The 142126-nt window shown below is 43.9% G+C and overlaps 8 protein-coding genes and 1 long non-coding RNA gene across 14 annotated transcripts in view; 6 read left to right on the top strand and 3 right to left on the bottom strand.

The window, feature by feature from the left end:
* si:dkey-91m11.5 (PH_BCR_vertebrate and RhoGAP_Bcr domain-containing protein) overlaps positions 1-33023 on the bottom strand; it is an 86501-nt gene extending 53478 nt beyond the window's left edge. Inside the window, exon 1 of the mRNA XM_061260447.1 lies at positions 30736-33023. Coding sequence (XP_061116431.1) covers positions 30736-32230 — 1495 coding nt within the window. The 5' untranslated portion in view covers positions 32231-33023. The remainder of the gene's footprint in view (positions 1-30735) is intronic.
* Positions 33024-34471: 1448 nt separating this feature from the next.
* ift81 (intraflagellar transport 81 homolog) lies at positions 34472-60687 on the top strand. 3 transcript variants are annotated; one of them, XM_061260328.1, is made up of 19 exons: positions 34472-34596; positions 35081-35243; positions 35413-35516; positions 35775-35955; positions 36626-36715; positions 37278-37343; positions 37669-37779; positions 39008-39092; positions 41142-41305; positions 41741-41836; positions 43911-44057; positions 49769-49918; positions 51755-51883; positions 52907-52996; positions 54298-54384; positions 56308-56379; positions 56480-56565; positions 57398-57443; positions 59038-60687. In XM_061260328.1, exons 2-19 carry the CDS (start codon positions 35100-35102, stop codon positions 59218-59220), a joined length of 2031 nt encoding a protein of 676 aa, XP_061116312.1. In that variant the 5' UTR covers positions 34472-34596; positions 35081-35099; the 3' UTR covers positions 59221-60687. The 3 variants fall into 3 exon arrangements, with proteins under 3 accessions (XP_061116312.1, XP_061116313.1, XP_061116315.1); XM_061260329.1 differs by having other exon boundaries at positions 34591-34698; XM_061260331.1 differs by lacking the exon at positions 34472-34596 and adding an exon at positions 34762-34781.
* A 4358-nt stretch (positions 60688-65045) lies between these two features.
* Positions 65046-98710, top strand: LOC133141050 (sarcoplasmic/endoplasmic reticulum calcium ATPase 2). Of its 3 annotated transcripts, none has more exons than XM_061261425.1 (21): positions 65046-65200; positions 65579-65709; positions 66589-66606; positions 66724-66806; positions 71457-71561; positions 77384-77522; positions 87366-87446; positions 88359-88444; positions 89109-89573; positions 91295-91383; positions 93139-93241; positions 93358-93489; positions 93718-93837; positions 94274-94492; positions 94615-94950; positions 95265-95485; positions 95806-96008; positions 96494-96579; positions 96685-96818; positions 97090-97207; positions 98381-98710. In XM_061261425.1, the coding sequence occupies exons 2-21, from the start codon at positions 65592-65594 to the stop codon at positions 98660-98662; spliced, it is 3138 nt and encodes a 1045-aa protein (XP_061117409.1). In that variant the 5' UTR covers positions 65046-65200; positions 65579-65591; the 3' UTR covers positions 98663-98710. The 3 variants fall into 3 exon arrangements, with proteins under 3 accessions (XP_061117409.1, XP_061117406.1, XP_061117408.1); XM_061261422.1 differs by having other exon boundaries at positions 65050-65200; positions 65576-65709; XM_061261424.1 differs by having other exon boundaries at positions 65113-65318; positions 65576-65709.
* A 585-nt stretch (positions 98711-99295) lies between these two features.
* On the top strand, positions 99296-103403 carry LOC133141052 (uncharacterized). The gene is made up of 2 exons (XR_009710046.1): positions 99296-100385; positions 102555-103403. It is a non-coding gene; the product is annotated as an uncharacterized LOC133141052 (long non-coding RNA).
* A 366-nt stretch (positions 103404-103769) lies between these two features.
* On the bottom strand, positions 103770-114448 carry anapc7 (anaphase promoting complex subunit 7). The gene is made up of 11 exons (XM_061261426.1): positions 114213-114448; positions 113696-113882; positions 112511-112630; positions 112231-112342; positions 111963-112116; positions 107934-108076; positions 107540-107657; positions 107230-107426; positions 106545-106769; positions 105614-105764; positions 103770-104626 (listed from the first exon to the last, which is right to left on the bottom strand). The coding sequence occupies exons 1-11, from the start codon at positions 114311-114313 to the stop codon at positions 104437-104439; spliced, it is 1698 nt and encodes a 565-aa protein (XP_061117410.1). The 5' UTR covers positions 114314-114448; the 3' UTR covers positions 103770-104436.
* Positions 114449-114717: 269 nt separating this feature from the next.
* ube2g1b (ubiquitin-conjugating enzyme E2G 1b (UBC7 homolog, yeast)) lies at positions 114718-121132 on the top strand. Its single transcript, XM_061260988.1, has 6 exons — positions 114718-114900; positions 117975-118077; positions 118290-118387; positions 118642-118820; positions 119293-119407; positions 119613-121132. The coding sequence occupies exons 1-5, from the start codon at positions 114858-114860 to the stop codon at positions 119377-119379; spliced, it is 510 nt and encodes a 169-aa protein (XP_061116972.1). The 5' UTR covers positions 114718-114857; the 3' UTR covers positions 119380-119407; positions 119613-121132.
* A 139-nt stretch (positions 121133-121271) lies between these two features.
* LOC133140786 (actin-related protein 2/3 complex subunit 3-B-like) lies at positions 121272-124606 on the bottom strand. Its single transcript, XM_061260987.1, has 7 exons — positions 124451-124606; positions 123916-124015; positions 123243-123319; positions 122295-122363; positions 121975-122101; positions 121727-121821; positions 121272-121514 (listed from the first exon to the last, which is right to left on the bottom strand). Exons 1-7 carry the CDS (start codon positions 124454-124456, stop codon positions 121452-121454), a joined length of 537 nt encoding a protein of 178 aa, XP_061116971.1. The 5' UTR covers positions 124457-124606; the 3' UTR covers positions 121272-121451.
* A 790-nt stretch (positions 124607-125396) lies between these two features.
* On the top strand, positions 125397-129267 carry LOC133140047 (uncharacterized). 2 transcript variants are annotated; one of them, XR_009709979.1, is made up of 6 exons: positions 125397-125554; positions 125926-125963; positions 126422-126570; positions 127137-127263; positions 127696-127873; positions 128019-128101. XR_009709979.1 is itself a non-coding variant. In XM_061259582.1 (6 exons), the coding sequence occupies exons 1-6, from the start codon at positions 125469-125471 to the stop codon at positions 129172-129174; spliced, it is 642 nt and encodes a 213-aa protein (XP_061115566.1). In that variant the 5' UTR covers positions 125397-125468; the 3' UTR covers positions 129175-129267. The 2 variants fall into 2 exon arrangements, 1 of the variants encoding a protein (XP_061115566.1); XM_061259582.1 differs by lacking the exon at positions 128019-128101 and adding an exon at positions 129111-129267.
* A 1290-nt stretch (positions 129268-130557) lies between these two features.
* rad9b (RAD9 checkpoint clamp component B) lies at positions 130558-141531 on the top strand. Its single transcript, XM_061259437.1, has 11 exons — positions 130558-130696; positions 131075-131145; positions 131398-131535; positions 131843-131957; positions 132691-132790; positions 133258-133364; positions 133559-133665; positions 135268-135332; positions 136270-136404; positions 139139-139385; positions 141228-141531. The coding sequence occupies exons 1-11, from the start codon at positions 130663-130665 to the stop codon at positions 141390-141392; spliced, it is 1284 nt and encodes a 427-aa protein (XP_061115421.1). The 5' UTR covers positions 130558-130662; the 3' UTR covers positions 141393-141531.
* The last annotated feature ends 595 nt before the right edge of the window (positions 141532-142126 follow it).

The following is a 142126-nucleotide window of genomic DNA, read 5'->3' as shown; positions in this document are numbered from 1 at the left end:
GCACTGTGTGTTACTGTACACCTCACCACAAACACTTCCATGGAAAGCAGCTTTCCCGAGCAATCGCTGGTAAGAAGGGCCGACCACTTCCTGTCCATCTGTCTCAGGCGGCGCAGGTCAAATCTCTAGGCCCTGGATGTGGTCTTGTCCTCCCCATGCTGGGGAAATGAAAATGTCCATCTGGAACCTAGGTCCACTTCTCTCCCCTATCTCTCTACTTGGTGAAAGGCCTATGGTATGTGTGAATCCAGTATCCTCCATTTTCATTGATGCAGAAACAACAAAGCCAACGCAAGTTGCAAATGAAGGCCATTTTCACGTTTTACATTCGGCTTATATTTCACTGATACTCTGAGTGACAGCCCATTGAAGGTGGGAATGAATGCTTAACGCCTTTGTCACTGAAAGACACCACAGTAATAAAACACAAGCTTGTGAATGCAGAATTCTTCTGTATTTATTTATTAATTTCTGCCAGAGTGAAGTATTAAAAGTGGGGCACTAGCACAAGTGAAAATTGATTCCATATTTCCCAGTGGAAAAGGTTTCTGTGAACATGGAAATAGCTTGCGGAGGGGTTGCCAGTGGTGGCGCTGCTTGTGGAAGGGTTGCCAAAGGCGGCAGTACATGCGGATGGATTGGGAAGATCTGGAAAGAAGAGCCGTCCCTCTGCCAAACACACTCGCAGGCTCACTTTCAGACGCAATTTAATACAAATGTAAACACACACAACAGTTAGAGAGTCTCTCTCACACATACACACATGCACACTTCCAACGGCATCGTGCACAGACATGCACACTGACTTGTGTGCATCCATGTGTGCACACAAACACAGACACACACACAAGCGCGCACACACAAACAAAAGACCTTGTGACCAGCGCTAATCTGATAGCGGATATGTTCCTCACGTAAGGGGCAGTAACAGATGTGTAACTAGGAGCGGTCGAGCACTGAATCAACAGCACAGAGAATTTCAGCGTTTCAGTCCCAGAGACATTAAACAGGCCATGACCTGAGAGGTCAGCCATAGTTCATGTGAGCCCAAGAGCTGGTTCTTTTGGGGACTGAAACAAACACACGTTTTAAGGTACCTGTGTGCAAACTTTCTGAGGCGTCCATAAATCAACCTCTTCCATAAAGACCACCCCCTCACTCTTTAACCTGTCCCCTGAAGACAGTAATGAATTGCGCTCTAGGTTTTTCACCCCGATACCCACACCTGAAACATGGTGTGGGTGTGGGTGTTGTATCAGTCTGGTACAAGACAGAAACCATCTGCTGTTCCGCAGCCCAGCCAGTTCTGTGTGTCCAGAAAGGTCACATGGGTCACATCACACCAACAGCAGGTGTGCAAGATAGCATCTCCTTGGAAAGGAACTCTACAAACGAGCTTTGATCACTTTATTGCCTTTGCAGGAAGAATGTATTTCCATATTCCACACAGTTAGACATAAAATGAAGACCATAGTAGAGCATAGCAAAGCGCAGAAAATGATGACCATGCATGGCCAAATACTACAGTCAAATGTACAACAACCTGGATGTTCAGAAACAAGGCCAGTGCATTTTTCAATCAGAATCTAAGTGAAATGAATACGTTGCTGAAGACTGTGCTCTTTCAGGTAAGCAAGGAGAAACGTCTTCAGATTTCAAATATTTTTGATAGGCCCTAGCTCTGTACTGTGTAGCATTTTGTGTAGAAAATGGTCACTGGCTCACACACAAATGTATCATAGCAGATGTTGTGCACAGTGTTCCCTGCATAAGCGTGGGTGGGCTTAGCAGAGACATGAGCAAATGGCACAAGAGATTAAAAACAGAGCTGAAAACAGAGGAGAGGGAAAAGCGTGCCGAAAATCAGAAAGGAAAATAATAATCAAATTATCAAAGAATTATTTACTCCACGTGATGAAGTCAGAAATGTTCAGTACTTTTTAACCTCGATGACAAAAAAAACTATATGGTTTGGTTAGAAACAGAAAACATAACACCAGAGCTAGAGGACAAAAGGTTAACTATAGACAGGCTCCATCTGAATACAATTTAGAGCATTGAGGTAAAAGGTGCTACACAAAATGAAATCTAATTGATTGATGTCAGCATTCACCAGCAAAAATAAATCCCCTGCCACATCCAAATTCTGTTACACAGGAGGTCAAAAGGTCACGGTACAAAATGTGCCGACAAAACCTACAGGGGAATTTCTGCCACACCATATCCCTGGGCAGTGCGTCAACCACTCTGGCATCGCTGATGCTCATAAACTGTAGCCTCCTATTATTGTGTCAATATTTCACAGAACAGAAAGTATATTTAGCCACAGCGGGTCAAGACATTTCCTGAAGCAAAATCAGCACAAAATGCATACATAAAAAAAAAATCACTCCATTTTCCTTAACAAAGAATTATTATTGAGACGCTGAAACTGGGTGATTCATTTCCCAATGGCGCAAAGGAGGGCACTGGATAGCCCTGTTCCTTTGAGCAGTGAGCAGCGGTTTCATTTAGGTCAGGACCTCCAACAGAGGTGAACTGGAAAATGCCGGTCCAAAGGGACCCCATGCGCAAATCACATGCAACAAGCAGAGGAGGGGAACAGCCCTGTATCCTCATAAACCTCTTAGGACTAACACATTCTTTTGAGAAGGCGTGTTTCTGAGCCAGCCAATCTGATTCCAACACTGGGATTGACAATCAACACCGTGGTCGATTATGATTGCTACTTTATTGTGCAACAGCGTTAAGCAGTCACTGCCAAATGCCTAGCACAGCCAAACAGTTAATTACCAAAAAGGAACATATACTCACTTGGCTAATCTAGCAGTTTCCCAGAATGCAACAGAAAAGACATTGATATAGAGGAGAGAAGGAGAAAACAAAAAGCCTCAGATACTACTCCCTGCCCACGAGGGATCATTCCTCCTCTTCCCCCTCTTTCCTCCCTCTCAATTTCTTTTCTCCCAATTCTCCGTGGGCGGTGTATTTGTAAAAGCAGCCTCTCCCTCCCGTGCAGTCACAGCACACAGCCAGCGGCTGCAGGATTAATGCTGTTTAATACAACTCCACTTCCACACATCCCTCAGCAACACATACGTGTGCATATATTGAGCAGACATCCAGTGGAATAACTGCCGGGAATGTCCAGCAATGAGGGAGGGAGAGGTTCGGCCCAACGGGCCACTGTAAGCCTGCTATCTCCTAAAAGCAAACTCCTGAGCAAAGGTAATCCCCCCTGCCCCATTCACCTGCACGTCCAGGAACACCTGGTTCCCCAGAGACGGGGCTAATCCCAGCTGAACCTAATCTCTGAATTCTGAGTGTAAGGGAATGAAATGCAGTGCAGTGCACAGATGAGGCAATGCGGCTCCACGCCGAGCACAGGTTCGGCTCTGAGGTTCCCGGTTCCCGGTTCCCGCTGCTCTCGCATGTTCTGCGGGGCTGATGAACGCGCGGAGATCGTTGTGACAGCGGGCGATGTCGGCCGCAGCTGTCCCCGAAACCGCGTCGAATCAGGCGCACGCCGCGAGAGAGCACAAAGGCAGCCGCACAGGTGGAGCTGACGGACAGGTATTCGATGCGGACCCATGATGCACTGCACAGCCACTCCCAGGGGGTCCGCCAGGACCCGGTGATGAAGCGGCCGCAGCGTGGAGCAACGCGGGTTATTTTTAGAATGGCAGGGGGCCCCCCTACAGCCCCCCTCCCCTGCCCTAGCACCATGAAGAGAATGCGCTTAACTATCCACACTGTGGGGGAGGGATGTGGGATCTCATCTGTGGAGAAGGAGCTGCAGACCAGAGGGCATTAAATCTAAAATCCACACCGCAGTGCTCCAGGGTGCTCCCGTACACACCCTTCCTCCAAACAGCCCCCATAACTTCCTCTTTCCAGCACCTCTGCGCTACACACTTCTGCCCACCACCTAGTCCACCTAGTCTCCTTCAGTTCACTTTTTCAACCATTTTCATAAAATATAAACAAAATCAATACTACTTTTTCAGCCGCCTCAATCTAAGCATTGCATGATTCAGAGAGGGACAATGTGGGAAGAGATTCTCTGGAAAGCAAAAAGGCTACAAGGAACCAGCGAAAGGAACTAGCAAAAGGTAGAACAGACTCTCTCTCTCTCTCTCCCTCTTTCCCAACACATATCACTGCATTGGTTGAAAAGCTGGTACTCAAATGGCCTTGCACATGAACAAGCACAAAAACAGTAACACTAAGTGAGGGAAGGGAAACTGAGGAGGGCGGGGGTAACGGCTGACAAAACACAGCAAATCCTGCCAAAACTGTGGACTGTGGACTGTGTCCAACTGAAATATCCCCGAAAAGAAACAGACTTCACACCTACAAGCCCCGAAACCATTAGTGGAAAAGGTACAGTTACAGCGAAAACAAATGGTTTTCAGGAGCTCGTGCGAATGCTATTTTAAAAAAACTGGCTTGAGGGGAGAGCAGCAGGGTTTATTTGCGGTCTGGGTGATTTTGTTTTCTGTTCATTTTGCCTCAGAGCCCTGGAAGCATGGCCAAGAAAACTGAGCCCAAATTCATCCGAAAGAGAGAAATACTTCAAAAGATCACAAGATCTTTAATTTAACTAACGTTACCTGAGCAAAAATGACCAGGAGAGACTAACACATTTATGTGTTCCTGAAAGGTAATACATTGTGCAATATTTATTCAAACACAATTCCATTTTTTAGCCAAACTTTGTTTATAGCGGGGTCATAGCGACAACCGGTACCCCCACAGACAGGATTCTGTACTACACACTGGGGTGACAAAGGGGAACCCAGTGTCAAGCCACCAAGTGGGAGGTACATGGGGGATAGATGCCCATTTTACATGTGGGGACAGATAGGTGTTTAAGTGTTTCCTTGTGGATTCCTACCATTCTGAAAGCACACAACGTTCAGAATAAGTTTTGTTGTGATTCTGCCATTAAGTTCAGACCTAAAATAATAGTTTTTACACAAATATTGAACCTTCTGGTTTAAGCACTATGTAGCAGTCAAATAACAAAGGGTTCAGAGAAGGGAAAATAACTCGACGTCTCCGCCCCTGTGCTCAGTGAGAGAGCCCGGAGCCATGAGATTCTCATACCACAGCTCACCTCGGCGAGAACACTGGGGCCAGACAGACACTGCACCTCACGCCCATCGCTGACTCACCACTGCGCTTTTATGCTCCTGTAGAACACATCCTGGATAAAGATTGCCATAAGCCAACTACCCTGCTTCCACAAACATCCCGGCGAAGCACCATCACCCCTATTCCCATAAAACAAGAGCAGCTGTGACGTTCAAATTACATTAGAGTGGGGGAGATGATCTGATTTGGGCACGGGCGACTTCAAAAGGCTAGACGGTGGTAGAATCTGCCGGCAAACCTAGTTAAGTCAGCCGTCTTTCCACCTTTATTTAACATGGGAAATGCTAAATGCGGTATGTGATAAATGTGGTATCTACAGCACAAATCTCACAGTCCGGACCACACGCCTGTGTGGCTGACAGACAGAGCAGACACATCTGTTTCAGTTCTGGTATCTTCAGCTTCAGTGCAGCAGGCCACCAGCTGCCTGATCTCACCCTGAGAGGAGTGACCACTCTGTGTCATTAGAAATTTCCAAACTCCGCCCAACTCAAGAGCGACTCTTAAGTCAGTACTGAGAAGCGGTTCGGCTTGGCGCTCCGCCAAGCACCCATTAAACACGCCTATTTGTTTAAAAGATTGCACTTATTATTTTATAGCTCCTCACGTTAGCAGCTCAAACTCCAAAGGCAAGGTTATGAGGGATTTGTATTATTTATTTGTATAGTAGATGCCCTTACAAGGTCTATTTTCCATTTATAGAGTTTGATATTTACCCCGGGCCTCAGGGTTATAACAGCAGTGCCCGACCGGGGATTTGAACATGCAGTGTCTGGGTCCTTACACACGAGGGCACGCTGCTACCCACAGTCTTCCAACTCTGACCCAAGGGTCACATGTTTCAGCACCTCCTGGGGACTGGAGAAATGATCCATGTTACCTGAGAGGGTGGAAACTGGTGTAAAAGTGTCCCAGTGTTATTCTAGCCTTTCTTATGAAACATGTCACTGCAGGTCACACTCTTTAAAGTAACTGCACCCCTTATTGGTCAACAGAGTGAGAGGCAATTACAGCTAAAGCATCCCACTGAAGACTCGGATGCACCTCTCGATTGTGAGCACAGCCTGTGACTGGTTTGTTTCCATTGGAGTGAAACTAAGACCAAAGAGAGAGGCGAGCCCTTCTAGTGTGACCCAGTTTCGCTGACCAATTAGGAGAGACCGTGGGGGGAGAGGGAGGACACCACCCTGGCAGCACTTGCCAGCCAATATGCTCCCCTAAACTGGAATAAAACCTGGACTGAAGAGGGAAGTTCTGGATGACTGGGTGCTGTGGGAATGGGCATGTGGTCCTAATTATCACCTCGCTCCCTCTCTGGTGCACTGACTCCTGTGTCCAAGTGTGGCCACTGTGCACAGCCCTGTCCTCTCCGGTTAGCATCAGATGCTTGAGTAAGAACAATGGTCTGGACCTGGGAACAGGGCCCGCTGTCTGCAGGCGTCTACTGACACGTAGACGCCCCATAGAACATACATCTGCCAGGCCGTCACCCGCAGAGAAAGACAGGAGACAGTCTTAATCTCTGCGGCTCAAACTCAAACTCGTCTCTAAGAACCAGCAGATTACGAGGAAACTCATCAAGTGACATTACGTAATTCTGGAAGACATCGAATGAAAAATCTGTTTGAAAGTATTGCACACTGGGAGTACAGACAGGAGGAAAAACTCACTAAACCTTGTTATGACACACTTTAGCACCAAGGCCTTCAGAATTGGGTTACTGTTTCGTTTTCCCTTCCCAGATTTGGGGACGTAATTATGACAAGCAGGAAAAACCTGCTCAGTGAAAAGACAGTGATTGGGTCCTTGTTTCTATTTTAATAGTGGTTGGTTTTCCTGTTTACGAGGCTTAGGCCGACAGAGCCTTCTCTGTCAGTACCACGGGGGCAGGCATGTGTGGCTCAGATAAGCCCCCAACCACCCCCCCTCTTTCAAAGCAGAAAGTCCAGCAGTCTTTACCCAGCACAAGCAACGGACAGCAGAGCTCCTCACAAGTACAGCCCAGGGTGGTGTAATCTTAGCCCCTCTGAGGGAAAAGTTTAGTAATTTCGCCACACCGGGTAGGGAGACCAGAAGAAAGACACCCTTTGAGAAACAGGCACTTGAAGCTTCATCCAAATTAAAACGGTTCAAATTCCTCCATTTCCCTTAGACTGGGAATGCCAACATGGATGCCGAAAGTGTCCAGCAGAAGCAGCTGTCAATCTGGCCTTTCACCGACCACATCCCTGCCACACCTCACGCACAAGCACAGCCTTGTTATTCATTGCAGTGCATACCTTTACCTACTATAGAGAAGCAACATCTTTCAGGGATACATGCTTCTCTCTCACCTCACTGCGCAAGCACACACAGACAGAAGGACTCACTGACACACAAGTAGGCAGGCAGAAGCCTAGCGCTGGGTTGACACAATGGAGTGTACACCACACGGCGGAATGGGGGAGGGTATTCGACCACATCAGCAGTCCGTCCCTAATTGAATTTGATAATGATATTAAAAGACCCGCGCCTGACAGCCCATCTATTAAAGCTTGACCCTCAAATTCCGGGGGCATGCCGCACCCATTCTCAATTATTACTTTTGGCGTCCCTGGGAGATCAGTGGCAGGTACCGAGCCGGAGGACGGCAGAATAAAAGGATGAAAACATTGGCAGACCGACCCCTGAGGGTGCACATGGCCCCCCACACATGCCCTACTTCACAGTCCCACCCCTCCCCAATCCTCCCCCGGCGTGGGGGTGCATTCTCCAGAGCCCCTGTGGATGTTTCCAGAACTGCTCTTTGTCCGGTCAGGCCTGGCTGTGGACTGTGACCTGGGAGGCAGTTACAAGCAGAGCGGGTGAAGAATGTTCCGGTCATGTGACCAGCCTGTCCCTGCCCGGTGCCTCCACCTCCCACCCGGAGCATGTGACAGAGACTTTAACAGAACACATGTCATCTAAAGAGCTGTGACACGAAGGAGAATTGTATGGGAATAGCATGTCACCAGTGGAAAACTAATAGAGATGTTGCTCATTCTGATGGGTGATTTTGCCCATACAGTAGTTAAAAGACGCACTAAACTTACAGGACATTCTGTCCCGTTCTCTGAGCGGTGCAAAACAGCTTGGTGACAGGCTGCTGTAAGACCAGGAGTTAAGGGGGGGGGGAGTGGAGGGAGGGGCTGCAGAGACAGGGTGTGTGTGTGGGGGGGGGGGGGTGGGGGTGACTAAGCCCTAATGCAGCAGGAACAACTGGCCAGGAAAAAAGGCTTTTTTATTATTTACACTTTATTTTACATTTTATTTCACCAGGTAGTCGGTGCTGACATTATGTGATTTTAACTGATACAAATCTCTTTTCCAAGAGACACAAAGTGGTCCCTTGATGAGAAACGGGAGGAAAAAGCACATTATCTGAGTCAAGCTTCCCTTTTACTGGACAATAAAAGAAAAATAATAAATAAACATAAAGGACAACAGAACAAAGCGTGTGGCAGTGTACCCCTTCCTGCGGCATTTTCCTGCCACGCCCCATGCTCCTGGCCTTAACCCCCGATACACTCAGTGCCTGTGACAGTTTATCTGCCTGATAACCCCCCCCCCTTCCCTGTCACCATCACAACTACCCCCCCGTCCCTCCCCCCAAAAAGACCTGTGAGGCTTACACACAGATTCCATGCACTCCTGCACACCCACGCATGAGGAAGGGAGGACCTCAGACCAGAACTCTGTGAAAAGCCTTCCATTATTCACATCCTAATTATTTTGCTCATACTACTTTCCTGTAGGTGCACACGTCCACAACATTGACTTACAGCCACTGTCTGCTTTGCTGCACCAGTTGGCAAACAAACTATTTATCTAGTAGACAGTGATACCACTGACCGGCACCTAACCCTCCCTCCAATTCCCCCTCAGCCGCCATGGCCAAAAACACAATCTCCGAGGACGAAGCGGCTGATTGAATTATCAGCCCAAAAACAAGGCACTGTCTTGTCTGGACATATGAACAGAATGACCTCGTGAACATCCTAAAGAGGGCACAAACATATATAAATAGCGCCGTGCTAAAAGTGTGGGGGATTTTTTCCCCCTGAGAAAAGGTACAGAAAAAAAGATAAGTGCAAAGAGCTAACGTGATAATCGATACATCCACTTTGTGCGCGTTGCCCGTCTCCCTGGACAGATTTAGATTTTCACCAAGCTGGCCATGGTTTAATGCAATGGAGCTCCAAAAACACACTCTGCCACTTTGGGGCAGAACTCAGAGAGCTGACAAGAGAAGCCTCTGTCGCCTCCACAGTTCAATACGTATAGATCCGGTGTGCTTTTTACCCAGAAACCCCATAAATGTCCCGCCCTGTGAGGTAACGGGAGGTGCTTTGCATCACTTAATGCCTCCGCTGCATTGATCTTCATTTCGGCCACGCGGTCAATGGAGATTAAATCAGGCAAGGTAACGATGGGCCTAAAAAAGGCAAATCTTCAGAGTGGTAATGGGAGTTTACTGGCAGTGTTGCTCCCTAGTGCCCCTATGTGCAATATGGCTGTCCTGCAAATAGCAAGATTCTATCAATGCCAATCCACTTACCAGCTCACAAAGTAGCGCTTCTGCCAGCATGACAACAACGCTTCCCAAACACAGCGACCGTAACATTGAATCAAACCACCAGGATACGGAAGCTCATCTACAGTGCCCTCCATAATGTTTGGGACAAAGACCCATCATTTATTCATTTGCCTCTGTCCTCCACAATTTAAGATTTGTAAATTTAAAAAATAAAGTGCATTTCTATACATTTTGGTTTCACCACATAGTCCCAAACCTGTTTTCCTGATGCCTGTGACCTATCAACATCATCAGAGTCTGGAATGGGAATTGGGGGGTGGGACAAGATTCAATGATGCTGCATGTTATGTAAATTATGCTGATACAGTATGGAACACATTTGCTTTAAGTCATCAAGGGTCCAAGGTATCAAATGAGCCTCAACCCACCGTGCTGCTGCCAGATGCACTAGATACAAGAATAATTGTTTCTCCTGACAAATTTTCCTGTTGAACTCAATGGAAAAAGTATTCAGGAGAAACAAGGCCAAACATTATGGAGGGCACTGTAATACTACAAATAGGTGACAGGGAATCTATCCTGTTTCATGCAGGCTGTTCATGCTGTCATGGCCTACTGTTAAGAACCATCTAGCAGTTTTGCTTTGGGGTCAATTTTGGGGATTCTTCCCCAAGAACATTACCATAGATCTTATGTAGAATCCTAGTTTTCCTTTTTCATATAACCATTGGGATTACGATTAGCAAGGATGACCATTGACTGGGGCAGGGGGTTTGCCTGCAGCTATGTAAATGACATAAAAATACAAACTGCTGAGTGTACATTGACAGTGTAAATCACAAAGAACGTAAACCAAGCAGATTGATAATTACAACCGTTTAAAGTTGTATTGAAATTATGACAATCTTTAAAAACCATAGTAATTTGTTAAGCACACAAAAAAGATGTCCATAAAGCTTCAATAAGACAAGAGAATCACTCGCGTGGAACAGGAAAGATAAAACTACTCCACTACAAAGACAAACTCCAGTTAAACCCACTGAAGTACAAAGACATCAACAGCCTCACAGTAGTCATCCCTCTTTTAACTAATTTCAGGCTGTTTTCCCGATCTAACTAGATGCAGGTTAGTGTAGCTGCCTGTTTATATATAACCAGGATGAAAACAGCAATTTATCACAATATAATATTACTTAATATATAATATAACAGGGGTGGAAATAGCACTCCCATGGCAATATGTCGCATTCCAGGTCTTGTTAGAAGCATGTCAGTGCACAGAAAGATTTTTAGGGGTTGATCAGGTTGTATTAAAAAAATCCATGCTTGCATTGCATTTCAAATGGTAATAGATAATCCAGCAATAATCTTTGTGAGTCAGACATGTCCTGCATTAAACCCACACAAAAAATAGTAATTTGGCCACAGAAATGTACAAAGATAGATTTAACGTAGACACTTCAATATGGATGACCCACACAGTAAACTGTGTGGCTATTTCCCTGGGAGTGCACTCACATGCACTTTCCACCCTCTGTGGGTGATTTGTTAATTGTGCATCATTTTTGTTCTGGTTCTCTGGATGGTTTAATGTGCTTAAAAACATCACAGTCCTGTGGATCCTCAGCCAGGGTTAAATCAACTCTAATAGAGTTTGAAAAAACCGACCATCAGAGCACTCTATCAGAGTTCATTTCACACCGACTATTTTGCTGTGAGAAGCTCCTTGTTTAACCTCTTTCCAAAACAATAACCTGTTTCCAGTTTGACCTGGAATAGCTTAGTATGTGCTATGCATTGGGAAGGTGATTTCATTTACTGCCTAACATAATGACATAATATCGCCACAGGTGAATCAGCCAGCAGGGGCTTGTCTTTGAACAGAACAGCTGGGAGACATAAAAACAACATGGCGCGCAAGCAAAAGGAGCATGAAACCAATCAGGTACGAGCAGTTTTAGAGCAGCCACCGCGACCCTGTCTGATCAAGAGAACAGGGACATCTCCACAGCAGAACGGCAGGGGGAGGGGGCTTGCACAGTCGCTGTCTGCACTGATAACCGGGCTATGGCATTCCGAGCATCTCTCGGCAGTGAGTGACTCGGTAAAGGGGAAGCCAAGAAAAAAACTAAAACAACAGGAGTGATATTGAGATGCCTGTCTTCCAACCTGTGCAGAGACAGAATATAGGCAATAGGTCACATGGACTCACTGTGACTGTAGCTTGATTCAGGAATGAAAGCGATTAGTTGATTAGTGGATGTTGAAATTATAGCATGCTAGCAAGCCGTGCACTCAGACCAACCTCACAGAAATAAAACTGATCTGATGCTTTCTACTCAATTATTTTGGTTCATTTTAAACCGAACCGAATATAATCCAATGGCACCAGAAGCGTGTGGTTACAGGGAGGCACGGACAGACCCAAAGGCCCAGAGTTTCAAATAACCCTCTTCTTACGTAATCCATCAGCCGAAAGTATCACAGGTTCTGGGCGGGGGGTGGGGAGCCCAGCTGGAAGGGGAGTGTGTTTGGGGAAGAGGGGAGTATCGGACTCCGCTTGCACGATGAGCTGAGGGCCTGATGACTCTCAGCTCAAATCTGTGACAGCCTAAAATTAGCGCCAATAATTTGAGCCGCGCAGGTCAGTAATCAGCGGCTCAGCGCGCCTTGTAATTAGGATGCTGAAATAGCACAGGGTGGTCACAGCAGGGTGGCACATGGGGGATACTGCAGCCCCAGTAATTGCTCCAGTGTGTGACCTACCCAAACACAAGCAGACGTCCTTCGCTTGTTGGCCAGAGGTTCGAGGAGACACGAGGTAGCCTTCATCAGCTCAATCTCGGCACCGCGACTTCTCTCCCATCAAACACCCCAGAGGAAGAAAAATCTAATCAAGCCTTTTGTTTTTAACAGAGTGGCCTCCCTCCCCACTGCAGACTCATCCCATTCCTCCCCTGTAAAAAATAGCTTAGGGCTTAAAACTACACCTGAACACATCCCACCAACTAATGGATCGGCTTCTCATGGGTTTTATTTTAGGACGTCATGGTTTCAGATGCTTTTTGCTCCCTCATCATGTGCCGTGGTGAAAAGGCTCAAGCTTTCGTATCTGTCCCTGTGTTATACCTGTGGGCATACAGGTCTGCGGGGTAAGGGCACCGGGGGTCCTGGCAGTAGGGGTTGCACTCAATGCCTATCAGCTCTGCCCAGAGTCCTCTGGGAGGCCGACTGGCAGGCCAGGGAGGTTAGAGGTGGGCTGGTCAGACAGACCATCAGAATGATTGACACGTGAGGAATATGACAGAGGTGTCTGCGAGGGACACATGCACGCACACACACGCACACGCACACACACACACACACACACACACACACACACACACACACGCACATGTGCAAACACAGATGAGACAAATTGACAAATCCTAAACTCTTACTTCACACCCCCAGGGAGCAGTGGAAAATAACTTAAACATCTGTTTCTGTTACCATGGTAATAGACTAGTCCAAAAAAACACATGCCTCTGTCAGTGGTATGTTGTGTCAAAGTTGAGGCTCTGTTAATTAACCATTACCATTATACTCAGCACTTTATAGAATATCGGGATTACTCCCATCAATGTGACATTAATTAGGACTCTGGTCACAGATGCAGGAGACTGGACAAACAGCTATGGTCCAGACAAACACCAGGGCTAAACTGAATGTACTGACTGGATGTTTTAATAGTGACTGTCTGGTGCCGGCCAGGTGCGTGCCCTGCAACTCAACAGCTGTGCTACGACGAGAGCAGAGATTCACACAGTGAGAGACGGAGAGTGAGAGAGTGAGCGAGAAAGAGAGAAAGGGGGAAGGAAGAGATTTTAAAACAAAACAAAGAGCTCTGAAAACTATTAAAAGAAAGAGCCAAACTCAATATATCAAATGTAAATTAAATATATAAAATATATAAATATATGAAATGGAACTCAAATGTTACCTCATTGAATAATTCTGAAGCTACAAGAAATAAAACAGGTGGGCAAAAAGCAAGGTTCTTTGATAATAGAAGATCACAGTACTAAATGACAGCCAGTGCTTCATTTACTTCTTAATAAATATGATTGGACACACAGGGGCAGTAGGTTAGTAATGAGAAATTAGTACAGTCCTAGGGGTTGTGCCGGACATATGTGTGTATGCATGCGCCCGTGTGTGTGTGTGTGTGTGTGTGTGTGTGTGTGTGTGTGTGTGTGTGTGTGTGTGTGTGACCTCTGAGAATACAAGGTGCGAGCCCCCTAGGATATATTTACCACTCTTAACTTGCAAGCTAATTACATTGCACCTCCTCAGGGTCAGGCTCCCGTGCACAGAGGTGAGCTCTTGGAGGGCTTCAGATTTCATTAGCTGAGTTTTCACCGCACTCCTCTAACAGCTGAGACATTCCATAAACACTTGATACTCCAGCCCAGTGTAGGGTGGAGAGGGGCGCTGCGAGAAGAGATATGGGCGGGGCAGGGGCAGAATTTCAGCCGTACTGAGCTTGTGACGTGCAGGATCAAGGGGGGGGTGTCTCTTCCTGGCTCATGATGAAAGCAGCCAACAGAAAACAGCATACCCAGAGCCTGGCACCTGTCCTTCCCTGAGCTCACCTGTTTATTCTAACTGTCCTTTCTGTTTAAACAGGCTGCACTATGAGAAATTCATTTCACCTTCTCGCTAGTTTATTTTCTGCCAAAAGCAAATATACTTTGGCTTACTTCTATGTATAGTTTTTTTTTTTTTTCTTGCCACAACTGGAATCTGACATAATCATAATCTGATAATACTGAATGCTGAGAGCTTGCCTTCTTTTCCTCTTCTCCACAAATAAAACAGTTTAATTTCCACTCATGACAAACTGTGTTTCCTCTTGCTCTACATTACTTTTATTGTTTAGAACTTCAGCAATGAGGAAGCAGAATGTTTAAGGGCAGAACTGATCCACAAAGTTGATGTGAGGGAAGGTGGATTTCCAGTGGATAAGCAGGTGTTTTACATTATTAAATCCCTTGCCAGTTTACCTGGAGTGAGCCGTTTGACTCGCACGGCAGATTGCTGGGAACGGGCCTATCCCTGCGGCGTCCTCCAAACCGCTCAGCCCATTCGCTGCGTCCTGGCCACCTGCCCTGTCCACCAAACGCCACCTGGCACTGCCCAAAAAGCAACCCCCTCCTCCCACCCCAATCCGACAGTACTTCTCTTCAGGCCAGAGGGGCCACTTCCAAAGCATCCCCGCTGCATGCCAGCTATGCGCTCATTGCTGTCTTTGGCATCTGGTGTCGGACTTTAATCCTCCCCGACACAAGCTGTGAAGAACAAGGCTTTTTGTGCTTGCCGTTTATGAGGGGTGTTTGCCTTTGGAGCCCTACGCCGGGGCACAACGCGGCATCCCCATATTCTAGGCAGTCCTCCTATGTTTGCCCGTGATGTCATCTCAGCCCAAGAGTTTCCACTCCCACACCCACACTTGCTGCTGAAAACAAGTGGTGAGCCACCACATACCAGAGTCCAAGCTACGAGCTCCACAATTCTGCCCTTTGTTCGGGGGCCTGCTTTAGCCAAGGTGAGGCAATCCTGTGTTTGAGTGTGTGTGTATGTGTGTGTGTGTGTAGGTGAGGGGGGGCATACCATAAACCCACCCCACCAGCCGTCCCTACACATTTTCACTCATTCACAGAGGTGAACCAGGTTATCATTATAGTGGTTTTAACTGAACTGTTCTGAATCACTGCAACTGTGAACTGAAATATTAGCAATTTGGCAATAACTAATGCTCAAACTGACAAACAAAGGAGGCAAGAAGGAATCTCCATATTTAAAGCAATTTAGACACACTTATCTGTGGAAATCTAGGCCCAACACATCCAGCTGTATTGACAGCAAGCTGCGGAGAGACAGACCGAGCTTGTTCTTCACGTTCTTCAGGGTCTGAGGGATCAGCCGTGTGCCCCTGCAGTCTCTACACCTCCACAGAGCCTGCATGAGGCGTGGCATACACTTTAAACCGCAGTGCGATATGCTCACAAAGCTGACACGAGGATGAGTGAAGGAAGCAAAACAGTGGCTTTCAATCCCAGAGCGGGTTTCTCCAGACTGACCCATCCCATAGTGCAGCGGAGAAATAAAATAATGAATAAAAGCAAGTACTGCAATTAGTGCACTAATGAAGAAATGGCTGTCTGTTGAAACTAATTTCCCACTGAAATGAAGGAATAGGCCTACACGTGACATATTTTGCAATAGGTAGAGGCTTGTCCGACCCAAATCCTACACTATGGGAATTCTGTCTCATTAAACAAAAAAATAATCGATTTCTTTTTTTTTTCTTTTTTACTTTGGTCATTGGTATGAAATAATTAAATCCAGAAATAGGTATATGTAAATAGATGCAAATCTGGTAAATACAGAACAATTTTCTGACATCGTTTCCCACCTTCATGATCATAAATCTGTCCAAGCCTGAGTCATAAAGGTAAAGCTGCAAAAGGTAAAGCCGCATGTGCACACACGCACACACACACGCACACACACGCACACGCACGCACACACAGACACACACAGACACACACACACAAGCACACACGCGCGCACACACGCGCACACACGCGCACACACGCGCACACACGCGCACACACGCGCACACACGCGCACACACGCGCACACACGCGCACACACGCGCACACACACGCACAGAATTATGTGACGTTTCAGACTATTATTAGTTTCATTCCACAAACTGTAATGGAAAAGCATAAAATTCCCTATGGGAAAATCTATATATACATATGTAGTATATGGCGTGTAAATAAAGGCCCTATGAAGCCTGTGAACCAGATGCATGAACAGAGTTAATGCTCTGGGAACATTTGCAAACAAACACACCGGCAATAAAGAGACATGAAAGAACAACTGTTGAGGCATTTCGCCGCAACCCCTATAGAATGTCTGGTGACTGTGGGTAAAACTGCTACCTTGTTATTTATACTTAAATAAACCTCTAAAGGAATGCACAATCACATCAACTAATACAAACATCCTGGTGAGCGTGGGTAAATATGGAAACCTTTACACTAATACCTTCCATAGACAAAAAACTATGATGGCAGGCACTTGTGGGACATGTCATTTCTTTTGTTTTAAGAACTACTGAGCAGAACATTTCAGAAGCAAAAGCAAATCACTGGGTCTGCCACAAACAGTGAACATAAACCCTGTTTTTATGGATTTGCTTCATGGAAAGTTAAAGTGGAATCAATTTCAAGTGTGTTCAGTGAAAAGTTGAGAGCAGTTCATGTGACAGAAATTCTCTGCTAGTGATGTGCCTTGCCTTCTAGCAGTCATGTGATCCCCAAAACTAAAACTGAAGGAGGGGCACAGACAAATTAGCTTTTCACAGTCACAAGGGTCTCCAGTTTAACAGTCCCAATGAAACTCTGCTCCTTTGAAGTGAGTGTGTGTAGACTGACAGCCCTTTCTGTGTAAAATAAAAGACACAAGCTAGAGAGGATTTCCTACATTCAAAGAAATCATAAACAGATGCACTGCAGCACTGACAAACTGGACAAGGAGTCAGGCACACATGTTATAAGGCTTCAACGCACAGGGGCTAAGAATGACACCCAGTGCACAGTAGTTTAATCCTTCCCTGGTTTTTATAAACCTCAGGATCTGACATCGTTAACAGATTATGACATGGTGACTGTACAAAGCAGAGAAACCATGAGACACTCCCATGCAGGGGCTCTGGGATGTGAGCCAGGGGTGGGGCGAGGGTGCATGGATCCAGACCATGAAGTCCTCAGTGCCAGTGCGCAGTCTCCTGGAAGAGCTATGACAGGCACGAGCAGAAACTGAACGGTTTAGGGCTCCAGTGGGCGGGCCTGAGTCACACACACCAGATACAGTAGTAACCTTGCTGTTTCCCCTCAAGACATCTGTATAGGTATATCCATATAGACTCTTTCAGTAACAACCTAAACACGCAGACGGTAAATAAAAAAATGTATGGTTCATCACCAAGGATCAGGCTGTCTGTTAGTAGTGCTCTGGGTTCCTGTAACTGCCACGTAACTATAACAAATCCATAAAGAAATAACAACTGTCAAAGCACACAACCTCTGGGGTCTGCACTTTGCTGCCGTCTGCTCTGAGGAGCTCTGATCCTCTGCCAGCTCCCATGGCCCCCGCTCCACCCTGCTGCAGCAGCCGCCCCCGGGCCGACAGGTGACATGCAGGCAGCCGCCTCGCTGGCCTTTGTCCGAGGCCAAGCCTGCGTTAAATCCACGTCCGAACCCATAAATCTTAAAACCACTAAAAGGACAACAAACGTGAAAAATCCCAGGGCGGGGCTGTTCTACAGCACGCCAGGGCATGGCTTCTCATTTGGCCCTGTCTGATCTGGGGAGAGGACAGAGTGTAGGGCAGGCAGCGTTAGAGGCCAGGACACAGTCTAAGGTCAGGACAGTCTGACGCTGGTATGGGGAGAAAGCGGGAGCCGGTGGAAAGCCAGAAAGTGAAAGCAGGCCTTTCGGGAAGCGGCTTGCTAGTCTGCCCAGGCAGCAGGACTGGCTTCATTTCCGCTCAAACCCCCAGGTTTTTGGCTCTGCCCGTGCTGAAATTCAGTGCTTCATGTGCTTGTGACTACAGTCTGAAGGTGTACACTTCTCCAGAACTATGTAATCAAATGCCTGGAAGTCGACGTCTGATGTTCTGCCAGGGTAGGTAAAATGTAAAAGGCCCTGCCAAACTTACAGGATTCAAGCCCATTAAAACAACCTGGTATCGATTCTCAGAGGATATGAGCCAGCCCACGACTATCCACTGTTCTTGTTAATCTGCTAAGTCCCTTGCACACACAATACTTTACTGTGTAAAAGATCCACCGGGAATGTTCAGCACAGGGATAGAGTGGAAGTCTTCTCCAGAGTGATTTTTGGAACATGTCCACTGACACATTTCAGGGGCTGCTGATGAACAACACCAGAACTGAGAGTGTGACTGAGCTGGCAACCGAGAGAATGACAGAAACTGTGGGCAACTGAGCGAGTAGGTGATGACACGATTGAATGGTCATTTTGTGAGTGACAGTAACTGGAAGAGTGACCACTTGAGTGACTACATGATAGGACAAGCGAATGGGAGACTGAGCTTGTGACTAAAGCTGCTTTCAGACACAGAAGACGGAAAATAGGCACATTAACACTTCTGGCAATGCTTGAGCCTCCTCTTGTTCACACAACCTTCAGTGTTTTTACATGTTTTTTTTTTTTGTTTTTTTTACATGTTTTTTTACTGGGTTGATGGGATTCACACTTTACAGTACCAGTTGCTGAGGAAGGGGCTGCCAAAAAGCTATTCAAAAAGAGCTAAGGATGGGATTAAAGTTGGTGAAGAGCATTATCAAGTCCCAAGATGGTAATAACTTTAGCTTATGAGCTAGGGAAGCTGACTAATGTTAAGTAGCTTGTGAAGGAAGAAAAGGTGAACCTGACAGCTAATGTCCTGTCATATTTTAAAGTGCAAGTACACCTATGGGAATTTTGTATTTTGAATTATTTGTGTGATGGTGACAGTATGTACTGTGTAGCTAATTAGAAAGGTATCATTTACGTATTTGGTGCACGTTTGATAGTTTTTGTAGTCGTACGAAATAACATAGCAGCATACATGTCTTGGCAAAGTGGTCGAGTTGTACATCCTTTATCTATTGATGATGGTACGGCTTTGTTCACACTAACACAGAAACAGAGCGTTTCCATAAATGTTACTAGGTCTAGAACCAACAGAGCAACTTTTCTGGAATGCCGAATTCAGCTCTCATTCACACATGACCCCTGGACAGTGTAGTTTTTGAACATTTCGAGGTATGACTGTATATGTGAAAAGGGTTTCAATGATGAAGGTACAGAGTAAGTGCCCAATGTGAGTGAGCTTGTGCGTGCGTGAGTACATAAATGAGTGTGCGAGTGTGTGAACGCAGGTCTGAGTGAGTAGCACACTCCATCTGGCTTTAATGAGCCTTCCCTTTGCAGAGCTGATGGAGCCTCCTGGGCACAGATCTCTCCAAGAGACTAATAAGAGCCACTGCACACATCCTCCGCCCCCACACTGCTCTACCTATTGTCTGATGTGCCCAGCACATGCCTTTTATCTCTTTATGTCATGTGAAAAGGTCTGGCTTCCTTTAGCAGACAAGCCCAGCTCTGGAATGCTGGGTAGTACAGTATCTGTCAGAACCTGGGGAGGGGAGGAGGGGGTAAGAGGTGTTCACCATGAGATGTAGACAGTCCTACAACTCTCTTCTACAGATCGCCCAAATAGGCAGATCACAGGATCAGGGCAGTGGCAAACGTCCTCCTGCACAGCAATGTCATCTATTCTACATTTTGGGAGTCTCTTTACTTACTCCAGCCACTTCACAGGACTTCACACTAAATACACCCCTCCCTGCCTCATGCACACACACACACACACACACACACACACACACAAACATAGCTCTCATGGTGTGTCTGATGAATGATAAATGACGCTTCTAGCTACCCTCATACAGTTTCACGTGGCGATGGCAAGGACAATGCTGAGACACAAAGCACTGCACTTTCATTAGCCACGAATTTGAAGAATTTAAGGAACGTCCACATTTCCTTCCATGAGGATTCTCAGAAAATGTGGGGTGTGCTGTGGAACAAACAGCAAACCACGCAGTACATCTGAGACACAAGATCGGAAAGGGCTGATTACAGTATTAGAGTACAGTATTATATGGTGAAACAGAGAGATTCCTAAACTCACATCAATAAAACATATTTAAAGATAATCTGATACTTTCATTTAAGAACCTCAAGTGACTGAAATGCAAAAGCTATTTATCATACTACTACAGCGAAGCTAGTCTAAAAGCTAGTCTAAAAGATGCCATCTCTATAAGATGTATGTACACAACACAACACTGTGCGTAATGATTTACAGTGAGATAAGTATTTGGGGTGAGGCACGTGGCACATGGGAGCCATATCTGAGCCCCCCTGTGCAGGCAGGGGTTTGATCCCCTCTTTGGAAAATCCTGAGCTGTGATCCCTTCTCTATCAGTTACCATCTCTGCTTTCTACCCGTCTGAAAAAAGAAAAAGAAAAAGGAGGTCAGACTCCCTCTGCTCCTTTAAAAAAATACTTTAAAATATATATCAGTGAGAACTTTATTAGGTATTAGACTTATTTTTAATACTCATTGGTCTTCTACTGCTGTATCCTATCCACTCAAATCTTTTGACGTGCTGTGCGTTCAGAGATGCTCTTCTGCATACCACTGTGGTACTGTGTGTTCACATTACTGTCACCTTCCTGTCAGCTCCGACCAGTCTGACCGGTCTCCTCAGACCTCTCTCATTAACAACACATTTTTGCCTGCCGAACTGCTGCCCGCTGGATGTTTTTCTGTCTTTCACACCATTCTCTGCAAAATCTAGAGACTGTTGTGCGTGAAAATCCCAGGAGATCAGCAGTTTCTGAGATACTCAAACCACCCTGTCTGGCACCAACAATCATTCCACGGTTAAAGTCACTTAGATCACACTTCTTCCCCATTCTGTCATTGGGTATGAAAAACAGTTGAACCTCTTCACTACGTCTGCATGCTTTCATGCACACGATTGGCTGGTTAAATATTTGCATTAACAAGCTGGTGTATAGGTCTAACTAATAAAGTGCTCATTGAGTGTATATACAGTATATAAACTATAAACATGACATTCTTAAAAGAGAAAATGTTTTCTATGTTCCAGAGAGCCTCAAGGAAGCCCAGGGGTACAGAGCCGAGCCCGGGAACCCCTGCTGTACAACATTGACCTTTTTAACAGCCTCTGTTCAACAGGACAGGCTATTTGTTATGGTGACAGCAAAGGCTTGTAAGCACATACAGAGGTGTTCAGGTAAACTGTATGTGAAAAAAACGTCCTAGGAGCCTGAAAAAGGCCATTAAAAAAATCACAGTACCTGCTCAATACATTATAAACAAAAAGTACTGAAATGTTTAAAAGCACTGACAATTTATTAGATCTGGTGACGTGAATGAGATGATCAATATTTTAACAGAATTGAATAAAGATTCACTTTATGTAGTTTACTGAGCAGTAGTTATGTAGTTTACTGCAGTTCTTCCTCTGATGGAACATTAATATTATTTCTGCTGTATCTCATCTCTGGTGGGCCAATGAAAAATAAATGACCCGCAGTGAGTCTGGAAACTGAAGAGACTTTGAGCTCAGTGATGGGGTCAGACAGTGAGGAAGATCTGATCACAGCCAGACAGCTTAATTGAAGACCTTCCATTAGTCTCAAAGCCAGGAGGCACATTTCTAAATAGACTTGTCGATTAAAACACTAAGCAGAAGGGATTAGATTTGAGGGCTCTTCTGGGATATTGGTTTGAGGGGTGGGGGGGGGCATGAAGAGAGCTATATGATGGGTGCTATCAATCAAAAGAGTTTCTTACCCACAAGCCCTTGCTAGCTGCTTGACTGGGCCCTGTTGCTCTTATGCCTGGGCCTTCACCCCCAGACGATGGTCACTCCAACATTATTCATGACAGTTTATTATTCATATACTTGGCAGATGCTCTTATGCAAAGCAAATTGCAAAGCTACTGCAATGTATTGAATACCCATCATAAATGTACATCAAATACAGTTATTTCAAATATATGTATTTTTAAATATGTGCATGCGAGACGCTTGCCTCTTTCTTGTTGGTTTTGTAACCGTCTCCTGCAAAGCACTGTACAGCCCCAGCCCTCCACTCCCCACCAACCAGTTTGAGTGATCATCACTGATCATATCTAAACTGACAAGAATATAATGACAACAAACAGTCCACATAAGATCAAACCTTCAGCGCTACACAATCAACGTCTGCGGTCCTTCTCTTCACTCCCTAAGTCTCATCTCTGGCCCCTCAGGGATAAAAGAAGTTATACCCTCCCCAACCCACAGACAGAACAGCAGAGTCACCCTTTTCTTTCTGCCCCCCGTCTGAGGTCTGGGCTTACAGCACTGCCCTGGAATTCAGACCTATGCCTGTGCTGAACAGTACAGCTGGACTCATCCTCTGACACCAGGCCTCTCACACCAGGCCTCTGACACCAGGCCTCTGACACCAGGCCTCTCACACCAGGCCTCTCACACCAGGCCTCTCACACCAGGCCTCTCACACCAGGCCTCTCACACCAGGCCTCTGAAGCAGTACTTCACTATACAGTCAAATGTGTCATTAGCATGTAGCATTAGCCTGGGTGGTAACACTGGCAGTTACATTTCTTTAAGAATTTGTGTACTACAATATTATAGCTGAACTGGCACAAGCAGATTTGTTTTAGTACATAGTCTGTATTTAATCACCCTGTAGTGTTCACAGGGCACTTCCAATATTAATAAATAATGTTAATATTGCCTTTGATATATAAATCATATATGGGGCTGACAACAGAGGATCTGACTTCAGTTCAAGAAACATGCAACAAATCAGGTTCATACATGGGCGTGGCCCCGTATGTCCATGCTAGTGTGAGTGCGTAGTGCATTCCCATAGGACTGTGCAGTATTTCCACATGCACATACTGCATGTGCATGCTATGACCGCGTCGTTCTTTGCGTGCATTTTGACTTGTGTCAGTGTGGTTAAGAAGCCATTAAGCAGAAAGTCACATCATCTTAACGGCTCTGTTCTCACAGGGTGAAGCAGAGGCTGGCGGGCATGGCTGACATTTGGAGATGATTTCTTAGTCTGGCTGCCACGCACTACTCCGAGCATTACAACTAAATGACCAGGTCTGGGAAACACACGGAATAATTATCAACAGACACCCTCAATCATTTCAGGAAACAAAAAAAAGCAAACATGATTTTCAATTCTCAACAATGACAGGCATTTATTTTTCAATTCAGTGAGCGGAAGGAAAAAATAAGGATTACTATAAACATGCATGGCTCCACAGATTAGAAAGGGTTGTAATATCCATTACACACCATATAAAAATGGCCCTGGATAGTGGTGTCTGCTAAATGACTTAATGAATAATAACTCTAGGAAAAGTGGCAATAGCCTGGCCCTTACATTATCCCCAGCCGTGGGTCGCCTCCGTCTCCCTCTAATGACGCATTAACCTTGATCTAAAGTGGTCACTGACGGAGGCTACAGTGCTGATCAAAGGGAAGGGTGACAGACACAGGCTCACTGCAATTTCAGTGTTCATCGGCGATTAACAAAGAAAAGGGGTGTCATCTAGTCGTTCCCCACTTTGGCTTGAATTGATAAGCGGTTCAAGCAGCTCCTCAATTTGAGCCAAGAGTCAGTTCGCAGGCAGAGCACTGTGGGGGGAAAAGGCTGCTTACATTAAAGGAGGACTTTCGTGATCTTGGGAGAGCCCAGTCTTTCATGACAGCTGGGACAATAGTTGTTGGGCATGATTGGCGGGCATGCTCACCCGCAGTGGGAGGGAGGCTAATGAAGTGTGGGCAGGGTGGGTGGAACTTGCCGGTTGGAAGAGGTCATGCCTCCAGCCTGGGGCTGATCCCACTCTGCGACCGGCCTTCCTTCCTCAGGGATTAACCTCCTGAACACGCTGTCTGTTGCTATGGTGAAGTGAAGGGCACCAAAAAAAGCCATGCAGCAAAATGCTCTCTGTGGGCACTGCCCTCGCTCTCGCTCCACCATCTGCCTTGGTGCCCTGTCTGCAAACAAGAGTCCAGCAGGTCTTGTCCAAAAACCCTCTTCTCTTACTGCTTTAACATTAGCTAACCAGGGGAGCTGGCCCATATAATGGAGAAAGAAGTGACACACACTGGATATCGTGGGGTACATCCAAAATTATTACACTGGTTTCAAACAGGCCACAAAAAATGTTCTATGGACGTGTGAATGGTTTATGGGTACTCTGCGTTTCTATGTGACCTTCCTAACAAATATTTAGAAGGGACATGCCAGTTAAAATGTATTTTTATAACTCAATCTCTTACTGGTGTTTGTACATAAATATTGAATCATGTTTGTAAGATATTGTGGTTGTCTCCAGTACTGTACACCACTGACAATGTGAGAATTTAAGTAGTGTGAGAACACTGTTTGTGAACACAGCTAAAACCTTTAAATGCACTCATTAGATACTTTTATGCTTTGTGTGTAGAGGAAAAACAGTTTAAATCAAGGGGAAGAAGGGATTTATTATAGTGCAGCTTGTGTTTTGTTAAAACCACCTACAGAAACAGCAACTTTCCTAATTTGTAAAATATCTTGGCACAATTTAAAATACTGCAATACAAAATCTGTGAGAAAACACCACTGTAGGTGTGGCAAACATAAGTCTGGGGGCGGGTTTTGGCTCCTTTGAGAAAGGTGAGTGAATGAATCTCCAGCACTGCTTTACACTGCAGAATTGTGTCTGTAAACAGTGGCCCAGGTCAAACCCGACAAAAGAGATTCCCTTTGATATGGACATAAGCAAGGTGAGTTTATAGTCATGGGAATAACTGTTTGCAGTGCTGGCTGTCCTAAAATCAGCTTACAAATCAATCCCTTCAATGGCATTTTAATGGCAGCAATCCAATAGGGACAAATCTCCAGTTCAGAGGTATTTCCTGACTATCTGCTGCTACACCCCATTCTCTGATCCTGTGACAGCACAGTCACAGGATTCTGGTGAACACTGGCCTGCGTCGCACTTCTGGATAGGACAGGAAGGACACAAATTATACAGGCAGAAGTGACAGCCGCGGCCAAAGTCATAGAAACTGGCCGACCCCGACTCGCCCTGGCAGGGGATTCGGCCCCTCTGCACTGCTTGTTATTGTGTTTAAGCACTGGCTGGAACTTTTCATACAGAATCGCCCGGCTGAGCTGTGAGGCGTGATATGCAGGCTTTTACAAGGGCACTCTGCCAAAAATGTATAATCAGATTCTTTCTTTGCCCTTTACCTTAAAATGGTCCCTTCATGGTTGTTTTTTTCACAAGGTGAGTCTCTTTAACAATGCTAAAAGTGCTGAAAGCAGCACACAAAACTGCATCAATTCAGAGACAGCTACCATATCGAAGTCTCTAGCACACCAAGTTACAACGTCAAGCTCCATTTGTGCCTAACTTCTGAAAACACAACAAACCACAAATTGTACAAACACAGTCAGGTTATCATGTTCATGTCTGACAGGGTGACATGTTCTAGTTCCAGACAGTATTTTGATTCAATACATGAGTTTTGAAAGTATGAAACTACATATCAAATTATGATCTTTTTTGGGGTCAAATGCCCTTGTAAATGATAGTATCACATGCACAAACAGCTCAATTTGAAACAAACTGCTGTAGCTGCAGGCAGGAATGCAGTTTTACTAGAAGCTTATCCAAGTGTAAACTGATGCAGTACCCTGGCCTCCATACTTCTACGCCCACATACCATCGCTGCCCACTTATGTAGAGGACTGACCTGTTTTCCCTGTCATGTAATCTGATTGCAGATGTTATGCTGCAGTTCCCATCCTCCAAAATCCCCCAAGCAGCTACGCATTTGTGCTGGATTGCTCAGGCACAAAACTCCTGCCTATCATCGCATAATTTCATAAAAGCCCAGAATGGCAAATGATAAACTGTGGCCACTGAGACATACTCAACACTGAGACCGATATTGCATAAGCAACTGATACTTAGATGAATAAGTGGTTTGGTGAGTAAACAGTTGGGTTTTCTGTTAAATGGGAGTTAAATTTTGAATGCCAGGCTGCTTGGTTTGGAATGCAGCCTGCTAAAACAACCCACAGTGCTCCACTTCCGTCTCCTAAAATAAAACCCTACAACAACAGTAAAAACGAGAGAAACTGACACAACCCTTCCCCTTAAGTACCTGGATGTGTTTTTTTCCACTGGCCACCCCTTTCCCTCGCTCAAAGAGCACAGGATCCTGCCACAGAATTCACTGTACAATGTCTCCTTTGAGACATTTCTGGATCTCCACACAGCTGGCTGAGCATGGTCAGGATCACCCCACAGCCTACAATGGAGAGCCTGTGACATCGCCCGACTGCTTAAACAGGGCAGGTACAGTGCCATTGGCCCTCAGGTCTCAGATGGGCAACAAACACGCTGACAAATACGAGAGAAGTGTGGGATATTTCCACACAAGCACAAAACAGACAGTATTTAAGTCCATGAGGTTTATCAGGACTTCCACATGTTCCTGAGGAAAGGGGGTACTGAGGCTTATTGGTCTTATGCTGATTATTTCACAAGAAATTTTGTGGTTGTGCGTTTGCTTTATGGGTTTGTTGCTTTACAGACTTCTTTTTCTCTTGCTTTGGTGGTAGTTGCATAACTATAGGCCTGATCTGAACCCTTGCGCTTCATGCACGCATTTCTTCTCTTCCCTTTACACAGGGCATCATACTTTGCTGTTCTCTGTTGCAGTGGGGTCATACCCAGACTGGTTCATGAGAAAAAACTCAACATTTAATATGAATATTTCCTCACTGCTAAAGTGATATGCTGCCATGACAGAGATGGAATCCACACTGCCTTAGCCTGAGGTTTTCTTTTTGTTTGGTAAAGGAACAGCTTGTGAATGTGAGATGTGGTCATGCAAGATAGCACTGCATGTGAATTTGGCGTGTGGGTGGATGAAGTACTCGATTTGAATATGGGCAGGCAAAAAGGAAAGCCACAAAACCATTGTACTTTGAGTTCTGTTGTTTGGTATTTAAACCTTTCTTGCTGCTCAACAACAGTTATCCCAAAGGTAATTCCTTACAAGCCACAACATGGAAATTTCGCCATCAAATGCCAATGGGAAAAAACCACCATGACACAATGAAAGTATCACAGTCCTTGTCGCAAGCCTGTGGGGATGAGCCAAGCGGAGCTTCAGCAGATGGGCAGAAAAGGGCGTATGGAAACAAAGCGGCCATAAAGTCAAACACGCTGTGTGTGCACACAAAGCTTTCCTCACTTCCCATCAGTCCTGCCAAGCTGCAATATAACACAGGCAGCAGTGATTGAGGAGGTAGCCTTGATCTGATAGACTGATAAGGCCAATCACTTTGCATGCTAAGTCCTGCTTCACGTGAGGTATTAGGTGCTTAAATTGATACTGAAGTGGAGGGGTTGTGTAGATTTACAACATGTATGTCCACGATAGCCGTATGACCATTAGCACAAAATCCAGCCAGTGACCGCGGTCACACAGACCCCCAAACACACAACGCCAGGTAGGAAATGCTAGCTGTTAACTATGTATCCTACATTTTGTAAAATGACACCTGTCAGTTTCAGAAGTCTCACTTCACAAAATTTCTGGTGCCGTTTACTTTTAGAAGAACTTTGTGTGCCGATTAGTGAGGGGAAAAGCAAATCGTAATATCTCATATATAGCTGTGCGAAATAGGAGGAGAGAAAAGTGAGTGGGTCCAAACAGATTGCATCCACGATCATCCACTGAGCAGAAATGACTCATCATTTGTGTATGCCAACACCAATGCTCCTTAGAAAACCTGAAAGTCATGAACTTTGATTTTACTTCCTGTTTTGAAGGCACACCTTATGAGGTGTTCTATTTTGGCATTGCCAATTAGCCATATATGCATTGTGATAACTGTGATGTCAACATTTACATGCAGCCAACCTTTTTCCTTACATAACGTAGGCTTAATTAAACACTACAGGATCAAAATCAGATTATTATTATATAACCTGTCCAGAAAGTTGATAGGCTTTCTTAAAAATATATTATTTTATGTCAACTGACAGAATAATAATACAACACGTAGTTGGTACAGCCTGAGCTCCTGCACCTGGTACACGTGTACAGACACACACACACACACACACACACACACACACACAGCTGATTGCCGGGGAAAGGGAGCTGAAAGAGCAGTTCATGCTGTTATGCAATGGGAGAGCTCTCTCCATCTGGGCAACGCAACCCCCGCAGTTCTGAACACAGAGGCGAGAGACGCAACAGATATGTGTTTAGCATTGAGCATACCCCGCCACACACACACACACACACACACACACACACACACACACACACCACTCATAATGCAGGCCCTGCTCACTGCTGCGGCCCTCACCAAAACACAGAGAAGGCAGGTGCACGGGCCGGGTCGGTCTCGACTCCCGGACTAAGGTAGACAGCTGGATGATTGGGTCTGATGCCTCTACTTCATGCTGTGGTTGTGCCCTGGGTTTCGGAGTACAACAGCCTAAGCATCATAATCACCTGCATATAAGCGTTGGCCTCCGCTTTTAAGACCTTCAGCATAATTCTGGAAAAGTGCTGCCGGATCTGTGATGTACCTTTCTGCCACTACACAGAAGGGGGGCAGGGCTATGCTTAGAACACGTTCGTTTTCTGAAACTTAAAAGTTTAAATTGTACTTCCCTCTAGGATCTTTCAGCGCACTTATCCCTGGTATGGGTATGCACTTTGCACTTTGTTGTACGTTGCTCTGGATAAGAGCGTCTGCCAAATGCCATTAATGTAATGCAATGTAAAAGGGTGTGACAGTGAAAGTAGGGAGTGACACAAGAACAATGTCAGAGACTACATGCACAGAGGGAAACAGCCTTACCTACACGTGCACGCGCACACACACACACACACACACACACACACACATACACAGCCAATGTTTGCTGACTATGTCAGCTTCACACCACGGGAGCTTGACTGTAAACAGTGCTATACAAATAAAAGGATTGATTGATCAAATTATTGTGAGCAACACTATATTAACAACTGAGAGAGCATTCATAGAAACCTCGCTATTATGAGGGAAGCCAAGAGTAAGGAAATGCATTTCTCTGTTGTCCACTGAATGCAAACCAGATTTGAAGCTATTCAATAGATGAGTCACATTTGACCAACAGGATTTTCCAAAAGCAGCTTTTAAACTCTCTGCCAAATTTATGAAACCTCTACATCTACATGATTGCATAATTTGTTGTATGACTCTTAATTCCAGGAGAAGGTGAATTTCTTCCACTCCCTGCCAACTTCTCACAGACGCTCACTCACCTTCACAATAAACTCATTCACTCCCAGCCAGCCATGTACACACATTCACTCCCCCCCTTGCCCTTCAACCAAATTAATTCAGCTCTCTCACTAGACAAATGCACCTTCAGATTGAGACTCACCATACCAGCTAAACAACAAGAGAAGCTGTGGCCTAAACACTGCACACGCTGTGACACAGTTTGGACCATGTCATCCATTTGTGAGTGTTTTTAAGTTCCCCCCCTCCCTCTGTGTGTCTCTATCACGCTACACAACCCCTTTAAGTTAATTACCCCGCGCAGAGGAAAACAACACTGATCCACACTGACACAAATACACTCTGGGTGGACAGTGCAAGTGACTGGGCAGCCTCAGGGGATTCACCATATCAAAAACTGCCTCGCCACAAGAGCACTGCAACGTTCAGGAAGATAAAGGAGTGCACGGGGGATGGACTGCAGACAAGGAGAGAGAAAACAATGCTGACAGGCTATTGTTGAGAATTTCTAAAGACCCGCACAGCCTCCGTTGCCTTTGTAGCGGTTCAAATGACGAAGCTGAGCGGTTGAGAAATGTTTCCTTTACCTTTGACCAAAAGCGACTCCGCTCCTTGTCTGTCATTGCCAAGAAAGAAAGCCTTGCAGTTGGGCAACAGTTCAGTAGATCAACAGATAAACGCAAGACACATGAAAATGAAAACGTGAATTAATAATGATGTGTTAAGCACAAGACAAAGACTTCAAGGACAACTGGAAGTTGTGAACTGTTAGTACAGGAAGTAGACTTCCAACCATACAGTGAAGTCAATTTTAGATTTCCTGCTATTATTTTGTTTGACTCCATCATGTCCTGAATGTGGGGCAAGGCCTCACTCTGAAGTAGAACAGTCAAAACTTGGCACAACTCACACCTCCAAAGTAACAAAAAAACGCAAAAGAAATTAGGGAAGGTATGCTCTTACCTAGGTCTGCATGGAAACTGTTGTCATGCGAGGCCCTACTGGATGGCGTGGAGTCCCCATCATTGGGCCAGATCTGACCGGTTTTCCGGACACCCACAATGGTGGCCTCTGACACCACCACTTGCTGCTTATGTCGTTTCTGCGACTGGGGCGTTGGGGGGCTGCTGCTGTCAAAGGAATGATGTGAATTCTGGGAAGGGGAGCGGCTCTTCTCCCTGAACATGCGGTAGGTGGTGGGGCTGGGGGACACGTGGCTCGACTGGCCTGAGGAGAAGTCCTCCTCGCTGGACGTCAGGTTCTCATTGGAGCTGCAGTCTGGCGTGTAGCCGCCGCCAATGTCCTCAAAGCTTCCAGGCGAGTAGGACCGCCTGGGCCACGTAAGGTGCCTGTCGTCCCCACTGTGGTCCCTCATATTCACTCCCTTCCCATCCCCTTCACCCATCATCCCCCCAACAAAGACGCTGGTGTAGGGCTGAAAGTCTGACTGCTGCCAAGGCTGTGGATGTGGCTGAGGGTGGCGATCCGGTTTGCTCCCATTGGCTCGGACCATGTTGTCCTTCAGGAAGCGTGGGTTGAGCTCGGTGTCCTCGTAGTCAATGTCATAACCACAGTTGCTCTCCTGAGACCGCCCCCGGCTCATAGGCTTGCGGAATTCCGACATCCCGGTTGCCAGGTTCCCAGGCAGAGAGTGCAAGGACCTCTTCCGCTCCATTTGTATGGCCTGGCTGCCCAGGTTACTGATCTTGTCAGAGACCTCTCTGTCGTTGACCTTCACCAGGCCCTTCTCATGGTGGTACTCCATGTTAACATAGAAGGGCTTCTCCATCTTCCCCTCTGCGGAGGAGTGTGAATTAGCCCTCTTGATCCGTTCAAAGTTTGACCTCAATGCTGCCACCCCTAAGCCCATGCCCATCTTCTCCATTGCGGAAGAGTCTGAGGGAACTTCCTTGTCTGCTGTCCCCTGAGCAGCAGCAGGCCTGCGAGAGGACGACCCACCTTTGTGTTTGGATGGTGAAAGCCCATCCACCTCGCTTTCGCCATAATATCTGCATTGGTCTGTCTCCCCCAACTCCCCCTGATGCACCTCTGGTGCAAGGGGGGGCTCTGGACACTCAATGTTGTGGGACGAGGATTTTCTGGGAGGGGGAGGCCTGGGTCTGATCTTACCCCGATCCCGATCCCTCTCCCCTGGCTCCTGTCCATGGGGCTGCTGTGGCTCCGCACCTGCGGGCTGGTCCCCCTCCTGCATCTGGGACACCCTTCTGAAGCCCCACCTCTGCCGATCATAACTCTTTCGCTCCTTCGCCAGAAATGTCTGCAGGTAAATCATGCGAAAGCGTTCCTTGTTCACCTCCATCTCCAGCCTCCGAATGGATGCCTTACATTTCTCCAGTTCCTGCTCAATGTCCCCCACAGAATTTAACTCCATATGAGGGGGGTCAGAGTCAGGAAACTGTGCTTTCCAAGCTTCAACAAAACCTACCGGTTCCACCATGACTGACAGTTCAATTATACTTTTTTAGAAGAATATAATAAATCACTACTTCTTCAGAATTGGTTTTACAGTCAAGATAACTGACCTTCACTGGGGAATCAATTTAACAAAACGCTACGGTTTAAAGTCCCAAATTATAATCATGATAAAAGATATCAACACATCGTGCTACCTCGTTCTACCTCGTTCTCACGGGTTTCACGACACAGATCGTCCTTTGGCTTTTTTTAGTGCATCTTCGTCAATTTTAGTTTATCGTAGCTACACATGCAGAGGTTTTATCTAAACCATATATAGAACCTTCCACCAGTTTAATTTTGTGCATGTCAAAAGCTCATAAAAATCCATAGCGCGTGGTCATTATCTTTCTCCCGATCAGATCCGCAATTGATAGGGAACAAAATCCAAGCGTACGATACTAGAACATCTGTCTTCCAGGTTGAAGGTCCAGACATGAAACTCTCACTGTGCAGAGAAAAGTGAATGCGGCGTGTTTATTTATCTTCTTTTGTAGTTTATTCCAGGACCATCGACTCTTCTTCATTCATCGTGAAACATCATTCTCTATTATCTCCAGTTGTTTCAGCCTCTTTGTAGACAGCCTCCCAAGAAAATTAAATAGAAAGAAAGATGGGAAATTCCCGTCTTTATTAGTGATGCCCGTTTTTCCCGTTCCTGTTGGGGATTGCGGGTAAATTTTTATCGATTTCGTCTCGTTATCCCATGTTTTTACAGTAAATATTAGCATACATTTTTTACTAGATTTCCTCTGTTCTCCTTGCTGTTGATCTTCTGCGCTCTCCCCATTTCACTCTCCTGCTCTACCGAGTTACTGCAGGAAAGGGAGGGACTAGTCTGGATATGATTGACAGTGATTAGAATGACTTGTCCTGCTTAAAGAGACAGGGCATTGTCCTTTCTGCCCGGTGTTGCTAATTTTTAATAGTTTATTTTGCATTATTTGTTCTCATTTCAGTCTTTCATTATTTTGTTGTCATATTCACATTTTCCCATCTATTTTAGCAAAGCACTATAACCCCCAGCAATCTTATTTCCTAAATCAGCTTTGAAAATGTGTTATGATTTAGCCTACTGCCAAGGTTGCATGTTGGATTGACATTTAAGAGCGAGAAAAAAATGCGATTTCTAACTTTGGGTAAAGTCATAATTTAGATACAAGATAACCCCACTACAAACGGCCATTAAATTTGACTGAATTTGATTGAATGTCAATATTGTTTCCATCTTGTCTAGCATATGCTATCTCGTAAAGCAGTCCATAATAGAAATCGTAGTTCTCGTAGTTTTATTTCTTACAAGTGTAATACTTCCTGTCACTTTTGTAGCACTTTTGTTTCTAACTTTAATATTAAAATGTCAGTCCTTGGTTTTTAAAATCGGACCTGCCCCATTAGGCTCAACCGTTTTGCACCAGAAGTCTGCAGGATATCCTGCAATCGGACAATCAAATGTTCCAATTGCATATATAAGTATTAGTATTATGTTTTACATGGTTGCATAATGTGTATTATATGGAAACAGATGGTGACAGCTTAAATGCTAACGAATAGTACATTTTCACATTGTTGAACAGCTGAAAATCTTAAACTTTAATACAATGAATTGCTAATTCTATTGTTGCAATTTAATTTTACGCCTTTTTTTCCTGGGCAGAACCTACAACTGCAAAGACCAAGGGATGCCTAGATTTGCGCGTGATGTTTGGAGAGGCACATTGGAAGCTTATCTTCTATAGCGTTTTCCGGAGAGTTGTTTTGCTTTATACAACAGCGCCCTCATGTGATGTCTCACCAAAAGCACTTGCCTTAACCAAAATTTACAGATGATATTAGCCCAATCCTGATATTAAACTGTTGAGGCGGACGTACCCCAAAGAGAACACGAGTTTCTTTGACCATCTTGTGATTCTTAACTGTTATTATATGATAGATATAATAGGCTACATCACTAAGGCTGCTGTGTTTAATTATTGCTATTTCCTCCACTGTCTATTGGGGCTGCTCCATCTAAAGGCTTCAGTGGAATTGCAGGTAATTAACAGCACGTGACAACAGATTGCAATATTTGTTATAAAGCAGCGTTTAAGATCAAGCATTGTTATATGAATACTTGTGCATAGTTTTCTCACAATAACCTCTGTGGTACTGAATATCTATTTTTATTATTTATTTATGTATTGTTTTTGGAAAGTCACAGGAAGTTACGTTACTCCAACTTCCTCTTAGCAACCGACCTGATCCACGCTATCGCTGGTTTCTAAGACAGGAGCAAATAGAAAACAAGTGCCTGCTTTTCCATTGTTCATCAAGCTAGACAGAATTTTAACCTAGTAATCAAAAAGGAGAGTAAGTAGCTACCACGATTGACATTTTTGCAACGTAAGATGCAGGTCGTTAGCTGGGTTGCTAGCTAACATGATAGGGCCTATGTAATACAACTGATCTACCGTAAGTGAGTTAGCTAGCTAGCTAGGTAAAAGTGCAGTTTGTTGTGTTGTTGTTTAGTATAGATATAACGTTTGCAAGCTGGGGTAATTACAGTCTACTTAAGTTGAATTGCAATCGAACGAGAGGAGCGTACGTAGCTAACGTTCGTTAGCTTTCCAAATCATTTTAGTTTTAGGATTGTTAACTTAGCTAGCTAGCCAAGTAAGCATTCACGGTATGGGTCATATATATAGCGTGCATATAGCCAGACTAAGTTTTGGTTTACTCGCGAGAATAGACGGATGAGATGTTATATTAGGTACCACGTCGTTAATTGGTAGCCTACCTTGCCCATGAGGGACAGGTTGCTTGGCATGATATAATCAATATTTTTCTCTTTCAGATCAATAATTTAGATAACGATGAGCGAGCAAATTAAGTTTATAGTGGAGCAGCTCAATAAAGACCCCTTCAAGAAAAGTTTCAATCTCATAACTTTTGACTCCCTGGAGCCCATGCAACTGCTGCAGATTCTCAATGATGTCCTGGCCGAGATTGATCCCAAGGTTGGTCTGAATCTGTAGTTTTCAAAAGTACTTAAAAAGTATTATGACTGTTCCTGTTCATGATATAAAATAATAACTGTGATAGGATGTGTCTGTGTGTCTTTATACATGAATTTAGCTAGCTGTATGCATATGGAGAAGTTTCATTCAAGACATCCTTGTTTTCCAGCAAGCCATTGATATTCGTGAGGAGATGCCGGAGCAGACGGCAAAGAGAATGTTTACTTTATTAGGAATGCTTAAGTACCGACCTCCAGGAAACTCTGCTGAAGCGTGAGTCTGCCCATCTGTGGTCTTGTTTTAAAAGGTCTTAAAGCGAGTAGGGCTGACTACGGCTTAATGAGTCATATGCATGCAAAACATTCTACTAAAGGTTTCTGTGATTCTGATAAATTACAAGATTACCCTATCTTTCCTAGAGTCTTTTTCTTTTTGCCATTTGGCAAATAGTCATTACACGGTGCAGATGTCTATGAGGAAAGCGGCTCTCCGTCCTTCTCAATGTGTTCTCTGCAATCCTTCTGGCTGCAGGAGCAGTTTTCGACAGGGCCTGGTGACTGGCAGCAAGCCAGTGGTGCACCCTGTCCTACACTGGCTGCTGATGAGGATCCCGGAGCTAAAGAAGAGGGCTTACCTGGCCCGCTTCCTCATGAAGCTGGAGGTGCCTGCAGAGTTCCTGCAGGATGAGGTTATCGCTGATACCTACCATCAGGTGAGCCTGCAGCACCCTGCGCAGATCAGTCACCTCATCTGCTTGCACTACCTGTTCATCCATTTTAAAAGCGAGAGTCTGTTGTCATGTGCTGTTAATTAACTGCACTGCCTTTAAGGTTTTTAGATGGAGCAGTCCCAATAGACAGCGGAGGAAATAGCAACAATTAAAGCACAGTAGCCTTAGTGATGTAGCCTATTATATTCATCATATCATAACAGATAAGAATCACAAGATGGTCAAAGAAATCACTTGAAGGACCTCATTTTTACTCTTGTTTTGCTTTATGTTTAGTATATGTTCTTGATGTATTTACAATGTAACAATATGTATTCAAGTTTGTATTTTGAATATGTATTTTACATTCAAGTGTGACTTTCAAGAGTACTTTCATTATAATTGTCACACCTTTTCCTTTCCTGCTGTAGAGAATTATCAGAATTTCACATACAAATAACTAAACATTCCTTAATCATGGGCTGGGTTGTAATGGGTGATCAGCAGCTTAGTCAAAATGTACTTTTTGATCACATATGTAAATCACTTTTGGTTATATTTTAGATGATTTACAGATTCTATATTTGTCTCATTGGTAAGATTTTAAAGGGCTAGCATGTTATTTACCTTATACTGTTTCTTTAAACTGTTTTTCTTTTTGTTTTTTTATCAGTATGAGGAGCTGGTGGATGGATTCAAGGGCTATCACAAGGAATGTGAACAGCTGAAGAGTTCTGGCTTCTCCACTGCTGAGATACGAAGGGTGAAATTAGAGCTAGCAATTTGTGTGTCTGCGGAAATCTGTGCGATGACCCTGTGTAATGACCCTGAGTAACTTGCCCATGCCACCTGATTTATTATGTCAGTTTTACTGGACTGCTTTCTGTACTAAATCACTTGAAGGACCCAGCAGCACCATAGCCACACTTGCCAAGCTGTATTTAATTGCTGGCTCCAGAACTTCACACTCTAAGGGGAATTTATTCAGGATTAGAGATTATATTGAATCATTTGTGTTCAATATTTATATAATATTGAATACATTTATATTGATTATTGCATATATGAACATTGAATAGATAATATTCAATAATCCATATTCAATATATTGACTATAAATGTAATAGAACATCTACAAAGGGTACTTGCTACATTTTCAATAACTGATAAATTGCTACTGATGCCAGTTTTGTCAGTTTCGCGACAGATGTGAAGAATCTTGCCATCTGTGCTGATTTCCTCGCTTACTTATGCTTCTTGAAAAAGGTAAATTATTCCATGCATACATATTATTTTTGTGTGATCATAGTATTCCCCAATTTCAGGACATTGGTGCAATGGAGGAGGAGAAGGACCAGCTGATCAAGAGAGTGGAGCGTCTGAAGAAGAGGGTAAGGCTGTCCTCTATACGGATCCTGCCTCCTGGATTCCTGCCTCTCAAGCTCCAGCTGAGCAATGAAGGCATGACCTCAGACATGTGTGAACTGATTCCTTGCATTAGTGAGATCAGATACGCTTTTCACAAGCCAAGGCGTTAGCTGGTGACAGGACAGGGTTAGGTGCTTAATGAAGTGCTAATTTAGTATGTCTGACTGGGTTACAGTGCCAGGAGAAGCCACCAGATGCCAGGGAAGTGGCTCTTGGAAGTCTTGGTGAAACCCAATCTGTGCAGGTTGAAGATCTTACTGTCCTGTAATGGATGCATCTGTCCACTAGGTGGAGTCGGTGTCCAACCACCAGCACATGCTTGAGCTGGCAAGACAACTGCGGGTTGAGAAGGAGAGAGAGGAGTCGCTTGTTCACCAGAAACAGGAACAGAAGAACCAGGTACCTGGGGATAGATGGGCTCTCTGAATGGCAACCTTCTTGTTTTGCTTTATATCCCCCTCTGTACTTTGACATTATATTTGCTGATATATCAAAGTAAAAAATGATCTCTGGCTCAAACTCTTTACTTTTTAATGAAAAACAAAGATCCTATTGCTGTATTTTTGGGTCCATGGCCAATAAGTCAGTGAAATAGAAATAGCAGCACTTTGTTTTCAGCACTGGTCTGTGCAAGGCAGGGCTGTCATTTGACTTGTTTAATTATCAAACTAAAAAAACAACTGTTTCAATATTAAAAGTTTGAACTTGTAATCCCATGGCCTAGGTTAAATAAGGGGCAGTTATGCACTTATGGTAGCGCTTCGTATAGTAAACAGCAGGCCATTTTACTGTTTTGTCTAAAGGGTATGCCTTTAGGTAGCCTAAAAGTTCATGTGTGGGTCATGCTATTTGCATGTCCTGTAGGCCGTACATTCTACATGGAGGATTTAAGGAAAATGCAACTCCACTGCAAGTGATTCAGCACCAGGAGTGCCATTTGAAAAAAAAAAAAAAAAAACACATTCTTTTGGAGACAAAATAATAACAAGGAAAATTGTCTGTAACGTATGCAGGCAGCAACTGATGTAATAATCCTCCACAGGCAATACAATAGTAATCTCTGATTCACAATTCTGAAGTTAGGTCTCTGCTGTCTTGTACACTACCTTTTACCTTTCAAACATTCAAAATAATAGGAACTGCTAAAGACATGCTAAAACTTTATGGCACCTTGAGAGAGGCAAGGAAAATCATCAGTATCTGTTTGGACCACATCCTCATCCTTATGTTAAGTGTGTGCCTCACATGAGAAAAATGCTTGCTATGTGTTTAAGAATGCCCCATTTGGATACTGTGTGTGTGTGTGTGTGTGTGTGTGTGTGTTTGTCTGTGTTTGTGCATGCGTGCGTGTGTGTGTCCATGCCCATGCGTGCGTACGCGCGTGTGTGTGTTTGCCCGTACGTGTGTGTGCGTGTGTGTGTTTGCCCGCGTGTGTGTGTTTGCCCGTGTGTGCGTGTTTGCCTGTGTGTGTTTGCCCGTGCGTGTGTGCGTGTGTGCGTGTGTGTGTGTGTGTTTGTTCATGCATGTATGCGTGTGTGTGTGTGTGTGTGTGTGTGTGTGTGTTTGCCCGTGCGTGTGTGTGTGTGTGTTTGCCCGTGTGTGTGTGTGTGTGTGTGTGTGTGTGTAGCTGTTCCAGGCAGAGCAGAGGCTGCAGAGATCGCAGCTACAGCTGAAGGACCTGCGACAGGCAGCAGCAGATGCCAAACCGGAGAGTGAGTGTGAGCGCCCGTGCCCAGACAGAGCTGCTAACGCCACACTGGGGCAGCGAGGGCAGACCCCGGCTGGCTTACTTCACTGCTAATTGCTTTAGATCAATTTAGGCTCAGTGATCTGCCACACTTTTGAAGTGCTCCATTTGCCCCCTCGTGGAGCCTCGTCTGCCCTCCCCCGTCTGTGTCTGTCTCAAGCCTCTTTACAATCAAAAGGGGGATTTACGCATTTACAGTTTTAAAAATGGGCTGTGAAGCCGAAAAGGAAAAACAGGCTCCTCACGTTTAGCACCACATGTGTTTTACTCAGATTATTGGGCAATGGTGTTATTAATGAGCATGTGACTTGGTATTACATTTATTTGTTCATATGCTTGAAGGGTTGTGTGTATATATATATATTCATAGGGTCCTATCAATAACATCAAACACAAGTGTCATTGCTAGTTTGACACTTTTTCCCTCCAGTGTCTTGAATGTTAAAATAGGAAATGACCATGCGTCTGTTTAGGCAGGTTGGTCTTTAAATGAGGTGTGGTCATACACATTCTGCATTTGTGTTGTGAGCAACCAAAACATGGTCTGAATGATGATGATTTTTTGAATGACATGTCGCAGTTTCAGTTCTATTTTAACGGCATAATATTAGGCTATTCTGTAACGGTACATCCTACTGTCTGTTACACACTCAGAGACACAAACAAACATGCAGAAAAATGTCAGGATTACAATATGAAAGATTGTTATTATTGTGTATTTTTATAAAGAAAATAATGTCATAACAGATGGTAATAATATCAGTCCGTATTAGACAGTCGCAGTAATGGTGAATAAAACTGGCCAATGGCCAATTTTGGAATAATGGTTAACCATTAAATACATGTTTGATGATATGAATATAGTGTGTGAATGATCAAAACTCATGAAAACTGTAGAGAGGAGTTTTGTAGTAGGCTAGTGGAAATATGCTTAAGTTTGTGTAAGTCAGGTGGAACATTAAAATACAGCCCTCAGATGACCTGGATAGTCCTTGTGGCGTGCTGTGCGTTATATAACATCGCAACAGTCATGGATGTGTTCTGCATAAATGACGACACATTACAGGACTTCAGAAGTCCTGGTGAACTGCACGCCAATTAAAACTGCCAGAAGAGCTGCCTCGTCTTCATGTAAGCAGCCAGAATGGTTTATCTCACTGAATGAATCCAAAGCTTTGTCCAGCCAATATTAATGGACATTTAAATCACCTTAATGCATTGCCTGTTTCTTCAAAAAGCCTTCTTCACATTTTAAGAATTCCATAATGTTAGTTATTAAGACCCTGTTGATTTCCCTTGTTACTCCATAATTGAACAAAGCCATTCTAAAGAGAACTAAAAGTCTAATTAAGAAAAATTATCCTTTTAAAAAATCCGCCTTCAGATTAGCAATCTGCCATGGGGCAAACGCAGTTGGCTTTAAAGGGAATGGAAGATGAAATTCTGATTGGTTTATTGTATGTTATGGCCAAGACAGAGCCCAGCCACACTTTGCACATGACCTATCCACCGTGAAACTATCGAAAGTTCATCTGACCACAACCAAAATGGACTTGTCTTGCGCTATAGACTGCGTTATGAATATAAAAATAGAGCCCCTAGTCTTCACGATTCTTTTTAAGACGGTGGTCTGAAATGCTGTGATATTTGCTGCAGGGTGGCATCTCCAGCGATGATGGGTACCCCCTCACCATCTGGAAGTGAATCCTGATTATGCCAGTGCTGACTATAACAGAGTCCTGTGTGAGGCCTCATAATTAGCCCCAGTGTCTGTCAGGGATAGCTGGCAGGATACTCATCGCGAAGTGCAAATGCAGCTGGTCTGCCTCCGTGATTTGGAGAAAAACTGTGTGTGTGTGTCCTTCATGGGCATGATGGGATAGCATGCAGTTGTCATGGTGTGTAGTTTCATGCGACTGCATCAGGCACTAGCTTTTCGCAGGCCTGTTGAAATGTATTTTTCTTGGGTGTGGTGTGGTGGTAACATTGTGAATTGGTGCTGTGGACATTTCAGGCTTAATGAAGAGGCTGGAGGAGGAGATCAAGTTCAACTCCTACATGGCGACTGACAAGCTGCCCAAAGAGCTGGAGAGCAAGAAGCGCACGGCGCAGTACCTGCAGAAGGTGGTGGCTGAGCCGGCCATGGGCCAGACAGAGCTGGGAGAGCTGGAGGACAAGGTCAGCCCCGCTCGTCAGTGGACCACTGCAGTTTCACACACACAATGCAGCTGAACACATTAGTAACTGTCTAAATGGTGGCACTGCACACTACATGGTGCCAGATAGGTCAGGAAGTAAAACTACAAATCCCAGCCATTGTGCTTCTAGTTTCTTCTGTTATTGTTGGCTTATAAGCCATTTTGTACCTTATGATTTCAGCCAGGAGTCAGAATTCTGCTTCTGCCAAATCAGGACCAACAGTGAAGAGCACAGAGCAATGTTTATATTTCTTAGCTTTTTGGTCAATTATGAGTGAGCACTGGAAGACGGAAATCTTTGTGTCACAATAAAAAGTATTGTCCATCTTAACTACAGTAATGTAATGAGTCATGTGTTATGAGCTGGTGAATTGATATATGTGGATATAGTTCTGAAAGCATCTTCCCCTCTCAGATCCGTGAGATAAACATGCAAATTAACCAGCTGATTGAAAAGAGAATGATGAGGAATGACCCTATGGATGACAAACTCTCCCTCTTCAGACAGCAGGTAAGCTCCTAAACACCATTTACATTCTCATGTTTACTTACACATCTGCATAACTTGGCATGTCAGAGTGTCAACGATGTCATCAAATATTCATCATTTGCATTTAGAAATAAGCAATAGTGGTTTCTCATAGTCTCCCAATCCCTGCTCCTAAGAATGAAAATGGCCTTTAACATGTCCTCCCCCTACTCCAATGAAGTAAAATAACCTTCGTTATTTATCTTAATGTTAGCTTATTGTAATATTAATCTCTGCGTCACTACAAATATTTATATTTGAAAATATCAAATGAAAACCAACAAGAAATAAAGTTAATCAAGAGCGTGTGTATATGCATTTCTGAACAGAAATACGATTCTTTATTTACATTTACTAACACATTTGACGTCTTACCCAGATCCAGTACTAAAGACGCCGACTCAGTGATTAAAGTCCACTTTGCTATGTGTTTAAGGTATCCAGTAGCAGATGGCTTTGAAAGACAAACAAAATGGGATATTTTCTTGTCACTCCAGGAAATGAAAATGTAATGCAAGCCTGTTATCTCAGGTTTATAGTCCTGGTTACAGCATGAGTAAGCATGATATTTCCAGGTCCTGTATGGAAGACATGTTTGTTATCAGATAAGCTCGACCAATAAAGGCAAGCGGATGCTTGAGGCCGTTTCTAGTTCTGGTATACAGCTAGAAACGTTGACAGTGTTCCAGGCCGTATATTTTCTTGGGCGAGACGCGGTGATTTTAATCCGAGAGAGGCGACTGCGGTTTAGCAAGCGCTGCTTTGTCCTGCGTGTTTAAAATTGCGTAAGCCGGATTGTTAACATTAAGGATTTGAAAGACTCCTTGTGGAGCTTTGAAACTGGCTGTTTGCGTGACCCGAATCATCCTCTTCCATTTGTTAAAAGTAATGACGTCAGGCCTGCATTTCGTTTTTGACACTGAAAGCACATTTAAAATGCAAGACTGGCCCTGTCTCAATTGTGCATGCGGTACAGGAGCTCCAGTGCTGTGATTTTGTGATCAGTAGATGATCTGTAGGGAATGCAGAGAGAAAAGAGGCTATCGTGCTCATTGCAGATCGCATTCGTGCTGCAAGCCTGCTCCTACCAATCCAGCATAGAGGGGGGGGGTCGCCATAGCGACAAAGTGCTCAGTGTAGATTCTCCTTTGTGCTCAGGCACATACTGCCTTTAGGTGTATATAGTTACCTAACTGTCTGTGTCCCAGCCCTGTGCACCAGGACTGCTGGGAACCAGGTGAATGGCTTAAAACCGGAAAACTGAGGCCCTTTGCGATGGTACGGCCAGAGTTCCCATCCTCCTTTCCTCCGAGAGCTTCACTATCTCTTCCCTTGATGAATTCTTACCCCTGGCTTTTTAACAGCACCATATAAGGCTAAAATATGGCAGGCAGTGTGCTCTCTGATGCCAAATTTAGACTGGATATGGGAAAGGTTTGTAAGCAGTGACACACATTCTTTTTTGTGTTGAAGGAAATAATTTCTTTAAATAAACAGGGATTTTAAATCTGGAGGATCTGGAGAATTTTTAAATGTAAAGTATTAAAAGAATAATCTGAGTAATACCTTAAGCACCACTTCTTTGTAGCCTCTGATGTGGAAACAACATAAAAAACATGGAATGGACAGGGATACCTGTAATATGCTGCGTGGATATTTATGTTTCCTGCATTGGTTATTTCACACATGTACAAACTACCACTATAATTATTATTACAATTGCTCTACAAAAGACTACTGCAAAAATAATATTTCTCTGTAGTCAAAACTATTCTGCTGAAATAATTTTATTTTACCAAATACTGCCTGAGAAGTAATGTAATTTGAGCAAAGCAAATTAGGTCATTATCTTCACTTAGATTCTTAATTTAGATTAAGCAGAAACTGATAGATTTCATTTGTACGTTCCATATCACTTAAATATAATTAGAGAAGCACATTCTTGTGGATAAAAATGTCTCTGGCGCAAATTGTATCGTAGTATATTCAGGTTGATTGTGAACATTAGTTGTAGTATTGCGAGCAGCGGGACCGATGCCTGGTTTGACCCTTCCAGGCCTCCATCATCGCGCGTAGGAAGGAAGCGAAGGCAGAAGAGCTGCAGGAGGCGCGGGAGGAGCTGGGGGGCTGTGAGAGGGACCTGACGCAGAAGAACAGCCAGGCCCGGGACCTGGATGGCACAGAGGTCATCCGAGGAGACGAGGTACTGCAGCACCAACGCCTCTTAACACCAATCGCCGAATTGAACACCACGGCTAATACCCTACCATACATCACTGTGATGCTACTCGTGCTACTCAGAACACTGTGAAACACTTAATATCCTATCACAATCCTAAACACCATTAATAGTGCCCTATCATCAGTAGTGGAACGTGGGGTCAGGGACAGTGCCGTCAACAACGCTGAATCATTGTAACATGCAGTGCAGTCCGTAAGTATTTGGACAGTGGTAAGTAAGTTCTTTAGGCTCTGTACTCCAGCACATTGGATTTGAAATGAAATGATGAATATGAGGTTAAAGTGCAGACAACATTAATTTGGGGGTGTTCACATCCACATTGGGTGATCCGTATTGGAATTACATTCCTATTTTAGGGGAGTAATTGAAAAAGTAATTGAACAGTCAGGTGTATTCAGATGCTACCTTAGTGCAGGTGTTTCAGTAGCTTTCAGGAGCTTTCAGTATCTGGTCTTGATTCTGGGCTTTTTATTGCCTTTGGAGTCTGTTGTGCCAGTGACAGTGAAGGAAGCCATTTTGAGGCAGAAAAATAAGAAAACAAGACCAAGCGAGCCTGGTTTAGCCAGACCCTTATGTAGCTGAGGGGGAGTATGTGTGGCAGAAACTATATGGGTTGATCCATGCCTGTCAACGCAAGTGGAACTGGACCCCCTGTGTTAAGGTGTTAAATACAGTATAATTCCCATTTTTCCCATAGGCTACATTTACTTCCTTCAGTGAGGCAGTTCCAGCTCAGTAGGCGACTTGTATTACTACATAATGTTAGAAAATGTGTTTTGTGGCTTTAAGAGCTTTTGGTTGTGGCTGGGCACTAGTAGCTTTGAGATTGCCACTGCATCGTTGTGTATTGATTCCATTAGCTAAATCGGGAATACTGTGGAAACAAACAAGCCGGCAAATACATACCATCTGCTTCACGGATCAATGCCGTTTATCTCTTCACTCACTTAACACAGTGGAATGAATGGATATTTTATTAGTGGAGTTTTGAAGTCAGTTGAAACTTCCCTGATCAGGAAAGGTAGCAATGTTTATTTATGTAGGGATGTGTGTATACATACACTCAGTGATCACTTTATTAGGTAGATCTGTACACCAGCTTGCTAATGCGAATATTTAATCTGCCAATCACGTAGCAGCAAATAAATGCATAAAAGCGGGCACTTTATTAGGTATTTATTAGACTTCTTTTTTAGACTTATCAAGTCTTCTGTGGCTGTAGCCTATCCACTTAGAGGTTTGACACATTGTATACCACTGTATACCACTGTTGTAATGCATGTTTTTTTGCATTACTGTCACCTTCCTGTCAGCTTCGACCAGTCTGGCCCTTCTCCTCTGACCTCTCTCATTAACAACGTGTTTCTGCCTGCTGAACTGCAACTCACTGTCCACTGATAAGGACTTTACAACACTGCAGTACATTTAGTACCCTACTGTGTGGAAAACAGAAACATGCTAAACTGCACTGAGCATACAACCAATTTGAGCAGCAAACCCATCACTAAATGGAATGAATGTAGATCTATAGAACATCCTCGGGGAGTCTGTCTTATATACTGGTTCAGCAGTAACCTCAATGAGACTACTGTGATGTGCCATTTATGGTAACTATTTGAGTCTCTTAACTTCTGGTCTCCCAGGACAATAATCATGTTTTTCTATGATTAAAAAAAGATGATACAGGTTTGGGAGCAAGATTACACCATGAAATATATAAGGCCACCACAAATAATTTGAAGCAATATGGCTTAGTTTTATGATGAACAGAAAGGATTTGGTGTAATTTGACCTCTCCGTGCTTTTCCTTGTTTGTTATAATAAAGCTTCCACTGCGTAAGAGGATGTTAAATTAGGTCTAATGGAAAAAATCTGTTCCGAGGGCCTCTGCTTTTGTTCACTGCACAGATACAATATCCTCCCGCAGATCCTTTACTGAATGGTGGTTTTTGTCTTTGACCGTTCTCATTTTCCTGCTCGTTTCAAACCCCTTGAGGCAGCTGAGGTTACGTGATATATAATGTGTGAAGTAAAGAAATTACGTATTTTAATAGCCGCTATTTACGTATTTCGGTAAACACTGGCAAAGCATCTGCTATCCTTCGCTTCGCTTTCCCGCATTCCCATGCAGGGGATATTAATAGCCCACTGAAGAAAACCCCATAACTGGACAGTATCATTCAAATCGCCAAAAAAATCATTCTTTCCTGCAAACCCTTGTTTAATCCCACTTCTAAATATATCCACCAAAACAGTGAACGAGCAGCCCCCCCTCCCCCTGCCAGCAGCCCAGAGAAAATAAATAGAGCTTATCTACAGTGAATGGATATATATTTTTTCCTTTGACCGTGAGGAGCTCCATTGACAGTGAGGGACATTCTTTCGGCGGGGCGGAAGGTAGCCCCTTGGAGCACGTGGTGCAGGAGTGCACGGCCGTACTGGATGAAGGGGAGGAGAGGAGACGGTTCTCTTAAATCGTGATGGAGGCCTCACCGTTAATCCCCTTGAGCCAGCAGAGCTGCGCTCGGCCATAAACAGGTCTATGTTGGCCCATGCCGGAGCCCCGGCCGCTTCACTGCCGACTTTTTTACGAGCAGATGTTCTGTCCCCGCCCCGCCCCCCCCGTCCCCCTAGCCTAACGACGGGAGGCACTGGGACCGCGTGTGGGGAACGCAGCCCCCTGTGTGATTTTATCAGCCTCTTTCAATGGTCACCTCTGTCCAAAGCATCCCAGTCCAAACTTAGAAAGAAGCGGCCAAGTGATGGATAACTGAAACTGGAGAGAGAGAGAGAGAGAGAGAGAGAGAGAGCGGGAGAGGGAGAGACGGAGACGGAGTGAGAGAGGGAGAGAATAGGGCTGGCCTTGACAGGGAGAGATGGAGGGCACCCTTTTATGGTAGCATGGCAGCCGGGGGGAAGGAAAGGGTGGGAAAGGGTCTGTGGATTTATCTTATTTGAAAGCGGTGGAAAAGATCCACGCTTATTTACACTCTGAGAACTCGCTCACTGTTGTTCGGTCTGTTGCCACGGTGAGCTTATCAGAGGTATGTTCTGTCTTGTCAATGACAAAGGGCATGTGTCTCCCAGAAAGCATGGGTCTGGTCTGTGCGCTGTGCATTGTACACTCACTGCAAGCTCATCTTCCTTTGGGTTATTTCACCCCATTACAAGGCTCCCTGTTTAACTTGCATTTTTGAGTAACAAAATAAGAAAAAGTAATGTACTTCACATGCAGTGAAACAAACTTGTAATGTTTAAATATCAATGCGCATAACTCAGGTGCTGGTAGAACACCAGCACCAGATCTAGTTTTGCTGTAGTCAAGGGGTGCTACCTTAGTTTTAGTTTACTGCTCTATAAACAACACCGGTTCACTCCTGTACCTCAGTAAAATCTTTAGGATACACTTACAGTCCACAAAATGTAAATGTTATTTTTCTACAAATTTAAAATAAATGTTCCTTGTTGAAGTCAATCCCACTTCTTTCTGTCAGCTTAGGTTTTCCTCTGCAGTCCAGCAGCTGCGCAGTTCCTGCGTCAGAATGCGGCTCTTCATGCGCAGTTGATGCAGGCAGGCACAGGCAGCCATTTTGCTTCTGTATGGCAAGGCAGGGGTTGCCTTGCCTACTGAAATCCTCCCTCCCTGGGGGAGTCTATGGCAAACCTAGGCACCAGCCCAGTGGGCAGCCTGCCACAGTCAGCACAGGCACTGTTGCAATTTGATTTTGGACAGTGGGACTCCCTACTGTACTTGAGATACAACTTGTTTTCAGTCATACAACTTAAAACTATCAGTTGAACCTATATAATGTGCAAGTTCTGAACTGTAGCCATATTTTTGGTTTGCTTTAATGTCATTGGTTTTCTGCATTGTACTCTGCTCGTGTGCATGGGTCCCCTTAAATGACACAAAATCTGCTGAATGAACCATCTTCAGTGCAAACTCGCACCTGAAATTCGCCAGAAATAAATTCATACAAGCTCCATCTTTTTTTTCTTCTTTTTTTTAACACACTTTAAAATACTTTTGTTCTTGTTTCCAGTAACTTTCAGTTGCCGTTTGCTATAGTGAGGAAGATTTTTTCCGCAGGTGTGTTAACCTCAGCTCACGCTGAATAGCAAATCACTGCTGTGAGTCATTCTTCAAAAACTGTTTTGCTGAATGTCTTTAAGCTATTTACCAGCTCACTGTTGGATTATACATTTATTTATACCCCCAGGTTTTCACATCCTGGCTCCAGTGTCTATTTCAAACAGCAATCCCAGGGCTCTCAAGTGTGTTCCCCAGTAAATAGTTTAAAGAATAAAATGGTGCATTAGCTAATTTAGCCACAGTTGTTTGGTGGGCATATGTGACAATGGAGCACTATGCAGCATTATTCTCACTGGCTTATTCTCTTCAACCTTGTCTGCCCTTGATGTCCCAAAATACTCAAACCCATAAACTCACACCGCACATACACACACACAAGCCCAGCATGCTCCAAGAGGCATACAGCACATTGTGTGATTTCTGGGGGTCATTCTCCCCTGCGCTTCTGACAACATTTATAGCTGTTGGCTATGCTGGAGTCTCGCAGCACCCAGACTGAAGAGGCATGGGGGGGGGAGGGGGGGACAAGTGCACTGGGGGCTGGGCGGTTTGGGATTGGCCATATGAAGATGTTTGCTTTACCCCTGGCCCTGTGCCCGAGGGGTCAGGTTTCTCCCACAGATCACAGAGACGTCCCCTGGGCGCCTCAAACCCTGCCATCCCATCACTCAAACATTTGTTTTCTCCGAGTGTATTTCATGTATTCTAACACTGCTGGGTATAAAGCCATAGCAGTCTCTCTCTCTCACTCTCTCTCTCTCTCTCTCTCTCTCTCTCTCTCTCATCCTCTCATCATCATCTCTCTCACCTCTCTCTCTTGTACCCGCTCTCTGTCTCTCTCACCATCTCTCTCTCCCTTATCTGTCTTCACAAAGAAATTGCTGTAGCAGCACTAATTAACACAATCAAGGCTCAGGGACCCAGAGATGCCAGAATGTGGTCTGTCCCGGTAGCCCAAGAGGCGGCCCCATTATTTTTTGCTGGCTGGGTCAGACACCCTGCCAGCGCTGGGCAGCTATACAATATAACCTGAGCTTCATCTGATGCCCGTATAAGCTTGAGTTCTGCAAATGTCTGACTTAAAATACACTGGCTTGCATAGAGTGGTGGTCGCACAGCAGTGGGACTCTCATTTTCACTGTTTCCTGGCTGGGAGAACCCCCATCATGGCTGACGTCTGACCTGGGTGTTTGTAGTTCTCTGCGTTTCTGATTTCCCCCTATTCCTTTCTTCCCAATTTGGAATGGATAAGCTATGTTCTGCTTTACATCTAGCAAAGCCCCTTCGAGAAGGGGTGGAAAAGGGCACATGCCCATCAGTAGCCAGGCCAGTCGCTGCAGGTCAGATAGGAAGACACTGGTAATGGAGGGGGACAATGTCTCTTAGGAGGAGTTTGTGGGAGTGAGTCGGTGAATTGGACAGAAAGTACTTGCATAAAATCTGCATGACGGATTTCTTCTGCCTACAGCACAATACCAATAGTTAAAGGAAATTATATACTCACACACAAACATATATATGAAAGTGATAGCGTCCATTTGTAAACGCTGTGTTTATCTGCGTTTTCTCCTTTCCTCAGTTTAAACGGTTCTTGGGGAAACTGCGGAGCAAGAGCACCGTGTTCAAGAAGAGGAGGCAGGAGATGGCGGAGCTGAGGGCAGAGTATGGCATCCTGCAGAGGACAGAGGAGATCCTGAAACAGCGCCACGAAGCCGTCCAGCAGCAGCTGGTAATCCAGGGGCCCCCTCCTCCCCGCACACGCACGCAATCCCCTCCGCCATCCCATGCCATTCCATGCAAATTGCCCAAACTGTGAAGTGACACAAGCTTCCTAGAAATGATTTCACACCTCTTATAACCCTCCCTGCTCCCAAGTTGCTGATAGCCCGTCTGACGCAGGGAGGCTGAGCCCGAGCTATTTTGCGAAGGGCGCATCTGCTCCGCACGGCTGACGCTTGCGCGCGGGGAGGGGGGGTTTCGCTGGGAGAGAATGTGTTTTTCCCCCCAGCTGGGTCACGAGCCGCGCTCGAACGTCCCCTCCCCGCCCTGTCGCTGTGGGTTACTCACCCCCTGCACCGAGCTGTCAGTCCGCCTCAGAGCTCCTCCCACTCTGAGACGCTGAGCAGACCTGCTTGTTTCTGGCTCCTCTGCAGCACACCGGCCCTCCAGTGCTGAGCGTCGGCTGCGCTCCCCGTCCTACACTCAAACGTTCACATGAAGTCATCGTTGGGCAGAGCGCGCGCTCAACCTGATAGATTTATGATTTTTGATGGCCCGAGCACTTCGAGTATCTGTTATGAGCCGCAGTACCAAGTAGGGCTGCGAGTGTCTGATCGGCGCCTGGCCCGGTTTGTCCGAGGAGGCGGAGCAGGGTGGCTCTGTGCCTGAGAGGAAAGCCTCAAAGTATGAAGCATTCCTAGTTGCTGGGCGTTCTAACTGGAAGGGGTTCCAGCATGGTCAGTACAGACCCAGCAGTGTCCACGGGGTCAGGAAGTGGGCTCTATCGCTCTATCTTTATTTATACTTTAAAGTGCGTCTAGGGACTGTGGGCACAAACCGGCCTTGGCTGACAAAACACTTCCATGCAGTCATCCCATCATTTTATTGCTCTGTGTGTTGCTGTTAACCTGTGTTTGGCCTCACCAAGGAAAAAACTAAATGTGCAAGTAACCCTACAGCTCTACTTGGAACACACATTCTTAGCATGGTGCTGTTTATAATATCTGTTTTAAGTACACTGAAGCTTATTTGCAACAGTAGAAAGAAGTTTATTCTTCTTGTAATTTTAGTCTCTTCTCTACATTCAGTTGAGTACAACAGATTTCCCTGTGGGAAAATATACTGATATGTTCGATATACTATATCTTATTATCCTAATGTGTTTTTTCTGGGGCCCCATTGTTAGCCTGTGTTAAAGGGCAGAGCCCACTGGTTTAGGGCATGCAAATCCCCACTGTAATATCACACGGAGGTGAAACCCATCCTCATGCCCACCAGGCTCCCCGCTGTAACCGGCAGAAAGGACAGAGTGCTCTGTAGTCTCAGGTGTCGGGCCCATCTTGGGACGCCTGTGTGGACGTAGTCCTTGCCAAAGCACTCAGCGGCCCAGGGGGGGCGGTTCACATCAGTTTTACGACATCACACTTTCCAGTAATCGACTCTCGCAGACAAATAATAAACTGAATGTGCTGACAGCTCGTTGGATTAAATTGCAAGTTTCAAGGCAAGGCACAATTGCAAGACACAGTGGATTTAATTTCTATTATTACACCTCCCTAGTATTAATCATTATTAAACCATTGATTTATTTAACTACAGTGAATTGTTGGGGTTGTTCTGCTAGAAAGATATCTTCTACAATCAGAGGCTTTATTGCTATTAGAAGACTACAGGGCCCCTGGTCTGGATATGACCAGTCACAGTCAGATGTCCATGGCAAATTTCCCTCTAAAGAGCGAAAAGGTATGTCTTAACTTATCTTAGAAACAGAGAAGGGCTCTCCTCCTCTCCCTATCACTCGTGTAACTCTCTGTGTGTTTTCTGTTTGCGTGGTGTGTGAGTGCAGCAGTCCATGGAAGCGAAGAAGGGGATCTCGGGGTACAGTGACACCCAGGAGGAGCTGGAGAGAGTGTCAGCCATCAAGAGCGAGCTGGACCAAATGAAGGGCCGCACCCTGGACGACATGTCTGAGATGGTGAATGAACGGGCAGATGGGGACCCCTCCGGAGATATTTTTGATTGTGCCATTTTTGTGCTGTACCTACTCCCCTCACCCCACCCCACCCTTACTGCCCTGTTGCCTGCCTGCCAAGTAATCTGTGCACTGCACCAAATGCGCACCTAGTGGCGTGCAACAAGAGCCACGTGTAACCAGATCCATTCCCTCGGTCATGACCCTTTGCTGAAGCTAAGCGGTCTATTTGCTTGTCTTCTGGAGAAAAGAGGGTGCACAATTCCACGAACGCAACCTTGCAGTAAATCTCAAAATTAACCCTTGTGGCCTGTCTGTCATCCAGCACGGACGGGAGAGGCCGTCCCTGATCAGGCCCCGGGCCAAAATGTTGGTCTTTAATGGACCACGGTTTGAGGGTCAGCCGTGTCTGTGGTTGGCAGACCCTATTCTTGGCACGGGCGGCGGTCTTGGATAGGGATCGTGGCATACCAGGCCATTGCTGGGGACATTCACTGACTTTATGACTGGAACCTGTTGAAAACGGCCCCTACGCTGCACCCTGTGTCAGTCCCGGTCCTGCTGGGGCAGGAAAGCAGGGGTTGGACGTCACCTTCAGTGATATCACTCGGATAAGATGTCTGCTGAGGACTATTTGATTACCATGTGATCTGTAGAGATGGCCTCTATACTTATTGAATACATCCATGTGGAAAAGTTGTTATCATATCAAAGGCCATACTCTGTCCTGTCTTTGTGGAGAAGATGTTTCCTCCCCTTTTTTCATTCTCTCATTATATCACAGTCCCTTTCATATATAGGCTACATATAATGACTTACTGTAATTAGGCTTACTACAATGGCATTAAAAATACATAATATTGTATAATACTGTATAATACTGTATAATCATCATAATCATAACTTGCTATAATCGTAATCGCTTTTGATTTTTAAAGAGACAAATAATAATTTAGAACTAATCGCATATGAGACTGACCAAAGTAAACTATGGGCAGAAAATGTAATTGGGTTTATTATTCTCAGGTTAAGAAGCTCAACTCTGTGATCGTGGAGAAGAAGTCTGCTCTGGCTCCAGTTATTAAGGAGCTGAGGCCTTTGAGACAACAGTGCCAGGTAAAATCCTCACATTAATAAAGCCCACACACATACACACAGAAATAGACAGTTGCACATACACGCACGCACGTGCACATACAGTGCAGTGAGTTCATAAGTATTTGGACAATGGTGCAACTTCTGTTCTTCTGGTTCTGTACTCCAGCACATTGGATTTGAAATCACACAATGAGTAAAGTGCAGATGTAATATTTACATATCAGGTGATCCCTGTAGGAATTAAATCCTCTTTTATACTGTCCCCCCACCAAAGGTGGTCAGTTGGATTAGACGGGTATATTAAATTGCATGTTTAGTGCAGGTATAACAATGTTACTGTATGTAGTATCTAGTCTTGATTCTTTGTCTTTGGAGAATAAATTGTTGTACGGCGTGGATGTGACTGTCTGTCAGTGACTTCACAAACAGGCAGTACTGCGAGGTGCAAACCACTCATTGACTGCAAAAAACAGGATAGCCATGTTACAGTTTGCTCAATAGTACCTAAAAGAGCCTGCAGAGTTCTGGAAGAAGGTCTTGTAGACAGATGAGACCAAGATTGACTTGTACGGGTCCTCTGGCTACAGAGAACATTTTTGCATTGTACACACCTGTCAATCAATATGTACTCATTATTCATGAAACATTTTATGGCTGGAGTCAATCACTCTTACTCTGAAAGTAATCCAAATCATGTCTTGTGTTTTTTTCATAATTATCATTGTAGGGTAGGCAACTGAGTTTGAATTGAAACCATTTTTATCTATGTATAGCCTTTATAACTGTTTGCCACCTTGATGTAAATGTCACTATACAAAAAATAAAACTGATGGTTTAATTGATCGTTATTGTGTCTGGACACAACAAGAAGGCTTTGTCCTTTTGCACTGAATAATCGCTGATTTCTGGCAAAAACTATCCAAAAACTGGGAGTCCAGATGTAATTCGCAGCCTTGGGTTTGGAGGGGGCGGGTTAGGAGTGAGAGGATTGGAGGGCAGGCACATGACGGAGACTAATCCGCTATTGTAACCTGTGGAGGACGCTGGTGTGGTGGAACGTGGGGAGCGGTATGTTGGCTGGATCAGAGACCGTGGCTCCCACGTGCGTCCTGACGTGGGGCCACACAGGTGTTGAGGTGTTCTCACCAGCGGAAAACTATTAAATGCATGCCGGCCATCAAGGTGACAACTGTGCTGAGTGACGAGGATGTGAGGGGGCGGGGGGGAGGGGGGGGAGGGGGTGGTCCTCCGTGATGTCAGCGTTTCCATGGCTTTGTTTATTGGTGCGTAATTGTGTGTGTGCCTGTGTGTCATAATAGGAGCTCACACAGGAGTACGAGGAAAAGAAAGCCCAGTATGACAGCTGTGCCGCGGGATTGGAGAGTAATCGGTCCAAACTGGAGCAGGTAACTGCTATTCCACTCACATGTCTGGGGTAGCGGCGTCATCCATTGGCAATGCAAGCCACTCCACTAACCGTAGTCCTTGTCATTCCTTCAGTGGCTTCAAAATAATTCTTACCATGCAATCTTACTGTTAGTAAGAAAATTGTTGGCAACACTTATTATTTTCAAGCATTATTAAAGGGAACCTGCACTGGAAAAAAAATATATATATCACACCGACTCAACATACAGTGAATAGTGATTTATGAAAATCTAATTTAGTTCCACATCTAATTTAATACCTTCATGCCATTTGCATTTCACAAGCGGAGGAGTTTCTTTACAGACACAATGGAGCAATGCATCGTGGGATTGTTGTTGCTTCATGACCCAAGGATATGCTTTTTGATGGCACTTTGAATTTTCTCTGTGGCTCCGGTTTTAATGGTTTCAGAAATGCATGGTGTTCATTCACCATTGTATCAAAAATAGCTTCCTCCATCTTTAAAGATGCAGTAAGAGCAAGAATGATTTTCAATTTGATTCTTGTTATCATCAAATTTACTTAATAGTGCATGACACCACCTGTATACACCCCCTGCTTGATGCAAAGATAGATGCAAATCATGAGTGACCCAAGAGAAAAAGAACATCCAACTAAAAGGGAGAAGAGGCTGCAATTCCAAAGAGCATTTGTATATAAACAAAGTCTTCAGCTTTCCCTTTTTGAAAGACAGTAATGAAAAGGTAAGGTCAGTTTTGAGCCAAATTAGAAAAATTCTATCTTCAGATTGTGGAGATTCCATTTTACTATTAGCTTTTATATTTGGAGACATTAATCAATTTTGATTAATCACTGTCTGCAGTGTGACGGAAAACGTATTTGATAGTCTGTGTGTTCTCAGACCACAGTAATGAGAGATTAATGGTACTTATTCTATATTTAGAGGAATCAAAAACATGCCTAGGCTTATAACTGCTCTCAAGCTGAGCTCCAATACAGAAAAGAGCTGAAGAATTGGTGTATTCAATAATGGCATCAAGCTCAGCTCAAATTATATATATTTATTAGGGCTGAAATATACAGTGGGGTCCAAAAGTCTGAGACCACATTGAAAATCGGGAATAATGTAAATAAACAGAAGGTTTTAGGATTTTTTATTTTTTAGAACAAATTAAAGTTACTTCAAAGCTATGCAAGAACTATTTGAAGACCAAAGATGAGCAAGCAGTGCTGCACAATCTACAATCACCTGACCTCAACCCCACTGATTTTTCAAAGATTTAGCTATTCAATCAAATTGTTATTCTGATAATGTAATTTGTAATGAAAAGGTTTGTGTTAAATTAGAAAACAATGGAAATATTGGAATGGAAACACTTGTGGTCTTAGACTTTTGGACCCCACTGTATAACGAAACAGTGATGGCCTTTTCCCTGGGTTCGAACCCCCCCCCCCCCCATAAATGTTATGCCCAGTGCAGGGCTCCATATATCCCACCCTAATTTGGAATGTCCAGTTATCTGCAACCACAGCAGCATTATTGCGCAAGTCCCACTCCATCCTCGGGAGAATATTGATATCCGCAGTTCTCTTCCAAAACACATGGTGTCACTTCTACTTTCCACACCGCAGACTATGGCTAAGCTCGTATACAGTGGGGTCTAACAAAGTCATGTCGTATGCAGCTTTGACGTGCAGTCTACTGGTGCCCTTATCACTGGGGTGTCACTAGAGAGAGGTGGAACGTGGACCTCAAACCGACTGAACCCTCCCTTACCCTCCATACCCTGGGCGATGCAATTGCCAGTTGGTGCCTTAACCAAATGATTCATCCAGCAGCTCTGCGTGTTTTTCTATGTAAGCAAATTTCCCAGGCTCTCTGGGTGCCAAATCTTGTTATGCATCTACGTGTGCATGACTTGTCCCTACATCCCACACAGGAAGTGAGGGCGCTCAGGGAGGAAATGGCCCAGGAGGAAAGCCGATACCACTACATCAACTGCATGAGGCAGGTGAGGGTGCATCTCGCCGCGCAAGCACAGCCCTCCTCACAGACACCTGTGCCGTCAGCGGACACCCGAGCCCCCTGTGTGGTGTGCCTTTCCTCTGCAGGTCATTGAGATGCAAATGGAGAGGGCGGCGGATGAGATGAAGGCATACGTGTCTCCTGACCCGCAAGAGAGGAGGAAGGCAATCAGGTGGGCCTCGGCACACCATCTGCCCGGAAATTCATTGGTCACACAAAAACTCCACCTTTGTGGGCGGAGGTGGCTTTCTCTGCACAGCTGCAGCCCCTGTATGAGTCGTCATTAACATGACAAAAAAAAGAGATAGAGATATCCTGAGACCTCAGATTAGAAGTCTTGGCTATGTGGCTACCTTTGTATCATATGTTAAACTTTCCTTTAATTACTGTATAGTAGGTTTGACCATTGGGGGGTTGAACTGTTGTTACAGCCTGTCCTACATTCAGTAGTTTATGTGTTTGAGTGTGGGAGAGTTTGTGTTATCACGGGGGAACACTGCAGCCTTGCTGGCATTGGTGACCCCATGTTAACGCTCACTTACTACTACTCCCATTTGCTAAGTTTGAATAAATATATTTTACTGGACAATTTTTTTTTTTTAAGCCACAAGATTATTTTAGTTGCTTAGTTCAGTTAAACAATAGCATTAGACCTTTAGCTCCTCGCAGTGAGAAAGACAAACACACTGTACAGCGCGGTGATGGAGAGTATACTGGTCTGAATTGCCTGTAAGGAAAAGGGAAAAACACACCAGCTGTTGGCAGTTCACAAGTTCTTTTGTAGAAGAATCGTCACGTTACAGTGGACGAACCATTGTGCACTACTGATGACCTCGTTACCCCCACTCTGCTGCCCCTCACCCCTCCCCCCCTCACAGCTCCTGTCCAGCTGCTGGGGGTGCTTTTCATGATAAACATTCCTTACCATTATAGTGACTTAGTGACAGAAGGAACCAGAAGCCTCTGTGCGAACTAACGGTGCTCGGTGTCTCTGTTCTTTCCAGGGAACAGTACATGAAGAATATCGCAGAGCAAGAGAGTTTGGGAAAGGTGAGAGGAGAGGCTTATTGTCTGTGGTCCGTGTCCAGAATCCTGATCCATTTCCCAGATCATGTTTCACTGACATCTGAAACAATTAATCCCCTGCAGACCCATGGGGGCCAGCCTCGCAGCAACCCCAACCCCAACCCAAACCCCTCCCCCACCCAACCCCCATCACCTTTCCGCCGCTGCCCCCCCCCCCCCCCCCCAGCAACACACCCACTTTGGTGGGACAATGCAATCTTATCAATAAGAGATGCTTCCTATGGCCAGCGGTGGATGACGAGTCATACCACAAACATACCACGTCTAAAATGGAAGAGTGCATTGGCTGCACTCGAGGGTCACATTTTCGTGCGCTTCCCTGTCTTTGAAACTCTGCAGAGGCTGCAACCCATGTCGCAATATGCAATTGGTTGAATGAAGTTGGGGGAGGTTTGCTGACCGCTGTTCTGGCACATTCGTAAGCAGGCTTCTCATTCAATGATTTTCACAACTCTGAGAAAACTGAGATGGCCAAACGGTGTATACTGCCACCCATTGTTCTTGGGTGTAATGATTCATAGTAATCTGGAAAGCGCAATAACCCAGCCCTTCATGAACATTAGCCTGCCACTTGGCACAGAACAGATGTGCATAAAACAGGTATAACGTACAGTATCTGTTCATTACCAGGCTGCCCAACATCTGTGCTGTAGACCACATGCAGTGTTGGGCCTCCAGCCTCACATTCCCCTGTGAGTACGCCCTAATCTGCTGGTGGCCCCCTTTCCTCCTCTAACTGAGGCACATCAGAGTGCTCGTTTTTCCCCATCTATGGTGTGGAACATCTGAGCCCAGCAGTAAATGCATAAAAATGGATATTTAGTCTGACAGGCTCATGTTCTCGGTTTCACTCGCACTCTCCAGCAAAGACTCAATAAGCTTGTTCCTGCAGCATAGCTAGTAGACAGGAAGCCAAGCACAGATAAGTAAAGGCTCAGAATATTGTACATGGAGCTTGCAGCGAGTGAACCCATGTGTGAGGGAGACATCAAAGGCAGGACACCTGTGGCCACAGAATCAAAGGTGACATCTCGGCGCTCTGCTCCCTGCTGCCTCCCAAGCCCCTGTTTTGTAAACAGTTCTGATAATATCCTTCAAACCCCCTGAAGATCAAACCACAGTGTCTTCTGATTTTAATGGGTTTACTATAAATAAACCTTTGTTCTCAGTTATCCATTTAATAGCAAAGGGTCTGAGGTGTCTATTAAGTCTCATGAGCTTCATCTCAACCCCATTTCCTACATTCATCTTACGAGGTAGGTCTGACTAAAATTGAGAACCTCCTTTTAACTGAGCCCAAGACGTGAGCTCCAGAACACTTCTTCCTTTTTTCCTGTTTTCCTGCGAATGTGTATTTATTTGTATTAATGTGTGCAATGCAAGTAACATTCACTGAATACAACACTCATACTAACCATACCATACAAATCATAATAGTCACACTAACACTGTACATTAGTGATCATTGCTAACCATTACAAGTCATCCACCCGAGGTGGAAAGTGCAGGGTTTGGTGCAGACTGAGCTGAGGAGCTCTGTGCTCTCTTGCGGGAACAGAAGCTGCGGGAGACCCAGAAGGCCGTGCGGGAGAGCCACGGGCCCAACATGAAGCAGGTGAAGATGTGGCGCGACCTGGAGCAGCTGATGGAGTGCAAGAGGCAATGCTTCATGAGGGCCCAGAGTCAGGCGTCTATCGGCCAGGTCATCCAGGAAGGGGGCGAGGACAGGCTGGTACTATGAGGGCCAGGCCCCGCGGCCCCACTTTGGGCTCACACCTCTGCAGAGGGCTCTAAACAAGTGTCTTAGGTTTCAGCTCACTGTCACGTGGGATGTATTCAGATACGCTTGTGTAATTACTGTACTGCACATTACAATGCCTATGTAGGCTTTGAACAGCTGTTTTGAACAGTTGTTCGTTTTATAATGTTAACTATCTTCCTATCACTTTTTTTGTATGTCAGACCTTTCTTCCAGCTGCTGTGGGTAAGAATAATATGGCGTTTCCCACATTATGCACAAAGAGAAAAACGTCACCGTACAACTGCGTACAATTTAACCTTTTATCTTTCCTCAAGAAAAGCCTTTCCGCTGCAGAGAATGGGGCAGGGGTGCTCGGTGAGGCCAGGGCAGAGAGAACACATGTTGTAGGAGGTGTTGTGTAGATAAGAGGGGGGTCCGCTTTCTCTGGCCTGCGGACTTCAAACGAACCCACGGCTTCCATTCTGACACATCTTTAAGAATACTGCTCCTGCCTGTGCATCTAAAGATAACGGCCTACAAAGTGTTGCACTTGGGACACTGTTGCTCCCTGTTATTTTGGGAAACAACAGACATGACCTTGTGTAGAAGAGCTTGCCAATTTTGGAATTCACCCGGACCTCCGCTGTTTCGGGACGATAATATGTTATATGTGAGGGGGGCAGTCATCCTCTGACTGAACATGAATATTCCATATTTACATGCGCTTCTGCTTGTTATTTTATTTATTTGTTTTTATTATGGCATTAGTGCTTACCACCATTTGGGGCAGTGTCTTTATTATTTAAATGAATGACTGAAGTCAGACTTCAATATAATTTTAAATGTATATATTTTTGTGTGATTTTGTAGTCTTTTGTTGACTAGATTGCTTTTCTTTCAAAATATGCAATGAGCTGGGAAAATTGAAGTCACCTACACATTGGGAAATGGTCATTGAAAAATGGAATGCTTCACATGTTTGTGTGCTCCACCTATGGGTATGCTAGAAAAAAAAATTGTTCCAAGTTTACTTTTATTGTGGTCACTTAACTTTTCCAGTAACATAAACCTCAAATCATCAACTGACATTTCATCTCTCGCTATACATGCACATATTTGAGATGCCAAACCTATGATGGCTAGAGGTATGAAAGCATGTGGACTAAGATGGGACCACTGCAAAGCAAATATAGAATTACCCATTAGAATGCTGATCAAATGAAATGGTTTGTTCTTTCGTGTAGGTTGTCAGTAGTTTAAATGAGCATTTATTGCACATGATTTTATTGACTCTAAATTATCATTAATTAATGTTTTCCTTTCTAATTACAGCCCTTATTTACTCCCTTTGGAATTGTACAGGAATTATTCTGTGAACGCTTATCTTGATAGTGGATTCATTGCTTGACGTGTGCATTTTTGTGTGTAAGAAACCTGCATTGTAAAGCAAATTTTCTGATGAGAAAATATTCAAGTCCATTTTTCGCCGAAGGTACAGTCCCCTCAGAAAGTATTGGAACAGCAAGGCCAATTCCTTTGTTTTTGCAATACACTGAATACATTTGGGGTTGAGATTGAAAGATAAACACGAGACTTAATCAAGAGTTCAGAATTTCCTGGTATTTACAGCAAGATGTGTTAAACTACTTATAACATAGCACCTTTGGTATCAAGCCACCAAATGTTTAGGTGAAAAGTATTGGAACTGAGAGTAATTAAGTAAATGAAAGTAACACTTAATATTTGGTAGCATATTCCTTGCTTGCAATAACTGCATCAAGCCTGCAACCCACTGATATCACCAAACTGTTGCATTCTTATGTGATGCTTTTCCCGGCTTTTACTGCAGCCTTTTTCAATTGTTGGTATCAGGATTTTTTTCCCTTCAATCTCCTCTTCAGGAGGCAAAATGCATGCTCAATTGGGTTAAGGTCTGATGTTTGACTTGGCCAGTCTTAAACCTTCCACTTTTTCTCCCAAATGAAGTCCCTAATGGTTTGGGTCATTGTCTTATTGCATGATGAAGTTCCTCCCAATTACTTTCTGGACATATTTCTCTGTAAGTTGGCAGACTTACATGTTTTGGTAGACTTCTGAGTTTATCCTGCTGCTACCATCATGAGTAACATCATCAATAAAGATTAGTGAGCCCACTCCAGAAGCAGCCATGCAAGCCAAAGCTATAACACTTCCTCCACCGTGCTTTACAGATGAGCTTGCATGTTTTGGATCATGAGCAGATCCCTTTTTTCTCTCCAAACTGTGGCCTTTCCATCACTTTGGTAGAGGTTAATATTGGTCTCGTCAGTCCATAAAACTGTGTTCCAAAACTTTTGAGACTCATCTCTGTACTTCTTTGCAAATTGTTCTCGCCTTCCGATTCTTACAACTGATGAGTGGTTTGAATTTTGTGGTATAGCCTCTATATTGCTGCTCTTTTTCGAAAGGTTGATAGAGATACCTTCATCCCTTCCCTGTGGAGATTGTTTGTGATGTCACGGACAGATGTTTTGGGGGTTTTCTTCACAGCTCTCACAATGCTTCTACCATCAACTGCTGTTTTCCTTGGTTGACCTGTTGGATGTCTGTTGCTCAATACGCCAGCGGTTTCTTTCTTTTTCAGGACATTCCAAGTTGGTATACAAGCTATCCTCAATGCTTGTGCAATGGCTCTGATCGATTTCCTCTCTTTTCTAAGCTTTAAAATGGCTTGCTTTTCTCCCAAAGACAGCTGTCTGGTCTTTATGTTTGGTTTATCTAACACAAATGCAGTCTTCAAAACCCAAGGCTAAAACCAAGTTATTGGTTAAACAATAAGTATTTGTTGTTTAACCAATCAATCTAACAAGAAACACCTGTCAGTCACATGTTCCAATACTCTTGCTCACCTAAGAATCGGAATTAATCTGTCATCTCATGTGTCATCTTTTGACCTCAGACTCATTTGTATTCAGTGTATTGCAACAACAAAGTAATTGACCTTGCTCGTCCAATATTTTTGGAGAGGACTGTATTTTTTTCAGAACTGACAATATTTATTTTTTCATATCACAAAAAGGCAATACTTTAATCATTTTATTAAAAAACAGGAGCTTAGTCATATGTCTTTGCCTGCAAAAAACACTTATTTACACTTACACTTATTTGTAATATGGTTTTAAAATATATATTTTTTACGGTGCAATGCTGTTGATTATGGAACTCGGCAAAGCAAACTCTTCAACACAACTTCACTGCAACACCAAAACTAAATTTGGGAACAAATGTTTTCAACATGTATTGATGGATGCTGCTTTTAAACCTCAGCAACTACAAAGACTATTGTAGGATGGGGGGGGGGGGGGCATTCCCTGCATGCAACAAAAGTAATTTTAGGCTTCATCCTTCCCCCTTCCTCTCCCTGCAGCGTAACTCAATCCACCGCTGACAAGCACGGTTAGCTGCCTCTCGGACGTATCAGGTGTGGTTCTCCTAAAAGGGAACTCGATTCGAGCTTGGTATTTCATGGTTATTATTAATGAAGATGAGCACTGAGGCCAAAGTCTCATTAACATGTGTTAATGGATGATAGCTGCTGTTCTTGTGGCAGGACTGTCAATTCCCTATGTAGGCAAAATGCATAGGTGCAAAGGGGCAATCGCCTCTACCTTTCACCTGTCTCCAAAGATGCCCCTTCCCTCATTCACAAATCCTCATTTTCCATGTCTCGAATGCCAGGGGAAGCCTGAATCTCATACAAGCATACCAGCTTAAGCAATAGGCTTTCTAAAATCTTGTTCCTGGCCTATACTTATCCCTATCTCCAACCACTCAAACTAACTACAAACCAGTTGTGACAGTGGAAACTGCCAGCACTGGCTAAGCCTACAGTATCGTAGAGTCTTTTCTATCTAAGTGCATTTGTATTCATTCTCTAAATGACTGATTCATGTAGTTATCCATTCATCCATCCATCCATTATCTGAACCCGCTTATCCTGATCAGGGTCGCAGGGGGGCTGGAGCCTATCCCAGCATACATTGGGCGAAAGGCAGGAATACACCCTGGACAGGTCGCCAGTCCATTGCAGGGCACACACACCATTCACTCACACACTCATACCTACGGGCAATTTAGACTCTCCAATCAGCCTAACATGCATGTCTTTGGACTGTGGGAGGAAACCGGAGTACCCGGAAGAAACCCACGCAGAGACGGGGAGAACATGCAAACTCCGCACAGAGAGGCCCCGGCCGACGGGGATTCGAACCCAGGACCTCCTTGCTGTGAGGCGGCAGTGCTCTCATGTAGTTATCCTAGAATAAAAATGTAAATATCTCTGCACATAACAGACTTAATTAGCATACAAAGATCCACTCACTCATCACACAGAGATGGTAAATACTAACTGACAGGCTTGCCATGACACTGTAAGATGTCAGTAATCCCAACATGCAGGGTCAGTAGTAATCACACAGGTACAGCTCAGCACAAGGAGGGAAGAAATTAATGGAAGTTCCCCATCATTCAGAGCATTGCCAATTTTTAGGTTTGAAACCAAGCATCTTACTGGCTCCATTGAACATTAAGCTGTCAACCACCAGATATTCTACTCAATCTAAAATCTCCTTTGTAATATAATACAGTAGGCAGCATACAGCCTGGTGGCACTTCATCAGCTGCTGGTGCTCTGTGTGACTAACACTAGAGGGTGCACTGATGACTCAGAATACGTCCAAGTAAAACAATGCTGTAATGCAAGATGGAACACAGGAGGATAATACAAGCCTACAAGGATTTAGAAAGTACATACCATTGTACAACTAACATACAAACCTAGACCACAATTGAAAGGTAACACTAATATTTGGCAGAATTGCCAAAAAAATCTATTTTAATATGAAAGGAAATGATAGTGCTAGGAATATTACTATGGTAATATTAGGATACGAATGGTTACAGATATATAAGGCATCCTTTATTTAATGCTTGCTTGAGCAATAAAGAGCAGAATCACGTTTTTATCCTTTGGTGGCCTCATTGGATAGTTTATTTTTTCCTCACTGGCAGTTGAATAATCTCAGAATCAAAGTAGGATAAGGTCTGTGAAATACTTCAGTTAATATCTGAACTGAAGTATTTAGTTCAGATATTATATTTATTATTTCGTAAGAACAATAACGAGTGTAAATATGATGAAAAACATTGACCCAAAGGTCTAGGCCTCTTACGAGCATGTGAACTCAATGGACACGAGAGCATCCGCGTATTCGCTAATTGATCGCGTGCGTTGCACGGTGTAGTGTTACACGTGGATTGTTCTTAAAACAGAAAGATTGTGCGGTTTCTTACCTTTATATGCCATTAATTAAAAAATAGTAGTGTCATTACATTTTGAGTGTCGGCTCTTAGCTTATTTGCTTGGACGTGACAACATATGCATAAAAGACTCATCCTTTCATATGCGTACAGTGCCATATTAATTAATGTTAAGATGGACAAGAAATTAAACGTGAAGTAGGATACAAACTCATTAGTGTTACGTTGGTTACTAACGTTACACGTGTCTCCTTTTGAGCCCAGATTACAAAAGTATATCAACGTAGGCTACATGTGAGTAAGACTGGGTTTCGCAAATCACAACTAATCTAAATCGATATGTTGCGAGAATAAATTGTTTTCAATACATTTTGGCCATGTTGGAAGTTTAAAGTACAACACAGGCTGTAGTCTATGTTCTCCTCCATCACTGGAGTTGTCGTGGTGGTGGGTTTGAAAAAAAGCTATCAGCTGATCCATCTACTTTCGAAAGGGCCAGAGTGGAGGAAAAAAGACGAGATTTCCGGAGTCCTTCCATCCAATGAGCGCACTCCACATGCGGAGCAGGCGAGAGAGCAGCAGTGAGGCTCTTTCAATAAAACGCGATTACCGCTACTGATCATAGCCACTGACTGGGGATCTACAACACGGAGAGAGAGGAGGCAGTCCAGAGCACAACCAGGTCAACGTTAGGACTGTAACTGTATGTGTGTTGTGTACTAAACGGGGGCGATTGCTGCAGGCTCTTTCATATCTACTCTATGGGAATTAAGAAGACATCGAAGTGACTTTTTCCGAGGGTGGGAATAACCCAGTTGTTGCAATTCAGCATTTAATTCGGAAAACGCTAAATACAGTCGAGAGGGGGGATTTTTGTGTGTTCTGAATAGCCTGCTGCCGGGGAGTTCATTTTCTTGGCTTTTTTTGGAAGTATTCTTAAGACGGATGCATAAGCTCGTAGATAATTAGATCACACATTATCAGCTTCTTGTAAACGGGACGTTGAAATTGTTATAGCGACGGGGGTGGTTGAATAAACAAAGTAAACTGTCTTCAGAAGGCGACCATCCACCATGGAGAACGCTCACACAAAGACAGTCGAGGAGGTTTATAGCTATTTCAGCGTTAATGAGAGCACGGGACTGGGTCTGGACCAGGTGAAGAGGCAAAAGGAAAAATGGGGACCGAACGGTAAGTAGCCTTTTATAAAATGATGGTTTGTTGTCTTTTTCACGGAATACGCAGAGTAAAGGCCTATGTATTGTGTAGCTACGTTTCAGTACAGTGACCGGCATGCTCAAACGAATAGTAAAAATGGCTGACGTCATCATGCATGACCTCGTGGGTTTCAATAACCTTAGCTATCTAGCTCACTGGGGTACAATGGCGCTATATTTAATTCTTCAGGTTTTGGATTGATATTTTTCCTTTCAGCACACAAGCCCTGAGGGTTCTGCATCTTTTTTTCGGCTAGTGGGGGTTGGGATAGCCGCAACAGGGCCTTACATTTCAGTTGTCGAGTGCAACCTAGAATGGCAAGAGACACGTCTCAAAATGAATTGTTAACTTAGTCACGTAGTTTGCAATCGAAAAGGGAAGAAAGTCCAGAATTAGCTTTTCCGTCCGCAGTGAAGATTCCATTACAAGTTTAGCCGTTGACTAGCTAGCTGTTTTAATCCACGGATAATGGGGCATGGGACACGCTAGCACACCGGTAGGTAGCTTGTCTTGGCAAACGTTAATGTGGTTTAAAATATTTAAACGGTAATCCCAAATCTAAATGGACTAAACGCACGTAATTGGCATTGCAATTAATTCATTCTAAGGTAAATGAATATCATCAAAATTAGCTGTACATTGTATCTGGATTTAAACCGCAACATAGTTCCTTGCCCACCGAACAATCTTGTTACCTGTGGTGACCGGAAATGCATCTTGCTACTGTGAATTCCACCGGATACTGGCTAGCTACAGCTGTGCACTAGTAGTCGCATTGACAGCTATTGCAACTAACTTTTCCAATTTTCCTTTTTTTTTAAAAAAAATCGTTCTGGAATGACCCGACTGCAGAGTTGCCGGCAGAAGAAGGTTAGTACTTTCATGCTTCAATATTAGTCAATATTTTTGAAATTGCAAAATACTAAAGCAACGTTCCTAATATCCAGGTCTGTTCAGTGATCTAATTTGATATTGTTTGTTCCACAGGGAAATCCTTATGGGAACTCGTCCTTGAACAGTTTGAAGATTTACTAGTGCGAATTCTACTTCTGGCAGCTTGTATATCTTTTGTAAGTATCATCCTCTTGGTTTTTTTCTTTTTTAGTAATTGGGGGTATAATTCTGTTTTGTGGATTTTAAAACACTTGTGCGCATCCGTCTAAGGGGCCAATTTGTGTAGGTCTTCCCACGAGTGTTGTGCATGCAAGCTCTAGCTTAGTAATTGCTCAATTCGTACGTGCATGTGAGTTTGGTGGTAATCACCAGGTATGTGTATGCAGGTAGACGCGGTGGGCCATTGGAACGGTTTTATGTTGGAATAGAAACCGTGTGCTATAATCTAAAAAAAGAAACCATGAATCATTTAATTGAGTGAAATAATATGCATTAATGCATTCTACTTTTCTATTGATCTTTTTCTCTATTACTCCATGCACACATTCGTTTTTAAAAAGAGGTAATGGGTATTGGAACGGCAGTTTATAGGCTGTGGTTCTCTTACTTGGATTTTAGTACTGTGGAATATTTGTGAACGATGACCACAGGGTTGAATTTGAGTTCTGAGTGCACCCTGAGCACTGTTCTGAGTGGTGGAATGACTGGGGACCAGGGAAGGATTAGAACGGCGTGTGATGAAGTTGAAAATCGTGCATCTGCGCTCCTCTTCTGAGGTTATGCTATCAGATCAAGGGGCGCGACAGCTGAAGAAACTATCCTTGTGCGGGAATGGTGACAACAGCAGTGATGGGTCAAACGAGACATTTGAGCCTCCTTGCCCTCCCGTCCCAGCTGTAATTTAACTGCTCCCTACTTATAGCTCTGCCTCGCTGCTGCCAGCAAGTCAGTTGATGAGGGTTATTTGCCCAAAATCAAACTATTTTCTTAACACAAGAAAATAATGGCAGTGGAAGAATGTTGGCCCAGTCATGAGATTGCCGGCAGTGTGTATGTTGATGTCCCTGCCTAAGGCTGGGGTGCTTCGGCCGGCGTGTTTCCTGCTTTAAGGGGTGATGGAGACTGGAAAGGTTGCTGGACTGTGGCTCTTTATTAGACATTGAAAAATGACAGCCGCTGAAAAATGAAATGGCACCATGTCGATTTCTGTTTGACAGACTTTAGGTTGGAAAGTCAGGGGGGGGAAGCTAAACTGCTTGAAAGTTGTTCCTGATTTGAATGATGTCGACTGCACATCTGGTGCTATCTGTTCTTTTTTGCTGCTGATTGGCGTGCATAGGACATCATATTCTCACAACCCAGTTTAACACCTATCCTTAAAAGGAGGCATTTACTCTTTAAAAGAAGTCATGGACTTGAACCATTTTATATTGTAGGTATGTGCTATAAATAGTTGTTCAGACTGTTAAAGGAAGGAAAAAGGAGGGCACTCTTCTGGTTCTGACCTTCAGTTTCTTTGTAAAATCAGTTTAATAGCTTTTTTTAAAACATGTTCGTCTTGCCTAAACTAATGGTCTGCTTTTGACGTTCTACAAATGGGTCCTATTCAGTTTCTGTATAAGGCCATTTTACTAAGTAGGATTCTTTAACAACATATCCAATTTTGAAACTTGTAATTAAGCAGTTGGAGCTGCCATATTTTCTTGTGTGATTTTCCAAACCGGTTTAATCCCACTTCTGTTTGGTGCCTTGCAGAGCATTAATTGGCTCGATTACAGACTTTACCTTCTGGGAAGGTGTCTGCTAAATTTTTTATTAATTAATTATTTAATTTTTATTTTTTGTAGCAAGTCATGTAGCAGAGCCCTATTACTTGAGGGGATATTTTTTATATTGCTGTATTTTTAAAGGTCTGTGTACTTTGAATATACCTCAAGAAATATTATAAAATGTGTACGTGGAACTGCCTTCTGTCTACGTGGGGACTGCATCCCTAGCCGCAAGTGTCATTGCACGTTGTGTAAAAGGTGAACTGTTCGTCATTTGCATGGTTGCTTATTTTCAGTACTCCTTTTACCATAAATCCAGTGTGCTTTGCTGATGTGAGCCGTTGGATTGTTACGGCATAGTTCTGAGTGTGCCTGTATGCATTGTGAATATTAATATCATCTCATTTGTACATGAATGTGATTAGTTGTAGCTTTAGTCTTGCTCGTAGTTGGTCTTATGGTATGTTGACAGCTCTGTAATAAAAGTAATCATTACTGCATATGAAATTATGCCATTTAGACAAGTTGAGGGAGGAATGGCCCAATAAAAAGTGCACATAAAAATTAACCTCTCTAAATGAGGGCCAGCCAGTAGTCCAGAAATTGGGAATACACAAGAGATTTCCATCCAGTGTTTATTAAGCTTTTCAGGTCTGAAGAAAAGAGGGTTTCGTTTTGGCCCAATATTGTTCTTGTTAGTGCCTTGCTTTGTGGTGTGTCCTAGGTGGATGGAAGTCCTGCAAGCAAGGCCAGGCCTGTGCTTCAGGAGTTGGCCCATGTTTCTAATCTGACATTTATACAGCTGGCCAAATGGCTTTATCTAAATGAAGAGATGGAACTTTGACCCCTGTGTTGCTTCTCATGCTTCTAATTTAGCTCAGAAGCTTCCAATACAGCAAATGTGCTTTATGCATTTCTTTCTGATTTCCCATTTTTATCACAGGTGTATTAAATTTGAATTAAATGTTTTATTTTATTTTTATTTATTTAAACATTTTTAACCAAGTTAATTGCTAAATGCAGACACAATACCTAGAGTGGATATTTGGTAGCTATAATTTGCCATCTTGTGCTTAGCAAGTTGTGTGTAATGCATGGTTAAGAAAATAAAACATTGAAGCTCTGGGGCAAAAAAGGCGAAAAGCAGGCTAATCTGTCCTATTATAGATCCTCGCGGAGTAATCCGTGAATGGTTTTACGGCTGCTGTAATCCCTTTGGATTTTGACATTTCTTTTCTGGAATTAATCACCTCCCTTTCGGCTGGGCTGCTGGAGCTGGGTCTAATGGAGGTACTCCGCATGAAAACAAAGAATCCGCAGAGGGAGAAGGGCCCCCTGCGGGGCACTGTCCTGTGTGCGGGTAGGAGTGCATGCCTGTGGCGTGCTCTGTGATATGAAGGTGGCAGTGTGCTCTCGTGACAGCTCCCATGCTGCTAATGGGGGGCGAGGGCACCATACTTGACCAAATTTGGATACTGACCTTCAGTGAGAGGGTATCAGCTGCAGGGACTCACCAGTGCCCTGCCTCTCCACTGGGCTCTGCTCAAACCTGCTTCTGGGGCCCACCTGGGCATTTAAAAATGTTTTGGAAGTATGCTAGAGCTGATTTATGTTTGTAGTTTTTCTAGATTGTTTCTCAGATTTTATACACCACTTCCGAAACATGTTAGGCAATGTGATTTTCTTTTGCTGTTATTTATTAGTTTGCACATTCCCCACTGAAATTGAGTAATGTCGTGTGCATCATTGCGGCTGTGCTTTCTTTAAATGCTCCCATGAACCATGACTTATGATGTGTGCCTGAAAGGAGCTATGGCTAAAGGAAAAGTTATTTTTGCCCATATATGAGCCTGCTGGCTCTGGAATCTAATTCTGTGAAAATTTAAGTGGCGTCCTCTGCAATAATGAGTAACGGGAGGAGAAATTCAGCGTGAATTTCATACGATGGCCTCTGCTGCGTCGTAAACTGGAACGAGATGAGTTTCTGCAAATGCGATGAGATGCGCCTCCGTGTTATGCAATTTGGTCGTTTTAAAGTGCGCCAATAAAGCCCATGCGCCCCGTTTTATCCGACGAGAGGGGCATTATGCAAATGCGCTCCACTCGAAACGGCCGCTGTAAGAAAGCATGCAGAGTTTGAGGATGGTGTAGTGGAATGTGTAGGCTGTGCCGAGGAGTCGATGGAGCGTCTCCTCCTCTGCGTTTTAATGGGGTGCCTTTCCGCCCGTTTCCCCGGGCTCATTAAAATTAGAGCAACTTTCTCCCTTTTTTGCGGGTTGACAGGTTGTCTGCTGGGGTAGTGTTGAAGTGCAAAGGATGGTGTTTCTGAGATTACTGTGCAGTGTGTCTGACAAGCCCCCGCAAAGTACATTTTACACTCAGAAAATGTGCCTCTTTACGCGTTTGAAGGCATAACGTAAGTGTGTGTGCGACAGTGGTCACACGTCTTTTTTAGCCCCCGGGTCTGTAACCATAGACAAGCACAACTGAATTCACCCATTGTCCTTTGTGTCTCGCGGCTCCACAGACAGTGGCCCTGTAACCCTGTACCCCGGAGTAGGATGGTGCAGGGATCACAGCGCCACCTGTCTGACCCTGTCGCCGGGGTGCTGACAGAGGGTATTCTCGGTTTGCTCTTCTGCGGCAGCGCGGAAGGTCTGACTCCGCCACTGCTGCCGTCGGGAGGCGTTTATGACTGACACCTGCCTCCGTGTCCGATTTACATCCTCAAGTCTATCGCCTGGTTTTTTATTTTTATTTTTATTATTTATTTAGTTATGTTTCCCTTCTCTCCTGTTGCTGGCTGAAGACCAAAGAAACCTGATGGCTCTTGCCATCAGTGGTGAGAGACTTAAGTTGTGCCTTTCCCCCTTGCAATGTGCCACTGTTCATAAGAGCAGAACAGAAAGGCTTCTGAGTTTGGGTTATGATGTGCTGTTCTATGTCAATATTCCTAGTTGATCTTTAATCCCAGTCCATTTGTTCTTCACTGGATGTTGTTTGCATGATGCTTGTGACATGTACACTGATGTTTTAAACATTTCTCTTCTGCTGTAGGTACTGGCCTGGTTCGAGGAGGGGGAGGAAACTATTACAGCCTTTGTGGAGCCTTTTGTAATCTTACTTATCCTTATAGCCAATGCCATCGTAGGAGTGTGGCAGGTAAGCATGGCCTCTTGCCTTTCTTTTCAGTTCTTGTTTTCAGCACTTTCCTCAGACATGATGGCTGTTAACCCCAGTCCTCTTGGTCACCATTGGTTTTGAGCTTGCAAAGCAGTAATTAAAAGTACTGCAACTCTCCATAGCTGACTGTGCATATGCTGGGAGTTGTTTATTTAAAAAAGAAACAAAACCTTGTCTGTGGACCTCCTCTTGTGTCCAAGTGAAGTGACTTGGGGCATGACAGGACTTAGGTTTTTGAAACTTCTGAAAGGCTATATGCCCCTCCAGTTTGTTTATGGGGCCTAGTAAAGTGATGTGGGTAATGTACTGGAAAGCATGATGCTTGTTTGTTCATTTGTGAACAAAGGATTGGGAGGTTTTGTGTCCTTAATTAAAATTTGAATATTAATATGACCTAAGAGTGTTCTATAGTTCAATGTAAACATTCTATGCCCTTGGGTATGATAGAATAGAATGTTACCATCAAAACTCCCTCTTTGGCCATGCTCAAATTGCTGTGAAATAGATTATTGGAATGCTACACAGATGGATGTATACTGGGGGTGGGGTATTCTTTAAAAGGTAATCAGTATTTGATGGGAAACTGACCACTAGCATATAGGTTGGTGAAAGGGATATGATCCAGCATAAGCACATAACAGAAAGCTGGGGAATTGCAATACTTTCTTTAAAATGTAATCTTGAGCTGCACTTATGAAGATTATTCTGGTGCCAGTAATTTAGTTCATTTCCCTGACCTTCAAACGGGATGAGGCACAGGCTTCCGGTACCATTCAACATTTTTCCTTAAATGACAATGATAAATAAATATGGGTGGGCAATGAACATTGTTTGAATTGTGATGCAGATGCATATTTTTTGGCAGTGAGGCAGAATTCCAGTAGTCATGTAGGTTTGATTTGCAAACAAGCTGTTACAGTTCACTCAATAGCCATTGCACTGTTGAATAAAAATGAAAATTGAGATTGTGGATTCTTTTCCTTTTTGTGGAAGTGCAGTTAATGCTTACTCTGGTCAGGGTAAGTGACATTTTTTTATTCTCAGAAATTTGGATCGGGTACATGAATGTTGCTAATATGAGAGGAATTCGCCAGTCTTCCATAGCCTCATATCAATGCCGTTCACTCTGGGATTTCCCGCCATAAAAAGGAAAGGACAATTACTTGTTTTAATGTTTCTTGTCTTGTCCTAATTCCTCATTTTCCTCCAGTAACAACTTTATTCACTTTATTGCTTCATAATCACGCTTGGTTATGGAATAACCAGCATTTAAATATACACTTGGGGCATAACTGACTATGCTACTTCTATCAAATTTCTTACTAAAAATGTGGTTCACTTCTCAGTGATGCCAACAGGTGTTGCTTAAAAATAGTTTGATTGCACAAGATAGGTCTTGTTGAGATTTAGCAGGAAAAAAAAAAACTTCAGACAAGTTATTCTTGTATGTTCATTATGTCACACCCCACTCTTCAATATCAGAGCATCATAGTAAATCTGCAAATTATTAATCGCAAGTTACCCAAAGGAATGTTTGATTTCAACATTAACACGTCCTATTACTAAAGAATCCAATATGGGAAAGTCGATGGCATTTTATTTAAAGAAGGGACAGAACGAAAGTGCACAAAAGGTCACCAAAAGGGGGGTGAAGGTTATTGGGGAAGCCAACAAAGAAAAATAATATTTATGAATAATAATACCCTGTTCACTGCTTGTTTTATCATTCGTTATTAACCAAACCAAGATTTATAACTACAGATTGAGAGTAGCTCAATTGGTAAGGCTTGATTTAAGGTAAGCAACCATTAAAATCTTCAAATTCTTTAAGTTGGTCTTTGAACTTTCAATTTTTTTTGACCATTTTAGAGTTGAGAACTGGCATCCATTTTTGACATGGTTTGTGGTACTGCACTGCTTCAAAGATACCAATGTAAAGAGAGCAGTGCAAACTACTAGTCTTAGTTATTATTATTTTCTTTATCTTCCCCAACTTCTCCTGCAGCCTTGCAATGCGAGGCGCCCGTTAGAGCGCTGTAGGTGGACGAGGCATCAGCTGGCCCCCTTGTTTTGTGAGTGGGCCTCTGGTTCACCCAGGCTTTAGCTTACAGAGCTCTGGATCCACCCACGCTTCTGCCGTTGGGGAATGACACGGAGCTGGTCTCCCTGACAACGATGATGATGATGAGGAGGGTCCAGGCTGTGTGGGGCACAGTATGCCCAAATTTGGTTATGGTTCATGTAGGTGAAATTAGTCTGTGAAAGCCAAGGGTTTGCACCGTAAAAGGGGAATCGTGCAGGACCAAATATCCTGTCCGGGAGAGAGAACTAAAGGTTTTCAATACTGCTTGCATGTGGGTTCTCACTCCCTCTTTTGTTTTCTCGCCCTTGCTCTCTCTCCATGCCTCCCGCTCTCCCTCCTTTCTGTGGCTCTTATCTGCATGTTTTCTTCCATTTCCCATTGCATGAACACTGACCTCGGTTGAGGTATTGACTGTACAAGCATCAGAGCAGGCCAGGAAGACTCTCATAGTGTCACTTGACATCTTTATGCTTGCTTGTTTTAAGTGGTGCTCAAAAGCTCAGTGGGGAATACGGGGGGAAACGGGGCCCAAAAATAGGACTAGAACTGGGTCATTTGGTGTGTTTCATACAGTTCAGACGTTGCTATGAAACCAAATTCCAGTTTCACGAGAAATGTGATAACCAACCCAAAATATACTGTAAAGCGAAAATCTGTGGTCCATGTTAATTTGGGATGAGCTTGGAACAGGCAAAGAAAATCTGTATGAAAGCATGAATTTCATCCAGTGTGCTTGTTCTGCTGAGCTTTAGGAGTGTAATCTTCAGTGTTAATGGCATAATGCAGCAGAGTGCACCATGGGTATGTCTAGCAGCGTTTGTGTGAATGGCTCTGGAGGGAACCATACTGGCAAGAAATGATAGTATAGAGCTCTGCCAATAAGAGTTTGTACCCAAACAAACTTTTCAACAATATTGTAATAAAATATTTTGATATGATTTTACAGTTGTTTGATCATTGTCATTAGAGGTTTAGGCGCTTCGTTCTCTCGCAGGATCTCTGTTTGGCTGCTCTAATTTTTGTTGCCGAGAACAGGCTGTGCGTTTCCAGGCTCTCAGATACCTCAGGTTGCCAAATTCCCGATTGCCCCAGAAAGGCTGCTTTGGATAGCAGTGTGTACTAATGCTGTCGGTTGCCTTTATGGTTGCTTGGCTCAATGATCTGGGTCCTTTTGTTTAATGATTTATTGTGATGCATCGCATTCCAAAAGCTGTACACCTTTGAGTGACACATTCAAACTTGACATGCCATTGCTGCATTTAAAAAGTAGAGCCACACATTGTTCGTGTCATGGAACATGCAATGTATATGCATCAGTTTCATCCTAACTGAGGCACAAACTGTAGTTTTATTTAAGCATACGTAGTCTCAACAGCCTGCCACATCCATCACCAAGAAATGTATCATAATACAAACACCATTGATCAAGTATTTACATTTGCAAATGTTTAACTTAGCTCTTTGTTTCAGAGCCAGCCTCAAAACATTTCATACATAGTTGGCCAGGAATGTACTGTTTGTGCTTAATCACAAGCAATTAAAATGCGACATGTAACATGTAATGTCATCATACAACTGAGATATGCACGGACTCTGAGCGGCAGACTGTATTCCGACACCACTCCTCTGCTGTAATGAGCTGGCAGAAGGGCTTATGCATCCAAGGTATCGATTTGGCTTTTTGCTCAAGCTGGTTAGTTTGGCCTCTGAGATGTGACTGCCAATTCTCTTTCTGCTTGATGACTTGTTCAATCAGTTTAAAAATGGTAGAGGAATTTCATGTCACTCTTTTTGCTGTCATGCACATAACGGCACTTTTAGGGAGACGAAGGAACTAAATGGCAAATTTAAACTCTTGGCTCATTATTTGTTGCTTATTACACAATCAGTTTCAATTATCTGTTTTAGAAAATACAATTGGTCCCATCTGATTGTGCGTTTTAAAAGTTTGACTAACTCGCAATAATACAAATGTTCATAATTTGTGTTATGATGTAGCTGAAACGATGAGATTTTTTGCATCATGCTAATGCTATTATGCTAATATTAAAATTTGTTTTAATTTAATCATGTTGAGCAAGTTAGCCATGGGATAGTATGGGATCTTCAACTATTTCCATTCCAATTAAGCGATTTCTCTTTGACCCTTGTAATGCTGTGGACAGCTGTATAAATATTATGATACTATAAAACAATAATAACACCGATGCAGACACCAAAAAAACAATAGTCTCAAAGCAACAGAATTAATTTGTTTTGGTTCAAATCTGGGTCATCCTCCCAACAGAAAACCAGGTGCTCGCAGTCAACCAGTTATTTGTGAGAAGCTCCTCCACTGCTTCAGACAAATATTGGCGCTTTCACAGGCTAGGGTGACAAGGCACAATTGGCCATCTTAAATTGGGTAGTGAAAGGTGAGCAAAATCTGATTATACAGTGTATTTGAGTGCCTTGTTTGCTAAGTGCAAACGCTTAAGTAATCACATTTTATTTAGTATCTACATACAGTATTTGCATTTGTTCTGATGTGCATGTTATTTGATCAAAAGTCGGGACCGATATACCTGAGCCTTTATAGATGCAGTGCCCTGATATGTGGTTGTGCAGGACCTTCTGAGGAAATTCAATCCCAATGCATACCTGCCTTATTTACTTTCTTAGAGGTCAAAAAATGGCTTCTCACCCAGTAGATTAGCTTGGTTCATAGCACTCCCAGACATCAAGATGACATGAATTTGATTCCCTGGCAAGTTCTTTGAGGCTTCTGGAATTTTGGGGCATCCATCTCTTCAGTGCTATTGCTGTGTTGGCCTCCCTTGTGTTCTAGTTACATTACAATCAGTCCCGGGGTGAATCAGGGTCAGCTTCCGGGGCCCTGCCTGCCCTCTGCTCAAGGGAGAATGCTATGCAAAGCCAGACAGCCACAGGACTGACCACTTCCCACTTCTCTACAGTATATTCACCCCGAATGGCGCTCTGCCCAATGGGCTGTCCTCCTTACCTCGTCCCCCGAGGCCTTTGTTGCTACTTGGCCCCCCCCAGACCCAGCTTCAGGACCTGTCGTTCCTCTGAGCTCGTCATCCCCCCCACAGTCGTGGCGCCAACTCTTACCGGGACGTTCGTTTTGGGGTGGGTGATTATAGAGATTAATGAGCATCAGCTGTGCGGAGATTGTCACAGCTTGGTTGCTTTGAAACTGGCATCGGCGTTTTCTGGGGTGAGGTCAAAGTATTCCACGATGTCATGGCAGAGGAGTTGCCCCATTGTGGCGGGATACATTCACGAGATTGAGAACTGCAGCCGGTTGAGGGAGGGAAAGAAAGATTTTTTTATGAGACAATATATCGTGGTACATGGTTTCAATCTTCCCAAATAAAAAAATAAAATAAAACATGGAAATGACTACAACAGATGACCGCTGTGCTTCCTGTGAGATTAAGCTGCTTATTTATTAAAGGTTGTCCTTTTTTCTTGTCTGTAACCGTATTTGACTTGTCAAAACAGAGTGGCTTCAAATGGGTACATGGTTATTTGAAAATGTTTTCCATTTCATAATATTTCTCTTTGGTAATTGGTGATTTAGTTTGTGTAATTGCCACTTAGCTGTGAATATTCTCTCCCTGTGTGTAATGCCAGATCGCATTATACAGATCCTCCATATGTCTGTACAATATTTTAAAAGCGTATATGAATATCGCTGCTCCTCTTTCCTCCTCAGGAACGAAATGCTGAAAATGCCATCGAAGCCCTTAAAGAGTACGAGCCTGAGATGGGGAAGGTCTACCGCCAGGACAGGAAGAGCGTCCAGAGGATTAAAGCCAAGGACATTGTCCCCGGAGATATCGTAGAAGTGGCCGGTAAGCACCCAGCTCAGTTCTGTGTTGAGAGTATGTGTGGCTTGACATGAATTGGCACATTAGAGTGGGCAATAATTTAGCTCTTAAGATTGTCCTGGGGGTCTCAACCTGGTCCTGGAGAGCCACTTGATGTGCTCTGAATTAAATCAGTTGATCAATTAAAGCTCAAGCGTTCCACCGTGGTGATTCAGGTCTTCGATACAGGCTTCCAGACTATACAAATGTACTTTAGCAGGGAAACTTCAAGGACTGACATTTAGCTAAACCCATGGCACTAATGTAAATGCTACCATATATGGAACATGAGTGTATTGGGCCACTTTTCAGCATTAATATGAGACTTAACTAAGATGTAGTTATGTCAACAATGCCTATTGCCCTGTACTGTGCATAATTTACTCTGTTGGGCCTTGCTAGAGGTTAGTTTTCTTGAAGTTTCTCCTGCAAGGTACGTTGTTTCATCAGTTGGACTTGACCTTATCACCCAGGGCTCCATGGTAACATTTTTCAAACGGCATACTAATGCATCACAATAAGTAGATGTGTGCCAACTGTGTAAATGATTCAGTAGCGCATAGATTTCTCAGCGCAAATGCTCCTAAAATGGGAGCACTGTAGAGACTTGTCACCTCAAACCTGTTCCTGATTTTCAAGACCCTGTAGCTCTCCAGGGCCAGGGTTGGACACCACTGGTGTATTTGCTGTTCATTGGTTTCTACATTTGTGTATTGCCAAGTTTCTCTACATGTACAGTCCTGTCTGAGAATGAAGCTCCAGCTTGGCAAGAAGTCAAACTCATTTACAGTGCAGTTTGACTTGTGCGAACCTTGTGTGAACTGCATTGCCATTTGAAATACTGATCCTGAATACTGATGATTCGCCCCATTTAAAGACTGCTCTCCGAGCATCCAACAGAAACACTTGTGCTCGATTCTGTGTTTATTCACCCTTTCGATGGACGTTCTGTCAAATGAGAAGCAACCATTGGCTAATGTCAGTGTCCACTTTGAGAGGTTTTTCTCCCAGTATTCTCTTCCCTTGTTTGCTTCCATTACTTGATTGCTCAAAGGGGTCAGTGCTGTCACTGCCCTTCATTTAAACCTGCTCCTCTGTAGTTCCACCCTCCCCCACTCCACTCCCCAGGTGATAGCCTCACGGGAGTGCTGTATTTTTGGCTCCTCTCCTCCCAAACGGCTGCAGGCAGACGTTGGGCCTCCTCATCGGAGTGGAGTCTATTTTGGGTTGGGAAAATCCGTTACCTGCCACATTAAGCCCACCTCCCCACACGCATCCTAATCTGTGCCGGCCCCTGTGGGGCCCCTGAGCAGGGAGGCCCGCCGGCGCCCTTGCCCAGGGTAAGGGCCGCGGGACCGTTTCACAGGCACAACGTGCGCAGGCGAGCACGTGGCTCCATGGAGTCGGTGTGGCGACGCGTCTGGCACGCTTTTGGGAGACCTTGTCGGAAGCCGCTCTCGCTACACAACGGTTTATCTCTGAGCTGCAGTCGTGGTCTGGGGGAAGGACTGCCTTTCCTTTTCTTTTTTTATTTCTGCGATTGTGAGCGTGTGCCGCAGTTGTGGGTTTCATTCTTAGCGCAGCTCTTGTCTGAATTATGGAATGCTTTATTTATAGCCTACAGTGACCGAAGTGAAGATGACAGGTGTCTGCCCCCCCCCCTCCCCTCCCCAAACCGCCCTTCTCTCGGGCACATTGTGGCGGCGTGCACTCTGACGTAAAGCAGTGTTCCGAGGGACTCGCCACTGACCTTGAGAATGACCGTGAGCAGAGGCTCTGAGTGGAGCTGGGAGATGGGCGGCATTGCTCTTCTGTCAGGTGTGTTCATTCATTCCAGTGGTGCGTTTCATTGTCTAAATGTGCACTGATTGGGCTGTTTGTATACACAGAGGCACTGTTCTCAGATGCTGCTGACTTCTGCTTTCAAGCTCCTCTTCACAATTCAAAAACCTTTTTAAAAATTGGCACATTGCAGAAATGAGATTGCAGAAAGTGTCATATATATATATATGTATATATGTGGAGGGAGGATGTCACTGTATTCCTCAGTAGAAGTGAATGCTGGTAAGAGGAGTGGTTACAGCACAAGCAGAGCTATGCAGTGCACTTGCCTTACTGCTGCCTGTCCAGCTGTCTGGGATCAGAATTGGATGCTTTTAATGTGACCATCAGTGACTAATCCACCTTGCACTGATATGGATTGCAGTACCAGATCCACAGGAGTATTGTGGTTGCATAGAAAGGTTGGAGCATTAAAATCATACTGAATTAAAGAAGAAAATTCCACTAATCAGGTGACTGCACATTTTGGCTGAATGCTGCAGGATTTAACACGGGGCGGGGGCGATGCCTGTACTTCTTTAGAAATCAGAATACTCATTCTGAACTGAAAGTAATAGGTTTGGCCAATCTGGGGATGAGTGCTTTTGAAAGTAAAACGAGCACCTCCACGTCCTGTCGTCAGGTGCTGACGCAAGCAGGGGCGTCACTGCCCTCTACAGTGAGAACTGTAGAGGACGCGGGGACTCAGACAGGCCCTGCTGTGTGGGGAAGGGGGGCTGGAGGTGGGGTGCGCTTCATGAACAGAATTTTAAACAGTGTTACCGCTTTGGCCCGACACAGCACCCCCCTCTGCTCCTCTGCTGTAACGGCGCCTGCTGTGCCCGCACCATCCGCATCCCCACCCCGGCCTGACCACAGGACAAAGCCCCGGCCCCACAGGCACGGTGTTTAAAGTTGTGCTCTGGGCTTCTGACATCCCGGCTGTCTCATCACGGGGTGGGATGATGTGCGGGGCTCTTGGGAAGGGAGCAGGGGTGTTGCTGATCTCTGCCTCATTGCTCAGCTCTGGGGTTTAAGCGCGTTTGGTGTAAAGCGAGAGGAGGTTTAGCAGAGTGTGAATGAAGGCCGATCTAAGTGATGATGCGTGTTTCTGGTGACTCATACTCTGCTGTTGCCTTGCAGTGCCCACCCCCCTCATCGCTCTGTCCCCCTGCCCACCCTCCCCTCTCTCGCTCTCCCGCAGTGCCACGCTGCGACTGAGAGTGAAGTTTCCCTCCCGGCCGGATTTAGGCGTCTCTCTGTGTCTGCATGGCAACAGGGCGGGAGGTGCTGCAGCACTGTCGCTGCTCCGTAGCATCTCCCTGTGCGTTTGTGACGGAGGAAATCAGACGCACTGATGTATTTGTATGAAATTCATTCAGTTCTGGTCGACCGTTTCTAATACCCGCAACGAATGGCGGTTAAAGGTCGCTCTTGCTTTTGTGTCCATGTGAGTCGCTCTGTGTTGGCTCTGTAGAAGACTGTAGCCTGACTCTGGTGGCGGCTGTGCAGGAAGGCAGTTGGTACGGGGTGTATAGAGGAGAGGAGGTGCTGGGTGGCAGAGAGGGGCAGCCGGAGATGGCCCGGGGGAAGAGGGCGTGAGGCCTTCCTCTTCTCCTTCTCTCTGTGGAGGGAGTGATGATGGCAACCTTATAGGGAAGTGCCAAAGGATGCCCCACACACACCCTCTACCCATCAGCACCCTCTGCAGCCTGGGATTCCAGACACCAGCAATGGCATGTGGCATTTAGCGCGGCCTGGCCAGCGTCTCCTGTCACCATAGAGACTTTCGATGATTGTCAGGTCCCAGCCAGGTGGTTGGTCCAAGGTTATTGTAAATGAGACCTGCTACAATTTAGACAAACTTAGCCGAGTAAATGATATACTGCCCTGTACACCAGTGTTTGACGGTTTACCATGGCACAAAATCAAATTGGTGTGATGTTTCAAAGTTGGAGAAATGGAGTCATATCTACACTTCTCAGCATGAACGCACACTTGTACTGTACACTATAAATGTAACGCATTACATTGTATATGAATGTGCAATAACACTGGAATTAAAATTTAAAGTGGTGCATCGGCCATTGACAACTCCTCTCTGTCATCTCCAAAAATAAACAAAATTACTACCCAAGCTGGGGCATCTCCAAAAATAAACAAAATTACTACCTAAGCTGGGGCATTTGCAAGCTAAGCTAAATGGAAATGAGAAATGTCGAAATACTGTGATAAAAAATAAGGGAAGTCGGAACTAAACTTTGGTTGCTGAAGTGATCTAGTCTGCTCCAGGCCTTGCGTAACGACTTGAGAACCAGAGCCTGACTTTGGGGGGTACAGTAGCTAAGTGCGCTGGTCCGTATGGGCAGAACACCTGCTGCTGGAGATGGGTGGGCCGGTGGAATGCTGGCGCTCTTGACGACAGGGCTGTTAGACATAGACTCCGGGATTTGACCTTGTGCCTCGTCCCCCCTCGGGGGTCAGGAGATCAGCGGCCGCCAGTAAATGGTGACTGACAGGGGGGAAAGTGTGGACAACCAGCTTTGACCCTGAAGAGGCTATAAAGAGGAGCCATTAACGAGGGGAGAGGTGACCTTCGAGCGCGACTGGGGTCTGCGGGGCGGAGAGTGGAGAAAGTGCCAGAAACGAGAGCTCTGCTGGTCCTCATCCTGGAGATGCACCCCGCACCCCTGGCGTCAGGGCCACAGACGACCGTTAAAGCACTTCCGTCTGCTCATGCTCACTCCTGAGCCGCTGCAGACCGCAGCGTCTGAGCACTCCTGCTAACTTGGCCGCTGACTTCCTGTCGACACATCAGCGGCTCAACTTCAGCTGGTCTGGGCATGACAGGCTAGCGAACTTCAACAGACCAGAACTGTGCTTCATATAATCTGTTCTGTGTAAGTTCGCTGGTAAAGAGGTCATATACAGCTCTTGCTGGTGAACACGTACGTTTTGTGCGGGTTGTTTGTTGTCTGTTTTGGTTTTGGTATCTACTTGTCTGTTTATTTAAGCTCTTTGCTTGCTTTAATGTGCTTTGGTGCATGTCACCCCTGTGATGACCCATACATTCTGTTCTGGCCCGCTTTGATCTTGGACCAATCCCAGGAGTTCAGGCTCTCTGCTTGCATCTGGAGATCCTGGGTCCGGTTTTCCATTGCCGTGGTTACTGACCGGGGACCGTTTCTCCTCCCTTGCATTCATGTCCCCATCTGTGTCTTTCCACTGGCCCATGTGGATGTGAGCGTCTATGTGGGGTGCGAATTCAGGGAGCTTCACCTGGGTGTGAATACGCAGAATAAACCTGTTTGGCTAGGAGGGGGGGGGGGCTGTGGTGAGCCTCTTCAGCCTGTTGAAGCCGGATGTGTTATGGGCTGGGCAGATTACGTAGATAAATAATTTGCACGCCATGTGGCTTGGCTCTCCACCCGCTCAGAGTTCAGAGGGCGTTCGTTCACCCTTTTCACATGATCCACTGCTCTAGCCTTCTCAGTTCGCACATGGCTGTCAGAAGAAGCCTCTTGTTTACCTGCTGCTGAATATCGCACGTACTTATCTGTGAGTGTGTGGTAAATCAGCAGGGACATGCTACGCTTAATGGGTGCAAAGGATGGTGTCTCTGGGAGAGAAGTACCCTCTGCCTCTTTACATGGAAGTATTTTCAAGGTGATGGATAAATAATGTGTCCGTGCGCAAGCAGCAAAAAACCTGTATTTTTAGTCTTAATCATATTTATATTACTACTTTACTAAATAAGACATAAGAAAATGTTGCCAGTAAGGTCAGTTTGACTTATTTCAGCATTTGCCAATGGGTTAAGAATTTCACTTGTCAAGCAAACCATAACTTAAAACAAGCAAGTATTTTTTGCTTGTGGAGCAAATATAAGGTTTTAAGTGTCATTAAAAGATGACTTTTTTTGCAGTGTGTACGTGTGCGTGTCCCAGATGTCCGTTGGTCAGAACTCTCAGATGAGAGTATCCTGTTCAGCCGATGGGGGTGATCAGAGTCGCAGTCAGGGCCAGACCTGGCGCTGACCCGGAGGTCTTTGTACTTGAAGTGGGGGAAACTGTGCTTCCCTCTCTTAGAGTTGGCAAGCGCCGAGGTGAAGAAGCGATGGTGGCTAGAGGGGCCGCAGGGTGTGGAACGAGTGGGATGTTGACACGAAGAAAGCGATGATATGCATACGCAGTGCTTTGTTCAAAATGGACTGGAAACAAATGCCACCCGGAAACATGGTCTACTTCTCAGAAACCATACAGCTAATTTAAGCAGCAGTGACTGGTCTAGGGCCCAACTTCAACAAGCACTAAAGCAGGCTGCTTCACGCTCTGTGTTTCTCGAGAGAAATGTTTCATTTATCAAGTTGTACCATGTGAAGTGTTGCACAACTAAAGGATGTGCGTTTTACAGTATGACTAAGGGGAACGATAAGACCACAAAAGTTCCTCCTCCCCACCGCATAGTAATACCAGTATTTATCTTTATTTCTCACAACTGAACGGTTTTCCTTGTACATAAATTACAGATGGCTCTAGTGAGGTTGGTTGGCTACATTTTATGGAAGCCATTTAAGCTGTCAGGTTAACATGCATTTATCTTGTAGCTTGAATGAGGGATGTTATCTGTAGTGCTGTGAACAGCAGTGTGAAATGTTACTAGGTCACACACCTTCACAGGTGAAGGTGAATTGTTTGCTTTGTTCCGAATTTAGACAGCAGGTTCAAGAGGGCGGCAGAGTTCTAGGAACAGTGTTTCATGTGAAAAGCCTCGTTTGTCTTTTACAGTTGGTGGACACTGTATGAAGCAGTGTGGGTTCCAAATTTATTTATTTATTTTCACCGGCAAGGACTGATTTGGTGATATTCGGTCGAATTGATTGACCGATGTATGGTGCCGTGGGGGTGGGTATTTTCTGAGGAGGAAGGAGCATGGTACGGTCGTATGGTTCATGCTTGCAAGGAACCGGCCGGGTCCCAAATTAAGGTGGAGTTTGGTGGTGTGGTGCTGGCTGAGGCTCCGCCCCCACGCGCAGCGCTCCTGTTAACTCCCTCTTTCCTCTGCGGCGCGACGAGCAGCGAGGCAGCTGCTATCGTGTGTCCACATTTAAACCTGATCAGAGCATCAGGGAACATATTGAAATAGTTTTCCCATTTTTGGCTGTGCGCATTGTCCGTCCTGTGCTATTTTCTCCACCCCCCCACTCCCCTCAAGGGCACGGGGGGCTCAGATTAGTTTACATGTCCGCTCGGTCCTGAAAAGGGAATCCTGACGGCGGCTCGCCCCCCTCCCCCCTGTTTTTCTCATTTTCTCTCCTGCTTTTGTACAGCGGTAGCGATGCAGGACCGTTCACCTTTCAGCAGAAAGCCCCACTTCTGCTTTCTCTGAGCAGTTTGCCTTTTCCTTCTTTAGTTTATACTTTATGCGAGGGTGAGATTTTTTTCCATTTTCTTAGCAACAGTCTGAGGTTTTCACACCAAAAACCGCACGGTTGTTCATCTGTAATGTGGCTGGTTAAGCAAGCCGGATGGAATTAAACCATGAAATGCCATTTGTGTGAACTAGGGTTTTTCTATGAGTAAAGCTGAACCTGACCGCCCCTGAAAAAAGAGCTTATAAACGTCAAGTGCTGAAGATGTCCAGACCAGTCCTAAAAATGCACTTTAAGACTTTCTCTTGTCTGCTTGTAAGTTCATGCTAAAAATGTTTGTGGAAGGAAGTCATGTTTACTTTCCTTTAATTTATTGGCAATTCTCATTTCATTTGTTAGTGGTAGGAAAGGGCATGTTTCTATGTTTGTCTCTCTCTGCAGCACAATGGAAGTTGGGTCTCCTGTAGCGTTTTGGTTTCTATATGAATAAAGAAAAGCTTTCCACTTAACTCACTTTGTGTGGAGCCATGTGTGCTTGTGCTTTTGTGGCTGGGGTGGCCTGTAGCGTAGTCGTTAAGATAAATGACTGGGACAGGCAAGGTCGGTGGTTCGAATCCCGGTGTAGCCACAATAAGATCCGCACAGCCTTGGGCCCTTGAGCAAGGCCCTTAACCCTGCATTGCTCCAGGGGAGGATTGTCTCCTGCTTAGTCTAATCAACTGTACGTCGCTCTGGATAAGAGCGTCTGCCAAATGCCAATAATGTAATGTGGCTCAAGCGTGCTTTTCTTGGGCAGTTAAATTTAATTTGGGGAAAAGTCTGTTTCTCAATTCAAGGCTTCCCAAGGTCTAGCTTTATATAACCACCAGCCAAATAGTTCTCCCAGCTCTTTAGGCACCTTTTAATTATCCATGGGTATTTATGTAAGTGTCTGGGTGGGCAGACTTGACTCTTCTTTTCTCATGTTCCTATCTTTACCTCACCACACTGATGAACCCCTAGAACAGGCGTGACGCTGTCCCGTAGTAATGGGTTTACACCGCAACCGCTAAAGCAAAAAATGAAAAAGGTCCCCTCCAAGGGACTGAAGTGCATCGTCTCGGAAATTCAGCGGAAACCAGGTCTCCCCTCCCTCTTGGCTTGGAATCTCGCTGCTGACTGTTCGTCGTTTGTTCCTGGGACAAAAGAACTTCCCCCCTTGGGAAGGCTTTCACCTTCACTCTGCCATTCTGCAGAGGGCCGCCTTCCAAAAGCAAAAAGGGTTTTCAAGTGTTACCTAAAGGGTTTCGGTGACATTCATAATGGCATGTAAATGTTGATTTTTGAGCACAAATTGACTCCTACCCTTGGTTTTCCACATAGATCATGTCTTTTGAGGAATAAACATGCAAGTGGGAACATGGGGCTGGCATTTCATTGGCTGGGCATAGTACCCCAGTTGCTTGTTTGTTCCACAGTAAAATGTTTTCTGTTCATTCTGATTGAGAATTCTGGAGAACAGTAAGCTTTCCTGAGGTGTATGGCATGTACAAAGTCAGTCATCTATAACATTAAGCAGTAATATGCAGGCACTCCAGTCGTAATTGCTTTCTTCTGGTTTTTGGAAGCCAACTTGAAAGCATAATTTTGCCATGGTGACGTGGCTTTGGCGAGGTCCGATGAGGAAGCATAAACTCTATAATGCCCATGAAGTTGGCGTAGATGTTCATTTTACTGCTTGTAACATTTGCATTGGTTACATTGTCATATATATTTGCATTTGCTGTTCTGGACCACTGTTAGCCTTTGCTAATAATGCTAGGCATGTTTGTATTGGGGGCCAAGTAGCATAGCACTCTGAATAAATTTCAACAAAAGGTAATACATTACTGTGCAGAGAACTTGCAAGCCTGAAATGATTACAGATGTATGTATGTATGTATGTATACCACTGTCACATTTTTTACATCATCAGTGTAAACCATTTGGGGCAAATCTTGTATGCTTTATAATGGACAAAACATTTTATTCATTTTCAGAGTAATTAGGTTTTTGGGCCCCTAGATATCTTGATGCAGAAGTGAGTTAAAGTAGTAAAATATAATTTATGGGGCGACATGGCTCAGGCAGTAAGAGCAGTCGTCTGGCAGTCGGAGGGTTGCCGGTTCGATCCCCCGCCCGGGCTGTGTTGGAAGTGTCCCTGAGCAAGACACCTAACCCCAAATGCCCCTGACGAGCTGGTCGGCGCCTTGCATGACAGCCAATCACCTTCAGTGTGTGAGTGTGTGTATGAATGGGTGAATGAGAAGCATCAATTGTACAGCGCTTTGGATAAAAGTGCTATATAAATGCCAACCATTTACCATTTACAGCAGTGCACAATTTGGCTAGATATTTTTTTTTTTTTGGCTCCAAAAAATCCAATCATGCATGTCTCCAAGGCTATTTACCACCCACCCAGCCAAGTAATTTTCTTGCTAAACTCATTAAAGTTGGCACGCTGTCCTCATAAAGGGGTCAGCCTGTCCCCAACTGTAACCTCCCAATGTCTGCTGACCTCGGAAACTTAGAGTCACTTGGTAACTTGCTGCATTTAGGTTGTGTTATGAGCTTCTAATGACCCCCTCCCCCCTTTTTTTCCATGTTTCCTTCCCCAGTGGGTGACAAGGTTCCTGCCGACATCCGCCTCTCTTCAATCAAGTCCACGACCCTGCGAGTAGACCAATCCATCCTGACCGGTGAGAAGCGCCTGCTTTTGAAATGTTGCCTGTTGCTCCGGTAGGATCGGGCCAACCGTGCTCCTGTATCCTGGAGCCTGTCAGTCACCTGTCCCACACACTCCCAGCCGTAATGCAGCAGGCTGTAGTTGAGCTTCTGCACCATCGCTGTGTGGCCATTGGCTCGTTTTAGTATGCGCGATCCGCACAGCTGGCTCTGCTGATGACGTTGGGAGCGTTCTGAAGGCTGTCTGAGGCACTGCCACCCTGAATTTCTTGCACTACTTGTGCCTGAATCATCTAAACGCATTTCTTTCTATAATGTTACTCCTGACTTTTTCTTTTTCTTTTTTTTCCGTTGTTTATTGTTAATGAATCTGGGTTCTTAATGCTCAAGAGATCCCAAAAGCAGCATCTGTGATTGAGGAATAATTGAGGGGGGAATAAGGGCCAAGTGAAGACCATGGTGCTGCTGAGAGAGATCTCTCCTGGGTGTTTTACTGGGACAGTACTGTATGCTACACCAGCCAGGCAGCCACTGGATGCATCTGTCCCTCCTGATGCAGAGCAAACCTTTATTACATTTGCACCAAAATGGGAGGGTGGAAACCGTATTTAGCATGCCAGTTTCTCAATAATTAGGTTTTTTTTTTGGGGGTGTGTACTTGACTGGAAACCCAAATTTTGATCTAATTTTCAAAATCTGCAGTTCAATCTGGCATATAGAGCTATTGTATGGAGTATGTCTCATTGTGAACATTGCCATCATCATCTGTGACTGCCTTGTTCAAGTCCTCATAGTTCAGCTGCTGCAGAAATGCAGGGAGAAAGTGACAGGAGAGTGGAGTATAGGCTAGATGTAGAAAGGCCACCTTGGTTGCATTTTATGGAAGCTTTTTCTTTCCCTCCTGACCCCTCACCCTTCGATTACAGGAGAGTCTGTATCCGTCATCAAGCATACTGACCCAGTGCCTGACCCTCGTGCCGTCAACCAGGACAAGAAGAACATGCTCTTCTCTGTGAGTATCCACAACCGTGCCACAGCCTCCCCCACCCCACCCCCAACGCATTCTGTATTCTGTATTCTGGCTTTGCCGGCTGTTTTATTGGAGACCGTCCAATGGGAGAGAGAGCGCACTCATACACGCGTTCGCGGTGTAGTGGTTTGGCTCTTCCACTACTTTTTTGCATGCTGGTTGAGTTGATGTTCAGCAAAGCGCTGTATAAACACTGCCAGGCTCTCCTCTTCCAAGTAAATGACGTGCGTTTTGCCGTACTCTTGGGAACTTCTCATGCCAAAGCACTTCCGCGTTCTGGTGACTGAGGTGGTGGGAAGAGGGTTATACTTTTGTCTAGATGTAAACTTCCAGTAATGGAGTTTCTTCATTTGCCTGTGACACTCTGTCACTGAACAAAGCCCGACCTGTTTGTATCTGCAGTGGGAGAATAATGCCTTGTGTTGGTCCAAACTCACTCAAAGGGCCTGTGCCACACAGCTGGATTACTCTTAGCCGTATAAAGGCACGGAGTAAAACCCAAAATGGCTCTTTTTAGTTTAGTCGACATTTGGGGGTGTTCCGTGTTTTAACAGTCATCCAGCCCCCTCGGTAGCCCTGCTTTGTGGAACACGGCCCCAGGCCTCGTTTGCCCTTCCTGCTCTGACCTGGTGCCGTCTGGTTGCAGGGCACCAATATCGCCGCCGGCAAGGCGGTAGGCGTGGTGGTCGCCACGGGCGTCAACACCGAGATCGGCAAGATCCGCGACGAGATGGCCAGCACGGAGCAGGAGAAGACGCCCCTGCAGCAGAAGCTGGACGAGTTCGGAGAGCAGCTGTCCAAGGTCATCTCGCTCATCTGCATCGCCGTGTGGATCATCAACATCGGCCACTTCAACGACCCCGTCCACGGCGGGTCCTGGATCCGCGGCGCCGTCTACTACTTCAAGATCGCCGTGGCGCTGGCCGTGGCCGCCATCCCCGAGGGCCTGCCCGCCGTCATCACCACCTGCCTGGCGCTGGGCACGCGCCGCATGGCCAAGAAGAACGCCATCGTGCGCAGCCTGCCCTCCGTGGAGACGCTGGGCTGCACCTCCGTCATCTGCTCTGACAAGACCGGCACCCTCACCACTAACCAGATGTCCGTCTGCCGGGTGAGGCCCCGCCATTCGCCACGGCGTCTTAGGGGGTGGGGGGGGACGGGACAGGTTGTTAAATTTGCTTTTGTCTAGTCCTGACAGCACTCCTGTAGGAACGGTGCAGAAATCGGCCATCTTTAAACCAATAGGAGTGCGTGTTAGTGAAGTTCTGTTTAATGTCTGTGAATGGAACATCTGCAGCCTGCAGTTTCAAAGCTAGAGCCTAATTAAGTGAGCACAGAGGGTTGATTGAGTGTGGTGGGTGATTGTGTGTGCTGTAGCCTACTGAGACGCCATTGCACTGCGTCTAAAGGCAGGAAAACAGATATTTGGATGGTGACGAGCAGACTACACCTCTTCTGCTCCCTCCCTGCAGTTCTCCATCCTCGTTTAACTTCTGTCAGTTTTGTTTTTGTTCTTGTTCCTGTCTCTGTGCTTGTATTTCTTCCCTTTCTTTTTCTTTCTTTCATGTTTGCTCTCTGGCAGTGTGTTCCCCCTTCCCTCTCAGGCAGAGCGGGTCTCCCTCTGGTCCTCCGCTCAGCTCATCTATATTCAGCAGTCAGGTTACTTGCAGTGGTGTTGCATAACTGACCTTGCGTTTGACTGGCTCCTTCACACTGGGAGCCTGCGTCGGCTCGCTCTGTGCGCTTCCCCCCAGGCCGGGAAGAGAGCCATGCACTGCTCTGTATTATTAATTCCGCAAGTTTACACTTTTTACATCAGCCCGGGAGTGTAGAAAATCGCAGACTTTAAAAGGGCATGTTTAAATGATACAATTTCCCATTTCCATTTTATACTTTTGACTTTAAATGGCACCAAAGGTTTTTAGGGTGGGTGCCTTTTCCCCTGTGTTTTGTTCCCGGTTTTTCAGTAGTCTGCATACCTAGCATGCACTTCTGTCGTTAGTTGCTTACAGTCTCACTTCCTCTCTCGATTGGCCTACCCCGGAGGGGGAGGAGGGGAGGGATGGGGAGTCATGGCACTGGGTAGCTAACTGTAAAACCCTCATTGAGCTCCTCCCCGGTCACTGTGTAATTAATGAAATTTACATTCGTATAGGAGGCCAACTGAATGAACAATGCAAATGGGGAGGGCTTTGTTACATGTGATACAAGGGCCCATTGAAGTCGAATCTGTTGACTGTTTGAGCAGTTCACAACCCCTCCCCCCCTCCATAATTAATTACTTCCTGTTTGCTTCCGTAGAGCCCTCCCTGCTGAGTTGTTCTGAGGGTTGGTATGTGTGTGTGTGTGTTGTGTGTGTGCGTGTGTGTGCGTGCCCATCGTAAGACAAGACTTCTCCCCTCACGGCCATAGATTACTTATAAACTCCTGTCCCAGACTTTCAGGAATGGCAGAGGCCAGTATCAGCCCTGAAGCCTGCCGGTGATGAGTGTACACAGACGAGCAGGGAGGAGGATATCTGTTTTAGCTCCAGTTCCCCTGTGTGTTTCTCCGTCTTCTCTCCTGTGCGCCTTCAGAGAGGCCTCCTTAGCTAGGCCTTGCTGTGCAGTGGCATGTGCTGCCATCTGCTGTGCTTGACTGAACAGGCTTGGTGAAGCATTGACGAGCACTGAGGCCAGGCAGTGCATGAAACCTGAGGTTATTGGTTCATTTGGCTGCAACTGTAGCTGCTTAATGCTAATGGACTTTCAGAAGGTTTACCCAGCATATTATCCACAATATATCCTCTTGTAAAAATGAGTTTTATAATAAGCTGTTGTGTGTTTGTCACAGATGTTCGTCCTTGACAAGGCTGAAGGAGAGGGCTGCTCTCTGAGCGAGTTCACCATCTCTGGCTCCACCTACGCCCCTGAAGGAGAAGTGTGAGTACCCTGCCATATACCCACAGCTGTCAATCATGCGTTTCCCCTTCATTCACCCATCAGAGCTGAGCTGCGTGCTATCTTCAGTTACCCTCCCCACCTTCCCATTTCTTCAGTCTGAGTAGTATGCCGTCACGCATTCATTTTCTATGATCTGAGATCATTTCACTCCTTCATCTTATGGTCACTGTTGGACTCACTTAGATTCAGGAAGGAATTTATTCAAACAGACGGGGACTGTAGCCATTGAATCCAGCTCCTTTTGATCTTTAATGCCACCAATATTAAATGTTGCTTTAACTTTAATGTTTATGAGCAGAGCAGTCCGGGAGTGAATAGGCCTTCCTGATGACTTGTTAAGATGCAGGTCCTGGAGCTGTGCCTGATCTTCCGCAGTCGCTTTATTGGCTAGTCGGCTCATCAGCCTGTGTTTATAAGCTAGGCTGCGGCTACCAAACCAGGACGCCATGCAAAATATCAAGACCAATTTTGATAGAACTGTGGTAAAACAGGAACAATAAACATTGCATACCTTACAAAAATTGTTTATTAAATAAACCAATGCTGATCGACCGTTTCGGATGACGTCAAAAATGGTCCCTCTCCAATTTGTTTTTAAAAAGAAATAAATGTTGACGTAAACAGACTGTAAAGTAGACTGGTAATGTAAACCTGTCCCTCCAGGCCCCATTTGGGGGGAAACGTTGAAATGTCTCTGAGGGGCAGAAGCGTTTGACTTCTCTGAGGGGCAGAAGCGTTTGCTGGGCCTGAAGGTGGCTGACGGGAGGAGGATGGGGGGTGTGGGTGTCATCCTAAAGCCATCCTAGCCATTGTCGGCTTTGATCAGTATTCATCGTGTGTGCTTTGGCACTCGCATGTCCTTGGCCGGCATCTGGTATTCCTGTGGACTGAAATAAACAATGGCTGCCTTGGACTCGAATGGAACTAGCTGCCTTTCTGCACAGCCATCTTTAGACCCCCTATACAACCTGTAGCCACTACCCATAACTAGCTCTGAGCACAAGTCATTTGCCTGTGAAGGGTTACATCCTGTTTTATTAATTTTTTTATTTTGTAATTGTTTTTATTTATTTATTTATTTATTTATTTAATTTATCATTTTAAAAAGGGGGCACTGGGAGGCTCTTAATTTAATTTTCTTTATATAAAATTAGGCAGATAAAAATTGAGTTTGTCTTGCACTGCAGCTTCATATGGGGTCTGTTCGGAGTCACATTCACAAGCTGAAAAGGCGTTCCTGCTACATGTGTAGTCTGAAGGTGTAAATGAGGTCTGGATCACAGCGTAGGCCCTGGAAGAGTGCTCACACTAGCTTCCGTGATCATGGTGTCTGAATGCAGCCTGCACTGTGGCAACTTAAGGTGGCACAATTCCGATCCCAAATTTGGTTGACAGAAAAGATTTCTTTGTAATTTTCTACTTACAATATTTTGCATTTGTGAACAAAATATTATTGTTGGGTCACAACTTAATGGCATTAAAATAACCATATAAAAATAAAAAAACTATTTGAAAAAATGAAAGGGGCAATGACAACACTGCAAGGATTAAAATGTAAAACTAATCTGTAGGCAAGTTGTTTGTACAGTGCTCGAGAGATGGTCCATAAGCCATCAACACTATTGTCAATTACTGACACCTGTCAACAAGTCGAGACTTGGTACTGAGCAGCTAAATCTGGAGCTAGCATGTGGTGTCAAGATTTCATCTTGACAGTTTTTCTCTGTCTGGCAGATTTCATGATGGAAAGCTTGTTAAAACCTCCCAGTATGACGCCCTGGTGGAGATTGCCACCATCTGTGCCCTGTGCAATGACTCCTCTCTGGACTTCAACGAGGTCAGTGCCAACCTGTCGAACCCTCACCCTACTTTAGCTGATGAACTTGATGAATGGGGTCCATAGAATGGATTCGCAGTAAACCTGTGTGTCTGTCTGTCTCTGTCCATCCTCAGACCAAGGGGGTGTACGAAAAAGTAGGCGAGGCCACAGAAACTGCCCTGACCTGCCTGGTGGAAAAGATGAACGTGTTTGACACCGATGTTAAGAACTTATCCAAGATTGAGAGGGCGAACGCCTGCAACTCGGTGAGTGTTGTTGGACAGTTGTGTTATGGTTCAGTGCGCCTCCCTGTGGCTGCTTCGAGTGGCCAGAGTGCGTTACTGACATTGTACTGTAATATAAGGCACATGCATCAACTGTTTAGTCATATAGAATAACTACCATAGTCTTGCATACTGACTGTATTCTCTGATTAGCCCAGTCGAATGGTGCAGACCTGTTGCGTTTCATTGATGTAATGTCTGGGTCATCAGGTGATCAAGCAACTGATGAAGAAAGAGTTCACCCTGGAGTTCTCCAGAGACAGGAAGTCCATGTCCGTGTACTGCACACCCAACAAGGCCCGTTCCTCCATGGGCAAGATGTTCGTCAAGGTAACGTGCCTCCCACCCCTTTATTCCAACCATAATCCTGAAGCGATTCCAATTGAGTACCTCAAACAAGGGAACCTGTAACCTCTGGATTACAAGCCCAATTTCTAACTATGCTTTTTTCTATACAGTCACCCACTAATCTTTCACTAAGAAAACTGAAATACATGTGGAGTAACGTCATAGGGCTAATAAAGACCAACCTGAAACTGATTAATATGTAAAATTATTGATGTAATATCCAGAACCGTTAAATATTGAATTTCTACATTTATTACTTGAGTTTAATTGGGCAATTCCACAAAGTTTTGATTGGCTCTCGAGATGTGTGGTGCAGGCTTCTGCAAGCCCGGCCCTGACGAGGTTCAGCGTCCTCTCGTTGGGTTGTGGGGCCCCTTGTCAGATGCGTGGGGCTTCAGTTGGATGTTTTGTGTCACAGGGTGCCCCTGAAGGCGTGATTGACAGGTGCACCCACGTTCGAGTGGGCAGCACCAAGGTCCCCATGACCGCTGGCATCAAGGAGAAGATCATGTCCGTGATCCGTGACTACGGCACGGGCAGGGACACTCTGCGCTGCCTGGCCCTGGCCACGCGAGACAATCCCCTCAAGATGGAGGACCTGGTCCTAGTGGACACCGCTCGCTTCATCGAGTACGAGGTAGAAATACCGGTGTTGCCATTGCTCATACTTTTAAAAATCCTGTGTAGTGTGTTTGTCTTGTGCTGAATTGACGTGCGGCCCACTTAATTAATCTGCGCACCGTGGTTCTCTGCACACAGTCTGACCTGACATTTGTGGGCTGCGTGGGGATGCTGGACCCCCCCAGGACCGAGGTGGCGGCCTCCATCAAGCTGTGCCGCCTGGCGGGCATCCGCGTCATCATGATCACCGGGGACAACAAGGGCACGGCCGTGGCCATCTGCCGCCGCATCGGCATCTTCTCTGAGGAGGATGATGTCGACAACATGGCCTTCACCGGCCGCGAGTTCGACGACCTCTCCCCCCATAACCAGCGCGAGGCGGTCCTGAAGGCGCGCTGCTTCGCCCGGGTGGAGCCCTCTCACAAGTCCAAGATCGTGGAGTTCCTGCAGTCCTTCGATGAGATCACCGCCATGGTAAGCTGGCGATGGAATGGTTCTTAAATTGAGGTCATGTACTCTTGCTTACTTCACAGCAACATTTCAGCACCTCTGTGGCTCCATTGTGGATTCAAAAAAGACTGAGGAATAACTTGGACAACCAGGATTAATAATGATTCCACCTTAGAAACGGGGCTCATGGAAGGTCTATACTTCAGTATCCGTTCTACTCTAGGGCTCTGTACATTCATTGAGTGGATATGCAACTCGTATTAATCATATTCATAATCAAGAGGTCTTGGTAATTGTTGTGGCTTTTGGCTCATGCTGTTGCGGTGTCCTCCTCTCAGACCGGGGACGGTGTGAACGACGCCCCCGCTCTGAAGAAGGCGGAGATCGGCATCGCCATGGGCTCCGGAACCGCCGTGGCCAAGACCGCCTCCGAGATGGTCCTCGCCGACGACAACTTCTCCTCCATCGTGGCCGCGGTGGAGGAGGGCCGCGCCATCTACAACAACATGAAGCAGTTCATCCGCTACCTCATCTCCTCCAACGTGGGCGAGGTCGTGTGGTAAGGGAGACCCTGGGTTAAGGAGGGTGTGGATCTTTAAGAGCCAAAAATGTGTAAATCAGCCATCATCAAATCTGGACCTCGAATCCAAATTTCTCACAGGTAATCAGTGGCACTAATTTGTTTGATTGTATTCACACCAGACTCTGAGGTAAAGGGAATGTGGAAAACCAGCAGTTCTTGGACCTCGAGGACCATGATTTCATGATCCCTGGTGTAAATGCTGCCTGAGCATATAGTGCAGCTGAAGTGTTTTTAGCCCCACTTCACAGTTTGGAGTGGGATGTGCGTCTGATGCTCGTGTGTTTTCTTGGCGACAGCATCTTCCTGACCGCAGCCCTGGGGTTCCCCGAGGCGCTGATCCCGGTGCAGCTGCTGTGGGTCAACCTGGTGACAGACGGGCTGCCCGCCACCGCCCTCGGCTTCAACCCCCCCGACCTGGACATCATGAACAAGCCCCCCCGCAACGCCCGCGAGCCCCTCATCTCCGGCTGGCTCTTCTTCAGATACCTGGCTATCGGCTGTGAGTGCCCTACCCCCCTCTTCTTTAACCTACCCCTCTCCCTGCAGAGCGGAAGGCTTGTGTGTGCCTGTGTTTGTTTGTTTTGTTTTTTTTATAACCTGGCCATAAAGTGCCCTTTTACCCACCCTCACCTTTAACCCAAGTCCCTGCAGTTAAAATGGGAGGCAGGCGCGTGTGTGTGACGTGGCTGGTGTGTGTGTGTACAGGCATATACACTGGGTGGAGGCACAAACACCACACTATGTTGCCTTGCAGCATTCTGGGTACTGAAGCACATGGCGCATAGCAGCACTCATGTGGAACTTGCAGACTGTCTTTGCTCCACAGAGCAAAGTCTTTGCTTATCAGCAGTTGCAGAATGACTGCACATCATTAAAGTACAAACGGCAAACGGGTCCTGGGGGTGGTGGGACTGTGTGGGTGCATGCGTATCTGAATTTTATAAAAGTTCCCTGTAAATGACATTTGAGTGCTGCCCCCTACAGGCTATGTGGGAGCTGCAACTGTGGGAGCTGCTGCCTGGTGGTTCATCGCTGCTGATGACGGCCCCAGAGTCACCCTGTACCAGCTGGTGAGGCCTCCCTTTGGTTCTCTTTCTCACTCACACACACACACACGCCAAACTGGACATGTGCAGCTGGCTAACTGTACCAACCCCCCCCCCCCCCCCCCACAGAGCCACTTCCTGCAGTGTGCCAATGATAATCCTGATTTTGATGACCTGGACTGCACTGTGTTTGAGTCGCCCTACCCCATGACCATGGCCCTGTCTGTGCTGGTGACCATTGAGATGTGCAACGCCCTCAACAGGTGAGTCTCGCATCCCTCCAGCACCCGCCGAAAGGCCCCACCCCCGGCCCACTGTACTTAAGCCTGGGACGGGGTAGCAAGACGGTGAATTATTTCCCGTGTACCATGTCACAGAATGAAGTGGACTAAAAATACTGCAGTTATGTGCTCTGTGGTGCACTTATGTGCTCTCTGGTGCAGGATGCTGTTCTGGCAGTGCCTGTACCAGCTGTGATGTAAGTGCACAGGCCCATGCTGAGGTCATGCTGGCTCACACCTGTCTGCCTTCCAGCCTCTCGGAGAACCAGTCCCTGCTGCGCATGCCCCCCTGGGAGAACATCTGGCTGCTGGGAGCCATCTGTCTGTCCATGTCCCTGCATTTCCTCATCCTCTACGTGGAGCCGCTGCCGGTAAGAGCCTGAAGCCCACGCCTTCACTTCAGAACTGTAACGATGACTGTAAATGTTATTTTAAAAACGGTTTCAGCTTAAGTGGATGGTGGATTCGGCACCAGAACTATAACGACAACGACAGTGACACAATATTATTGGGATCAGAATGATTTTTTTTTTTTTTTTTTTCAGCTGCATGAACGATAGAAACACTGATAACCAATGAAGCCATCCACATTTTCGTGGTGTATGTTCAAAATGACATGGCCGAGAGTATTTACAAAACGTTATCGTACATCAATGTCGATGCTGACATTATCGCGGTAGTTGGTGTGTGTGTGTGTGTGTGTGTGTGTGTGTGTGTGTGTGTGTGGTGCTTGCATATACAAATTACGCTACATATTTTATTATCTGTGTGTTTGCATATTTGAAGGCGGGCTTGTCTGTGCCATTTCTCCGTAAATTTATTCATTTATTTTTTCAAATATGGCAGCACCTGCTCATTGCTGCCCTCTGCTGGCAAGTCTTCTTACCCAGACATGCACCACTCTGTTCAATGAACAGCAAAAGATTTTATCTCAACTATTTTTATCTTATTTCTGATTTCTGTTACTGTTTTGCTATGCTGTCAATATGGTGAGAATTTCGCTCCTTTTAGGATTTGGCAATAATTTCAACTTCCACAAACGGTAACTTAAAACAAGCTTATATTTCCTGCTTGAGAGAAGAAATGAATATTAAGTCCTTACTGGACTAAAATGTGTTTGCAGTGTTTAGCTGCGTTTGGTGCTCCGCAGCACTGCGTTTGTCCTGACACACAGCGGTGCGGTTTCCCGCTGGTTTTTCCAGTTTGCCAGCCGCAGCCTCTTGGCTCTTCATTCGTTGGCTGACGCTCAGAGAGTTGCTGAAAACCTGAAGCACACGGCTTAAATGACTGCTGGGTTCTGTAATCTCCAGCTTCTAGCCTGTTTGCCAAATTAAATTTGCATCAATAAAAGGAGGCAATTTCCATCATTCCTCCCTAGTTGTTCTGGAACTTTCTCTCAGGACTGGATAAAGATCCTCCTCCTGTTCATTTATCGTATCCGATCAGCTGCCGGTGTGGAACGTAACGTTAGAACCCAGAAATAAACCATCGTTGGACTGAAAAGCCTCAAGCCTTTTTTTTTTCTCTCCTCCCCCCTTCTGCAGATCATCTTCCAGATCACCCCTCTGAACGTGACGCAGTGGCTGATGGTGCTGAAGATCTCGCTGCCCGTCATCCTCCTGGACGAGCTGCTCAAGTTCTCTGCCCGCAACTACCTGGAGCCCGGTAAAGAGCTGGAGAAGCCCAGCAGCGCCGCGCCCGACAGGCCCTGCTCACTGTCCGCATGCACGGAGGGCATTTCCTGGCCCTTTGTGGCCGTCTTCTTCCCCATGGTGCTGTGGCTGTACAGCACTGACACTAACGTGGCCGAAATGTTCTGGTCCTGACTGACATGAGCACGGTGTGTGTCCCAGCCCCCCTCCCCCCCTCCCCCACCCACCCACCGCGTGTGGCCTGCCCACGAGTGGAGATTAACACGCATCCCTAATTAAGCAACGTTCACAGAGGAAAGGCAAAGCCACGCAAGCTAAGTCACCGTTTTTCTATGTGTATCTTCAGCTGTCATTCCGGGGAACCGGTGGGGTGGGGGGGGTGGATTTTTCCTGAAATCATTTAATTATCGTTGCCAGTTTTCTTTCGTTTTGTCTTTTTTTTTTATATATGTATATTTTTAATGGATTGGGAATGTAATTCGTCCTGATGTCTGATATCTCATTTCAAATCCGTTTATTCCCCCACCCACCACATTTATTCCCCCCCTTAAATATATAAGGAGATATTTAAGAACAGTCTGTACAGAGATTTAACACTATTTTATGCAGATGTTTTTGTAGTTTTTGGAAATGCGTACAGGGGTGGAGGGGTTGGGGTTTGAGGGGGTAAAGGCATGTACAGGACATGTTTACTAATGTTTTACCATTGTGTCTTCAGTATGAGCTGTGGTGGATCATGTGAGGAGAGGCACAGGCAGGGTTAAGCGAATGAATGAGTATTTATGTTGACTAAAAACCGAGATTTATGTTGACTAAAAACCGAGAAGGAAATGGCATGTTCAGCATGTTGCATGTAGGTTCTTTTAAGATTTTTGTTCCGTCTCCTTACCTTGCCCCCACTGTCTAATGTTTTTGGGTTCATTTTTTTTTGTTTGTTTTTTTTAATTCCTGTTTTGTATTGAAACATTTTTTTCTGCACTAGGCAGAGCACAGCTACCTCAAAATTAATATCCCTTCTCCCCTGGTTGTTACCCCCACCCGCCTGCCCTAAAACCTAATCTTTACAGTACTGTTGTCAGTCAACTCTTGAGGTGTGCCCACGTTGTGCAGAAAAAAATTAATAAACTCACCTGCCTTGTCCCCTGGTTCATTGTGCTTTTTCAGTATTTTAATGATATTTTTTTGTTCTTAATCGAGATTTGCGTTATTTAATTTTGAGGGGAGAGGGAGGGGTTGTAAAAGATGTAAATGTTTCGATCACTCGATTCAGTCGAATCACAATGCTACATCCAGCAAAACTGTCATTGATATTTCGACTTTAATATAACACAACCTGATCTTTTCAGACTTGTTTTCTTTCCCCCAAGATACATTCACTGAACCATAAAGCTTGTGTTAATTTAGAAGCACTGTTGCGTCTTATATTATTATACAGTTGATATTATGTGCACATACTGTACTTGAATATGTATAAATATACCAAGTGGCTGATTACATAATCTGTTGAGCACAAGTAATACTGTGGTCTGGCCCTACTGTGGTCTGATGCCCCATAAAGGAATTTTGCACAAATCGAGGGGAGACTTCCTTGGCCATATTGTTGGCCCCAGCTCTGACCGCAAAGGGCTTGCTAGTAGAAAAGTCTGTAAATCTGTACATAGCACATTATCCAAATAGTAAATCGGTGTATAAGTTTTAAAGTTAGTCCATAATACTATCACACCGTTCCAACTTTACATCAATGTGATTAAGACTAACTAGCGTACCTCTGGAGAGCATGCTTCCGGCAGTATCAGGCCAGCAGGGCTTGTGTTCTCATTCTAAAAAGTGTTTGTATTTTTAACAAGCCTAACTGTGCCATTTTCCTCCAATGCCTTCCGACTGCTTCCCTTACAGAGTGAGTATCCCTAGCCTGCATGTCCTAACTCACTGGCATGTCTCTCTTTCCCCTCTTCCTTCACATGGTCCTCCCCGCACCCATTCCCTTCTCACACTGGCAGATAATGTCTGTAGGATTCAGGAACATAAAATGACACAATGTTCAGTGCCTTGCGGATTTGAAGCGTTCAGTCCAAGAGGGCCAGAGAGTCTGCAGATATTAGTTCTTTCCTTCAGCAGCCCATTAAGGCAGTGAGAACAGGGTGTGTGGACACCAACCACTCGACTTGTATAACCGAAGCTGAAATACTGAACAACAGGAGTGCCTGGGGCCTTACAAGCCTGGATTCTGATGTCTGCAGTCTAGAGGCTTTGTGTCCTGCTGAAACGGAGAAGTTAACCTGCAGCGTGATCACCCGTTATGGCGTGAAGCCTCACTCTGCCAGTACTGGTCTTGACTGCAAGTTGTGTTCTGGGCTTGCTGCTATTGGGCATTTACAAAGTTTAAATGGGTTTTTAGAGGACGGATATTAGCCCTTTCGTTTGGCACACCAATTAAATTAGATATTGCGGCTCCTACTTCAATTATGTAACGCGAAAAACATTAATGTGGGGTTTTATTTTTCTGTTTTTATTTGGGCAGGGTGGTGGCTATACTAAGATTTTGCCATACAGGGTGCCGGATAAAGGCTTGTGTTCCAAGAATCCTCTAGTTTGTTCAGAGTTGCATCCTCTGTGTCTGTATTTTACTATGGATGGGATTTAAATGTTTGAATCAGGAGAATGGCTAAATGTAGGAAGTTCAGTTACTACATTTTGAGCATGTGAGCCAGCTTCCTCAAACTCAGGATTTCACAAAGGGAGCAAGACTGGGATGGGCTATCCAGTGTGTGAGTGGGACATTGATAGATTCACATCTAAATATAAAGATGTTCCCGGCAACATTCTGTGATTGATGGCGGTCGTCTATCCTTAGACGGCCAGCGCTGAGTGTCTCCCCTAAATCACGCCTTTAAAAAGAAAGGGGGGAGGCATCAGCTGTTGGGATAAACTAGGAGAAACAGACGGCAGTCACCCAGTTTTAAGATTCTCTGGGTGCCACGGAGTATTTTTGAAGGAGACAATGCACTTGATTTTGGAGATTGTAAATCTGAATATGCAGGGGCATTCTGAGAACTGCCAACTCTGGCCTTCACTTAGAACACCTGCTCTCTGGCCTTCACCTAGTACCAGCTATATTGCCTGCTTACTCTGGCCTTCATCTAGTACAGACCATCTCCTGCCCCATTCGGGCCTTCACCTAGTACACATCCTTTCTCCTGCCCATTCTGGCCTTCACCTAGTACACACCCTCTCCTGCCCCATTCTAGCCTTCACCTGCTTGCTCTGGCCTTCATGTCATACCAACCCTCTCACCTGTTAATGTGCTCTGCTTGGCCTTGCCTGGTGGCCAGTAGCATGTCTACAGAACAAACTCTTTCACTACATACCGTGAGGTTTGTGGAACATTTTCACCTTGTAATGGAATGCGAGGGAAAGGCGGTCGCATTTTCTGGCTTTAGGCATTATCCCCAGAAAACGGTCTACTGCTTAACCATTAACTACCTGATTAATCAGATTAGATAACCTGATTAGTCTAAGCCAGTTTACTTCAATACCGAAATGTGTAGCACGATTTTAACCATACTTTTCATTTCTGTTGGATGTTACATTTGAAAAATGAAAAAAAAGCTAAATATGCTAGTTGAATGATTGATTTTATTCCATTTTTTTTTTTTTTTTAACTGTGTTTTTGTGTTTTGAACAATGACAGAACAGGTCTAAACTGCTCAACCAGATGTTTCTATTAAAAAATGTGTAAACATTTGTCTTGTCTTTTTTATTTTTTCACAAAATGCATGTATGTTTTGAGATGCTGAATTAAACAAAATAAACCATTTGGTGCATGTGGGCTTCACATCAAAACATTTGACCAGACCCATGCTCAAGCTTCAGTAGGGTATTTAAAGACCCTTTTTTGGTCAGACTGCAAACTCACAACCCATGCCTCATGACTAACATCAGCCCTGTCCAGAGTTTAATTTCTTTTTCACCTATTAATTTCAAAGTCTGTACTCTTGAGCTTAAGACTGGCATTCTTCTCCTCTGACTCATCCTTCTCTCTCTCTTCTTCCCCCCTTCCTTGCAGCTAGGGCAGAGTAAGCCTGCCGCCTCCTCTAAAGTCCTTTGCAGGAACTGTGAAGTTTTGCTTTAGTGTTGTGCATGTGTGTTTTGAGCAACACCACATTCTCCAAGACCTGCATGAAAAATGTGCAAAATAAAAATGCATATCTATATAATTACAAAGATATACTTAAAAGTGACAAAATGGTGTATTTTTTAAATGGATGATGAACAGTGTTTTAGGACTTTTAAGAAATTGAACAAGGCCAGTCATCTGTACATGGGACTGCTCTGCCCATGTGCATCTTCAATGCATGGAGACAGACCTTTGCTTTGCCTTCAACCTTAAATGAGGATATGAGTTTTCATGCCACCTTTTTAAAACTCTGTAAAATGTCAGTTTTATATAAATGTACAATATACAGTGATGCATGTCCAAATTGAAAGTAGCCAAAATTATTTTATCGTAAATTTATATTATAGCTATGTATAATGCCATTTAATATGTAATTAAATGCTATGAAAACTATACGTACAGAAAAAGCAGTACAAATGTCAAATGAAGCTCAAAACCACCAATTCATCTTTTCCTAAGGAAATCTTTTGTTGGGGGAGCGTGCAAAATAAGCAAACATGCCTTTTTTTTGTTTTGCGAATCTAAGTTATTTAATAACGTTCTGCAGTATCTGGGTGGGTGGTGGTGGTGCAGCAATACTGTGATGCATAATATACTTTGAAAGAAGCAGTCAGTCCCTTAACAGGATGTTTGAACCCCGAACAACTGTAAATAAGAGCTACTGTTTATTTCAGCGCTGACGATTGTAATGTGCATCACACAGGCTTGTGGTTTCAGGTAAATAAAGATTATACATGACTCTGTGTGCGCCTGACTTTACAGTAGTCACTCGAGGGCTGTACAATGTATACAAATCTAATCTATCTTTTATATGTGCAAAATGAATAGGCTTAAAAGGCTATAGCATTTGTCCCATGGATACACAACATCCCCTCACACGCCCTGTTCTCTCAATGTCATGGCATTCACATGGTCAACACCGAGAATCAAGTTAGTCCTGAACGCCTTCTGGCGCGTATCAAGATTCCACACCTTGTAAATTTCACTATTTTCTCGCAGAAAATTGAAAAAACTCAACACCACATGGTCACTGAAATTCATTCATGACCATTGCCACATGGGCTGAAAAAGCCCATTGTCCACTGCAAACAGAACAAGACCCACCACCATGATTGTATTTATTTTTTATATCTATACTACACAAGATCATGTTATATATGTATATATACACAGCACACTACTTATAAACATCTGTATTAGAAACCCCCTCCTCCCCCCACAAGTTATATTACCCCAAGAATGACTAAAATTAAACCATTACATGATTAGAGGGGAAATGCAGGACAAAGTAATGTCAGAAAAACAATAAGAACATCTACAAGGTCATAAGGCAAAGCTTAAACAGGAATATGGCAACAGTCATACAGAAAAAAGGAACAGAATGCCCACAATGGGGGAAAATAGACCAGCAAGACCAGCGTGTTACACTGAGCTCTCCTCCCAGTTTGGATATATACACAGGTACATACAGTTGTCACATAGCAGGTGTCATGCAGTCAGCCCAGCCCCTTCCACATCCACAGAACCGAGTGGAGCCTCCCCTGCACCCCATAGGCTAAGAGGGGCAGAGCCACACTCAGCCACACCCTCTCACCTGAGGAGGGTGTCTTCTCCCTGGGGCAAAGGTCCCACCCACAAGACCCAATTCTGGAGGTTCGGTGAGCACAGCAAGGACAGACATTAAAATCCAGGTGGCCTGACTGGGCGAGCTAGAAGATGGTGCTTCACCGTTCCCCGCGGGCCCCGGGGTGTGTGGGGAGCCGGGGCGGGGTTACTGCATGCCGAACCACTGCTCCTGATCAGCCCACTGGGCCGCCTCGCTGTCACTGCCCTCCAGGTCCCCATCCTCCCCACTGCCCTCCATGTCGTCGCCGTCCTCCTCCACCGTGGCCTCCGTCGGGCTCTCCTCCTTCTCCATCTTCTGCATGCCCTCCAGGGACTTCTGGTCGTTGGGGTCCAGGCTGAAATCAGAGAGAGAGAGAGAGAGAGAGAGAGAGAGAGAGAGAGAGAGAGAGAGAGAGAGAGAGAGAGAGAGAGAGAGAGAGAGAGAGAGAGAGAGAGAGAGAGAGAGAGAGAGAGAGAGAGAGAGAGAGAGAGAGAGAGAGAGAGAGAGAGAGAGAGTACCAGGTCAGGCTGTGCAAAGATCAGCCCCCCAAATCTCACCACATTTTCAGACAAAAGCTATTTATAAATTGCTTAAATGCTTTCAAACTAATTCTCAGAATCCTCAATGCAGTGGTTTCCAAACCCCTCTCTGGGTACCCTTTGCCAGGTCCAGTTATGCAATGCATTTCACCTCAAGCACACCAGATGCAAATAACTAGGCGCTTGATTAGTTGAATCAAGTGTGCTTGAGATGGAACACATGAAACATCTCGATCTGGCTAAGAGTAACCCAGGAGAGGTACCACTGAGCTAATGGAACTCCCAATAATTTTGGTGTCTTGGATGTACTTGCCACAAGTAAACACTAGAGGGAAGCATAAACTTGTAAACACGCGTAGGAGTTATTTTTTAGACTGTTCTGAGGTCAGCATTAAATGTGATTGGTTCCATCAGGTGCCCAATCAAGAAAGGGAGGTGGTGGGGTCATTTGCAGTAGGAAGTGCAAGCCTGAGCTCTCATCAGGCTGTATTAGGTTTGGTCCACGACCCACTTTTCCCTTTCTTGAGACATCCGACTCCACACCTCCGTTTTTTTGATTGGATGCCTAATTGAACCAATCACATCTAATTCTGCCCTCAGAACACAGTCCAATAAATGGAACTCCTATGCACCTTGTAAACAGGGAAGATAAATGTAACATTTACTACTTTGCACATTACAGAGATTTCCCACACATTTTTAATGATTAAACAAATGTATCAAATCGAACAAGCTTAGCCCGTTTAAGAAAAGGGACCCATCATTTAACATGACAAATACTGAGAATTGCCACAGCTTGTTACCTGAGTGCTATGCTATATTGGTCCATTGCCTCTTGATAGTCGTTGACAGCCACCAGGAAATCTCCCAGCATCCTGTGCAGCACACAGTCACTCTGATCGACCAGGGCATGTCGCAGCAAAGCAATTCCCTCGTCATACTTCTGCTCCCTGCCTAGAATAGAAAAACACAATTATACAAGTTCAATTGCTCTACACAAATACAACGTTTTCTAGCCATTACAGAAGACCCTGCCTCTCAAATGAGAAAACTTGACCTGCGGTGACCAGAGTGGGTAATGTTAACACAGGATTCTGCGCGTTTTACACATAAAAACCACCAAAACACAGGTAAAATATACTATATTCTATAACCGCAGATATTCAGATGTATTTTAAGGTTACAGTGGGTCATGACCTAAACTTGAACCACAAAATAATTACACGTTTCTTGGTGCCAATCCTCTTCAGAGTCTGACATTGGGCACAATTACTTCAGTTAATAATAGCTGTTCCCTGCAGCAATACATACAGTATTCTAACCAATGAATGCATTTCTGTTGCAGTCTGTACTTAAGCCTAATTGACTCTTTTGGTAAAACTCATCTGCGTGCTTGTTGATCACAGAGAATATGTCACTTATACCTGTCTGTTAGAACCTATATCCATCACCCTACAAGGAACAGCAGCTTCAATGTATATAGTACCAGTGGATCCAAGCTACTGGACCAGGGAACAGAAATGCTGGTTTAGGACACATCTGACCCCACTAATGAACCGATGCATTTCCTGTGATGCCAGCTCCTCCTAGTCTAAATATTATATGACTTTACACGGTCATCTTGCAAGCAAACCACCCACCCCAACTGGTTCAGAGGATCAATATAGGCCTGTGCTAATTTCCCAATTTCCCAATTTCCCCCAGTGCATGGCAGAAAGCGCAGTGCCCACTCACTCAGCAGCTCTGCCTTCTTCACCACAGCCTTGATGTAGTCGGGCCTCTGCGCCAGCGCTTTGTCCAGCAGGGTCTTGGCCTTCTCCTGGGTCATGGGGTCCTCCAGGCACACGGTGGCCAGGATGGTCAGGGTCTGGGCATTCGCACCGAGCGTCTTGTAAATGTTGTTGGCCATCCCCATTGCCTCCCGGATCCCATTGGAGGCCAGGTAGCAGTCGATCAGCCCTTGTGGGAGAAAGGAGGCATGAAACCAAGCCAACGTAAGCCTTGCTCCAGTGGTCGCTACGCTCAATACTTCTGTTCCATGATGTGCACAAGGAGGCATACTTTCCACTGGCAAATTATTATTATTAAATAAATATAAATTATAATAAATTTATTATTTATTATTATTAAATAAATCATTTTTACTCATTTTTACCAACTTTCTTGGGAAGACATTTTTACACTTTCACACTCCAAAGTGCTTCTGGGCAGCCAGAGCTTCTTGTCACACAGCTAGCGTTGTACAGTCATGGTGTAGGATAAATACACTGCTTTAATCCATTTGCAGATGGTGTACGCAGAATCAATCAAAACACATCTGATATGGACAATCCCTCCCTGGGCAACACTATGGCCAAATATGCCCAGTCCGCCTGATCCCAAATATGCCCATTTTCTTGACACTTGATCTGATCCTTACCCTCGTAACAGTCGAGGCGGCAGGGAGCGAGACGCATGGCCTCCCGGAAGTGTATGATGGCCTCCTGCACGCGGCCCATGTTGCGCAGCGCCGCCCCCTTCAGGAGGAGGGCCTGAACACTGTTACTGTTCAGCTGGATGGCCTTGGCACCGAGGTAGAGGGCGCGAGAGTAGCGCTTGCTGTAGAAACTGTGGCAGCTGAAGGGAGAGAGAGAGAACACAGACGCATAAAACGTTGTTCGCTTTCCTTCTTTCATTAAGTTTACCATACAAGGTTTGAAACTACACAAACATTGCTGAAGCGCGCTCACCCGGAGATGACCCAGGGTTCTGCGTGCTGGTCAGAGATGTTGAACAGTCGCCCTCCCAGGACCTCCACGTCCTCCAGGTGCCCCTCACGAGCCATCAGGTAGCCATAAACGTCCATGCCTGATGAGGCGCACAACCATTAACCAAGTCATCACTGTACCACATATACAATGTGCCCACTAACTTCACTGCCTTACTACACAACAGCAAAAGGGCTAAAAATATTCAGGCAGCCAGCCAGAATCCACTCAGCCAGCACAACATTTACCTAAAATTTTCCAGACATTTTTTATGAGCTCAAAACAGACTGTTTTATGAGCTCATAACTAAGTTAATCTATAATAAAGTGTATTTTAGTCTTTTCTCCGTTAGTTCTACATCCAGGGGAAAGTTCACCTTTGATCAGATAGGGATCCAGCATCTGGGCCTGCTCAAATTTCAGGATGGAGTTCTTGGTGTCCCCCGCCCTGAAGTAGAGGTCTGCCAGGCTCACCAGTAGATCCACATTATCACGAAGCAGAGACTTCTTCTCCAGTGTGCTGCACAGGAAATGCAGGAGAATAAGTGAGAAGCACAACAATACCCAGCTTGCCTTTCACCCTGGGGAAATTATGAAAAGCCCTGATCAAGCAATATATAAATTGTTGATAATTTCTCAATTTACAACATTTTATTCCGATTCTGTTGCAAGAACTCAAGAACTATTTAAAAAAAATAATAATAATAAAATAAAAACAATCATTTAACTGTGGTAAGGCAGTGCCCCAAAGCCCAATAGCTCTAGCGTTACGTGAGGTCAGGCCTACTTTCCATATAATATACAATACCATGTTCTAAAATCACACGTAATGAATCAGAGTACACTATGATACACTGCATCAAGTGATTTGAGGGTTGTGGCAGGTGCCTGCATATTGATCCTATCATCAATTCAGCAATCTAGTATACCGTAAAGCCTGGAATTGGGGCCCGGGGTCTTTTATTTACTTAGGCTGCACAAAGCACAGGCCTTTATTTGGGGCAGGCTTGTATTCGAGGCAGGCCTTTATTTCTTATTAGGCTTCTGTTGTAGAATTTTATTCTTAGAAATAAAGTAAAAGGCTACACTTAAAGTGGGCCAACACTGTTCAACACTTCCTGTAACCGTTCAGAAACGCAACTTGAGTAGCTAAACCATTAATGAAAGCCAAAACAGATGGGTCTTCATAAAATACCAACTTGCCAGACACGCCTTCATGAACAATAACAAATTAGCGTAGATAACAGCAAGTTAAGGATCTTTTTTTCCTAAAGTGCGTTTTATTGTGAGACATGCGTTTCGTTTGGAGCAGCATACCGGTAGGCTATCAAAAGATTTTCGCTTTGGTTTGGGATTTAATTTACTTTTGGACTATTTGATTCAATTGCTAAATGTTGGGACTGATGGGAACTGAAATCTGGGGGGTATTTGATGGTTCACTGTTAAGTTTTATGTAGTTGAAAGAGTGTCAGGATTTCCACCCGTCTGTTTATTGCAAGTCAAGGCAGCCGCTTTCATTCATTCATTGAACGTGCGCTGTGCTGTAAATACATGGAAACCTTATTGTTACATTTTTACATTACATTATTGGCATTTGGCAGACGCTCTTATCCAGAGCGACGTACAACAAAGTGCATACCCATAACCAGGGATAAGTTCGCTGAAAGACCCTAGAGGGAAGTACAATTTCAACTGCTACCTGTACAACAAAGATAAGGACAAGGGCCCTTTTTTTTTTTTTTTTTTTTTTTGAGAACAAAGAAACAAACAAACAGAGCAAAAGTGACCAAAGTTAACTATCCAAACACTGCTTACCTAGCCAACTAAAAATACCGATACATAAAGCAAGTCACAGAGACAACAATTAAGGTTCACAGGGAGGGATGGGGAGAGGTGCTGCTTGAAGAGGTGTGTCTTCAGCTTGCGCTTGAAGGTGGGGAGAGATTCTACAGTTCTGACCTCAACGGGGAGTTCGTTCCACCACCGTGGAGCCAGAACAGACAGTAGTCGTGAGCGTGATGTGGAGGTTCAGAGAGGGGGAGGTGCCAAGCGGCCTGTGGAAGCTGAACGAAGAGGTCTGGCAGGGGTGTAGGGTCTGATGATTTTTTGTAGATAAGTTGGGGAAGACCCTTTAACTGCTTGGAAGGCTAGCACCAATGTTTTGAATTTGATGCGAGCCATGACAGGCAGCCAGTGGAGGGAAGTAAGCAGGGGGGTGACGTGAGTATTTGGGAAGGTTGAAGACCAGACGAGCTGCTGCATTCTGGATGAGTTGGAGGGGTCTGATGGCAGACGCTGGGAGGCCAGCCAAGAGGGAATTGCAGTAGTCCAGGCGGGACAGAACCATCGCTTGGACCAGGAGCTGGGTCGAGTAGGGGGTGAGAAAGGGGCGGATTCTCCGTATGTTGTATAGGAAGAACCTGCATGACCGGGTCACCGCCACAATGTTCTCGGAGAGGGACAGTCTGCTGTCCATCACCACGCCGAGGTTCCTTGCACTGGGTGACGGCATGAGTGTGGTATCCCCGAGGGAAATGGAGAGATCCAGATGGGGAGAGGTTTTAGCAGGGATGAATATCATTTCAGTCTTGCCTGGGTTGAGCTTTAGATGGTGGTTGCCCATCCAGCTCTGGATGTCCCTCAGGCAAGCAGATACGGGCTGAAACCTGCGTATCAGACGGCGGGAACGAGACAAAGAGTTGGGTATCGTCCGCGTAGCAGTGGTAGGATAGCCCATGTGCAGTGATCACAGGGCCAAGGGAGCGAGTGTAAAGAGAAAAAAGAAGCGGGCCTAGGACTGAGCCCTGGGGAACTCCTGTGGAGAGGGGCCGTGGTGTTGATACCGAACCAGCCCAGGCAACCTGGAAGGAGCGACCAGAGAGGTAGGACTCAATCCAGTCCAGGGCTCTGCCACAGATGCCCGTTGCCAACAGGGCAGACAGGAGGATGGAGTGATCCACAGTGTCGAAGGCAGCAGAGATCTAGAAGAATGAGGACAGAGGAGAGGGAGGCTGCTTGTGCAGCATGGAGTGACTCACTGACTGTGAGCCTGATGTGACTGATGTAGCCAAGTAGCCTAAATTGAGTTAATTTTTAATTTTGCCTGATTTACTTTTTATTAAATTGGTAGGCTGGAATGCCTCGCAGCAACAATTGTGTTTAAATGTATACTGCTTCAGCTTTTGGCAAGCTACTCAGAAGGGGGCGGCAAGCGACTGGTAGCTTGAGAGCAACGTGTTGGAGAACGACTTTTCATTGGCAACAGTATTAAACCAATCAACAATATAAAATATTAAGAAGAGCCATTTTATTTCATTTTATTATTTATTTCATTACCCCTTGTATTTGGGGGCCGGCCTTTATTTGTCCGAAACGACCACGCCCCCGGCTATTATCCAAGGCCCGGCTTCAAACAGAATCCTGGACACAATTTGAGGATTTACTATAGACATAAATGTTGCTTGAACAACTTCTAACCTAAAAGCCAAATTTAAGCAGTTTTTGTTCCTATAGAAAAAAGCCTATTTATATTTTGGTTTTCACACCACCTCAATGCGTTTTAAATGATAAATTCATCTAACCAGATACTGTGCCCAAATACCCAAGAATGCCCATAATGAGGACAGCATCCAAAACAGCATCAGCATTGAATTATGCCATTATATTATTACTATATATTATGTGTGCATGCTGTGAGTTTCAGGACTAGATATATTTGGTCTTGATAAACCACAACAGTCAAGACAATAACTAATTTCAGTAACAGGGCCATCAGGAGCAACTGAAGTGGTGGATGGAGAATGTGAAGAGCTGTTGCCTGGTAATACATTTCCAATGTGTCGAGTGAGATAAAAATACTAAAAAACATGTAAAATGATGTCTGAAGACTTTGTGTCTGTGGTTGGAATGAATGAATTGAACAGAACTCAAAATACTGACAGAACCTCCTTGATGAGTATTGCAAGTCATGTCCACCAATATAAATAGGAACTACCCCAGTAAACAACTAATTCCATTTAAAAGTACCACAGTCAGCAATTCACAGGTGAGGGGCTGTTCATGGGGTTTAATCAAACCTGACTGACAGGGAAAAAGGACACACAACCAAAAAATAGCGAGGTGCCAACTCAGAGGGAATAGAGACGCGCACACACTACCGTGCTCCCAGGTAATTTAGAGTTATGTAAAAACAATGTTGAGACAGGCAGTGTATTCATGGCGTGTCTAATCAAACCTGACCACACAGTAGGCCATTCGCATAATTTATCGGTTTGATTTATCTCCTAAAGAATGCCAAAAAATATTCTGGTTTAAGATACCCTTAATTGAGAAGAGTGTAAGTCTAAAAACGCCAAACTCGCACCTGAAAAGCAAACCTAAATGGCAATGAGAGCTGGTTTGCTCACCAGATGGTGTTGATGGCTCGCAAGTTGTCCCCAGCGTGAATAAAAGCATAGGCCTTTATCCACACAGAGAGCCACTCCAGGTTGGGAATGCTCTGAATCACATCCATGGTCATAGATGCCACTTCAGCTCCTTTCACAGACAGAGAGAGAAGACCTGCAACAAACACAAACAACAACTGTCCAATACTGAGGAGACCGTCCATTGCATTGAGGAGAGAGATGCAGAATATTAGTGTAAGCCCCATCAACTGAAATTAGAGTGCCATACCAATTATGGCATCAAGTGCCAGAGGGCACTGCCTTAGTACTTCTTTGTAGCTTGTCACTGCAGATCGCTCTTGGCCAGCCTTTCTGTACAGGTTAGCCAGCATCATGTTGATCTACAGGAAAAACATGATGAAAAAAGCATGCCTGCATTTCACAGTACACCTCCGTTCCAACAGCTCAATACAATAACTGCACTGTATGTAAACAATGTGTGCAATAATTGGTGGGTTAGGAACGCCATAAAGAGCAATGACATGCTTAGACAGATCAGCCATGCAGACCTTGGGTGTTCTCTGGCGGGAGGGGATCCCATCCAGCACAGCGATGGCGTCCCTGTCCAGCTTCAGGATGGTATAGCATTCTGCAATCTTGTACTTCACTTCAATCTCAGATGGAAGGCTCTGGAATAAGGTAAAAATGTCAGCTGTTTCATTCAAAGCCCGAACAGCAAGCACATAAATTGCACATGTTGTAGTTGCCAAAATACCTGCCTAGCATTAAATATACACATTTCTTTCATCCCACTGATGTACCCAAGCAGATGTGTTCAACTCTTCAATGACCACAGGTGATACCAAGTGTGACTGACTAATAAAGTTGAAAATTTTAGACCTAAAAGTACTGTTAACCAATTTCTGTCCCTTGTTTGTCAGCAAAAATCACTGAATAATCACTGAAAATCTGAAAATAATACATTACAATCTCCTTTTCTGACCAAGGCAGGTGCAATCTCACAATTTATCAAAAGCCTTTGACCTTGACAAAGTCATTTCTAAATTCTGAAGCAATCCTTGCTTGGAACAAAATGTGCTGCAATTCAAACACAACAATAAAAACTTGTTGAGCTCAAGAGGTATACCACAGGGTTGGAATGCTCTGCTTTCATTTATATTTATTAATGAGTGTCCATTAACATAAAAACTCACATGTCAATCTACAGTTCTATACATACTTCACATTCGGTTTACTGCAACTGAAATCTTTCAGAAATTAAAAATATCAAACATTTTATTATTATTATTCATTATTATTGCATAAGGTTAGTCTTTTGAAAAAGCCATTTTTAAATAAAAGATGCAACTAAATCAAAATAAAATTATATGTAACAATATTGTTGTGAAAATGAGTATAGAGAAATACAATTTTATAATGAGCTGGGTATTGCTTCATTAGTTATAAAGTTATTGACTCGTATACATTTCTACATTCATTTATGTGATTTTCTTTTTATTATTATCTTTTTAAAGAAAAGGTATATTTGTATTCTGGTATATAAACTGGATACTGTATTAGAGTCGCCTGTCAACAGATTGTCCATTAAGGAAGTCCAGGAAACTAACATAATATAGACTAAGATTTTGCATGTACAACATACAGTCCCGTTACGATGTATCTAGATAATCGAAATATGAGCAGTTCGAAGTGGGTTGGCAACAATGCCAAGTGAGGATTTTAGGCCTACATACCTGTGACTGCAGCGAGGATGCCGTCCCTCCCGTAGAAGGACGTACTTTGGAGGTTTTACTCAGGATCTTCTTCTGCTGCAAAGCCATCCTATACTTGCACCCTGCGTTTCTGTACTCTTTGTCGTGAAACAGTGCATCTGCATGGTACACCAGTAGCTGGTACTTCTGAGACGGGGAGAACAGTTCTCTGCAAGAAAAGGCGTTTATTGGACGGGCGCCTGAATAAGACGTACGATCCACAATAACTGCTTAGTTCACAATAGTTTCGACAGAGCGAAGTAAACTATTATCTAAATAGACAAATCAAAAAGTTGCTATCGTATGCAAGCTAGCTGTAGCTACAGCCGTTGACCTGGTGGTTAGCGAATTTAGCTTCAATGAGTGTGTAACACTAACGTTAGCTGATTAAGTCCATTGGACATCTTAGCTGCCTGATACTGTAGCGAATATTATATAACAGAAATAAGATTTCAGGCTAGCTAACTAATAATTGAAGTATGTTGAACAAGTTACGTACGGGTTGTTATTGCTCATTGTCAGTAACAGGCTGCTTATTATCCGCACGTTCGAATGAAGTCCTGCAGCCGCCATATCCCGAACATGGTCTATGACATTCATCTTATACTTTTTGTTATTTTACGTATTTGAATCAACAAGGGATAGTCTTCGATCGTAATCTTGCAATGTAGCAAAGCTTATGCCAGAAGAAAAGATACAATTTGTATCAAATATGGCGCTTCGGGGTCTTGAAGTCGGTCCTTAACTGGGATTGTTTGCGTCTTATAAAAGTTAGCTGGCTAGCCACCCAAGCCTAGGCGAAAACAATAATAAAAAACAGTTCAACAAAATATTTGTATACATTTAGAGAGCATTTAAAAGGAATTAAAATATGCTGTATCTAAAATCCGATGGATTCAGTGTCATTTCTTTATCATTGTTCAATTTTTATTCAGGAGACTTGGCAGGGCTACCCTGTGCCCTTGCACATGCGCTGTGAATGAGCTTAAATCACTCCAGGAGCCCTAAATGTGTCAGACACAGAGGCAGCCAGGGAAGCAAAGAAAGACATTCGGTGTGTTCCTTCTCATTCCCTTTTATTTGTTTATCAGTATTCTTTCAGTGATAGCTAGCTACTTCTGTTTTCTATTGAAGCTCACGTACAATGACTGAACAATCAGCGCTGCTTCTTCGAAAACAGCTAGCAGGTAAGATATCTAAGGCTTAAATGATATTGGCTAAATGTAGCTAGCTAACCGCGCAACAGCCGCGGCTGTTTGTTTACATGAGTGTTAAACACGCCAGCTAACGATGGCAACCTGCTTCTTCAGTGCTGTGCTCGAACTACTTTATTGTGCTCTATATTTGTGCAATACTTGGGACAAGTAAACTAGTCAGTAAGCCATCCTTTGCTCTCTCGGCTACCCATGGGAGTAACTTAGCTAGCTAGTTATTCCCATATTTGGATAACGAGTGTTAGCCAGCTAATAAGCTAGACAGCAAATGATTGGATTGTGCTGTGACGCTAGCTAGCCAAATGTATGCTTAAGCTGTCAATGCCTACGGCAGGGCTGAGCTATCACAATACAGCTGACTGGCTAGCAAACGTTGGTTCCTGGCCAGCTTGCTACTTCCCATGACCAAGATAATGGACGGTGGCGTGCTAGCTAGCTAACTTTGGTTGACTAACGTGTTGTTCAAGTAACGTTATCCCACTAACATATATTGTAAAGGTGGATATGTCCGGAATATTGCTTCGCTGCTAGCTGACGAACAAAGGAATAATTAGCTATAATGTTAGCTAGTTTGAGGTAGGTGACCTGGTCTATGTACGTAGCGCTATCTTGCCTGGCTCCCAGACTTGGTCCCGGTGACACTGCATGCTGGTTTTCATTTCAACTCTTATTGCAACCTTTGAATTGTGAGAAGCGAATTGTTCTTAGACATTTGATGCCTTCCGAGGGATAGTTTGCTCTATTCATATATGAGAACATGTAATCAGTCCGATTAATGTCTTCTTTCTCTGTAATGTTGTATGCTTTTTCAGAAAGGGGTAATATCTTGAATTGATTCATTTATATTCTGGTAGGTGAAATCAGCTGGGTCCTAATTGCTGAAAGAGTGGACACCTGATCTTAGAAACTACGCCATTGTGGTACTGCTAATAAAATGAACAAAACACGCTTTGTTACATGTAAGGGACAAATTAAAATCATTATAAATAAATAAAAACTTCCCCTATGAATAGTTGACACATTTCCCATTCCACTCACCAATTCAAGTGCAATTGGCCTATGAGAGTACAGGTCGCCTAGATTCAGAGAGAATCAGACTTTAGAAGTACACTCCTGCTTGGGGAAATGTTGTACTTTCTTCATCCCAGGTTTTGCACTTTTATGACTTGGTGCATCAGGTTCCAGTTCTCTTTCATAGTGGGCAGTCACACTTCCACTCATCTCAATAAGAATTAAAAGAAGCATCAAGCATCCATGTGAAAGCGTCACTATAGTGAAACACTAACTGAACATTGTTTTCTCCTGTCTTCAAGACTTCATTGTTTAGTTTACCACAATGCATATATTTGGTTTAATAAATTATATAAATTTTCAACCCCTGCTAAGGTCTTGTGTATTTGAAATGAAAGCTTTACATAAAGCTGACAATTGAATGGACTGCCAACATCAGATGAATTTAGTATAAACAGATTACACACACAGTACAGTGCCCTCCATTTTTTGGACAAAGACCCATTTATTTATTTGCCTATGTAGATTTTTAATAAAAAAACATTTTTTAAATCACATGTGGTTTAAGGGTACATTGTCAGATTTTAGTAAAGGGCATTTTTATACATTTTGGTTTCACCATGTGGAAATTACAGCAGTGTTTATATATATATATATATATATATATATATATATATATATATATATATATATATATATATAGATAGTCCCCCCATTTCAGGGCTACTCAAGAATTGACCAGTGCTCTTTCTTCTTAATTTTGTTCCAAACTCTTGGTTTTGTTAAGCCTAAGGTTTGGCTGATGTCTAACCATTTTATTCTTGTTTCTCAGTCTTATAATGACTTTGACTTTCATGTTGATAAACAGCAATAATAGTTTCCAAAGGTGATCAAAAGACTAGTTGCTGAGAGCTCTCTTATACCTGCATTAAGGAGCCAATTAAACACACCTGAGCAATTACAAACACCTGTGAAGCCATGTCCTGTTATGGTGCCCTGAAGTGGGGGGACTATGTATAAACACCACTAATTTCTACATAGTGAAACCAAAATGTATAACATTTAATAAAAAAAAATAAAAAAAAGATGAGTGTGCACTTTAACCACGTGGTAATTGTGTGATTCCAAATCTCGGGTTTTCATCCCGAACATTATGGAGGGCACTGTATATAATATTAATACTGGAAAAATGTTTTTAAGTTCAAGTTCAACTGCCAGTAATTCTCCTTCATCAAGGTTGCTAATGATTGGCTTTTTAATTAGATTTTCTTCTCCAATACATATTGGCATCCCACTTCCCCTTTGCGTGCTGTTATCTCTCTGGCATGTCCAATTCACTTCTAACCACTTTATTGTATTGACCAGCCAGGTCCCAATGACCCAGTCAATATTATGTGCTGGAATTATTTAAGCTAATTAACTGCTTCATCTATATCAGAATTTCTTCATTTATTCTGTTTAATTTCTGTTGTGATTTTGCAATTGAAGTTATATTTTTCTAAACACGTTGTTTATGTGAAGCTAGAACAGGGAGAAAACATAAATAAGAGGAGACTAATCTTTCAAACCACGCATGAATTGGCAGAGGTTTCTGGTCCTGGCTATGACGCCATCTGTAACGGTCATCCTATTTCTGCTTTTCCCTTCTCTTAATTAATTGAGGGGAAAATACATTAAAAACAAGTGCAAATTAGACCATATTTTACTGTAATACCACTACAACTTTCCAGTACGGTATGGTACACTCAAAAAGAATGAACAATTTCCTGTAGGATAAGCAATTCTATAAGGAAACATGACATACCGTTTTATGATTCAGGTTTTTTTTTTTTTTTTTTTTCCCTTCTTCTCTCTCAGCTCAGATGTGCTAGGAATCATCCAGGCTGGATGCTTAGTATTGCATGATTTATCCCACCTACCGAACTGCAAAATGTTCTGTCCAGTTTCGTTAAGGTCTGTTCTTCCTGTTAAGACTACCAATGTGGATTGTCTTGTTCTCTTTTTCTCAATAAAATGATATTCTGTTTTGATTTCAGAGCTCAACAAGAACCCTGTGGAGGGCTTTTCAGCTGGCCTCATAGACGATGATGATATCTACAAATGGGAGGTTGTCATCATAGGCCCACAGGACACACTGTTGTAAGTGTTAGGGGTTGTTCTTGAATGTTACTGTTCCAAAATGTCTAGTTACCAGTAGGCCACAACGATAATTTGAGTGATCTCTAATGTCCTAGAACCACCTTTGATCTCAAAGAAAGAAAACGTGAACATGTATATATTTTTTCTTGTACTGTCAATGGTAAAAGAATGAAAGAATCATTTATTTTGGTTACTTTTTTCTTCCTTTCTAGTGAAGGGGGATTTTTTAAGGCCTACCTAACCTTTCCATATGATTATCCACTGAGGCCTCCAAAGATGAAGTTTATCACTGAAATCTGGCATCCCAATGGTAAGTTGACAACTTGTTTTTGTTTAACGAGCTGCAGCTGTGGCTTTCTGTTTCTGAAGTGCATCGGTGAATATGCATTCAAGAAACATAAATTGAAATTGTCAAACCTGCATCCTGAAGGTAACGCTGGCCCACAGAATAGCCCTTATGAAAATTTGGCTTGTGGGGCACATGCTGTCTAATATGGCTTCTTATGGTGCAGTTGCTTCAGCTGTTGATGTGAGACACTTTGCTGATCTGCAACTCATCCATAGTGGCAAAGAATGGCGATGTTTGCATCTCTATTCTGCATGAGCCGGGAGAGGACAAGTTTGGCTATGAAAAACCAGAGGAACGATGGCTGCCCATCCACACGGTGGAGACCATCATGATCAGTGTAATCTCCATGCTGGCTGACCCCAACAGCGACTCGCCCGCGAACGTGGATGCTGCGGTGAGCCCCCCCATCCTCACGCCACGCGTGAGGGGCATGACCTCACCACGTTTCTCTCTCATTTCACTGCCAGTGATGCCATCTTAAACCATTTTGGTCCACACTACAGAAAGTGTACTTTAAATGGAGGTCTAATTGTTATGTTCCTGGTGTATTCCTTCTTATGTATGTATGCATGTTTAATTGTGGAGTGGTATGTAGTACATCTCCTTTTAACAGTAATTGTTTTTAGTCACCTTTTCCTCATCTGCTGAGTCATGGTTTTAGGTATTCTTTATCGTGGCAATACTCAAAAATACAGCTTGGAATTTAGCAACTTTTACACTGCTGGCCATCAGAAGTCTGTCTTATCTATACTGCCATGCAGTATTATTTGATTAATAAGTTCATAACCTCATAACTATGATTTATTGGATATTTAACTTATGGAGCCCTTGGTTACTAATTACTCATTTGTACCTCTTTTCTGCAGAAAGAGTGGAGGGAGGATCCCAACGGGGAGTTCAAGAGGAAGGTGGCTCGCTGTGTACGAAAAAGTCAAGAAATGGCCTTTGACTAGACCATTCGTCAATGTTACAAGATCCAGGGTGAGTATATCAACTGTCAGTTACATAAAAAAACCTTCCTTTTGTTCAAATTGAAGCATAAATTGCCATACCAGGAAAAATGACTTCTTCACCACAATAAAATAATTCCTGCTGTGAAGATTAAGTGGTCTTTTTCCTTTTTCTAAATTGAATAGTATAATTAACATGGTACTTGTTTTAAAGTATTCTGTTTCTTTTCTTCCAGCTAATGGAAATGGCTTCTTGAGGAAAATCTTTTCATTCTTCAACAAAAAAAAACAAAAAAAAGGCTTTTTGTGCCGTGCTTTTGCTAGTCAGGGGACATGGAAAAACAACCAGCCAGCCATTTTGGTTGTTTCTGATAGGATCATGTGTTTGAGTGAATGAATGTTGGAAAAGTGTACCAGCTAAGTAATTTTTGATTTCCTACCTGGAAAGTGTATATTTAATTTAATTTATTTGAAGAATATTATAATAATAATGTAAAATATGTCACTACTGTAAATGAACTTGCTTTTTTATCAGCTGCTGAATGGTTTCTACTTTATACCAGGGTTCTTATGCAATTTCTTGGGTATTTTGTTTGTGGTGCTTAAGGGGGTGGGGAAAAAACAGAAAAGCCAGTTTCCTTTATTAACCCTCCATCATCACTCCCATCACTTTGCGAGGTGAGCTGCAAAATTGGACACATTTACATTACTCTCAGCAAGGGTTCAACCTTGTCTGTCGATCACTGCTGCCTTAGCTATTTTCTTCTTTCTGGTGTTCCTGCTATCACTATAAGCTGATCCTTAGTAAGAGACAAATTTTCTTCAGTTTTTAATTGACATTTTTAACAAACCAAAAATGAAAAAGCTGTGATTATTTTTTGTGTGTGTGTATATATAAATATGTACCATACTGGCACCTGGATTTACCTCAACTCTGGCTTGTTTTTTCCCCCTATTCAGTCTATGAATTTGAAATGTTTTTCTCTGAAGTTGTCCTTTTGGTGGAAGCACACTGACTTGACTGTGCATGTGACCATTGTTTTTATCTCCTGCCAATATATGCTTGATATCTTTCTCATTAAGCTTCAGTTAAGTCCTGTGTATTATTTAGTGAGGAATAACAACCATTTTGAGATTTCAACACATCTAAATTGGTTTAGATTCCAGCCACCACCCTTTCACGACTCTGCAAAGCCGTGTGTGAACAATTAATTCCTTTAGTCATACCATAAGGCAGCATTGCTAAGGAAGTTGGAAGAAATCTGAAAAGTTGTTACTCATGTGAATTCTACTGGATTATTTGTTGGTTTCAGCTTTAGTGAATCCATGGGTGTGGTGATGGGTTGATATTAAAACATGTTCCTGGGTGATTATGTTGAAGGGCCATACAATTAGTTTGAATTTGATGACATGAGATGGTCATGCTGTTGCTTTTCAGACACCACATTTCCTGTCACTGCAAGTGCTCCATTAGCATTAGCGATGTGAATTGTGTAGTTTGTGCTTCCTACCCCCCCATCATTAACTATCCTCCTTTGACCGGTGCACACTGTATTCATACCAGATAAATGGAGCATATCAAACATCATGAAGCAATACAAACAGAAAATCACACCTTTTCTTGATCTCAATGGTTTATTTCAAGTTTAAGCCCCCTCCCACCCCCCTTTTTATTTTACCCTAATGTATTTTGATCACCACTTGTTTTGTGAAATGTGTATTAAATCTGAGCCCCAATAAAGTGTGTAAAAACTTATTTTTGGATTTCCAGTGTGAAATTGTCATCCTCAACTGCGAAATGTTCTTTTGCACAAGATTATCCATAATATGGAAGTATTCCCCCTCATTTTCTGGAATAAGTTATGGGGGAATTGTATAATACAGTAAATTGTAGCTGTGGGGGAAACTATTTGTTTTATTAAGCACCAGCTTAATCATGAATCGGCCAACAAGGTATGTTCATTTAATTACATCCAGGATGCACAGTATATATATACATATATATTAAAATAATTCACAAAAGGATATCCAAACAGACAAAGTTCAACCTTGCATCTGAAATGTCCTGTGGCTGTCTACTGTCCTGGCGCAGACAGGCTTTTGTTCATAAATTGTTTCTTCACAAAGCAAATCCACCACTAGAAGGAAACACATCAACTTTTACACCACAAGAAGTTTTAGTCAGATGTACTTCACACATACTTTCGGCTTCACAGAGTATTTCACAGATTTTCAATTATACCTAATCTGGAGACATATGGGATCCTGGGACGATGGGACTGACCAAATTTGAGATCAAGTTCTTAACAGAGGGTTAACAAATGCTCCTGGAAAGCAGACAAAACCTCACCTTGCTGGGCTTATCCGTCTGGGGGTCAAAAACCCGGTCGCACAGCCTCAGACCAGTCTCCTGTCGAATCTGCTGAAGGTAGCCTCTCATGGTCTCTGTGGAGGGTAGCATAGATTTCACATCCACATACCTCCGATCGATATGTAGTTGATGCAGCTACTTCTCTTAATCTGATACACTATCACAACAATCCTCCGTAACCTGGAAAGCTGATTCTACCAGGAGAAAATTAATCTCTTTTCCATTACCCTCTTCCTGCTTGTTGGTGGGCTTGGCATACATGGCATTTAGTGGGAAACCTGGCTCTCCTGGAATGGGGAAGTTTGTGATGCCCAACGTGTACATCTCTTTCTCTCCTTGGCCCCTGGAGCCACACTGCAAATGTCAAAACAAGATGAAAAGGTCAATACAGAGAAATTGATTGTGCCACGCTGAATACAGTCTCAAATGTAATGGGTCTATGATTCTAGGGTTTGCACAGAAAGCCCTGATGAACACTTGTTGAACAAAATCCTTGCAGCTATGAACACTTAAATTAGTGTGCAAACAAATGAGATGTCATTCTTACCCTCTGCAACTTCTTCAGGCATTCCGAAATGTACAGGGTTACGTAAATCAGGGTTCTGTCTGCTTCGTTCTGGGGAGAAAAAGCACTGTTAGTCACCTCTACAAAGATAAAAGGCTATCTTTATTCTTGTTTCCTGGTTTTCATGTAGGACTGAAAATCTACATTTTTAAAAGGTGAAATTATATGTCAACAAAGTATTTAACAAATGTAAAATGTTCTTTTTTGACTAGCCATCCAGTAGAACCAGCTTCTACTTTCTTTATTATTGAGCAAACAATCTATATTATTGGGATATCCAAATGTGTTTGCTTCATCCCTGACTCGCTGAGAGCTCCCTGGTCTTCAATTTGTATTTTTTGTTCAATTCACAATTCACTGAACAACAATCCACCCAAAAACAGGTTTGAACCTGTGTTCATTTAAAGCTTCCAGACCACGGGGGTTGAAATGAATACTTATGTATCTCCTTTATTTATTTCTTTTATTTGTAAATATCTACTCACTGAACACTTTATAAGGAATACCTGTACACCTACTTATTCATGTGATTCTCTAATCAGCCAATTGTGTGGCAGCAGTGCAATACATACAATCATGTAGATACGGGTCAGGAGCTTCAGTTAATGTTCACATCAACCATCAGAATGGGGAAAATTGTGATCTAAGTGACTCTGACCGTGAAATGATTGTCGGTGGCAGACAGGGTGGTTTGAGTAACTCAGAAAGTGCTGATCTCCTGAGATTTCCAAACAATTAATTAAAATGACCATAAATAAAAGCTTGACAGCAACAATAGGCAGCGATTAGTGATAAAATCCATGTGCAGTACAGAAATCTAAAGGAGGCAAATGTATTCTATGCAAGTTACACAATTGACAAAAAAATATTAGAAAATAAATACTGCACGTTAAGTGCCATCTCTTTCTGACTGGCAGACAGGAGCCTCACCTTAATTTCATAGTTTTTGAAGAATACGTTAGCTTTGAAGTAGTAGATGGCCTCGTCAATGATGTCAGAATCTTTGGCTGAAACCGTTAACATAAATATGTACATTATCACTATTATGGTTGTTTTCACATGTCAAATGTGTATAGAATACCAAATGATTATTTTACAGTAGAAGAGTACTGTGCTGAAAATACCATTTTCAATTCACGTCACACACCAACAACCGTATTCTCATTAGCTATTTGAAACGATATGATTCTATTCGCAAACAAATATCAACAAAGATGCTAAACTTTCAAATATACCACATTGCTGAGCGACATGCTAACAGTACTAAACATTTGTGGGTGTAGGTTTATGTAGAGAGCGAACCCATATAAAGAAATTAAATAAAATCTCTGAATGCTTAATACATTATATTTAAATCGATTTGTGATGAGCTGTCACTTTAAGGTTGAATTCTCTCTTTGAACATTCCCAAATAAGGAAGTAAGCTTTTGTTGTAGCCACGCTGGCTAAGTGGGCGTGGAACTACATTTTTCACCCAAAGACCAAAGAGTACACAATCCTACAAAGTCGTTCAAATCCATGAGAAAAGGGAACGTTTAAGGGCAACATCGTAGGTCACTGATAACACCACAGTATATCACACACAAGACTTAAAAAGACTTACTCTCTTTAGGAGCGGGACCTTTAAACTGGGTTTTCAGGGGAAGCAAAGCCATGTTCCCCACCAGCTTGGTGTCAGAATCCATCAAACTCGAATGATAAGCCTATCGTTAAACAAAACAGAAATGTTTAGTAATTTACAGGTAAAATAGTTTTTTTTTTTACATAAACGATGCAAATAAACAAGAAGGCAATCAGATAGATAGTTAATCATTAGCTGGATAGTAGCAGCTAGGTAATGTTACTTCCTAATATAATGGGTTACCAAAAACAATATGTAGATAATGCTAGCAAACGCAACGATAAAGTTGCAAAGTATGTCAAAAACAACAACAAACAAGCAACCACTAGTTAGCAACTAGCTAGTTAGCTAAGTTAGCTATCGCCCTGAGCCAGCCACTTCCTTAGCTAGTGGCTGCAGTTTAGCAACTGATATCTAAATCTGCTAGTAATATCGACCGCGCCTGTTACATTCACTGTACGACAAAAATAACGTTATAGTGATCCGAGATAAAAACATAATATGTCAAAACACTTACCGGCATTTTCAATTTGTAGCTTGATGGCTATGTCTCCAGACTTGCTACAACAGTAACGTAACGCAAGATGGAGCTTCTTCTTTGTTTGTTTTTTCTGTTTAGTATTAAAAAACAAATCCCACAGTATCGTCCTCTACTGTACCGGAGTGTGAACAACAGACGCACGAGTAACCTACATGGATTCAGGCGAATCACGGGTTTGAGTTCAGTTATGTTCGTCCTTTAAAGGCCACCTCAGCAATATGGTTTGATATAGAGAAAAAATCATAGCTTTAAGGTACATTTGTACCGAGATAAAGTTTAAAGGTATGCCAGTTACCAGGTTATGGGCTGGTGAGGCATATCCCCATACAGAGACTTTTGATGAAGTTGGTGCTTAAAGTGAGAAAATAGCACCAAACGGTATTATGACACTCAATTATTGTATAGAATATATACATTACGAAAATTATATTATATATTTTTTTATTTTTTTATTTTTTTATAAAATCAAAGCTGCACACTTGGGGCTAAAGGGCAGGTGTTTGGACACCCGGAACCCTTCCTCCTGTACAGGCTTAAGAATTCGGCAATTTTAAGGGTTTTATATAGAAATAACTACCATGATCAGACACGCAGCTTCACACAATTGCTTATTTTTGTCTGCCTTTCCTTAATTTTTCCTTTTCTTCCTGTTTCTCCTAAATTTCCATTCTGGATGCATCAGATATTACTTGGAAAACAAGGGTAACAATGCTTTTGAATATGTTTCTGTTAAACATATATTCATTTTAATATCCATCTGTAGTGCCGACCGATTTGGAATGGTTTTTTCAGCTTATGGTTTGTGTATGTAACTGAATGAGATCATATTCTACAAGGAATTATTGCATCGCTTTTCCAGGTACGCAGGCGCACGAGGGAGTCCTTCGTGGAGTTTACGTCCCTTCTGTCACACGACTTTTCCCGTTAAGTAAAAGACACAGTACAAACGCTGTTGCGAAATCTAAACTATTAAAATATTGCGAAAAGACAAATAATGAGAAAGCAAGTGACATTCGTGGAGGAAAACTGCAACGGGGAACATCTAATTCAACACGAAAACAGTCGCTACTTAGCAACGAGGTAAGCATGGATAACCTTATCAAGGATAGGTCAAGTAGTCCGTAATTCTGCTAACAGAAACTAGCTGTGTCGATTGGGCTTTGGAAATATCAAGTGTCACATGTTTTATTTTTGTCTTTAAGTGTCATATTGTATTGTTGTCATTAAGAAATTATGCAGCTATAACATATGCTGAGCTGCCTGTGGGTTATTTTTATCTGTAGGGTATTTCTTTGCTGTTAAATTATCTGTAGGTTAGCCTACTGTAATGGTATTGCTAGCCATTGTAGTCGACTCTGAACGCATACATTTTATGCTCATGTTTATATACGTTTTTTCTCTATTCACTATAAATACTAGCATATTGTTAATTTTACTATTATTGCTCCTAGGTCTGCAGGTCCTTGTCCACAAAGGGGCAAATATGTAGGTATGTGTAAGTGCATGTTATTTATTTTACCAGGATGTTTCCAAGTTTCCAAGTACTTCTACTTTGAGCCGCCGTTCTACGTGAAACCGAATTTCCTACGAGGAGGTACTGGTGTGCAGTTACTTGTAATGGTACACCTGGTGAGCTGTGAATAGGGGCAGTGGAAATTGACTGTAATAAGAAGCCGCGCTCTCTCTGCATAGAGAAAAGAAAATACAGCTGTTGCCATGTTTTCAGTGACATCACAACGGCCCATTTGCTAGGAATAACGTGTTACAGATGCGCAATATGAGTAAAATAATTTGTATTTATGATACTGACCTTTCTTATTTTTACATTGATCAAATCACCATTCAACAAAATGATGTCAATTGTTGCCATCAGGAAATAATAAAAATGCTGATTTATGCATGGTATGAATTAAATATATTTTATTGTCATTTAACTGTCAATGACAGGTTCGGACAGTCTGTCGAGTGGTCATGATACCAGTGTGAGAGGCCAGAGAAGATCCCATTTCAAGGCCCCTCCACAGCAGATGTCGGAAGCCCATCAGATTAAAACTATTAATATTCCAAAATCCTTAATGGCTGCCCCATTTTTACAGGTAATCCAATGGATATTTACCGTAAGTTTGCCCTTTGAACACACACTATTTGCTGCAATTTAATGCATTGTTTCCTTTTTCTGTTGATCGGAAAGCAAAGCTTCGTAATTGGTGAAGCTAAAATGGAGTTGTCTCAACTAACAAAATTATTTTCTCACCAGCAAAAAATACTGATTGGTAGTTTCGTGAGTCATCAGTAATATATTGTACCTCTGCTCATTCTGGAGTTCATGAGATCCTTCCTCTTCCATCGCTACACAATTAAACAGGTGTTAGTAATGCCTACTCTGTAATTTTCGTTGAATTCATATTCATAATATTCCCTACAAGTGCTTTTTTGCTTGAACATAATGTGTGATATTTTCTGAAGCTGTACCCTTTCTGCAATCTTTGTGAATTGATCATTCACTTTTGTTTTCATTTTTTGTTCCCGCATACATTCTGGAGTGAAAAATATTTTGTTTGGAATTGGATGTTTTTCTATGGTTGTTGCAATATTGAATGACTCGCAAATATCTACATAACACTGCATTAGCATTAATAACCATATCTTGTTTACCTTTCAGCATCCTAGCCTGACATATGGGCAAAAGCGTTACCTGTACAGCATTGCCAATGTCTACAGCACAGAACATATGCAGAAACTGATGAAAAGACACTACCTTAATGTGTTACACCGGTGTATCAGAGCAGGTTTGCAATATTTCATACATGTATGACATATAACCTGCCTGAATGGGATGGGACTTTACTGAAAAAGTATTTGCCAATTATTGCATATTATCACACTGAATGGTTTCAGCTCTTTAAGACAAAATGCAATATTAGAAAAAGGGAACTGGACTAAAACCTAAAACTAATATTTCATTTATTTATTGAAAAAGAGGATGATGTTGGTGCTTGATTACTATGAAAAAAAAGGTATTTAAAATGTGTTTTGTGTTTACAGAGGTTCCCTTTGTCTAATATTACATTTTATCTAAAGATCTGAAACCATTCATTGTGACAAATATGCAATAATAGAAGAAATCGTGGCACTATACATCCGAGTTAAATTGACACTGCCTCTGACACTACATGGCAGGACATTTTCACATACTGTATGAAACTCTCTTGGTTTCCTAGGTCCAAATGGATTGAGAGAAAACAGAACTCCACAGTTAAAAAAGAAGTGCACATTTGAATCGGGCAATAAGACAAATTCCCGATCTCTTGACAGTAGCAAGCCAAATCGAACCAGACATGCAGCTGCAGGACAATCTGGGAAGATCATCCTACCCAGCATTAGCAACAGTCAGAAGAGGTGAAAAACCATTCCATCTATAAGAAATATAAAATGCTTGGAAACATGCAAGGGACAAGAGCATTCATTTTTATAAACAATGTCTGAAACAGTCTTTTAATATTGCATCACTATTTAATCCTGTCTTTTGTGACTTGATTTGTAGGACAGTATCTAATACTTCAAATGAAAGAGGAACAAGAATAATAAAAACGAATGAACAAGTGGCACAAAACACTTCTCTGAAAGGCAAGTGTAACAGGAGTAGGTCTTCAGTGGGTGAAACACGAGATACCCAGCTCACCAAGCTACCTTCTGTACCTGACTTTTATGCATTCAGCCATTACTCTGAACTTTTTTTTGTACCTATACGGTATTCACCAACTCTTATCATATGTGAATGTGTACAGTGGGGTGCAAAAATATGGGCACCCCTGGCTTGAATGTCTGTTACAATGAATCTATATGTGATCTAAAGCAAACCTATACTCTAAATGGTACAGGCCTTTCTGCAAATTTTAAAGCAAGGTTGCTTTTTATTTTTATTTTGTACTGTTTACAAATGATAAAAACGTTTTTTTGTGATATATTGTGCGAGTGGAAGGTAGAATGGATTCCACCTAGTATAAAGAAATTCTAGAGGGTAATGTTCGAAGGTCAGTCCAGACATTAAAGGTGAAGAGAAGTTGGGTATTCCAGCAAGAGGATGATCAAAAGCATGCCTTGAAATCAACCATAAAGTGCCTCCACTATTCCAAAACCGGATGAGGGATTTGTAATGGCCACCACTGTCCCCAGACTTGAAAATTATTGAAAATCTGTGGAGCAATTTCAAACATGCCATGCATGCAAGGAGGTCAAAGAATATTACTGAGCTAGAGGTGTTCCACCAGGAAACTTCCAAAAGCAAGAATTGAAAGACTCTTAGCTGGCTTCAGAAAGCGTTTGCAAGCTTTTATAGTTACCAGTGTTAGTACAAAGTACTAACTAACAGGGCTCCCAAACTTTTGCAAGGGCCTTTTTCCTTTTTTATTATTTTGAAACTGTAGTACACCACTGGGACCATCATGTGTACCATTTAGAGGTGAGGTTCACTTCTGTTCACTTAGATATTCATTGTAAAAGGCTTTTTGACCCGGGGTGCCCGGAGTTTTGCATACCACTGTATGTGTGTATGCATGCCTGGAGCATTGAGTGTGTGTGTGTTAAAACATTTTAATTAACACATTTTTTAATGAACATTACAAATATTTTACAGCTGCAAAACGGTGGGAAGACCCTCCAGGGAAGCAGGAAAAGACTGGAGAAGAGTTTCTGAGTGAAAATATGAGATCTCTCTCAATAGAGCAGGAAGAAATACACTCAGAGACCTAATCAGACACATTCTAAAACAAAGACTCCTTATTTCAAGACTGAGATACAAAATAGTAGAATTGACCAGTAAGAATGTATGTTAATGTACTACATGCAATACTATGAAATAAACAATTTCAAAACTGGACATTTTATATATTTTTAGCAGGAACACGGTATTACACACAAGCTATGTGTGACACTACAATCAAAAATACAGCAAAACCGAAAACTAGTTTCTCTGCGAACTGACCTGAGTCATTTGTCATTTTGCCGTCTAGTGGGCGTGGGCATGTCTCCTTAACTCACAATCAGCATGGCAATCAGAAGGGTGTAACTCTGGAACACTATCCTTCAACATTCGTAGCTCATCACCACATGGTCAGGGTTGCAGGGTCCACTCCCATGTTCAAGTGACTAAATCTGACTTAAATAAGAACCCATTGGCATACCAACTGGTTGCATTAGATAGATTTTCAGACAGCATAGTAACCACAAATCTACATAGGGTTTTGTTTAACGATAGACCATGTCACTGGATGTGACCCTTTTAAGAATCATATTGCTCACATCAGTACTATTTCAAGGGACCAACCTTTGTTTCAGGTCCTGCTTTTCTCAGATCAAGCCGATACAGAATAGTTCCCTAGAGGCCACTAGGTGGTGCCATGTAAAAAGCCAACACACTTAAATTGGGCCACAGACGCTAAACGGTTCTTATAGAACCTTCCATATGTAACGTTATGTCGGCCATATTATTAACAAATTAGCCTACTTTAAGTTCAATTCTGAAAAAATAAGCAACGTTTTATGGAAATATCACGACAAATAAACTATAGGCTATGCTTTCGTTATTTTATAAGTATTTTATTGACTACCGGCGAAAATTCCTAGTTTCCAAATTGCTGACAGGAATTCTGAAGCACGTTGCGTTAGTTCCACGATGGTAAGTCGTTGGAGACTTTCAGGAAAGCAGTATAATTTCTAAATACACTTTCAAACCTAACTTACATTTTGAAACAAGATAGGCCTAATAGATAGGTAGGTATGGACCTTTAAGATAAGTGAAATGTGGTACGTCTGGCTTGAACTAGTTAAGATCCTCAAAATCGGACATGGAACAAGAAAGAGTAGATTATAGGATTTATCTCCTTTTCAAGAATACCGACCAAATTGATTCAAAGGTCAAAAATCTGTTGCCTTTCCGTGACTTGCATCCCGCCACAGGTGTGTGGTTGTGGCATACCCAAGGCGCGAGGATACGAAACTGACGGGCCAGCTAACATTCTTTGTTGTATGTACCAATGTCAAGTCAAAATGACTTTAGACGTTGGTTTTATTAATTAACATAGCTCATTAGTAACATTGGCTAGCTATAACTGTCTAAAAACTTGCTAAATCTGTCACAAACGGTGAGAGCTTCTGACAAAGCATAGAGATAACGTTAAATTGTCAAAATGAAATGCGTCATTGAAGGAAACAACGTGAAAGGTAACTAGGCCTATGGTTAGGCAATTTGGCGGATAAAACTATCCTAGGCTTGTCATTTTGTTAAGTTTATTTATTTATTCTTTCATTTGAATGTGGCTTCGTAGTTTTATATGTTAACTTGCTCTGTTCTGGTGACTAACGTTAGCTCATTCTCTAGCTAGTAGTTAGTTAGTAGACTGACGAGGCAGTGCTTAACAACCTTAACTTAGCTAGCCTAACGTTATTGTGACCACATGCGTATTTTTGACGAAACGTAAAGGTTCCTTTGGTATTTAGTGTCGTTCGCCATTTAACCTAACGAGTAAATGGATCACGTATTATTTTGTTACTATGTACACAATGCTGGCGAGAAAATGTTTGTCTCCCTGTTATTGGCAGTGTTTGGGAAGGCCCTTCATGCGCTGTCACGCATTGGCCATGAAGTGTGGCTGGACCCTCTGGAGAAAGGAGTGAGTGGCATCAAGAATAAGCAATAAACCTAGGTTTCCAAAAGGGTTAGGGTTAGGGTCTGATCACCTTAAAGTTTCATGCAACATAAAACCTGTTTTTTGCAACATTGTTATCTAAATTCAGTATATGTGACTGGTTCTGGCTCCAGCAGCTACATGCACCAGTGCCTGATAGATCTAAACCAGTGGGTGACTCTCAGTTGAAGTTGTGTGACAGTGTTCAGTTTTGCCCCTGCATTTTTCCCTCTGCAGTTGGCAATGAGGTCAGTGAACATGGCCCACTCCGCCTATGCCTACTTCCTTTTCTCACCGCTGTTCTTCCAGCACTATACGCAAGAAGCAGATCTACCCCATGACCCCAAGGATCTGAAGTGCAAACTGGCCATGAAGGTACATACCTGACCAAAATGTGTCAATTTCTGTGTAACTTTGACCTCTCTACATGTAGAGAGGGAACCTTATGGATTAAAAGCGTCTGCCAAATGACGTAAATGTAAATGTAAATGTAAACTTTGTCTTTGGCCTAACCCACAGGACATAAACAAGGAACATAACGTTACTTATTAATAAATGGCCAAAAAAGTACATGAAACAGTACACATTAAAGCATGAATTATAAATGACGATAGAGGGATATCAAATGCAGGACTTTTAAAGGGCCGCTAGGTATGACAGGTGTGCACTTCCTTTGTTTCAGTCAGTGCTGCCACTTTTCCGTTGCCTAGCTACCATCGAGCGCAACGTGAAGCGGTGCAAAATATCCATCAGCCTCCCCGACAGCCGAGTGATTTTCCAGTTTTTCTGCAGGCATGGTAGGCATCCTTAAAAACATACGACACAAAGCCAACGCACAAATGTATTCATGAATTATATACTGGTCTTTTTTATTAAACTGCCTGCTCTGTCCAGCTTGCAATTTGCTGTGATGGTATCAGCAGTTTTTTTTTTTTTTTTTTTTTTTTGCCTTGAATTAATTCATGGATATCTCAATTCTGGATTATGCGCTTTTGTCCTGCTTATGAATACACCACTGCTTATGAATCATCAGGAACTTACACAGCCTCGGTTCCAGGAGCTCCTGTGAAATGTGCCTCAACAATCGGCCAATCACTGAGGTCTTCCTTTGCAGCCATGCTTATTTTTTTACAAAGGCATAATTTATCATTTGTAGCAATTGAAATAATTACACCCTTGCCTTCTTTGGCCAAAAGTTAAACTAAATCAGTACAGATTTTTCAGATTATTCTTTTCATGGCATAGAGTAAACAGGAGAGGGCAGTGGAAGTTAGTTTATTCTCCATCAGAATTAACTGCTCTCAACGTTGTTGCATGCAAATGCAATATGAGACTTTTTTCCCTCTTTGGGTGTGTATTCTGTTTGCTTTCTTTCTCTTCTTTTTTGCCTCAGTTGAACCCTTTAGTACAGTCCACATTATAATCACATTGCACACAGTCAGTATTGTTATTGGGTGTGGTTATTGAATTAATGTGTTGCTTACAGAAGGTGTTAGTACAGCTTGCCCCTATGTTGCCCCGACGACACAGGTATCACCAAAACACACAATCTGGGGTTCCAGGAGTGTGCGCCCCTCCAGGCTGTGTTCCAGGTCCATCTCTGTCCCAATGTTCTCAAGGCCCAGGCCAGGTGAGGAGCTCATAGGTCACACTTGCCTACATAACTGAAGACAATTAGGAATTTTGTAGTAGTAGTAGTTTGCAGTAGTATGTAGTATTTTATAAAATGATGTATATTGTTTTAATTGTAAATGATGTGTGGATGTGAGCAGGTGTCTGTGTTCCCCTGAAAAGTATTTGTGGAACATGCTGACCGCTGGCCTGGCGCCTCTCAGGTGGTGACGTTGTTTGTAAAATAGTGTTGAAATTGGATGAAATAGAGGAAATACAGCCAGTGACCTTTTCTTTGACTGCATGATTTAACATGAATTCACTGGTTCATGCAGAACAGAAAATATAACAGACTGAAGCTGAAGACTAATTTTTCCTAATGGTATTTTATAGAGAAAAGCTGCTTTTCAGAGAATGATAGTTGTCAGTAGGGTGTGTGAAAATTACATAATAACAGTCCTCTTTTTCCCACCTGCTTTTAACCAGACTTCTTGGAGACATAATAATGCACTTTCCTGTGTACCAAGAGGAGGTCACCCTGACACTGTCTCCGATGAGGGTGGATGTGAAGAATTTCTACGAAGAGGATAAGGGTTTGAGATAGTTCCATCTCTATGTTGACTTATTATTTGCATCTTTTTAATTTCTATTAACCTGCTCTGTTTCAGAACCGTAAAATTCTTTCAGTTTTGAACTGTTAAAGAAATCACACAGTGTGTCTTGGAGAAATGGCTGCTGGTGCTTGCATTGTGCCTGGTCTCATGACAGCCTCTTTATTTTGGAGCAGAGCTCATGAGGGGCATGCACACAGAGATGTCCCTGCACCCAGAGGAGTTTGACTATTTCCAGGTCGGAGTGGACTCTGACATAACCTTCTGTCTGAAGGAGCTGAGGGTAAGGGGTTATTTTAGGATGGGTCGTATGCTTTGGAGCTTATTTGGGCATATTTATGAGCTGGGCTTTCACTCATTATATTTTGGAGCACCCAGCCCAAGCAAGAGTAGGCATGTTTGCAGGTGGTTTGACTACCCCAAAAAACTCTAATCTTTCCTCTGAAACTGAAACTGAAATCCCAAATCAGATTTGGGCATGAGTTCTTCCCTGCCCACTGGGGCACGTTGGACAGGGAATGTGGGCTTCTTGTTTCTGACAACCAAAAACAGTACTGAAGTATATGTGTGTATGAAATCCGTGTGATAAAAGGACGGTTACTCTTGGGATATATTCCCCAAGAAAAGAAACAACAAAAATATAGAAGGTAACCTGTAAAAATAGTTGATTGTGGTGTAAAATGTAAAGCATTCAATTATTTTTAATAGTAGAGTCCCAGCTTCTGTCATGTTCAGTTTATACCTTGTGCAGGTTCGATGGCACTCCTTCATTGACAGCGACATCTGAAAAGTAGTTAAAGGCCCACACACGTCAAATAGCAGTTTGATCCTAAAATATGCATACTTCTATCAACTTTTTATTTAGTTTTTAATTGATTCAGTATGGAACACAAACCAAAAGTTTGAGGATGATATGAAAAGCTCAAAAACACCAGAAATATGTGTATGGGCCTCTAAGAGTCCCTTCAAATATTTTGCTCTTTGTTGTTCCTTTGAATGACTCTAATTCTGATGGTGCACTATAGGGTCCAGAAGCACCTCGTCCCTTGGTTATTTTTGGGTAGCACACTGAGCATTAATCATGGGATAACGGGCTACCTGCTGCTTGATGAGTTTGCACCCTCTGTCCCATGACCTTTACCCTGGTTTCCCCAGACCCTGTTTGATCAGCGCATGGCAGTGGAACCCCCACTTAGCGTAGGCACTCATTACAAGGCAAAGCCATGCGATCGCTGCGGGATTCTGTCTGGCCCTGATTCCACTGGGCAGGTGGACCTGGCTTGCATAATTCAGCTGCCTACCTGTCACATTGAGTTACAGGGACATTCCCAGCATGGGCTGCTGGTGCCAGGGTAGGAAAGTACAGCTTCACATGATGATTTACCATGACCTCTGACCCTGGGGTTCAGTGAAACTAGTGATAAATTTGCCCTCTGCTTACCGTGGATCTTGTCAGAAAGCAGCATCATGTAGGTTGTTTTTGTTTTTGACTCTATATATTACTTGCACAATGCCCAAGTCACTTTATTAAACATTTAACATTTAACATCTTTTTAGCAACTCCCTGTTAGAAATTATACTTTATAAATTGTAGTTACATCTGACCAGTCATGGTTCAGGATGAGTGTTTAAGCTGATGGCCTTTTCATCATAGTTACAAAGGAGGAGCCGAGAGACCACTGATTAAGGCCAACAACCACCATCAATTGTAGAATAAAACCGGGAGTAGATCCACCACAGACAAAAGGGAAAATCCAACATCCCTGATTTCAAATGCCCAGTCCTGACTCTAGGCCTGTACCATTGCTGCAGCTACCGCTCTCTGTAATATGCCACCCCAGAGCTACCACCGTTAAGTTTGATAAAGGGGAATCTCTGTTTTTAGGGGTTGCTGTCCTTCGCTGAGTCCTACTGTCTGCCTGTAGCCATCCACTTTGGATCACCAGGGAAGTAAGTACTTTTTCCTTTATTTTTCCTTTTGAATATTGTTATGGCGGCACGGATGGTGCAGTGGGTAGCACTGCCGCCTCACAGCAAGGAGGTCCTGGGTTCGAATCCCCGTCGGCCGGGGCCTCTCTGTGCGGAGTTTGCATGTTCTCCCCGTGTCTGCGTGGGTTTCCTCCGGGTACTCCGGTTTCCTCCCACAGTCCAAAGACATGCAGGTTAGGCTGATTGGAGAGTCTAAATTGCCCGTAGGTATGAGTGTGTGAGTGTGTGAGTGTGTGAGTGAATGGTGTGTGTGCCCTGCGATGGACTGGCGACCTGTCCAGGGTGTATTCCTGCCTTTCGCCCAATGTATGCTGGGATAGGCTCCAGCCCCCCTGCGACCCTGTTCAGGATAAGCGGGTTAAGATAATGGATGGATGGATGGATGGAATATTGTTATTAATAATATTGATAATATTGATCATAGGCTGTTGAGTGGCATATCACAGGGTGATGCACAGTTGGCTTGAGCATCACCCAGAGATGGTAGGGTTTCAGTCAGCTTCGCTCATGCTGAAAGCTGCAGAATCCTTTGTACAGCACCTTTCATACATTGTAGCAAAGTGCTGCACACCGCAGCTGGAGGCTGTAAGTTCCCTGTTTGGGCATACTGCCTTAGACCATTTGAGCAGAGGGAAATTGCTGTCTTGCCCTCTGAGTTACCCACTTTATTATGTGACCTCCAAGAGCCAGGGTGAATGGGCTGCTCAGACTGTCAGAGAGCTCAGACTCTAGGCTTAGGATTAGTTACCCACATGCAGGGCAAACTCTGGGGCAGGTGCTGGAAAGAGACGATTAAGCAAAGGTCTGGGGCAGTATAAAGGAGTGTGACTGGAGTGTAAATACAGGTTCCCTTGGGTGTTGTTGGATTTTTGGGATGGCTGTCCTTCTGCTCTCTCAGGCCGGTGTCCTTCTCTGTGGTGGACATGGTGCTGGAGGCTAGCGTGGTGCTAGCCACCCTGGCTGACCCGGAGAGCAGAACCCCCTCCCAGGCTGCAGGGCCCCAGGAAGAGGCCAAGACCCATGCTGCACCAGGGTAAACCCAGTCACCGCCCTGCTCGCCTTCTCCACCGCCTCCACCAGCAGAGGTGTGGGTGGAGGTAACGGGTTACAGTTTCAACAGGCCGAATGTCCCCTCAGTGGTGCTGTACAGTGAAGGGCTCCCAGTGAAATTTACCTGTCTGAGTCAGAACAAGGCTCCTCCCTGCTGACTCACTAAAATGGAGTGGCTGCAGCTCACACAACCTCACACGACTCACACAACCTCATACGACTCACACGACCTCACACGACTCCACACAGACAGGCGCAAATCATTTGATAGTAAAAGCAAGTTTAAAAAAATAAACTAAAAAAACACATTCCCTCAGCTCCTTCAGCTCCCAGTCACCCACTGCCTCATTTCTGCAGGGCTTACCGCAGCTCTGTGACAGACCAAGGTGTCTGTCTATGTGGGGCAAGGCAGTGCTGCAACAGGGCCCTGAGTACCATCTGTACGCCTCGTAACCGCTAGTGACCCTTCTGGCTTGGGCTGTGATGTCAGAGTGGCTCTCCGTATTAGTGTCTGCACTCTGAGCCAGAGAAGAGGCTCACACCGGTCCCAGCCGGCTCTGCTGCGCATCACAGCACATCTGGGTTGCCCACGCACACTGCAGTCCAGCTCAAATCACTCGGTGCTGATGCTGGCAGCTGAGTGCACCCAGACACACACACATTTATCACATACAAGGGTGGCTGCGGGCTGTCTATTTTCTATCTGTTTCAATGTAGTTTTCTGTTTTTGCATTAATATATCATTTTAATTTGCTCATATCAAAGGATTGTGTTTTCTTTTTGCAATCTGAATATAGCCTCTATAATCTGTTGAGGGATTTTTTCAGCTTGTGTGGTATTTGTAAAGACTCACATGCAAAGATGAAGCCACATGTGATTTTTTTCCCCAACAATAGCAGCTTTAACACCAACTCCTTTGAAAGAATACAGCTCTTTTAAATTTAGATCTGAGTTCAACAGTAGTACAACAGAAACCCCAAAGTACATCAGGCATCCAGGAAAAGCAGCATTGGTTATGTAAGGGCACTGATAATTACAGACTGTGGCTCTCTGCCTGATGAGAGATGACATGCCATCCACCCTCACTCTTTGTTCTGTGAGGGGCTTAATTTTAAAAAGGGTGTTTTTGAGGATGTTCTAAATTTCAGTTAACAGTTAACTGAAGCAGTTAAAAACTAAATGAAATGGCCACAGTTATCCTGTGGACTCTGGCTGTCTCGCTTGCTTCTGGTTCTCCAGGTCATCCCAGGCTGGCTCAATCAAGTTGTCCTCTGAAAAGTGGTCTATTAATTAATATTTAACTTTATTTAAGGAAATATACATGTTTCTCTAACATTTAATTTTTTGGAAAATGAATGTTTGGAAATCTCAAATTAGCTCTTTTCTACTGGGACACTAATGCAGGAAACATCCAAGACCAAATTTATATAACAGAAATCTAGGGTGCCTAAGACTTTTGCACAGTACTGTATATTCAGGCACATCGGTTGAATGTATTTTCATCCCAGTGAAGAGAGACCTAACTAAACCGGGGCATTGCGTGAGAAGGGAGCAAGGTCACATGACACGGCTTCAGCTGCGGAGACCAGCGTGGAAGATACTGATGACTGTAATCAATTGTGACTTTTTTGGTTTATTTTAAACCTGGTGAAAAGCAGTGCCTGTAGTTATATTAGGCATGTGGAACTCAGAGACTGTGCAGGTAAACAGAGTGGGGCCTGCAGCTCACAGTGTGCGGCTCTGAAGCACTGTCAGCACAGGGCCAGCGCTCTGGAGTGTATTCAGAGAAGGGGCGTGGTGTTCTTCTCCACTCCCTCTCCCTCTCTCGCACACACACACAGACACACACGCGCCGGCACGTGCTGAGCCAGCCCCTCACGCGGCACAGATATGCATCAGGACCCAAACACATGGATTATCTACACTGCGCGGTCTGTGTAAGCATGCACATGCGTATTCTGCCTCCTGGAGAATGGCAGGACATACTCACTTATTTCATCATGAGCTATTCATGAGGATGTCTTAAGTCTCAGAGTCCATTAATGCTTCCTGAACAGAGCTGTTCAACAAAAGAATGTAATACTAAAAAAGGAATTAATCAAAATCTGTTAAATGTGACATTGGGTTGTAAAATTGTTACAGAATATATTATCATTTATTTATTTTAAATATATATTTTACATTTTATTTTATATATAATTTATATATTGTTTCACTTTACTCAGACTGGGAAATTGGAAAGGGTTACAGATTACAGTGTAATCTCCTCTTTATCTGTAACCCTTTACATGTGTCACAATATGGAGTTGAACTCCAAGCCACACTGGGGATTTGCATACAGGTTGCGAGTTGGCTGCCCAACTGACAGCACCACATTCCTTCACTGCATGCGTTTAAAAACGGCCATTTTTTATCCTACAATTAAAGCCGTATTTTAAATGTAGACCACTCGAGAGATGTAGTCTTCTCGTATTTCTTGTGTGGCACTTGCTTCTGCTTGGAATCAGACTGAAGTAGTTATTTATGGCGGTAACCTCCCATGAAGTCAACATGACCATCTTGATCATGTGCGAGTACTTTCTTAGAACTGCAGCACCGGTTCAAAATAGTCTTTTTCAGGCAGTCAAGTAGCACGTCCCTCAGTAAAGTGATGCTGTATTACTAATGGGAGAGAGAGACTGAGCTCACAGTGCCTGACATTTCTGACATGTTTTTAGGTGTGGAGGTGAAGCAGACTCTCGCGGCCCGGCTGCGTCCCAGCCTCTGGTCCAGGCTGACGTCACACCCCGCCTGGGCCCTGTGGGGGAGCTGGTGGCCTCCAGTCAGGGCAGCCCTGTTTTTAGTGGGCCGGCCCGTATGAGAGACCTCCTCTACCTCCACAGGAGGGGCCTTGTCCATGATGGAGGAGAGGTCAGGGGTCAGCAGCCCACCGCTGCTACACCTGTGCCTCCAGCTGCATTGAAGGTAAGCAGGACGGCTCACAGCTGCACTGACCACTGTGCCATAGGAGTAAAGCAGTGCCCCAAATCTCCCCTCTAAGATTGCTGTATGTCTCAGTCATGATGATAAAAAAAAGAAAAAGTAATGTAATATTCAAAGCACTCTTGAGCAGAAGGATGCGGTTCATTGTTGTTATGAGGATTTGTCAAACAATGAGAAAATAGGGAAAATTAGGGTATCAATTTTACAAGCGCACTCGGGAAAACAATGAATGTAATGTAATGTGAATTTCTGTCCATCAGGCTTAGTTGGCAATCTAATGAATAGCAAGCATCCTGCTAAGCAAGGCAAAAGAAAGGTTTGGGTTTTTTGCCAAGTTTGCAGGAGATTTACTTGCACCTGAACTACATGAATAATGCATCCCGGCTCAGTTCAGTAATGACAATAATGGCTATAATTTATAAGGAGCCTCCAAGGCAAATCCTATAGCCTTCTCTTAGCAAATCTAGCACTCTCTTTCGGGCCATTAATTACCTCCATCTTTTGGTGCAAAATGCCTGCAATCAGGTGGGTGCTGAACATCTGGTGATCAGTATCAAATGATTTGAGAATCCTTTCAGGAACTTCTATATAAATGCAGTTTGATATTGTTGCAAAGGTAGGATGACATTTTGTTTAGCTGATGGATTTAGCCTGATGGGTGTTTGCATGGCCAGACTGTGAAAGACTGTTATAAAATGACACAGTGCGAAGCAAGACACAGTCCAGTCCGACACACCCTGTTATTGGAGCAGCACATTCAGTACTCTGGTGCATTAGTGGAAAATCACTGGCAGCCTCCCATTGTGTCGTGACCACAACCACCAGATTCTGACACCCCCGGTGGCAAGACACGTAATTGCACCTTTTGAAGTGACGCACATCAGTCCGAAGTAAATACCACGTTTGCTGGGCAGACTTTATGAATTGGCCTGTTGACCCCTGAGGTTATGTGTATGGAATTACATCATCAACATTTACAGTTGTTTGTGTTTGCCAATCTATGTTGGATTGATAAGGGAAGATATATATTTTTTTACTAAACCATTGCTCTCTGCTTTTCAGTCATAAACTCTTTTGTGTGTAATGCTTAACCAGAAGCAGAAGCTTATCAATATTGCAAAACGGATCTTGCTGTTCTGTAGAGAGAGTGTGCGATGGTTAAGTGGATGCTGGCAGTGCTGTGTGACTCAGGTGTCAGAGCTGCAGCAGAACAGAACCCTCCGTGCCCCACGTTCCAGTTCTGTCCTGTCCCTGATGTCCGTTCACCCGCTCATTCACCTGCACTTAATAAATTATGTATTTATTTTTATCTGCACTCTTTAATTCAGTGATGGGTGCAATTTGTTACCTTCAAAAAACCCCTGGTTGGTGCCAAAGTACATTCTAAGTACAAAATAAATTAAATAGTGGGCCGAAAAGACAAGTGTACATATTTTAGTGTAACACTGTAATTTTCCAGGACATAGCGTAATATAATGGATTAATTTTAATTTTAATAGATATTTTGTTTAGTGTGATCCTGAACCTTTTATAATAGTATTACTTCCATTTAAAGCCAGTATATTCCTCCTTATCTTGATGGCCTGTTGAGAAGGCTAGAGGCCTGCAGACTAGACTCAAACCTCAGACCTGACTCAGCTGCTCAGCGGTTTGTTAAGGACACTGATCACAGCAGTTGTTGAACGTGCTTGTATATGCACTTTTGCTTAATTCACCAATGGATTTTTGCAATTTTACTTAAAAAATAGAATTTCACCTTCGTCAGAGAGTCATGTGACGGGCTGTTGAAGGTGCTGCTGTTTGGGGTTTGTGGGGTTTTTGCAGCTGTGCTCCCTGCTCTTTGGTGCCGTGTCCAGGCAGCAGGGGGATGGAGGCGTCCCTGCAGCACCCAGTCTGGTGTGCTCCAGTGACACGGAGGACGAGGTGGGATTCGACACAAGCCCACGGCCTCCAGAAATGAAGACCTCTGCAGGGCGCAGAGAGATCTGAGCACAGGTGCTTTTTATGAACCTGGCCTTAGGAAAATGCTGGTGTGGGGACTGGGATTCCTGAGAGTGTTGCCACATTGGCTGACCTCGGTTTTATCTTCCATTATTCTGTTAATTTGCAATTGCTGGTACTTTTTACCTGAGACGTTCCCCTGCAGGTCCCCTGTTACCGACTACACTTTGGTCTCATCCTGATGAGAACTGCAATAACACACTGCAGTCTTCTTTTGTATAAAAAGTATTGTATAAAAAGTGTGTAAGTGAACAACACACTGTACTGTTATGTATGAATTAAATGACAATGTGTGCCTTTACTGATACAGCCAAGAAGTAAGCTGATCCCTATGTATTTGAATTTGACATTACTGAATAGGCAGGTGTATATGGTAAAAGATTGTTCTGGAAATGTGAGCTACCCGAGGTACGGGTTGTGCCTGTGTAGCTGCTCCTTCCCAGGAGGTCTCCCATCTCACAGCTGCTTAGCTTCAGCTATTTGGCAGGAGCAGGGTGCCTTTGGTAAATGCCAAAGTCTAACAAGCCCCTGAAGTCTGTCCCATTGCATATACCACTCTTTAAAAGAATGTACAGTTCTGATTACATAACCTAGAAAACAGGGATGTACACATTGGGTGCTTTTCACACTTGTTATGAAGCAATCCTGAAAGGTTTTCCTTTTTATTAATCTTTCATTATTATTTTTTAAATGCCCCTTCAAACTCCCAAAGATGTATACTT

This window comes from Conger conger, chromosome 11 (genome assembly GCF_963514075.1).
Source record: "Conger conger chromosome 11, fConCon1.1, whole genome shotgun sequence".
Taxonomy (NCBI): Eukaryota; Metazoa; Chordata; class Actinopteri; order Anguilliformes; family Congridae; genus Conger; species Conger conger.
Note: the sequence above shows the minus strand (reverse complement) of the source record. Positions and strands in the feature narration are given on the sequence as shown.

Bases quoted from the DNA above. Each gene is read 5' to 3' on its own strand.
- LOC133140047 (XM_061259582.1), top strand. From the start codon at position 125,469: ATGAGAAAGCAAGTGACATTCGTGGAGGAAAACTGCAACGGGGAACAT. The intron at 125,555-125,925 runs GTAAGCATGGAT...TATTGCTCCTAG, and splicing joins AGTCGCTACTTAGCAACGAG to GTCTGCAGGTCCTTGTCCAC. The intron at 127,264-127,695 runs GTTTGCAATATT...TTGGTTTCCTAG, and splicing joins ACACCGGTGTATCAGAGCAG to GTCCAAATGGATTGAGAGAA.
- LOC133141050 (XM_061261425.1), top strand. From the start codon at position 65,592: ATGGAGAACGCTCACACAAAGACAGTCGAGGAGGTTTATAGCTATTTC. The intron at 94,951-95,264 runs GTAAGCTGGCGA...TCCTCCTCTCAG, and splicing joins TCGATGAGATCACCGCCATG to ACCGGGGACGGTGTGAACGA. The intron at 96,819-97,089 runs GTGAGTCTCGCA...TCTGCCTTCCAG, and splicing joins ATGTGCAACGCCCTCAACAG to CCTCTCGGAGAACCAGTCCC.
- LOC133140786 (XM_061260987.1), bottom strand. The intron at 123,320-123,915 runs GTAAGTCTTTTT...TAACGGTTTCAG, and splicing joins AGGTCCCGCTCCTAAAGAGA to CCAAAGATTCTGACATCATT. The intron at 122,364-123,242 runs GTGAGGCTCCTG...TTTTCTCCCCAG, and splicing joins TCAAAAACTATGAAATTAAG to AACGAAGCAGACAGAACCCT.
- ift81 (XM_061260328.1), top strand. From the start codon at position 35,100: ATGAGCGAGCAAATTAAGTTTATAGTGGAGCAGCTCAATAAAGACCCC. The intron at 35,244-35,412 runs GTTGGTCTGAAT...CTTGTTTTCCAG, and splicing joins TGGCCGAGATTGATCCCAAG to CAAGCCATTGATATTCGTGA. The intron at 35,956-36,625 runs GTGAGCCTGCAG...TTTTTTTATCAG, and splicing joins TCGCTGATACCTACCATCAG to TATGAGGAGCTGGTGGATGG.
- ube2g1b (XM_061260988.1), top strand. From the start codon at position 114,858: ATGACTGAACAATCAGCGCTGCTTCTTCGAAAACAGCTAGCAG. The intron at 114,901-117,974 runs GTAAGATATCTA...TTTTGATTTCAG, and splicing joins TCTTCGAAAACAGCTAGCAG to AGCTCAACAAGAACCCTGTG. The intron at 118,078-118,289 runs GTAAGTGTTAGG...CTTCCTTTCTAG, and splicing joins GGCCCACAGGACACACTGTT to TGAAGGGGGATTTTTTAAGG.
- rad9b (XM_061259437.1), top strand. From the start codon at position 130,663: ATGAAATGCGTCATTGAAGGAAACAACGTGAAAG. The intron at 132,791-133,257 runs GTGAGGAGCTCA...GCTTTTAACCAG, and splicing joins GTTCTCAAGGCCCAGGCCAG to ACTTCTTGGAGACATAATAA. The intron at 133,365-133,558 runs GTTTGAGATAGT...ATTTTGGAGCAG, and splicing joins TTTCTACGAAGAGGATAAGG to AGCTCATGAGGGGCATGCAC.
- anapc7 (XM_061261426.1), bottom strand. From the start codon at position 114,313: ATGAATGTCATAGACCATGTTCGGGATATGGCGGCTGCAGGACTTCAT. The intron at 113,883-114,212 runs GTACGTAACTTG...CTTTTCTTGCAG, and splicing joins ACAATGAGCAATAACAACCC to AGAACTGTTCTCCCCGTCTC. The intron at 108,077-111,962 runs GTGAGCAAACCA...TTTCCTGTGCAG, and splicing joins CGAGCCATCAACACCATCTG to CACACTGGAGAAGAAGTCTC.